Genomic DNA, 134,752 nt, shown 5'->3' with positions numbered 1-134,752 from the left:
TCAATGAGTCGTCACAAGCCACAGGGTTTAATATGGATTTTTATGTGCATGTTTTTTTACACTCATAGCTCTCATGTGTTACCATTCACTTGCATTATACGACTGCCAGACTGCAAAGGTTGAAGTTAAAAATCTTCATTTGTGTTCTACTGAATAAACAAAGTCACCTACATGTCACCTATCCAAGGGTGAGTTTACCAAAAAAAATTAATTTTGCTATTAATTACTCAGCCTCATGACCCGTAAGTCAAGTCACCCTTATTTATATTAAGCTTTTAGAGATTGTTTCAATGCAGCTTTACAGTAATAATAGGTGCATAGAGGTTGTTTTGGCACTAGAAAAAAATATTGTTCAGCTAAAGTAAGTTTTTGATTGATTAAATAATCATTAGTCATTTACTTTGGGGCCACTTACACGACACCATTTTCAACCAAACTAGATAACTCTCATCATGTTCTGGCTCATCTACACGGCAACAGTGCCCAGTGTCTAGAAAGTGCAAACCTCAAAACAGGATTTGAGATTGTTTTGAAATGATAACATTATAATCTCTGGGTAAACTTTAAACAAAATGTGAATCTGTGAGAATGGGGACAGCATGTGTAACCCCTTTGGGCCCGCCGGCATGAGTCGGACGCTCTAACAAGCAGGATAAAGGCTGTAACCTCTAGCATCAGTCACTAGAGCGTTTCTTGAGGTCTGAGGAATTAGGTTTTTTTACTCACACTGCAACTACTAGCTGGCCTCTGTTACACACCCCCCCAAACCTCACTCCCATCCGGGTCACGGCACCAATGTGGCCCCTACGGGACTCGAACCTGGGTCACAGCAACTACTAGCTGGCCTCTGTTACACTCACCCCCCAAACCTCACTCCCATCCGGGTCACGGCACCAATGTGACCCCTACGGGACTCGAACCTGGGTCACAGCAACTACTAGCTGGCCTCTGTTACACATGCACAAACATTAAAGGGTTACTTCAGCGATTAACATATGGCTTTGTATCAGAAGAAACCCTGGAGTATATTCAAATGATCGTGCTCCCCCCTCTTATATCCCCCTGAGACGAGAGATTTATGCATTTTATTTCTGGAAAAATTCCTCTCGTGACGCAAATTGACGATATTTGCGTCACGAGAGGAATGTTTGCCCAGAGGCTAAAGACTACAGCCAGCAGAGGGAGCCATTTCCGCATGTTTTCAACTCGTGCATGGGGAATGGAGATCACACTTACAGCACAGCTCAGCTACAGGCATTAATTTAAACGGATGCTAAGCAATGTAAGTGTTTTAACTTCTCAAATTAATTTCTATGAAAGTTAAGCTTCCAAAGGCATGAACTGAACTCGCGTTGTGAATGTATGTCGCGAATGTGGTCGCGATTACCTCAGCTCTCATCACGAGAGCTCATCAACTCATTTATGATGTTAAATGTAATCTGACTCCTAATCTGAGTCTGCTGTGAGACTCACGCGGCAACTCGATCGTTATATTGAACACACACGTTCAGTATTTAATTGTACTTTCTGAACTCAGTCACTGTAATCCAATAGTGGTGGCTTTGGGAATGGCCTCACAGGGCAGCGAAGCATTCTGGGAATTGTAGTCTTTCATCCCCATGAGACAAAAATACATTTTCTGTCTTTTCTCAGTCTAGAAAGCACCAAATCCAAAAATAATTTCACATTTCTACTACATTAATGACCCAGTTTAAATACAGGTTCATCTTCCCAGCGCTGAAGTACCCCTTTAATTGTTTAATCTATATTCAAGCGCGTTTGAATACGCATGTGCACAGGTGTGTAGTTGTTCTTTAGAAAATGACTGCCAAATTACTTGTCTGCATAATTTGTTACTCGAAGAGAAATGAAGGTCTAAGAACGAAGGACGTTTTAATTACAGATGAAAGATGAGGTTTTTGACCTCTCCATAGACAGCAACACCATTACCACTTTCAAGATAAAACTCTCAGATTTCATTAAAAAGATCTTCATTTGTGTTCCGAAGATGAACGAAGGTCTTGTGGGTTTGAAACGACATGAGGGTGAGTAATTAATGACATTTCAATGACAATTAAATGTCAGTTTTTGGTGAACCAAACCTTTAAGCCTTATGAGGCAGATGACAGTGCCTGTGATTGAGGGATTTGCTGCTCTTACAAATGAACAAATCCTGAAATTAAAAATATTTCATAACAAAGACAGAAAAAGCTGTTCATGAAGGGGGAAAAACCTGTCTAATGCAGTGGTTCTTAACCTTTTTGGCCCCATGACATTTCCTAGTCATTCACAATTTAATGGATAAGGATTAAAGACTTTTCAAAGACAAAGCATTTTGACCTGATTAAATATTTTAAAGTTTGACATAACTAGGTTTTGTTTATAAAAATGCCCAATGTAGTTATAAGATTTTTTTCATGTACATTACTTTTCCAGGTCTAGAAGTTATTAAGGCCCATTCATACCAATGAAAGATTATTTAAAAAAAAAAGATAACTTGGATATAATGGACTAAAGGCACACCTTAAGAATTCTCATTTTTTCACTACTCCCATATTGTATGATTGCAGAAAAAAATACATGTTTGTATTGAACATTAAAGCTATACCCTGTGTGATATTTTCCCCCATGTAGCGTTGAAAAGGTATATGACAATCCAGGAATATTAGTTTCTGTTCCTCTCAATTCCGATTTCGTTTTAACTCCTACGGTGGCCGATTTAGTCCAAGATTAACATGGCTTCCAGTTCGACCTCGTTCATGAATGCCATCGAGTGTTAAAACACGAAAAGCAAAGCTTGAATTTAAGGGTATGTCCCTCTTTGGCTAATGTACTTTCAAAATGGAGGAGCAACATGGCGACCAGCATTCGAACCCCTCACCCGTATGTATTTTCAATGGCATATTATAAACTTACGAGAATACTTTATTACTTGAAAGAAGTAAATATACATTAATGAGCACATATTTTTGAAAGAACTAAGTGTTTTTAGCTAAGAATAAACAAAAAAAGTTACACAGTGTAGCTTTAATGGAACAACATGTGAAAACAAAATCAAGTGTCTTTAGTTTAAAATATAATTTTTTTTTTTTTTATTAAATACTCCCTTTTATGCAGTGTGTAATATAATGTGTAATATAGTATGTCTGTGAATGTAAAAGTTGTGCAAAGTTGTAAAGTTGAAAGTGCATGGTAAAAAAAAAAAAGGTCTCTCAGAAGAAAGAATCGACTCTGAACTGCCTAAACAAGTCCCACTGCGTTACGGTTCCACATCACTAGAAGATCAATTTTGTTGTAGAAATTCTATGTTGTAGAGGTCGTCTAAATAGTGGATTTTACCGATACCTAAAACTAGGTTGTTCCTCAAATAAAGATTCCAACGATCATAAATCAGCGGATTGATTCGGGATTTGGATCGCTTGTCAAACTGCCAAACTGCTGAAATCACGTGACATTGGCGATCCGAATCACGAATCAATCCGCTGATTCATGACTGTTTGAATCTTTATTTGAGGTTTGAAAACAAACTCCGAAGAGAAGACAATGCTGCATAAAGTCGTAGTTTTTGTGATTTTTGGCCCAAAATGTATTTTCGATGCTTCAAGAGATTCTAATTAACCCACTGATGTCACATATGGACTACTTTGGGGATGTTTTTATTCCCTTTCTGGACATGGACAGTATAGTGTGCATACACTCTAAAAAATGCTGGGTTGTTTTAACCCAATGTTGGGTCAAATATGGACTAACCCAGCAATTGGGTTGTTTTAACCCAGCGATTGGGTTGTTTTAATCCTGCGATTGGGTTAAATATTTGCTTAAGACAACCCAATCGCTGGGTTAGTCCATATTTGACCCAACATTGGGTTGTTTTTTACTAAATATAAAATATCAAACTGTGTTCTGAAGATGAACGGAGGTCTTATGGGTGTGGAACGACATTAGGGTGAGTCATTAATGACATACATTTCATTTTTGGGTGAACTAACCCTTTATGTAATATGGCATTGTGGGTATGGCTTTTGAGTTAATTTTGAATTAGTTAATAGTCATTTGCCTCATAAAGTAAAGTCAGTATGTAGTAGTTAATATGTTATAGTAGTTAATATGTTATAGGGAATTAATACATGGCAGCATTTAACTAATAACAACTTAATGATTACGTAATCTATTAATCATATAGAAAGTTCATTAATTGCTCATGCAGTAATCATTAATATAGTAATAACATATTAATATTTATATAGTTGTCTTTACAGGGCCTTTATCCAGGATTTTCTATACAGTTGGTTATTTTATAAATAGAAAAAACATTTGGTGAGAAGTTCAATTGAAAGTATACTTGTTTTGTCTTGTATTTGAGTAAATCATCTTGTTGCCCTCTTGGAAGTTTGATGAGGGCCCCTAGTGGCCCCGGCCCTCTGGTTGAGAACCACTAAAAATACACAAATATGGTGGAATTCAAAAACTATTTCCACAAAGAGGCGTCCTCCATAGTCAGCGCAGAAAGATTAAATCATCTACATGTCTCCGCTTATTCCCTCCTCATCTGGTTTCCTCTCTGAGTGTCAGCAGCTATAAACTTTGAAGGTGTCTAAAGTGGCTCCCTTAATGCACATTCTGCAGGCAAAATGGAAAAGAAAAATCACTGTGACTTCACAGTTTCAGGCCCATCTTCAGAACTCCAAGTGTCACAGATCATTAGACATGGGTCACCTCAATCAGACCCCCCAAAATACTGGCACATGGCACATCCAAAAAAAAAAATGAAAAAACCTGGACATTCCCCGAGGCAGAGGAAAGCAGCATGACTAAGACATGAGTAAGAGGACAGCTGAAAGCTGCTCGGCCACAAAAGCTTGTAACAGAGGAACTGTGAAGGCTGTCAAAACAATTCCAAGAAGGGAAAAATGCCAATATGTAGAAACAGTCCAAAAAAGATAAGCAGGAAATAAATAAACATATGTTGTTTAACAGTTCCAGATCCCCTTCATATTAATTACCAAGAACAAGCACCAATCACTGGCCAATTACTACTCTAGCTGCTCAATTCCAAATTATATTTTTATTGCTCGCTATTAGGCAGTAAAATTACATCCATCCTTGTCCACGGGAGAATTAATAATTCATTGGAAAGAAAGAGTCAATGATCCTTGCAGAGGGAATTCAAATGACCATTAAAGAATATGACTACCGCCACAGCTGCTGCAATAGTGTTACTGCAACCTTTGTGGAGAGTTATACTGCCTGAACACTTCCCACAAATCCGTTCCACAATAAAGATGAACACTTAATAAGTGTGGGTTTTGAAAACAGGCATAATATTGGGTTAATGACAAGAAATAATGTCAACGATAAAGAAAATAAGAGAAAAAAAGTTTGTATAGAAGTACTTTTTGTATACATGTAGGTTTCATATGGTTTTGAAAAACCTTTATATGGTCTGTTCACTAAGAACACATTTTCCCATTTTTCCAGAAGCCTACTTTTCCAATATTTTTCAATGTAAACACGCAGTAGAAAGACATCTGTAACCGTTTTTTTGCAGTGTGTCACGCATGACACTACATTTTAAAAATTGTCCCACTTTATATTAGGTGGCCTTAACTACTATGTAATTACATCAAAAAATAAGCATCTTATTTTGTGTTCATATTGTATTGTAAAGCACTTTTGCTGATATTGAGGTAAGACACGGGTAAAGTTAGGGACAGGTGGGGGGGTAAGGTAAGTTTAAGGGTAGGGTTGGGTGTAAGTGAAGCGTCAACAGTGTAATTATAAATGTAACTACAGAAATGAATTAGACGTAATTATATGCAGGTCATTTTTAAAATGTAAGTACAATGTAATAACGTGTGAACACAATACATGCATTGTATCAAATTATTAATTAAAATGTTAGTACGTAGTAGTTAAAGTCACCTAAAATAAAATGGGTCCTTAAAAATTGGCGCTCAAGTTATAGGCACAATATGTAATTTGCCACTAGAGGTCGCTTATTCAAATCAAAGGTGTAGCGTGATGACTGTGATTTTGCAGAATCATCTCTACAGCAGTGGAAAATAACCAGACAGGACTCGGGCTAAAATTATATTCATGGATGAGCTAATGAATTAAATATTCACTAATGTTACTGTAGTAGGAAGCTGAAAGCCACTAAAGTGTACAAGGCCACTGGAGCGTTTGCTAATGAGAGATAAGCATGAACACGGCTTGAGAGCAGTAGAGCTTTTATTATGCCGGAGACAATCGCCTCCGCTTCTTCCACTCATGCATATGTGGGGTAACCGTTTTATTATATTAAATACATTACTTGGGTATATTGAAAGTTATAATGCTACTATGTGCGTTTGCTCGGCAACTACTATGAGGCACTTGTTACACACTGCATAAGCTAGATCAATGTTCGGCATGGCAAACCATGGTACTCACTGTAAATCAAGAAAAAGAGATTTAAACAATAATGGTTGCTTTCACACTTGGTTCGATTGCCAGGACCGAACCCGAGTGATTGCTCGCCCCTCCCCCTACCCCTGCTGGACTGTGTTCATATTATATTATTTGGGGGAAATATAATATAAATTGAATATAAAATATTGAAATGGCGCTCTGTGCCCGGGCAGGATTTTAAACAACTTCCTGAGTCGCCGCGGACAGGCACCGAATGTCGCCGCCGGTGTGCGTTAACTCAGTGAAAACAATGTTCGAATTTTAGAGACGTGGCACGGCACCACACTTCACTTCACGTCCGGTGTACGACCCCCTTTGTGTACGACAAACTGTAAGTCACAAAATGATTGCGATTGAAAGTCAGCACATGTAAACAGCAGATCGGTTTAGATAACGTCTCATGTAAACAGGCCACTGAAAAAAAGTGGCTATTGATAGGTGACGCACAGTCCATGTCCTGGTTAAAATTACTTATTTCTCTGGATTTAAACATTCTTGGAAACATCTGGGATAATGAAAGTACAAAGGTCAACAAATATATAACACTGATCTAGTAGCTTTTGGATTTTTTTAATTCAAAAATCGTATATATTGAACATTTTACCTTAAGAACTAAACAATACTGTAGCTCGTCCTGGGTCGACATTTCATTCAGTAACATTAGGCAGATTTGGTTTATAGGCTATTTAATGTAGATGATTGCGTTATTTTGCCTAATATTACATATGATATTGCTTGTTTCTGCTTCTTCTTCACCTGTGTTTTCTTTCCCATACCCTTTCAAAAGGGATAGTGCTCCCTACTGTATAGTGAAAACACAGAAAGCATTTTCTCGAAAATAACAGAAAATTCAGTTTCCTTTCAGTTTGTTCTGTTTTTGTTCAACTTTAAACTCACTGACAGCACTTTGTTCATCCTTGAAATGAATTTGCCTAGTGATTAGATTTAATGGTTTTGGACTGCGATCCTGAACCGAAAGTGATGCGTTCTGTATGCGATGCCTGTAAAAAGTGAGATGCAGTGCGTTCTGACACATCTCATGCAGGATTTTAAATGCCTGCACATGCATTCAAAGCAAAGTGATAACTTTGCTTTGTGATAACTTTGCTTAAACTTCACTTTAAGCATTGAACTCATTGTAAAATCTGTTTGTTTTTTTCCACCGGGGCCATCACCGGAGGCCCTTCCTCAGCCTGGGGCTTAAGCCCAGGTAAGCCCGTGCATTAATGCGGTCCTGATTACGTCAATGACCCTAATATTAATGGCAAGTAAGCCATATGAGGCCGCTTGCGGTCTAACTATCTATAGATTGCAAGAATCTGTAATAAGCCGCAGGGTTGCAAGCACAGCCAAAAGCACCACATTCTTTTGGGAAGTGTGCCCAAAACAGGCAGGCCTCTCCTACCAACAATTACTCATATTTCCCTCATAACCCTCAGAGACGGTGGAAGACAGCAGTCATCCATTCTACCTGCAGAAAACAAGTGCCATGCCTCTCTGCCATGCTCAGAAGCTCTGCTCACCCACTCCTCTGGGATGTAAGAGGTTTAAGATGGGCATGAAATGCAGTGATTATGACAGCAATAGAAAATGATGGGTTGATTGTGTTAAATCTGGCATTATCAGACACAGCCCAATCAAAGAGGTTATCTGGCATTTAGGAAGATCCGTGCAACGAAATGACATCAGATGAAAAGAACTAATCCTTGCATGAGAATTAAACAGCTCTGAAAAGGGTAACATGTCAACGCGTGGCTGACGAATGAAAGAATGTTCTCAAAATAAAACAAACAAAACTTCTGTGAAGATGTCAGGGAAGCGGGGTATCCCAGGATCTCTGTCAAATCTAAGCTGGATGTCGCTCAGTAGGGGTTCTAGAAAACAGGTATAGGCCTCTTTCAAATGCTTGAATAAACTGGATTTAAATTAAAAGTCGTGCTTGCAGTTTATTCCTTTGCCCTTTTCACTCGAATGCAACTTTCTGCAACTACATGACAAGAGCAGACAGAAGAGGAAAAAAAAAAAAACACGCAAATGTTGGAGTCTCTGGCCTCCTGTGCAATTAAAACAACCGAGATATTAGGGTGCACAATGAACAGCATGTTAAAAAAAAAAAAATCATGCAAATTAATTATGGATTTAATGTCAGTGAAAAGAGCATCTTGGGATGCAGCAAGCAAAACAGCTCAATAATCCTCTTTTCACACTAAAACCTTTCGACCTTCCAGTTCTCCTTCCCAAACTCACCAAGCCGATGGCGAAAGCCCCACAGAGCGATACATTAACCTGTTTATTTGCCCCTGAGATATGTGACCTTGACTCACGAGGCAAAGGCTTGTGGCATAAACTCCGTCCCTGACTGCCACAGCCATCTGCGCCCTGAGGAGGAGGTCTCTCTGTGACTTTATATTCTCTCACTTCATCCAAAACGTGAGCCGGAGTCGTTTTGATCCTGCTCACTTTCCCCAGGATAGGTTTTTTATTTTATTTTTTTAGTTTTACGAGCAAAAGGGTCACTTTATTTTTGAGGCACATAAACATCTTGTGAAAAAGAATATATATGTGAACTGAATGTACTGTAATGTTTTCGGACACTGTAATTGCAGGCTAACTGAATGACAATGTATTTAAATGCAGTTATGTAAGGATAATGTATTGTGTTCAGTCTATCATTATGTTTCCCTGTGTATTTATACTCCCCATTCGGTTCAGTTCATTGTCGCATTCGTCTTTGGTTTGTGGGGTTGGTGATATTATTCTTTGTAGATTCTCCTGTGCACATTCTCCTAGTTAATTAGACAAGATATTGAGATATTCTGCGTCATGTGTTTACTTACTACCCCCATATATGTGACAGTTAGCTGACCTTTAAAGTAGTTTTTTTACCCACTTCAGTAAGTAGTAAGCATATGTAATTTCATAATTACTTCTATTGTTCTATCTTTGAAATATGGGGTCATGACATGAGACATTTTCTTACATCTTAGACCTCTAAGAGGTATTTAAGCATAAATAAAACACTGCTTTATAGCAAGTTTTATAGTGCTCTTCAGTACAAACAGTGTGTGCGAAAAACAAATAACATTATAAGTGAACCTAAGGCGGCATAATAAAAAAATAAAAAAGGGTAAAGAGTACTGCTGATTACAGTGCTGACAAGCAAATTGTGTTAAACGATTTTTCGTCATTTTAATATTCCTTTTAAGATGGATGCCGAGGCTTTTTAGGTCTCTGACTTAGCACATTGCCATGGGGGCTAGCAAACAAGCTGTGTTTTCCTCCAACTGGCAACCCAGTGTGTCGAAATACTAATAGTGGGTAAATTGGCAGTAGGCAGAATCACAGACAAAATTAAAACACGTTTTATGCTTTAGTACAGTACAAAAAGTGTTAGACAACACATCAAATCAAATGAATTCATCAAAAGATTAAAATGTAATTATTTAAAATGACCTTCAAATGAAAACTTCTCAACATTACTACAAAAGTGCACTTTTTAAAAGTGTACTTAAAGGGATAATAAAAACTATGCCATAACTTACTCATCCTCAAGACATCCCCAGGTGTATATGACTTCCTTCTTTCAACCCAATACATTTGGAGTTCTAATAAAAATTAAAACATTATATATATATATAAATATAAATATAAGTGAGTAGCTTTTTTTTTGAAGCTCCAAAAAAAGCGCATCCATCATAAAAGTACTCCACAGGGCTCCAGGGCGTTAATAAAGGCTATCTGATGAAAAGCAATGTGTTTTTGTATGAAAAATATTCATATTTATAACATTAGAAACTATAAAATCACTGGCTTCCAGTCTAGTTAAACAAAAGAGCAAAACAAAACACTGGTGATGAATTTTAAATCTAAAACGAGAATTTGTAAAGACAAATGTGGGAGGAGCTTGAGTTTGTTGCCCAGCCCTATTTGTTTAAATCTTGAGAGGCATCTACTCTCACCTAAGCTAGTGATTAAAGTTTATAAAGTTACAATTGTGGATATTTTTCTTATACAAATTCATGGATTGCACTTCAGAAGGCCTTCATTAAAGGTGAACTATGTAGTATTTTTGCAGTAAAATATCCAAAAACCACTAGGCCGGTGTTATATATTTTGTTCAGTTGAGTACCTACAATATCCCAGATGTTTCCAACTATTTGTAAATTGTGAGAAAATTGCTATTTTAACTAAGGACAGGGACGTTGCAACATTGCATTTGAGAGAGTCGCCTGTCAATTGCGTCATATCTGCGTTACCCTCGGTTTCGGCTTTTATTTGGCAGGAGCGCTTTACTCTTAGCAGTGTGAACAACTGAACGCACGGAGTAACGTCATAACATCGTTTTAAACACACTTAAATGTATCTAATATGATAAACAGAGCTCCATTACCTCAAAATCATAACCGGAAGAGCGGATCTGTGCAGGCGCCCGGCAAATGAGTCCCGTCCCGTCATAATAAAAGTCCCGGTATTCGCAAGGCGGGTATTTGTTTAACAATCGCTCCAGCAGCTGTGCTCAGGTCCATAACACTCGGTCCTGCTCTGCTTTAGACTACAGTAACGGTAATAACCGCATGCATGAACGTGATTTCTGCCCGAGTCCTATTTTTCACTGGCTGTGATGAGAAGACCACATCTCCCAAGATGCTGCGCTCACACTTTGCGTCATCAAACTACGCATTTGTTTTGCATAGGCGCCCTCCAGTGGACAAAAGCTGCATAGTGCACCTTTAACGATGGATGGATGGATGGATGGATGGATGGATGGATGGATGGATGGATGGATGGATGGATGGATGGATGGATGGATGGATGGATGGATGGATGGATGGATGGATGGATGGATGGATGGATGGATGGATGGATGGATGGATGGATGGATGGATGGATGGATGGATGGATGGATGGATGATGACTTTTTGGAGCTTCAAAAACTCTCTGGTTGTATTCCTCTGAAAAAAGTCATATACACCTAGGATGGCTTGAGGGTGAGTAAATCATTGGATGATTTTCATTTTTGGGTGAACTAACCCTTTAAGGGTGTTAGGAAACAGTCATGAATGTGTCATGACTATTTAATTACACTTAAATGAATATCATCTACAAGTGCAGTTAATATACAATTGTGCATACTTGGGGAGATTCCAGTCAAGACAATTTATTGAGACAGTACCGTCTGAGAACGATGAACGTTACCATTTGTGTTCTAAACAGCGATGCCTTGTTGTACGCTTTCTCTTTCTGAAGCCATCTGCCGTGGCCTGATACTGAAGCACGCGACAGATTTCTCTCTAACAGATACATCAACACAACCAGGCAGCCGTACAAATGAAAATAATCCATTCCATCAAAATCTACTGCAGCAGACAAAGGAGATGTCATCCGTGCCAGAACAAAGTGTGAAATGTTTGTTTCATCATGCTGCAGGCCGTTCGTGTATCAGTCATGATACAGCCGCAGAGAAAAAGAACAGACAAATTACAGCTAATTGCAAGTTGAAAAATCAGAAAGGGTGGGAGGGGGCTGCAATTTTCTGTTCCGAACGCAGTGCATAAAAGCTTTTGAGAGGGCTGGCGGATGATCGCGACGAGCCTGCTTGCACCCCTTACGGTATCGCCAACACCTTTTATGGAAAGAGGACGGCTGTCTATTTATAACACAGAGAACGCACGTTTCCAAGCAGCAAAGCTTAAAGACATTTAATCGCAGACAACAAGGAGCAAAAATATGTTAAATATGTTTCAGACAAAAAAAAAATTTAATTGTTAGAGAAACCCTTCCGTGAGTGAAAAATGACTATGTGAATTGAAAGCAGCATTAAAAAAAAAAACAGAAAAATACTCAATATTCAGTTGCTTCAAGTTATCACATAATAAAGGGTTGAAGGAAAATGAATGTTTATGACTGGAAATGCAGAGTCCTATAGAGCTGGAAAGAGGATGAAATTAGTAAATGGTGCTTTTAAAAACAGTCCAATTTACCAGAGACGCGTTTTCCCTTTGAACACCAAATGTCATTAAATGTCCAGTGACAGCGGAATGAGAAATATATATAGGAATTTAAATTAAGCGTACGGCAGAGGACTATAATCAGCCATGACAGGCAGGCAGATGTCTGCATAAACAAATTACACTGTAAGCAAGCAAAAATATCCTGATTTAAGCATAAAGAGCCTTTCACATCAAGTTCAAAATGAAAAAGTGAAACAAATCGGTGACGATTGGTCTATTCACACCAAAAGAGAAATGAATATCTGTCAGGCTAAATGAAAAGCAAATGCACGAATGTACAAACACACATTTCAGCTGCTCTGCCATCCCGCTCTCGAGATGATGATGATTTTAGCCCAGCTCCTTAAGATGACAGTTAAACAGTCTCAGAAGAACTATAAGGCACAAGTCAAGTAAGCAAAACCAAGACTAATGTTTTGAGATAGCGATACATATAGTATAATGCATAACTGATGACAAAAAAAAATAAAGTAAAATATAAGCATAGGATGAATCACACTAAGAAAATTAAGTAGCCTACAGTCAACTTGGATATTTAAGTAATTTCAAATTAAATTACATTAAACTGACTGAGGGAACCTTATTTTACTGTTTTGCTCTGAATTATAGTGCAGCAAATTTTTACTAAATATAAATGAATAACTGTAAAAAAAGTAAAAAAAAAAAAAAAAAAAAAAGTTGAATATTATGTAGATTTAAACTAAATTATATGGTAATTTATAATTTTTCCTTAAAATTTCCAAGAACCCCAACTGTAAAAAATTATTTAAAAAAATAAGTAACCTGGTTGCCTTAAAATTTTGAGTTCATTGAAATTAAAAATTTGAGTTAATACAATGAATTCTTTTTTCTTTTTTGAGAATTGACAACCTTCATTAAAATATTATTAAAAGATTTTGTATTATCAAAAGCGTATTGGTTAATTGTGTGTTTTATTTGTGATGACGCAGCCAAAATGTGCCGTTTTCATGATTTATCCATTTTTATGTGGTTCAGATACAATAATATTTAGAGTTTCTATTTATTTAACCAATTTCCTTCATTGTATCAACTCAAATTTTTAATTTCCATAAACTCAAAATTGTAAGGCAACCAGGTTACTTACTTTTTTTTTAAGTTAAACCAACATTTTTTTTAGTGTACAATTAATGCGATGCTGAAGGGGTGAGGATCTGAGGGTGCTTTCACACCTGCCTCATTTAGTTCGGTTGAATCGTACTAGAGTTCGTTTCCCTCTTTTGTGCGGTTCGTTTGGTCAGGTCTGAAAGCAGCAATCGCACTCGGGTGCGCACCAGAAGCGGACCAAACAAGCGTACTGAGAGCTCCTTGAAGAGGTGGTCTCGGTACGCTTTCAAACGAACTCTGGAGTGGTTCGTTTGTGGTGAGAACGTGATCCGACCTCGAACAGAACCAACTGCAAAAGTACTGATCATTTTTGGACTTAACCAGCTGCCGTAGTTAGCTGCGCTGACATTGTGTGCATGACATTATTACCTGATAGACCGTTGGCAGTATTTTCAGAAGATGAGCATGTCAGAGTTAAGAATAATTAATACACACCTCCGCTTGAAGTGACGAGTGATGCACGCTCGCCGTCTGCAGTGCATTAGAATGTTGTTTTCACGTCGCATCCGCGCTTCATTATAGAAATGTATTGTTTGCATACTGTGGTAAATACACACAATGTAGTAGATTATGGCCAGGGACAAAACCAGCCCGCGCAGTCGTCTCTCCATAGTGTTATTATAGTTTGCTGGCTTTGCCTCTTCTGTTGGAATTTTCCCACACGTAAATTCTGACCAATTGAAAAGCAGTTTAGGAAATACGCCATGACTAGTGATGTGGATGTTGTCATGTGCCTGCGTTTTGGTTCGTTTCAACTGGTTCGGACCAAAGCAATCAGTGTGGTGTGAAAAGGAACCAAAAAAGCTGAAAAATGCAACAATGTATAATTGTTTGCCCTTGGTTCGGACCAAATGAACCGAACTAGAGATGTGAAAGCACCCTGAGATATCTATTCTTATAGGATGATGACCTCTTATATATGTATAGTTTCAGAACTGAAAACGTCCTTGTTAGTCCAAAATCAGCTTTACTAGTAACCAAGCCCAGAGAATGACTCGTGTATAATAGATAGGTGAAAGACCGCCTCTGCAGAAGAAAAGCAACGCCTGCTTCCTCACTGCAATGTTAGTCCCACTCACTGGTGTGTTAGTAAGATGATGAGCAGAGATGGCCGGACTAAAAATAACACTATCTTCCAAAGGATACTAATGCTATGTGGTTATTTATTTTTAACAATGTGAAGGTCTTAGCTGAGCATTATTTTTTGTTTATTACATTATTATTAATTACACTTTGTTTGGTATATCAGTTAATTTTGCACATGCTTTGCAAACACTTTTACAAATTGGACCCAACAGTAATGCTGCAAAATGTAAGTAACTGCGTTTATTTTAATGCCTATTCTGTGACTATGTTTTCTGATTTGTAATGATTCATGTACAGTCACTAGCCACGTTTACACTTTTGTGCACACTTTTTTGTCATTCCGATTAAAATAATTCCTATTGAAAGATTTAGTGGACTGTTTACATGAGACGTTATCTAAACCGATCTGGGGTTTACATGTGCTGACTTTCAGTCGTAATCATCACAGAGCAGTTTGTCTGCCGCTTCAGAAATGTGACGCTGTCCTCTCCAGCAGATGTGTGCTCGTGGATGCCATAGCAACTCTCAACGGCCACCAGGACTTATACGGTTTTATAAAAGCTATTTATTTATTGTAAAGTGTAACCATCTCAGAAAAAATGATTTCTTTTGTCAGGCGCAGTTGAAGTAAAAAGTGCCTGGGACAAATGCTCAAGATGAGGTAGCCAGGCTATGTCTGTGTCATTATGCCAACATTGGGCCCTATTTTAATGATCTGAAACGCAAGTGTCAAAGCGCGAAGCGCAAGTAACTTTGTGGGCGGGTCTCGGCGCTGTTGCTATTTTCCCGCCGGGATAAATGGCTCTTGCGCCCGGCGCAAATCTAAAATGGGTTGGTCTGAAGTAGCTTCATTATTCATAGGTGTGGTTTGGGCGTAACGTGAATAAACCAATCAGAGCGTCATCCAACATTCCCTTTAAAAGCAGGTGCGCAAGTTCCCTTATGGATCTCTAATATTATGGCGTATTTACCAGGCGCACGCCAAGAGCGGTTCACAGCCGACGGGACTGATGTTCTTGTAAGAGCAGTGAAAGACAGAGAAGTTGTGTTGTATGGGGATGGGAGAAACCCACCCAAAATAGCGTCGGTTAAACAGTTTTTTCAGTTTTTCAGTCGATTTTTTTTCCTGGTTCTTGACGGACAAACCAATTTGTCAGATGTCCTTATATACATATATGTCTTGCCACTATTGGGCAAACAGGTCTGATCCTTAATTACTGCAATTAGCCGGAATAATTTGTAAGCTAGATTTATGCCTATTTTTTCACATCTTCGTGGCACACCACAAGGATTTCCCTCATCTCATGTGTTAATATTTTTTTTAGTGTAACAATTTATGATTTGCAAAAATAACTGTTGCGTCTGTGTAGATTTCATGAGCAAAGTGTATGCGCGTTGTGCACGCTATACATTATGGTCAAGCATGCACCCTTAAAATAGCATAATGAACAACGCGCAACGCGCCACTGACTTTAGACTAGGTTTTTTCTGGTCAGTGGTGCAATTGTTTAATGGAACAGCAAAATAGCACCAGGGATTGTTTGCGCCAGAACACGCCTCTTTTTTGCGCTGAACCGCCCAGGGAGCGCAAGTTCATTCACTAGTTTAGCGACGTGCTTCTGTGGAGGTAAAAGCGCGCTTTGCGCGGGTGCAAAATAGGAATGACACATGCGTCGGTGTACAAAGTCAATTGCGCTGGGAGCAAGATAGGGCCCTTTATCTTCATAACATATAGGCTAACTTAATAAAAAGTTTAGCGTTACCCCTCAGAAAAATGAACTTTCCTCTCTTGTCAGCATAATAGCCTGTGAAAGTGCGGCGTGTGCTCTTCAGTGGTGAAGGCGCGCGCTGTGTATCAAGTCATATAAGGACACACACTGAAAAGTAATCGGGTCAGGTCGTTTACATAGTGACATTTTTCGTTTGATCGGTTCATGAAATGGTTTATCCCACCCCTCTCAAACTGATTACAATTTCATACGGTTTGGGCATTTTTATTCTGATTGAGGTGTTTATATGGAGCATTTTCATTCAGATTGGACTTTTAAACCGATTACAGTGCTCCATGTAAACGCGCCTACTGTGATTATATGATATATCGAAAGCGACCTTTTACAATATCTGGAGCGGTTAATCAAACAGTGCGAGTTTATCAGATTGGCACCAAAATAATCAGCAAATCTCTTATTAGCATTGTGTTAGTTATGATGAAAGCATTCATTAGTGTGCAGAAATCGAGTTGCAATGATGAGATCGCTGCATTCATGCGCTGAACATGTCTGTGATCGGCTACAATGCTCTTCACTGCAACCTGTCGTGCCACAATCTAATAATGCTATAATCAACACTTTTCATGATTGGTTAACCTTGAGAGCTGTGACAGTAAAAAAGTGCTAAAAGTTTTTGAAAGTGTTCCACATGTAATACTTGTTTCATATGCAAAGATGTTAGCCAATCACAGCAGTGAGTGTTTACGCTGAAGTCTCACAGCAGCCAATCACAGCAGTGGGCGTTTACACTGAAGTCTCACAGCAGCCACGCCCCTTTAAAAAGAGTGTTCAAATCAGAGGCAAAAAAGCCTTTTATTTCTAAACTAAGAAAATTTTTGATGTAAAAATCATAACAGTGTACCCCAGTAAACATAAAACAATGCAGTTCATGAACCCTTTATACCATATTTCCCCATGTACTGTACTTGAAGCTGCAGTATGTACCTTTTTTGCTTAATTAAATAACAAAAATCAGTTATAAGATATCAGTGTCACTAGCGTACCCCAATTCGCAACGCTAAGCTTATAAAAGTGATTCATAATTTGAGCTGTCAGGTCCGATTTGCCATCATTCATCTTTGCATGGTTATGTCAGGTCCGTAAACAGAGGATGTGCAGAGGATGCAGCTGCCTAGAATTTAAACTTGTCATCTAAATGGCTGCTTTTAATCTCGAAAGGTCTAAACAGCAATCATCGTTGACATTTGGGGAATCACCTGTTGTCAACACCAAGAAACCTGAAACTGCAGAGGCTGCAGTCAAAAAGGGAAAGCGACAGATTCCGTGCTAAAACAAGAGTACATATCAGCAATTCAACAACCCGGAAATCTGAAGGGATTAAAGACTGACACAGATTTTTTTTCTGCTGTTATGTTGATGTAAAATGACAGATCCAATCTGATGTGATCACAGATTCATCCACGAACAAGAGAGGCTGCTCACTGCAGAGCCAATGGGTGGAGCTTGACGTCCAGCTCCCCCTCATTGAATGTAAAATGGGTGGAGCTAGAAGGTCCAACCTCATTCTAACCTTAAACATAACTCCACCCATTAGGTCCACAGCGGTGGAGCTGGACTATAGGTCAAAAATAGGAGACACCCCTCGCTGCAGCCTGTAGCACGATGGATCAGGATCAGATCCAATACGTACTGGATGGTGGATCGTCGTTATGGCAATGTCATAGCCTACCGATCTCTGGGTTAACTTAGAATGCGTATGCGCTAGGCTTAATGTATGATCCATATTGTATATAGATGATGTTCTAAACCGTGTAGTTGTAGCACTGATAAATAGTATTAAGTAATTATTGATGAATAAATAATCTTTTCATAAATGTGATGCTTAAATTATCCTAGTTTTGCTGTACATGCATGCAAAACAGTTACAATTTTAATATATTCTGATCATACTTGCTGTTGAGTGGAAGGAAACATGAGTCAAGTAATTGTCTCTGTAATTTTAATTCTCAAGTTAGGCCTACAATGAACACAATCTGTAAAGAACTTAAAATACCAGTAGCCTACACATTCAAGGGAACATGCAAAACCTGTGTCCTGATGGCGTGAGCATGTTATTAATCATTATTTTTGCACGAGCGGTTTGAGTATTTATCCATCCAGCAAAACTCTCCTGTGCATTCAATGATGTCCCCAAAACTCTACTGCGCATGCGTATATGACGTCATCGAATTGTGACTGAAACCACCGCGCATGTGCGTCCAGTACGTGTTGGATCTGATCCAGTACGTCATCGTGCTTCAGGCTGCAGCCAGGACTTCTTGAAAAATAGGGCGAAAATAACTTTATAACATGGAATATCACAGAAATTCTTTATGAATAAACAAAAAGCAGATGAGTGCACTTTAAAAAAAAGTCACGATATAGACGGTTGTCTGTGAATATTAAATGGTAAAAATACTATTTAAATTGGAATCCTACTTGTTCTGTGGGTTCATTCACCACAGTAGGGATGGAACTAAACATTTTCTTGACCGACCACCAAGCCTCATCAGCCAGCTGAAACCGGTTAACCGATTTGTTTAAAATATGCTGCGCTATTTGAAATAACAGCCGCGAGCACAATTTCATAACTCTGATCAACACCTTATGTGTTTCCACTGAAATGTAGATGTAATATATTTCCGAATGTAAGCCCATCTTATGCAGAATGACGCTTTATACTGTCGTCTGCCCTGGCTCTAACCTTGAGTGTTTTAGTCTGTTTTCTTTTTGCAAACCTTGTGAGCGCGCAAACCCAAACGCTATGACCTCACACCAAATATTTTTATTGGTTTATTAAGTACAAACAGGTGAGTTATGAAAAATTGAGCGTGAGGGATTTGTTCACTTCACACATAAAGATTTTTGCCGGATCTCACGAAAATGCGTATAAATAGTACGAGTTTGCAATCTTGTGGAATGTATACACCAAAATGAGTTTTGGCGTGCGTATGGTACGCGGTTTTTCGCGTGCATATGATACGCACTTTATGGCGTATTATACATACGAACCCCCCACCCCACCACCCTAAACCTACCCAAGAGCGTGTCATATGCACACCATAAATTGCGAATCATATGCACGCGAAAAACCGCGTAGCATACGCACGCCCAAACTCATTTTAGCGTATCCATTCCACGAGATTGCAAACTCGTACTATTTATACGCATGACCATGAGATCGTGTTGAAAGATTTTGGAATGAGACGGCTAACTGTAGCGTTTAGTCCACTGTCTATAATAGTCTAATTTAGAGATCACTTTTTTTTTTACCGACAACTTTGATCGGTTAACCATCGGTCAAACGGGCATCGGTTAACATCCCTACACCACAGTACAAATGCCACCTGCTGTATTTTCAGCCTTTGCCACCCTCACTATATGAGAACAAATACATGAACTTCATCTCCAGAGCCGCTCGGAGCGTCACTTCATCAGCATTTTACGGTTTCATTTGAGAAAAACTGCCATATTTCGTCTTCACAGCAACCCGTCAAAATAGAAGTTTGGTTTAACCTGAAGAAACTGACAGAATTTTATTACTATTGTACAGTAGAATTTAGCTACATCTCAATGTAATAATAATACTTATTTAAGGAATAATCTCTTCAATGTTTTAATTTTAACATTAAATATACAGGAATATACAAGACAGAATATCTGGTGGGGAAATGTTATAGAAATGAAAAAGAAAACTTACAATCTAGAATTTGGTTATAGTAAAACAGAAATAGAAACATTTCATAGGGCCCTAAAAAGTATTTATTTTTGTATTTATGACTTCAATTAATTTCGACATGCTTTATTAATTACTTAAATTTAACTGAGCCAGTGAAAAAAAATGAAAACAGAAAAAAACTGAATTAATAAAAATATAATAAAACTGATTGAATAGGGCCCTACAAACCACATAAAAAAATAAAGTTTTCAAGCAGAGATGGTAATAGAGAGGCAAAAGTTGTGTACTGCAGTTAACAGGTTTTTACTGTAGCATTTTTTACAATGTTCTCTACAAAAATGAGTAGGCTTTTTTTTTTGTGTAAAGAATCCACTACTAGAGCTATTAAAAATTCTGTTTGCAATGAATATTCAAGGTGATGTGAATAAACCATAAAAGATTCTGAGCTCCACAAAAGTCTTTCATCTCTGTGAAGTAATTTTTCTGAAACACAATGCTAGTTTTCAGTCAGGTTTACAACCTTTGTGCACCACTAATAGAGAAGCACTTTTCTTACAAATACCATTTTTCAGCATGCCAACTTCTGTTCGGTGGGAAAAGAACAGTTCTAGAGGTTGTGCTAAGCAGAAAGGTCCCAAAAGAAAGCAAGCAAGAAGTGAGACTGAAGTAAAGGAGCACAATGCGAGTGTGTCTTTATCAGCAAGCAGCTGATTTCCCAAATCCTGTAATGACGGCAATGATGACTAATGAATCATTAGGCAAATTTATAACCTTGCAGAAATCTCTCTTCTTCTAAACTGCACGAGTGTGAGTGATGCAGGGACAGCAGAGGCAGCAGAATGTTAAGTGTTGCGTGAGGGCACGCAGAGGAGGAGATGAAGAACGTCCCTGAGAGAGACCAAACAGCTGGTGCTGCAAAATGAAGAGTGGAGCATTACATGGTTTTGTTATGAAGGCACTACTGTAAAATGCAGTTGTGGTGCTGCATGAATTATGGGATACCATATAAAGATCCCCATCCACATGGAGAAGCGTTTAGCTGTACATGTAAACATTTAGTATCATACCAGCGTTTCATCCAGACGGATCTGCCGTTTCAGGAGCCTGAAACCGGTATTTTTATATTTGAAGGTTTCGGGTTGGGGAAGGTGCAAGTGTTAAAGTTAAGAAAAAAAGAAGAAGAAGAAAAAACACTCCACCGTTTTTAGAAAGGGCTTATTCAACAAGTTTGGCAGGGTCGCCGCTAGCTTAGCTTAGCATAATTAATGGAATCCTATGTTGCCAGCTAGCATGTCCCAAGTAAAAGTGATCCAAAAAACAAAACAAAAAAACAGCTAGTTACTTCTTGTGAAGCTATAGAATTAATTAAAAACCTAATTCATAAATTTTATGAATTTTTTATTGAATGTCATTAATGACTCACCCTAATGTCGTTTCACACCCGTAAGACCTCCGTTCATCTTCAGAACACAGTTTAAGATATTTTATATTTAGTCCGAGACCATATCCAAGTGTAGGTACACACTATATCAAACCTCAAAGATTCAAACGGTCATGAATCAGCGATATGATTCATGATTGGGATCGCATGTCAAACTGCTGAAATCACGTGACATTGGCAATCAGAATCATGAATCAATCCGCTGATTCATTACTTACAGTCCCTGACAAAAGTCTCGTCGCTTATCTATTTTCTAGAAATACCTGATATTAAACTGACTTTTAATTAATTAATTGGTGTTAGAAATAGCTCATATGAAAAGCTAAAACCCTCCCAAATGATGTTTAATGCACTGAAATAAATAATTTTCACAGAAAAAATATTTATCATTTATAATCAAGACAGAAAGGTCAAATTTTGGCAAGACACAAGTTTTGTCGCCTATACAGAAATTGAACAAATTTACTGCAAATACAAAAATATGTCAGCAAATTAAGTTGTGGTGCTGTGAGATCCAAATGTAATATCTTGTATGACTTCCATGAGCTTGAAGGACTGCATCCATGCGGTTTGGCAAGGATTCATACAATTTATTGATGAAGTCATCAGGAATAGCTAAGAAAGCAGTCTTGCATGCCTCCCAGAGTTCATCAATATTCTTTGGTTTCGTCTTCCATGCATCCTCTTTCATCCTACCCCACATATGCTCAATGATGTTCATGTCTGGTGACTGGGCTGGCCAATCCTGGAGCATCTTGATCTTCTTCGCCTTGAGGAACTTTGATGTGGAGATGGAAGTATGTGATAAAGCACTGTCCTGCTGCAGAATTTGGCCTCTTTTATGGTTGGGAATATAAGAGGTAGCTAAGATTTCTTGGTATTATAGACTCTTTCGAGCCAACAAACGGTCCTCTCGAGCAGTTGTCTTGCGGGGTCTGCCTGACCTGGGCTTGTCAAAAACGTCTCCAGTCTCTTCAAATCTTTTTTTTATCCTCTGTACTTGACGCTGAGACACATTGAAGGTGTCTGCCACATCAGCAGTGGATCTGGTCTTCAGCCTCTTGATAATCAAAACTTTACTCTCAGGGTGAATCTTAGGCATGTTTGCAGAGGTCTAGTTGCAGTTGATGTGAAGGTCTAGTGTACTGGGGTTCTTTTTATACACACTTGAGACCTAATTTATCCATTATTAGTCACAGGTGAAGCTCATATGACAAGGTGACAACACTTATGTCTTTGCAAAAATTGACTCAATGGGCTTTACCAAGCTGTGAATATTAGAATACTTTTTGAAAGTTTAGTTTTTCACTGAAACATTATCACAAAAGCTGGTGGGATTAAAATGAGCCATTTCTTGTAAAAAAAATCTTGATTAGAAATATATTTCAGCGGCACTTTAGGGCAATTTGTACACAAGCGACAAGACTTTTGTCAGGGACTGTATATTATTCATTACCGATATTATTTATTAGAGGTTTGAAAACAAACATGGAAGAGAAGACAATGCTGAACAAAGTCAAAGTTTTTGTTATTTTTGGACCAAAATGTATTTTCGATGCTTCAAGAGATTCTAATGAACTAACTGATGTCACATATGGACTACTTTGATGATGTTTTTATTCCCTTTCTGGACATGGACATTATAGTGTGCCTACACTTGCATACGCTCTCTGACTAAATATAAAATATCTTTAACTGTGTTCCGATTAGGGTGAGTCATTAATAACAAATTTCAATTATGGGTGAACTTTACCCCCTTTTTATTATTTAAAACTTAAGAAATTCTTTGAAATGTAAAATGCTACAAGCACTACAGCAAACCCAGTGTGATGTAAGAAAAATACTATATTAAATATTTATGAAATATAAATATTACTATGTATAAATATTTATGAGAAGTTTTTTATATGGTAACTGACATATGTAGTAAAAATGCTATTTTGGTAAAACCCCACTGTAGATCATTGTGATAAATGATCTGTTCACAAGTAAAGTGCAATTTGTTTATTATAGTATGCTGTACTTTAGAAGTGTCGGGCACTTTAAGAACGACCTCCCTCCTTGGTGCGCATGCACTAAATATGCACGCGAGTCATGTGTACATGTGTGTTTGGTGGCTGACCCGAACTCTGTTAATAAAGTAGCATCGCGTTCACATGTGGTGGTTGCAGCGTTATTTAATGGGACATCCAACATGGTGTCAGAAGATGGAGCGGACTTTTCGCCCGTGAGTTAACCAATTTTGTAGAAAACAGAGACGGAACTGTTTGTTGAAGTTTTATCAAGACCACGTAGTGTGTAACAATGGCGGACGGTTTTCGAAGACCAGACCCGCTCACTTTTGATGGGAATATCGCCGAGAATTGGCGAATCTTCGAACAAGAGTATGACATTTTCATCGCCGCTGCGCACCATGATAAGCCAGACAAGACAAGGGCGTACATCCTCCTCAATCTCGCAGGGTCGGAAGCCATTGAACGTGAGCGTTCATTTGTCTATGCAGCTGAGGTGCGCGCACCGGGCGAGAACGGCGCGATCTTAACTCCAGCTGAATCCAAGGAAGATCCGGAGTGCCTGAAGAGGAAATTTCGGGAAATATGCAACCCACAGCAAAATAAAACAATGGAGAGACACAAGTTTCATTCTAGAAACCAAAAACAAGGTGAGACAATCGAAGCATTCATCAGTGATCTCAGAATTAAAGCTAAAAGTTGTCATTTTGGAGAATTGACAGATGAGCTAATCTGTGATAGGATAGTATGTGGCATCAACAATGAGGGCCTAAGAAAAGTACTGTTAAGAGACAGTGATTTAACTCTAACCAAAGCCATTTCAATTTGTCGCATACATGAAATAACAGAGGAAAATAACAAAACGTTGGCTATACCACAGACTGCAGCTAATGTGGATGCAATACAGCCATTTTCCAGTAGGAGGCGCCAACACACAAGATATCAAAGAACAGAACAAAATGATTCACCAACCATAACCAACTGTAGAAATTGTGGAAATAATCATGCCACAAAGAAAGAGAAATGCCCAGCATTCGGACAACAGTGTCATAACTGCAAGAAAATGAATCATTACAAGAAATGTTGCAAAGCGCGTAGTCAATTCAGTCAGAAGAAATTCAACTACAGGAAAGCGGTACACGAACTTGAAGTAGACAAAACCCCTGACCATGATGACACATTTTACGTCGATGGCATTGAATTTGATAAGTGCGTTAACGCTGTTAACTCTCACATGACAGAGTTGGAAGAGGGATTTGTCACTTTACACATAAACAAAGCTCCAATTGAGGTGAAAGTTGACACCGGAGCAAAATGCAACGTAATGTCACAAAAGACTTTAGAACAAATTAACTACAATGAATGGCCAGTGAAGCAATCAAAGACACCCAACCTTGTAGCATATGGTGGAAGTAAAATCGAAACGAAAGGTTTGGTCTCATTGCAGTGTGGCCTAAATGGGCAAAATCATTCGCTTTCATTCTTCTTGGTGGATCAAGATGTCCAAACGCTGTTAGGATTCCGTGCATGCCTCGACATGGGAATTGTTACAATCAGCCCGGACGTGCATCATGTCAGTATGGAGAGCAGCACTGAAGACGTTCTTAACGTGTACAAAGACTTGTTTACAGACAAGCTCGGAGAACTTCCAATCACGTACTCCATGACAGTAGACCCCAGTGTACAGCCAGTGGTTCGCCCTGCACACCGTATTCCTCTGGCAATGCAAAGCCGCGTCAAAACAGAACTGGACCGCATGCAGAGCCTTGGCGTCATTGCGACAGTTTCAGAGCCGACGGATTGGGTCTCGTCCATGGTGGTGACACACAAAAAAGACAGACAAGAAATCAGGCTGTGTATCAACCCAAAAGATCTTAACACTGCATTAAAAAGACCTCATCACCCTATGCGCAGCGTAGAGGAAGTAGCGTCCCAGATGTCAGGAGCAACCGTATTTTCAGTGCTGGACGCAAAGAACTCTTTCTGGCAGATTCGCCTTGACCACAAGTCCTCCATGATGACCACATTCAGCACTCCATTTGGGCGCTATAGATTTCTTCGCATGCCCTTCGGCATAAACTCTGCAAGTGAAGTTTTCCAGCGCTCAATGGAGCAGTTGTTTTCAGGGTACCCCTGTGCAATCATTGTCGATGACATCATCATCGGAGGTCGTAATGCTGCGGAACATGATGCTAATCTGAAAAGGGTGTTGAACAGAGCACGTGAGATCAAGCTCAAGCTAAATCCTGCCAAATGCAAATTTCGCATGGACCAAGTCAGCTATGTGGGCCACATCTTTACAAGTAAGGGCCTAAAAGTCGATCCTTCCAAAACAAAGGCAATTTCTGAGATGCCACCCCCCAAGGATGTCCCTGAATTACAGCGTTTCCTGGGAATGGCAAATTATCTGGGGAAATTTATCCCAAACTTCAGCGACATTGCTGCGCCCCTCAGAAAGCTGACACATAAGGAGACAGTATGGTGTTGGTACCAGCAGCACCAACAAGCATTTGATACCCTCAAGTCGTGTCTGTCCACGCCACCTGTCTTATCATATTATGATGTAAAGAAGCCAGTTACGCTAACCTGCGATGCCTCATGTTTCGGGCTTGGTGCTGCATGCATGCAGGGAGGAAAACCAATTGCGTATGCGTCTCGCACACTCACAGACACGGAGACACGGTATGCTCAGATCGAAAAGGAGCTGCTGGCCGTCGTGTTTGCTTGTACTAAGTTCAGAGACTATGTGTACGGGAAACCTACACTCGTTGAGACGGACCACCAGCCCTTGGTGAGCATTCTGAAGAAACCAATCCACACAGCTCCTGCTCAACTACAGAGAATGATGCTCAGGTTACAGTGCTACGACATCACTCTGGTGTACAAGAAGGGTAAGCTCATGTATCTTGCAGACACCCTATCTCGAGCTCCAAACACAGAAGTCTCTCCAGACACTGAAAATGACTCATTTGAGGTCATGTCCGTCAATTACATTTCCACAGCTCGCCTTGAGGAACTGAGGAAGCATACGGCGGAGGATGAGGTGTTGCAGGCTCTCAGCACAGTAATTCAAAGAGGCTGGCCAGTCAAAGAACATAGCGTGTGGCCCGCAGTACGTCCATACTTTCCCTACAGAGATGAGCTGGCTGTGGAAAATGGAATAGTAGTGAAAGGCCACAAAACAGTCATTCCTCGCTCATTGCAGAGAGAATATATCGGCATAGTCCACAGAGGCCACCCAGGGCTGGACGCTACCAAGCACAGAGCAAGAGGTATCGTTTTCTGGCCAACGATGACGGCTGATATCACAGCAGAACTCCTCTCATGCTCAGTCTGCAACAGCACAAAGCCACATCAACAGAAAGAACCACTAAAACCACACCCAGTTCCAGACCTGCCTTGGTCTACAGTAGCAACAGATATGTTTGAGTGGCATGGCCAAAATTATCTAGTCCTTGTGGACTCATACTCAGGTTGGTATGAGATTGACCTTCTCCGCGACATAACATCCGCAGCTGTAATCATGAAACTAAAGAGACATTTTGCTGTGCATGGCTCACCTCACACACTCATTTCTGATAACGCTAGACAGTACACAAGTCAGCGATTCAAAGACTTCGCCAAACAGTGGGACTTCATCCATGTCACCAGTAGTCCGGAGTTCCCACAGTCGAATGGACTGGCGGAAAGGGCAGTTCGCAGCGCAAAACAGCTGATGGAGAAATCGCACAGAGATGGCACGGATGTGTTTCTTAACCTCCTAAACCTGAGAAACATTTCCAGAGACCTGACTCTGGGCTCCCCTGCGCAACGCCTGTTGTCACGACAGACACGGTCAGCCATTCCTGTTAACTCTAGACTGTTGGAGCCAGCCCCAAAACTTGCCCACCAAGTCACTGCACGGCTTTGTAATAAGAGGATGACCCAAAAGCGATACTATGACACATCAAGTCGCCCACTGCAGCCATTGGTAGAGGGACAAGTTGTCAGAATGCAAACCCCCAAAGGATACGAGCACCTCGGCACAGTAAAAGAAGTGAACAAGGAACCTCGCTCATACACCATCCAATGCAATGGGAGAACATACAGGAGGAACCGACGCCACATCCTTCCTGTTGCAGAGCCCCCTCCATCACGGCTCACCCCCCAGGACATTGACTCTCAAAGCACCACTGCAAATACAGAGGACTATGCTCCCCATACACCACACTCACCACAGACACACATTCCTCAACCAGAATCCACACCTACTGACCTTCCAAAGCACACAGTACAGTCTCCCACTAAGGTCAGTAATGCACCTTACAAAACACGTTCAGGCCGTGTTTGCAAGCCCAATCCAAGGTACGAACAGTGAGCTACGGCAATGGGTGATCTAGTGACACTTTGGTTCAAATTCTGAATGCCTGCTAAATGTGTTTATTATGGTTATTTCCATATTGATAATATTATTCTTTGTTGATGTGTTTTCTTCATGCACACAGAGATTATCTTGAGATTGGTATCTGTTATTGTTCAGCTATCTACTGTAATGTATACATGCTGATGATGCAAGCCATTCTTATTCTAGGTTGTTTATCTAGTTAATTTCATACCCCAGTCTTGATCAATAAGTATGTTTATTTTCTTGATAGGAAGTTTCAGCTAAAGGAAGGGGATGTAGATCATTGTGATAAATGATCTGTTCACAAGTAAAGTGCAATTTGTTTATTATAGTATGCTGTACTTTAGAAGTGTCGGGCACTTTAAGAACGACCTCCCTCCTTGGTGCGCATGCACTAAATATGCACGCGAGTCATGTGTACATGTGTGTTTGGTGGCTGACCCGAACTCTGTTAATAAAGTAGCATCGCGTTCACATGTGGTGGTTGCAGCGTTATTTAATGGGACATCCAACACCCACTTTTGAAGAAAAAATACATATTGTTATGTAGTGTGAAGTCTGATGTTTTGAGAAAATTGACTAACTTAGAGTAACAGTTTCTAACTAACAGTTAACTAACAGTTTCTTTCACTGTTTATTGAACATATTTACTGAAATGTGTCCGATGGTGTGAAAAATAATATAGTCGCACCAAATGACAACAAAACGTAACTTTTATATTGGTTACAAAAAATATATACACATATTATATATATATATATATATATATATATATATATATATATATATATATATATATATATTTATATATATATATATAATATATATATATATATATATATATATATATATATATATATATATATATATATATATATATATATATATATTATATTATATATATTATATTATATATATATATATATATATATATATATATATTATATTATATATATATATATATATATTATATTATATATATATATATATATATATATATATATATATATATATATATATATATATATATATATATATATATATATATATATATATATATATATATATATATATATATATATATATATATATATATATATTTAATCAATTCTGAGACAAAGTTTTACCATGTGCATGTGTCATGAGCTTCAGTAACACAACCTTGAATGGGGTCCTTCAGCTATTTAACCTTGTCGGTGGAGTTGCCCGATTTAAAATCAGGATATGGTGTTACACCGGAGGACTTTGTTTTCAATGACAAAATATATCAAATTCCTATGTTTTTAGATATGAAAAAAGAAATATTGCCATTAACATTTGTATGCTTTTCTTATTAAATTTATATAAGCTGTAATTTATTGAACCAACCTTGAGACAGTCACAGCACAGACAATTTTGAGTTAAAAATTTTTTTTAAACATCTAATAAAGTAGTTTTTAATATCAAAAGGTCCATGTAAGACAAATATTTAACCATTTACTGCATTTTAAATGACTACTAATTATATTATTTTTTATCTTGTGTAACATTATATGAAAATATATATGAATTACCAGTATGAACTCAATTGACTTTAATGGATTTAATTAAATTAACTGAACTTAAAACTCATGACTGGTCGATTTATGAAACCTACGCAAAACAAACTAACAAAACCAGTATTGCACTGAAATGTTGAAACTAAATGTTTCGTTTTATTGCATAAACTGGCCCTTTTTAGACAATTTGGTCTGAAATTTAGCTCTACAAACAGACATTAATTCGTTTTATTGCATAAACTGGCCCTTTTTAGACTATTTGGTCTGAAATTTAGCTCTACAAACAGACATTAATTTATCATTTTATTTTATTTTCAAAATGATTCTGAAGTAATTAAATAATCATGTTTGTAATAAAAACTATGGATTTTAAACTATGGATAAAGCATTTTTTATAAATCTTAAATGGAAAAAGGGAATTAACTATTTAGTTGTTATTTATATTCATAAATTAAAAAAGAAATGAATTTAGAATTTAGATTTACACAAAATCCTAGTTTTTTTTTTTTTACTCATTTAAACATCTAAGGATTATTCATCTTGGTGGAATTTTACTATTAATTGATGTGTAAATCTTGAAAAAGTCTTATTTTTTAAAATATATTCTGAAGGACAAAATAAACAACAGCTTTACTTTGAAATAATTATAATCAATCACAAATACAGCTGCAGAATCGAGTCACATTAGTTAATTTGGGTTCATTTGCAAATTACAAGTATTTGTCAGCTTTTTAAAAAACAAAAAGTGTCACAATTAACACTTATGATACTTATGGATATGCAAGTTTCCAAAGCCTTATGAGGCATCAAACGTCTTACAATCAATCTGTGCCAGAAATGCTGGTTATTTCAGTTATATATAAATATATATAGTAGTTTCATAAATAATGACATCCTATTACAGCCAAATCCATTTTATTTGTATAGAGCCTGTCATAATACGTATTGTTTCAAAGCAGCTTTACAGAAAATCATCCCTTAATGCCTCCAGTGAGAGAGCCAAACATGGAGAAACAGCAGCAGTGAAAGGCAGCAGTGGTGGCCATCCAAAGCTCATCAATACAGACAGACCGGCGCTTCACAGGCTGGTTGCTAAGTGCCACAAAAGAACAGCCTCAAAAAACGACCACAGGAATAAATAAGATCCTCTGTGACCCAATCACCACCGCAACAACAAAAAAATGGTACACTGAGCTTCACAAAACGGACATTTATGGCAGGGCTGCCATTCAGAAATCACTTGTATCCATGGCAACGAACAGAGACCCATAACTTGCTGTACTAAGCTCACAACATGGACACCAGAGCAAAGTAATGGTGTCATGGGACATGGGTAAACCTATTTGCACCCTATCGCCTTATTATGATTTTTTGAATATTCCCTTTTGCGATGTGTAATATAGCTGTCTGTGAATGCAAATTTTGTGCAAATTTGTAAAGTCCTATATATATATATAAGTGGGTGTGGTTATAGCAAATGGCACCTGATATTTTCAAAGTGAAAGTAAATAATATATGAGGAAGTAAATGTCACAAAATAACCTTTTAATACAACCGAGCACTGCAGTATGTGTGTATCCTCTAATTTTATTATCAACATGACACATAATATTTAACAATATAATACTGATACAGTACTGTAACTTGCAGCATGTCCAACCCCCTCAGACTGAATGAACTCACAGTTGCTATTTTCACTCAGTTTGCTAAATAAGATTTGATGCAGACACATTTAGATGAGTGATTCTGTAGGTGTCCTGATCACCTTGTCACTGAATGGCTTGTATTCACAGAGGTCTTATTTAAGCTTCTTTTATTCATTCGGTTGGCAGGGGGATGATAAATGCTATTTGGGATTCTTGGCCCTACACAACATTTAAGCAAGACATTCTTTCTAAAAATACACGACTGGAAATCCAACGATAAATCCAAATAAAATAAAGTCATATAATATGAAATTAAGCCAAATAAAATAAATAAAGCCAAGTAAAATAAAATGAAGCCAAATAAAACAAATACAACGAGGTAAAATGGAGCCAAATTAAATAATGAAAAGAAAAAAAAAACAAATAAAACAAAGCCAAGTAAAATAAAATAAAAGCTAAATTAATTATAATAGGCCAATATAAAATAAAAAAGCCAAATAATAAAATAAAGCCAATTAAAATAAAATGTAGCCAAATAAAACACAAAAAATTAAATATAAAATAAAATTATATCCAGCAAATCAGAATCAAGTATTTAAACCGACCATGGTGTGTGTGTGTGTGTGTGTGTGTGTGTGTGTGTGTGTGTGTGTGTGTGTGTGTGTGTGTGTGTGTGTGTGTGTGTGTGTGTGTGTGTGTGTGTGTGTTCTACGTGGCAATGATTCAAAAAGGTGCTTAAAGCATTCTTTAGAAATGTTGGGCCATATTGATAGGATAGCGTCTTGCAGTTGATGGACATTTGTGGGATGCACATCCAGGGCAGGAAGCTCCCGTTCCACCACATCCCAAAGATGCTCTATTGGGTTGAGATCTGGTGACTGTGGGGACCATTTTAGTACAGGGAACTCATTGTCACGTTCAAGAAACCAATTTAAAAGGATTCGAGCTTTGTGACATGGTGCATTATCCTGATGGATGTAGCCATCAGAGGATGGGTACATGGTGGTCATAAAGGGATGGACATGATCAGAAACAATTCTCAAGTAGGCCGTAGCATTTAAACGATGCCCAATTGGCACTGAGGGGCCTAAAGTGTGCCAAGAAAGCATCCCCCACACCATTACACCACCACCACCAGCCTGCACAGTGGTAACAAAACATGATGGATCCATGTTCTCATTCTGTTTACGCCAAATTCTGACTCTACCATCTGAATAGTCTTCACTGTCCAATTTTGGTGAGCTTTTGCAAACTGTAGCCTCTTTTTTCTATTTGTAGTGGAGATGAGTGGTACCCGGTGGGGTCTTGTGCTGTTGTAGCCCATCCGCCTCAAGGTTGTGTGTGTTGTGGCTTCACAAATGCTTTGCTGCATTCCTCGGTTGTAACGAGTGGTTATATCTGTCAAAGTGGCTCTTCTATCAGCTTGAATCAGTCAGCCCATTCTCCTCTGACCTCTAGCATCAACAAGGCATTTTCACCCACAGGACCGCTGCATACTGGATGTTTTTCCCTTTTCACACCATTCTTTGTAAACCCTAGAAATGTTTGGGCATGAAAATCCCAGTAACTGAGCAGATTGTGAAATACTCAAACCGGCCCGTCTGGCACCAACAACCATGCCACGCTCAAAATTGCCAAATGTCATTACCAAATGTCCCCATAAAGATAGTCAAACCTGACATTACCTACATTGTGGGAACCAGCCAGCGGTCCCCACTTTTCAAAAGGCTTATAAATCATAAGTTTTTTTGAGAAAGTAAAAATGCAGAATGTTTCATGTGATGGGTAGGTTTAGGAGCAGGGGCAGTGTAGGGGGATAGAAAATACGGTTTGTACAGTATAAAAACCATTACGCCTATGGAGAGTCCCCACAAAGATAGTGAACCAGACGTGTGTGTGTGTGTGTGTGTGTGTGTGTGTGTGTGTGTGTGTGTGTGTGTGTGTGTGTGTGTGTGTGTGTGTGTGTGTGTGTGTGTGTGTGTGTATATATATAAGTATTTGAACACCCTGCTATTTTGCAAGTTCTCCTACTTCGAAATCAAGGAGTGGTCTGAAATTGTCATCGTAGGTGCATGTCCACTGTGAGAGAGATACTATTTTTTTTTTACATTTACATTTAGATTTATATTTACATTTAATCATTTAGCAGACGCTTTTATCCAAAGCGACTTTAAAAAAGGGGAGAGCAATAGAAGCAACGAAACAGACAAGGCCAACAACCTGTAAGAGCTGTAAGAAATCTCAATTAATTAGCACAGTACAAAATTATTATTATTTTTTTATAGACATCTACAACAAAAACTCACGTACGCAAAATACAAAACACTGGATTTTGATAGCTATGATATCAGAAATATTATATTTTATATCCAGAAATCAGAATGTAGGATTTTTTAACAATTTATTTGTATGATACAGCTGCAAAAAAGTATTTGAACACCTGAGAAAATCAATGTTAATATTTGGTACAGTAGCCTTTGTTTCCAATTACAGAGGTCAAATGTTTCCTGTAGTTTTTCACCAGGTTTGCAAACACTGCAGGATGGATTTTGGCACACTCCTCCACACAGATCTTCTCTAGATGAGTCAGGCTTCTGGTCTGTCGCTGAGAAACACAGAGTTTGAGCTCCCTCCAATGATTCTCTATTGGGTTTAGGTCTGGAAACTGGCTAGGCCACGCCAGAACCTTGATATGCTTCTTACAGAGCCACTCCTTGATTATCCTGGCTGTGTGCTTCGGTTCATTGTCATCTTGGAAGACCCAGCCTCGACCAATCTTCAATGCTCTAACAAAATGTTGCAATACATGGCCCCGGTCATCCTCTCCTTAATACAGTGCAGTTGCCCTGTCCTATGTGCAGAAAAAAAAAAAAGCATGATGCTACCACCCCCATGCTTCACAGTACACTGTCAGAAAAAAAGATACGTCTGTCACTGGGGCAGTACCCTAAGGTACAAAACCTAACCTTAAGGTTCTACTATGTACCTTTAAGGTTCTACTATGTACCTTTATGGTACTAATTTGTACTCTTAAAGTACTGATTTGTAACTTATAAGGTACTAATATGTACCATTTAGGGGTGAGTAAGGTACAAAGATGTACCTTTTCACTTTTGTACCTTAGGGTACCGCCCCAGTGACAGAACTGTACCTTTTTTTCTGAGAGTGTAGGGATGGTGTTCTTGGGATGGTACTCATCATTCTTCTTCCTCCAAACACATTTAGTGGAATTATGACCAAAAAGTTCTATTTTGGTCTCATCTGACCACATGACTTTCTCCCATGACTCCTCTGAATCCTCCAAATGGTCATTGGCAAACTTAAGACGGGCCTGGACATGTGCTGGTTTAAGCAGGGGAAACTTCTGTGCCATGCATGATTTCAAACCATGATGTCCGAGTGTATTACCAACAGTCACCTTGGAAATGGTGGTCCCAGCTCTTTTCAGGTCATTGACCAGCTCCTCCCGTGTAGTTCTGGGCTGATTTCTCACCTTTCTTAGGATCATTGAGACCTCACGAGGTGAGATCTTGCATGAAGCCCCAGTCCGAGGGAGATTGACAGTCATGTTTAGCTTCTTCCATTTTCTAATGACTGCTCCAACAGTGGACCTTTTTTCACCAAGCTGCTTGGCAAGTTCTCCGTAGCCCTTTCCAGCCTTGTGGAGGTGTACAATTTTGTCTCTAGTGTCTTTGGACAGCTCTTTGGTCTTGGCCATGTTAGTAGTTGGATTCTTATTGATTGTATGGGGTGGACAGGTGACTTTATGCAGCTAACAACCTCAAACAGGTGCATCTAATTTAGGATAATAAATAAATAGATTGGAGGTGGACATTTTAAAGGCAGATGACAGGTCTTTGAGGGTCAGAATTCTAGCTGACAGACAGGTGTTCAAATACTTATTTGCAGCTGTATCATACAGATACATAGTTAAAAAAATCATATATTGTGATTTCTGGATTATTCTTTTTTTTTTAGATTATGTCTCTCAAAGTGGATATGCACCTTTGATGGCAATTTCAGACCCCTCCATGATTTCCAAGTGGGCAAACTTGCAAAATAGCAGGGTGTTCAAATAGACATAGAGGTTTGGAACAACATGACGGTGAGTAAATAATGAAAGTTTATATTTTTAGGCAATTCTGTTGTTTTCTTTCCTTCTGAATAATAGTATCTCAACACACAAAGCAAAACTTTTCTGACTCTTCAGCTGGTTGACTTTAATTTATTGTATATACTTTGTTTTCCTCTGTACATTGTTACTTCCAGCTCCATTATTGATTTTAAACACTTGGTATGTATGAGTAATTTAAAAACACTAAACTATTTTTCGTTCAGGGGCTCATGACTGCTTGGGGGTCTAAGTTATGCCTTGTTAAGTTGAGGGTAATCACATATTGATCACTGGCTATGTAGCATTTCATTAAAATTGCACTTGACACTGCTATTAACCCTGGATCCCTCAGCAATCTGTGTAAATAGGCCGGTGTAGTGCTGTACTTCTGTTGAGTGGCATTGTGCCCGGATAGCTACAGTATGTTGTTGGTTTTTTGTTTATCTAGGTAAATTGTAGGCCTGCTGCACTGTTAAGGAAATAAATGGAATTGGATAACAGTGTACTTTACTCTTAAAGGGACAGTACACCATTTTTTATTTGTATTTACTCAGCCTCATGTCATTAAAAAGCAGTATGACTTTACTTTCCTTCTGTGGAACTGAAGATATTTTGATAATTGTATGATAATTTATTTCCATACAATAAAAGTCAATGGGTTCCAGAAAGTCAATGCGTCTGATTAACTAATAACTACATCGATTATTCCACCAACTTCTCACTATTTAAGATTACATTTCTATGTATAAAATTAAATCTGAATACATTTAAGGCCTTCAATAGTAAGTTTTTTTTTAACGTTTCAGTTCTTGCGTTTTTTCATAAATTTACAACAAATATTAGTACAAAACTTACTGGTGATTTATCGTGATTTATTATAGCACAGTAAGTGAATAAAACCTATTGTACTTACAAAAAAAAAAAAAAAAAAACTGTTGGGCTCCACTGAAGAATGTATAAAATCTCATTACACTTTAAAGAGGGGGTGAAATGCTGTTTCATGCATGCTGAGCTTTTTACACTGTTAAAGACTTGGATTCCCATCCTAAACATAGGTTGGACGTTTGATGGAGTATTTCTGTGTTTCGGAGAGTTTTTTTTCGAGTATGGGTCCGCTTGACGTCAACTGGGCGGAATGTCCTTGTACGGGCTGTAGGGGTAACCGATTTGAGCGCAGGAATGACGAGAAGCGTCACAACATAACGCTTCAGTCGTGTCGCAAAAGTGGATCTCCACGGTCACTGCTGTCACAGGACTTCACAAAATCAACAATGTTACCAAAGAAGTGTGTTTTTGATGGAGCGGTCCCAACGAGAAAGGTTAACGGTCCTGCTTTGGAAACAGGCGGTGAGTAAAACTGCTTCAAATGTCTGCTGTTGGCTATCGTCGCGCAAGTAAACAACACGATCGTGTATGACGTTAGTTAATTTATCAATGGATCATGCGATGTATGGTGTTTGTTTAAATACATTTGTTTAGCTGACCACTATAGGTGTCTGTTTGTTTATTGTAAAACCACCCAAACATAAACCTAGGGGACGTTCTCACAAAGCCTGCTTCTTCATTCAAATGCGCTACTCCATTGTTTTTCTATGAATAACGTCACACTAGTCTGACGTGCAGAACTGTTTTGTTTGCTACTGCTTTAGTCGCATACAATAGTCCATAAACCAAATCATGTCCTCATAAACTGCGAGTAAACGCACACAAATGTTGATAGGCCACTAAATACAGTACATACCACAGAGACGGACGACCTGATGTTGCTGTTTCTCCTGTTCAATTTATTTCAGCCTCCGGATCTGATTCTGGATCATATCTGTATTAGCTGAATCTGATTGATTGCCATTGTTTATTAGGGTAACGGTTTCTTTTCCACGCTTGAGGATGTCACAGATTTCAGACGCTCTCAATGCAATATCTGCACACGCTCGTGATTCTTTAGCTCCACCCACACGATACGTCTCCAGGCGCTCGTTTTTTTCCGGAAAGACTCGGTACAGCCTATCTTTCTTTTATAAATATAATAAAACTAAAGACTTTTCGGAGATATGAAGGATGCAATACTACTCTATAGGTACTCAAGATTGACTGAAACTCAGTGTTTCATTTTTTGTAGGTGAATGCTGTTTTATGTGAATATATTATGCAATATTATGCAAGTGAAGCACAATGCTTTATTTACAAAATAAATAATAGGTCCGCAATTAAAGGTTACCTCGCAGCCAAGGAAACATAACATTTATGCCGAATGAGATACTTCTTCATTTACGCATCTCAAGATTTGGGAAAATAAATCAAAGACTCCATGTCCAGTAGAATAAAATGGAGTAAGCCTATTGTTAATTTGTGGAAAATGGGTGACCAGAATGCAACACGCAAAGCTTAAATTTAGCTCACCTCACAATGTTTACCTCTAGTTCTGCATAAATGTTATGTTTCCATGGCTGCGAGGTAACATTTAATTGCAGACCTATTATTTATTTTGTAAATAAAGCATCATGCTTCACTTGTGTCATAATACCATGTAAAACAGCATTCATATACAGAAAAATGTATAATAATTTTGGCTGACCACCGCTGGCACAGCCCTAGACCACCACGGTGCTAAAAAACTGTCACCGTCACAGCCGCCCTGCATTTTTTCTTTTTCTTCCTGTTTGAGAATCCATTTCCATTCGATATACATCACAATAGTGAAAAAAAGACAATTTGCAATTATGCAACCTTCAGAAATCAGAGCATTTATCATCCTTTATTACCAGTAAATAATCCCACTGAGATTCAAAATGTCTTTTTCAAAGGGAGTCCTGGCGAAGACAACATCATGCCATTCTAAAACAAAAGCCCCGTTTCCACCAAAATTACCCGGAACAATTTGTCCCAGGAACTTTTTTTACAGGAACTTTTCTCCCCCCCCCCCAGACCTGCAACTGTCTGCGTTTCCACCGCAACCTAAAGTTCCGTGAAGATTAGGCAAATTAGTCCGGTGATGTAGGACTGCGCACGACTGCTCCTCCAAGTCAGTGACGGACAGTAATCATTTTTGCGCGACACTAGCCACGTTTACAAGCACACTTTTTTGTCATTCCGATTGAAAGATTTAGTGGACTGTTTACATGAGACGTATCTAAACCGATCTGGTGTTTACATGTGATGCCTTTCAATCGCAATCATTTTGTGACATGCAGTTTGTCTGCTGCATCAAAAATGTCAACGCTGTTTTCTCCAGCAGCTGGAATGTGTTTACTGTAGCCATAGCAACTCTTAACGGCCACCGGGACTAATACAGTATTATATAAGCTATTTATTTGTTGTAAAGTGTAATAATCATCTCACAAAAAAAAAAAAAAAAACGCACACTTAAAAGTAATTGGTCAGGTAGACTGAAAAATAGACTGAAAATAATAATAACGAGTATGGAAGAGATTCAAGCTGTGCTGCTTTTGCTGATTATATGTATAGGTTTACTAAAGAGGTAATTAACAACGACAAAAGAGCACTAGCATATTCAGAAAGCTTGTAAAGCTAGATGTAAAAAGACAATGTATATTATTATCAGCTATTACGGACATTGAACGTGGGATGGCTGAGACGAACGCGCCATCAGACAGAGAGCAAGAGGGATATTTACTGAATGCAGAACGAAGCTCGCAAAAGACTTTTAAAAATGCCGGTTGAAATTAAATGCTAAACCAATCAGCATGTTCAGCGCCCAAGTCCCGCCCTCAAAAGTTCCTGAACTTTGAAAAAGTTCTACCTCGCGAGCAGGGCCGTTTGGAGGGGGAAATATTTACCCGGAAATTCCTTTAGACCCTGGTTCATGCGGTCAAAATACACAGAGTACCACCCAAAGTTCCTGGTTCCTGGGTAAAGTTCCTGCGGTGGAAACACGGCTAAATACTTTAAAAAACACTGGGTTGTTTTTAACCCAAGGGCTATAGGACAGAGCACATGTTGGGTTCATTTAACCCAGCATAATGGATTGTTTTTTTCCCACTAAAATACTAGCTTCTTTTTTTACTTCATACATGAATTAATGTCTACGGAATAACTTAAATCTGCTAAACTTTTTTAAAATACCCTGGTTTGCATGACAATTTCTTTATAGTTACATCTAACCCAGGATCTGAGTAAAACAAAAAACTACCCAAACACTGGGTTGCTACGTCTGACCCAGGATCTGGGTAACACAAAAACTACCAAAACACTGGGTTTTTACATCTGACCAGGATCTGGGTAACAAAAACTACCCAAACATTGAAAAAAAACACTCCAAACCCAGGATTTCGGCATATGAAAAAAAGAACCCCAGATTGTTTTAGAATGAAGAAGAGTGCATTCTAAAGATGTTTTTATTAGTTGTTGTTTTTTTTAGCTGAGCAAGACATTTTGTCCTCAGTTGATTTTCTGACAATGAAACATGAACAATTTACAATTACATTATGTTTCATCTTGTAACTAATTACCCTAACTTGACCAGATTGGATTATAAATACGGAGCTGTTTATGTAGGAGGGAGATAAAGTTCTAATGGCGGCAGTAAAAAAGGCAGGCAGAGTGGGCAGAAGAAACAGATGGTTAGTGCTTTGGAGAGTTTGAGAGGAGGGTTGGCATGTCTGAATCTAATGCCATGCAGTAGAGAGAGGAGGCGCGTCAATGATTTAATGAAGTCCTCTCCTCACCTCCTCTAGAGAGGCGCTTTAATCTAAAGCCATCGCTGCACCGCTCTTCTCTGACAGGTGCAGGAAATGCAATCAGCATTACATGCTGCCCCTGAGAGTGCTCCACTAGAGTAAAGCCATGAATTAAACGCCTTTTCCACCGCTTCGGTCAGAGGCCTTTCCCCGTCTCTCAAACTCAACATACATGGCCGATCGCAGTAAAAGAACATGATATCCTGAATAATTAATTTCCTGAAAATAATTATTTTGAGTGGTTTTCAAGAACACGACTGCTAGAAAGGATCTAGACTATCCTAGCTGAGCGTATTTGGCAGTGTTGTTACTTCAGCATTTTGACTTAATATTTATTCTTTTGCATGACTGTATGCACTGACTGAAACAAAGAATAATGCCATTATTTTTAATGCATTGATTGCAATCTACTAATGGATGAGAATTTTAATAGAATAAATGACTCACTCTCATTGACGTGTTGAGAAACAGTTTGCGTGGATGGACGTCATATGCATTCTTCCATCGTGCAGTCATTGTACATTTACTGATCACAGCTATAAATAAAAATCTTTCTGGCTGTAATTGGCCGCAGGCAAGATTTATGTGGCTGAAATCAACGGATGGTGTTATCTATGTTGAAATATCTAGGACAGAGGGGTGAGTTGGCCAAATATCGGGTATATCCCCCGAAAATAATGAGCCATTTTCCCATTAAAGTTGTTATAAAAATAAATAAATAAAACATTAAGGTTTTCTGTCCTCTACGGTTATGGATTATGAAGGTTTCCTTTTGAGTTCAATTTCAGTAATATTTCGTAAGAATGTTATATGACCTGTTAATATGAAAAATGTATGCATAAAAGGTTATTTATTTATGTCTGTGGCTGGTGATCCTCTTCTGATTTTACAACTTGTCTTCTCAAAGGGAAACACTTATTTTCTTCAAATAAAAAGGGTTCTGTTAGTGTAACCGTTTGTGGGATTTAAAATCTACCTTCACCCGTATAAGCAATGATCATCCTTCACACTAAAACATGTTGAATTACCTAAGGGAGCATGAAAATCACCAAAAATCTGGGGATTCAGTGGCCCAATGTAAACCTCCGTTATGCTATCTTTCATTGCTTTAAAGGCTCTGAAATGCATGAAATATAAATTGTATTTGAGTCAGAGATACACACGATGGAAGGCCAAAACAGTCAGGGCTATTCAACTGAAAACCCAGAGGAAGATAGAGACAGGGATAAAGCAGATCACAGGAAGAGCTCCCTCCAAACAAGTGCACTGAAATCCCATTATCCAGTGTAGATGGTTACCAGTAGCAACACATTTACTAGGTTGTAAAACGGTATTTGCATAGGATACAGCGAGCACATTCCACGAAAGAGTACAAAGAAGGGCCTTAAAGTCAGAATTTAATCACTTTTTCTTTTCTTTTCTTTTCTTTTTTGCAACAAATGATCAGTGCTTTTCAAAAATACCAACTTCAAAATAAATATTATTCATTTTATTTTCTATACTATTTTCATCAATGACTAAATTAAGGTCCAAACATGACACTTTTGTAATAAAATTAAAAATAATTATAATAATAATAAGATTGCTGCTTAAAGGGATTGTTCACCCAAAAATAAAAATTAGCCCATGATTTACTCGCCCTCAAGTCATCCTAGGTGTATGGCATTCTTCTTTCAGACGAATAAAAGATTTATATTTTTTTTAAAGTCCTGGCTAATCTAAGTTTTATAATGGCAGGGACTGTTGCTCTGTTTTTAAAGTCCATAAAAATGCATCTGTCCATCAAAAAACATCGATGCGTTTGTGAAAAAAAAAATCCATATTTAAATTGGAAAGTTATAAAAAGTAAAGTAAACTTTTTAAAGTAAAGTTCCGGCCGATCGCCTTCCGTAGAAAAGTATTGAAAGTGCCTTCTCGGAGTTCAAGATGTGTACGTGATGTCAGACAAGCGTAACTGGTCATGTGAGCTTTTAAACTGCAGAGGCACTTTCAACACTCTTTCCATAAACTGAATACGAAAGGCAATCGGCTGAAAGGTTACTTAATTAAGTTTTAAATATGGATATTTTTCTTACACAAACGCATCGATTCGGGACATTTTTTAATATGGAGAAGGAGAAGGCCATAGACACCTAGGATGACTTGATTGTGAGTAAATCATGGGCTAATTTTTCATTTTTGGGTGAACCATCCCATTAAAATATATAAAAAATTGTTTTATTGGTTACACTTTAGGGTCTTATTCTCACGTTAGCATGCATATTACAAGGATAATGGCTGTGTATCACTACTTATAAAATCACATATTAATGCCTTTTTTCTGCATGACCAATAAGCAGTATTTAAGCAGTTATAGGAGTTAACAAAAGTCTTTGTTAATAGTTAGTAAATCGTGAGAATTAGACCCTAATCTAAAGTGTGACCATTTTATTTTTAATCAAATTTCAAATAGGCCTCTACTACTAACTGAATCTCAAATGTTTAAAAATAATAAATCATACTTAAACATAGGACCATCTGAAGAGACCTTGGCCCAAACTGGCCTTTAACACAATTATTGGTCACTGCGATTCAAGAAAACCCCTCTTTGTACCAGTCTCCGGACTGAGCCCATGACAGTTCCTCATTTTGTTTGAGTCCATCAGTTTCAGTCAATAAATCAATGTCAGATTGAGATTTGTTTTCCCCAGGAGAATGGGACACTACTGACTTTCCGTGAATAGAATGAAAATAAACTCATGGCATGTCAGAATTTTCTAGAATAATAGCATTGGAGCGTGCTGACTGAGCATCACATGAAGATCATTTTGAAATGGTTAATTTATGAATCATTAATTTTAATAAATTATTCAACTATACTTCACAATGTCCACTTCATTCATAAAACGTGACCCTTATCAGTCAAAATAATGCATTGCATGAAATTGTCTGCCAGTTTACTTACATTGGGTATAACATTGGGTTACATTGTAATTGAAGGTGTTTATGTTACAGTGTAATTACATACTAGATTATTTATAATTAACATTATACATATATCCATTAAGACCACCTTTCTAATATTGTGTTGGTCCCCATTTGGCTGCTAAAACAGCCCTGACCCATCAAGGCATGGACTCCACTAGACCCATGAAGGTGTGCCATGGTATTTGGCACCAAGATGTCAGCAGCAGATTTACATTTACATTTACGCATTTGGCAGACGCTTTTATCCAAAGCGACTTACATTGCATTCAAGGTACACATTTTACATTTTTGTCAATTCTTGCTTTCTCTGGGAATCTAACCCATGACCTTGGCGTTGCTAGCGCCATGCTCTACTGTTTGAGCTATAGGAAAGCAGATCCTTTAAGTCATGCAAGTTGAGAGGTGGGGCCTGGAATGTGGGGTGATAAAGATATGTAAAGCACTTTGGATGGCCATAGGTCTGTTAAAAGCACTATATAAATGTAGTTAATTTACCAAAGTAACATCCACATAGTTGGCGGGAGGTTTTCCAGCAGAACATTGCCCTAAAGCACCACCTTTGTTCTGATGCCCACATGCACACTGTTGGGACTTTCGGTGGTGGGCAGGGGTAAGCATGGGAACCCATGCTGCATCTACCTTTCTTTTAGAACAGCATTCATTTCCTAAGGCTTATTTTTTCACCGTAAGTTGGCCGCTTACTGCTAAATGCCAGAAGCTACTTATTTTAGTCTATAAAATTTAAATATGTAAAAAATTTAAATATATTTTTCTTACACCCATGCGCCACTTCTCTTCAGAAGGCCTTTATTAACCTTTATTAAATGATTGGCTATAGGGGGACTTTAACTACATGTACTTATGTATATATGGTTAGGGTTTGGGATTAGCTATTTCACAATAGAATATTGTTAACATATCAAAAGTTGAAAGTGAGACATTTTGAAATGTCATGCCAAATATTGGCTCATTTTGGATTTCATGAGAGCTACACATTCCAAAAAAAGTTGGGACAGGTAGCAATAAGAGGCCTCAAAAATTAAATGAACATATAAGGAACAGCTGGAGGACAAATTTGCAATCATGTGCAATTGGCACATGATGGCAACATGATTGGGTATACAAAGAGCCTCTCAGAGTGGCAGTGTCTCTCAGAAGTCATGATGGGCAGAGGATCACCAATTCCCCCAATACCGCAGCAAAAAAATAGCGGAGCAATATCAGAATGGAGTTTCTCAGAGAAAAATCGCAAATAGTTTGAAGTTATCATCATCTACAGTGCATAATATCATCCATTTTTGGAACAACCTCTGTGCGTAATGGTCAGGGGCGCCTGGATGACCTTCGGGCCCTGAGACGGCACTGCATCACTGATGGTATGGGGTTGCATGAGAGCTTGTGGCATGGGCAGCTTACACATCTTCAAAGGCACCATCAATGCTGAAAGTATATCCAAGTTCTAGAACAACAAATGCTCCCATCCAGACATTGTCTCTTTCAGGGAAGACCTTGCATTTTCCAACATGACAAAGCCAGACCACATACTGCATCAATTACAACATCATGGCTGCGTAGAAGAAGGATCCAGGTACTTAAATGGCCAGCCTGCAGTCCAGATCCTTCACCCATAGAAATATTGACCGCATTATAAAGAGGAAGATGCGACAAAGAAGACCTAAGATAGTTAAGAAACTAGAAGAATGGGGAACATTCCCATTCCCAAACTTGAGCAACTTGTCTCCTCATTCCCCAGATGTTTGCAGACTGCGTTGCAGGAGATGCCACACAGTGGTAAACATGACCTTGTCCCAACTTTTTTGAGATGTTGATGCCATGAAATTTAAAATCAACTTATTTTCCCTTAAATTATACGTTTTCAGTTTAAACATTTGATGTCATCTAATGTTGCATTCTGAATAAAATACTGAAATGTGAAACTTCCATGTCATTGCATTTTATTTTTATTCACAATTTTGTGTGTCCCATCTTTTTGGGAATCGGGTTTGTATTTGGGTCAAGGTCTGGTCACTATACCAGAGTTCAAGAAAGTGCTTAAATTTGATTGCCCAGTCAAATAACAGCGCACGCTATATGGCTGATTAGAAACAGCTCAGCTCGATGCAGGATTGTTTGTGCCATGTCAGCTTTGAAGAGGAAGTTTAATTATATCCCAGAGGAAAACTCACAATATCTCCAATACAGTAAGGTCAGTTCCTGCATTCCACTCTTCCTGTTATACTAGAGGTAAAAGATCATTAGCATTCAACTCTGCACAAAGCAGCAAAAGCACAGGCTTATTTGGCCAATCTGTCACATTCTTTTGAGAAAGAGTCAAGATAAGATAGAGTCATCAAAATGTTCAGTGTGCGAGTTCTGAGAAAACAATTGTGTGAGAGATCCAAGGATGACTAACATCCTGGACTAGCACGTATACGTTGTCAAAATCACAGCGGGATGCACTGTACAAACATTAGATTTGGTATTTTATCCCAAATGTCAGTGCAAACATATTTACGCCATCACATTTCTCTGACATACTGCAATCAACTTTCTCAGAGAAGTTGATGTCACAGAGCATCAGTTATGACTGCTAAAGCGAGACATATTTCAAAGACGGCTGAGTCACTTCTGTTGCATTCGTTCAGCTTGGGTCAATTGTAAAATCGTGTTAGGTTTCTAGATTTGAATGGCCCTGTTTACAGCGTCCTTGCAACACCCTCGCTTTATTCATATGAAGTATAATGTCGCCTCATCCCCCACGGTAGTTAGAGAACTTTTGTTTTTGTGAAGCCAGAGAATCTAAAAGGAACATCTTGAAAGTGCTAAATCAAACAGTCTAAGAGGCAGAGAGGTTGTGACACCTATAAATGAAACTATCAAAGTATGAGTCAGTCTTTCTGTTCTTTAAAAAGATCACTAGCTACCAACTGCACCTCATCAGCCAATATATAGCAGGAATCCTTGGCAGGAGTCGTACACTTCAGATCACATTTATAGGTATTTTAATTAACACCATCGCTGTCAATTAATATTTCATTCTCTAATTAACACACATGAACTGAACAGGATTCATCACATTTGACTAATTTGTCAAAGAGCCTGCAAATGACATAAGGTTGTGCTTTGTATGGAGAAGTGAGGGGTGCTTTTTTCCCAGAACTGAATAAAACATTTTAAAAACATAATTGCGATTTTCCCTTTTCACAATTTTATTTTATTTTTTACATTTTTACATTCTCTCAAATGCAAGTTCATATCAAGCAATTCTGAGAAACAAGCTACCATAAAATTGTTTATTTATTTATGATTTAATGCCATATTAGCAATGGCTATATTCATGGCAATCAGCAGTATCACTTCAATACATTGTTTACAATTTTGTCTAAAAAACAATCATTTTACAAAATCAGTCATCTATACCTATACCAATACCAACAACAATAACACATCTTTCAATTTAATATTTGACAGAAAATCAAAAATTAGTCCAGGAGGAACCTTTTTAAAAATGCCCATTAATGTGTTTTCTGAATAAAACTGTTGACTAATTTTTTTTTAAGAGGACACGCTATGTTTTACACTTGTGAAATTCTTAGACAAATCACAAACTGGTTTCTCTTCCCCCTTTAATAAATATGAACGAGTCGAATGTCCAATTCAGCATCTTGTATATACAACCTGGTCATATCTATTTTCAAAATAATAACTAATAACCGATTTAAAACTATATTCACCTCATATAATGTTATTTACACATTTGTTCCATTCCATTTGCCATTTATTATTCCATTAGCTAATAATGCACAGGTTCAATATGGGTTTAACGTCATATGCTGGTATTTTACACTTCCAACTGAAGTGCTTCCTTTACTGCTTTATCTGCTCGTTCATTACCAGTCAATCCCATATGGCCTGGTATCCAACAAAAAAACAATATTAACATCTTGTTTCTTTAAAGAATCCACTTTTTCTTATTATTCTGATAATTATAGGATTTTCAGTTTTCAAAGAATCAAGTGCTTGTATGCAGGTTTTAGAATCTGTGCAAAAAAAAAGACATTGTACCTTCTCTGTTTGTTCAAGAGCTAGAAGTAATGCACAAGCTTTAGCTGTGAAAATTAAACTTTGCCCAGAACTACACTTGCATTTTGACCCAATCACTATAACAGCAGATCCCTGACTGTCCGACTTCGATCCATCTGTACACAGTTACATAGGTTTGTAAGCTGCGTCTTCTATCCAAAAATTCCTCCTGATAAACATTTGGATGATTTATCTTTTTTTATACTGAGCCAGGTTCATCATGATGATTGTTTTTTTAATATTCCAGGGTGGTATAGGACACAGATATTAGGATATCCAGATTAATGTCCATATTTTCCAAGTGTGATTTTATGCAAATTCCAAAACGATTGATTTATCTGGGTCTGGCTTCCTACACATGTGAATACTGAGGATGAAAAACTGAAGAATATGCTGGGTTACTTTCATTAGATTTTAGCCTAACTACATAGTTGAGAGCCAATTTCAGCCTTCTGTTATATAACGCTGCTTCTGAATTGGGGAAGTCAATGCTCCTAAGGCTATAAGTCTCAATCCTGTATGATGTACTGTGTCCAGATAGTATTTTTATATTAGGATCTTCTTTTTCCCTATATAACATACATGCCTGATGAAGGTAATGAGACTGAAACGTTGCTAATAAAGAGTTTTTGATATTTTCTGCAAGTATCAACAGTGTGTGGGATTTCCTTTTCTTTTTGAGATTTCCTCTATCTAACATAAAAATAAAAATGTTGCACCACTTTTCTGTTTCAGTGTTTTAACGAGAGCCTGTTGGAGATGATGTAACTGATGTAAATGTAACTGATTAGGCCCACACAAGAGACTGTGAGATCTAACATTACATTTTTTTTAAACATCCTCAGCATTCATTCCTTGAAAGTTTGTTCGCAACATTTTTATCCAATTTCATTATGTTTTTAACAATGCAAGTGGAGTTCTCTCTAGGGATGTGCAATATATCAGCACCATTTCAGCTATAAGCCAATATTAGCTCTTTTTTAAATTTAATGATATTAATGATTTAATCATTTCAGTCCGTTTTAAGATTTAGTTGGCTTTTTCCATTATCTAGCACTAAATTAAAAGCATAGTGATATATTGTAGCAAAGATTTAACCCTTTAAGGCAGTGGTTCTCAATCTTTAAGGATTAACTGATCCTATAAGGATTAAGACACCACCTTTTAGTTGGCCTTCTGAAAACGGATGAAAGTGGGAATCAGAGGTTAAGATATATTTATAACGCCCTTCCTGAGCAGTAAAGCCCAAAAGTTAGCTTGTGCACAGTGCATTTTAAAGAGGACAGCTTCTTGAACCTGGGAGAGTAAAACAGGTTACGCACAACTATATCCATTAGAAATTAGGGGCGTTTCCTCTGAGGAAAAAAAACAGATGAGAAAATAATCCGTACTACAATAATAAAACCGCGCAAATATTACAAAAGGTGACATTAAAATGTGTTTTTCAAAAAACCCTCCAACAGCGACACTAGCAGAGTTACCGCAGGAGTCAACGTCTTCTCTGGCCTCCTCTGAGCCCATTGAACTTGAACAGACCCCCTAAAGTGCGTGATGGGTTTGATGATGTGTAATTGAGAATAAATGGGGAGAGGGGTCACAAGCAGAGACAATGCCGTCTTCACGCTATGATCTACGATTGGATATGATTGGTTAGTGAAAATAAATCCCGCCTCTTAGATATTACTGCTTTGTCACATCAAAATCAAACTTGAAATGGCCTGAAAATGATGAGGGGTTTTTAGGGAGCAATCAACTAAGTGAAATTAAAAGGTACATCTTCGTGTCTATGGCAGTGTTTACGGAGCTTGATGACATATGGTTATATATAAAGTTAACCAGTAAAAAACAGAAAAAGTTTGGACATTCATTTACATAAATATTAAAATATTAAACTGAGGACTTATGCCTAATTATACTACTGCATTGAAATGGGAATATACACTTCAGAATGTTTTAATTAAATGTTATAACATCATATCAGAAAGTTAAGAGTTACAAAATAAAATCTAGTCTGCTCAAGTCATGCTTGCGAAATTGTTTTTATTTTTCTGTCTGTGCTTGAGCATCTGCATTTTCAGAAACTGACGTTGGCTTGTCAACTGATACGGTAAAACCTAAGACATTATTAACTGTGTTTATAATTGCTTAAAGCTTTTGAACATGAAGTTTGCAATTATAGTCACAAACTTGAGGATTTTAGCCAATCACAACACACTGGGTCTGCCAGCCAATCAGAGCACTGAGCTGTATGGAAGGTGGGGGTTTGGGGAAAACCAGCACATTTAAAAAAGACTGGGAATAGAGGAGCTGCAATAATGTACAACATGTGAATAAATATGTTTTTTGAACATTAAAGCATGTAAACCTATTCCATTACAACCAAACAATTCAAAACTTTTAAAATAGCATAATTTAACCCCTTTAAAAGCAAATAAAATGCAAAAGTGTCTGAAACATTACATTCAGTTCGCCCTTAAGTCTAATCTTTTTTTAAAGTATATTTTTCCACAAATACTCTTTTTAAAAAGTGTACTACTTCCTCCCAAGGGTGGGCCTGCTGTTTATCTGCAAACTTTCTCTCACAGATGAATTACTCGCATTTATGAACAGAGCTGAGTTGACGATGTCACAAGTTTCCTAAATCAAACTTGTGACTCATCTGCGCCCTGACTAAGATAGACTACATCCCTTGAGAGTTTTACAAAGACACAATATAAATTTTTTTTACACATCATTAGGCTACCCAAGCAAACCTCCTCAACAATAAACTGTTGCTCCACTGTCATTACAATCTTCCATCTCGTCCCCCTGCACGCCGGAGAGCGCACCCATTCCCTGAGCATTTCAAAGCAGATGGTGAGAGACAGATATTGATACAGTCATGCGAACTGACTCATCACGGAAGCAATTTATCTTAATTGAGAACGGAACCTTCCCGGGGTGAAAAATGACATTAATTTACTATATGATTAAGTGAATAACCGACTAAGGTGGAATGAAGATCAAGAGCCACGAATATGAGCCGTGAATATAATTTTTAAAAAGCGTACTATATAGGCCACAGGGCCTGTTACAAATTTGCTTTCTACAATCACTCTTTTATACGTTCCTCTTAAGTTCTGCCAACCAGATCTTTCTCAGCAAAGTTCTCTGATAGAGCATCATAAAATTACATGTAGATTAAAAAGGAAACTACGGTGCCTGCCAAGCTACATTCCCCTTATGCTAGAATCACTCTGGTGTTTTATAGATGTTGCAACTCAAAGTCTGTGCAAATGGTCAGTTGGACAGCCAGAAAAGTGCACAGGCAAATTGCACTGGGCAATACTGGCAGCACAGGAGACTAGAACATGGCCTTCTATTTACGAAGCCTGACCCTACTTTGTAAGCTGACTGGCTGTGTGTATGAAGGGAACGATGTGATGTCGCTGTTGTTTTTGTATTGAATAATAATGAGCGGAGCTGTGACCGCTACTGCTGATCCTGCATGTGTTACCAGTATTTGGGGGGAACAATAATGAATAGAACACAGGTGTGTGTTCGTGCATGTATGTGGCCATGTCCACTGCCCTTTACCTTGGCAAATGGTTTGCAATTGTTTTATTGTCTGGAATAATCAGGATTCACGCCGTGATGCGCTGCAGGTCTGAAATCTATTTCTAGGCTAACAAATAACTAACACGGAATAAAAGCACAGCACAGCTAGACTGTTTAAGAGGCCTGACCCATTTTGCGAGGACTTAACAATACACATGCTCCCTCCGTCTCACTCTTCCTCCACCCACTGCTAACACTGCAGGTCTAATGTACCATGAGTCAAACGTTACAGTCAGTGCTCTAGGGCAGAAGAGCTTCAGCCCATTAAGTTAGCAGATAGCCACACATCAAGATGAGGGGTGATCAAAAGCATAAAATGTTTGTCGAAAGGACCAGACAATGTATACAATATGACAATGCTACAGAGATTTCTCATCAGAAACACAAGTTAAATTGGTGTTAAATGGTGCTGAAATTCGTATTATTTATGCACTACTTAAACAACAATTCATTGACTAAAGTGCTGTACGTTTTAAAAACCACATACAAGGACAATTAACCGCAAAACTAAACCATAAATAAACCACACAGATGGAATATTTAACCAGTTATGATTAACACGCCACATCAAATGCTAATGCAAGGCGATATTCTTTTAACTCGCGCTTAAGTGCTTATCGTGGGTGCCGATCTGAGGTAAAGTTTAGGAGCTGCCTCTGCAAATGCTCGCTCTCCACTCATTTTTCCTAAGTAGGAAGCGCTAAGGTCAGCTGAACTTTCAGCAGTTGACCATTTCAGCTCATATTTCTTAAAGGGGTCAAACGATGCCCCTTTTTACAAGATGTAAAACACATCTCGGATGTCCCCAGTCTTTAAGCTCACAATTTTTTATAGCATGTTTAATTTGTCACTTTTTGAGGGTGAGCAAAAACGTGCCGTTTTTGTGTGTCCCTTTAAATGCAAATGATCTGCTGTTCCCGCCCCCTCCCCTCTAGAAGAGGGCAAAGCTCATGTTAGAGCTCATGTTAGCAGCTCCAATTACCTCATGCAGAAAACGTCAGAAACTGTTCAGCGTTTTATGTTCAAACCAGTCGGACAATGTTGGAGAGACTCAAAAAGAAGTGACAACATGTAGAATAAGACAGGACGTTTCTGAATGGCTAGTTGATGAATTTATGTAGCTGATGTGGAGTTATCATCTTCAAGTCATCGGATATTCTGTCATGGTCATCGCTTGTGTAGGAACTGTTGTAAGATCTTTCAGAGCCAGAGAACATCTCCAGCATTAAGATAGAACAGGTACAGATTTCATTACGATTATAACTTATGTTGTCATCTTGCTTTTATATCATCCTATTGCATGGTGTGTGTATTGCAATAAATGTGAAAAGAAGGATGTGACAGCTTGAGCACTCCTAAACGTGCTCTCCTTCAACAACTCTTCCTCTTCTCTAAAGCAGCCCGACATGGCCTCACCCCCTTTGTTGAGTGTTCCCGGGGGCAGAAAATCTGATGAGAAGCTGAAGTGCAGAGGGATGTCATCAAAAAATTTCGAAAGCTTATATATTTTAAAATGTGAACTTTGACATTGTTTTGGAGCGCACTAGCTTACACAGTGGAGATCATAGTTAGAGAACAATTTAGAAACATTCGATTTTTTTCAGAAATATTGTTGATATTCATTGCTTGAAGTTTGAAGCAAGATTAGCTGTGGGTATACTATTGTTCTGCTAGCATGTTTTACAAAATACCAAAAACCTTTATTTAGTCAAAAACACTGTGATCAAAATTAGAGAACAATAACCAATGCAGCACAAAAAAAACGTTACAACTAAAATGTGATACTTACAGCAGTCATAAATTAGTAGGCGGTATAGAGGCCCTTGCTTTGAATGAGCTCAGCACATCTGCGGCCACAGGACATCACTAGATACTCACACTGCTCCGCTGTGATTGGTCCACTCTTCTTCCAGTCTCTTCCACAGTTCGGTAACTGTAGTGGCTTTCTTAGCCATAACTTTGTCACCAATGATTTTACATAGATTTTCAATGGGGTTTAGATCAGACTCTGGGCTGGCCATTTCATTATTTCAATGTTCTCACTTTCAAGAAACTGCTTTACCCGTTTAGCAGTGTGATTGGGGGCATTGTCTTGCATAAATATTGCAGGCTGATTGGGAGATGCTCGCAGTGAAGGAACCATATGTAGCCGAAGGAGGTTCTGATAAACAGGTTCTGAGTTTCTGCCATGTAGCTGTATAATAGGCCCAACTCCTGCTGCAGAAACATCCCAAAACCATGCCACTTCTTTGGGCACTTTGGGTTCAATCTTTCCCCAGTTTGATGCCGAGCATAATGTTTCCCATCAAACAGAAATAAATTAAACTTGCATTCATCACTAAAATGAACTTTGGACCAGTTCTCCTCTGTTCACACAACATGCTCCTCAGCAAAGGTTAGTCTAGCCCAGAGATGCCCAAACTAGGGCCCGCGGGCCAAAGTTGGCCCGTGGTAACCTTTGATTTGGCCCACCGAGGTCCGAGAGAGAGAGCCTACATTTTGAAATGATAAACGCTCAAACATTATAATAAGCATGCATGTTTATTTTCCGTCAGTGAAACAACTCACTGCAGCCTGTAAAACAATTATCAGTAAATAATGGTAACCCAAAGAGTATAAGAAAATTAATTATTAGTTAAAAAAAGATTTGTAGATAGATTCCTAGCCTTTTCTCCCTTAAAGATGCGTCCTATGCCGGTCTGCGCTTTGAGATGAATGTGGGACATGAGCTGGATAGACACCTTTTCTAATATCTTTGTCTTCATGATGTTGCAAAGCAACACTTGTTGTAAAAGGGCTGAAGAGTGAATATTATCTCTTTCACAGGGCCAAGACATTTAGGCTATGTTTGATTATGCACTGCTAGAAAAAGCGAAAGTAAAACCGCTGGGTGCACGTGAACTGCGCTATTCAAATAAACTTGACGCGCCTCAAGTCTAATAACAAGCACAAACATAAAATTTAATAAAATAAAATTTGTCAAAAGGTATTCGTCCTACAGTCTTTACCATAGATGTGAATGGGTATAATATACTTAATTATACGCAAACGAAAGGAAGAAGCATTAATATTTTCCTGTGAAAATGAGTGCGACGCGAGTGAAGATTTGAGAAAAGAAACCAGATGTCCATCAAATCGGGTGACCAGAACGCAAAACAGAATTAAAAAGCTGGCAGATCTTAAATTGGGCTCAGCCCACCTCTCTCATCCAGGGCTGCAATGTTACATCTGCGAATTTATTTCCTTTTTAAACAAAGTTTTGTGCTTTTACTCCTGTGGTAATATTCACGTAAAACAGCATTCACATACCAAACACTGGGTTAATGACGAAGATAGAGCTTTAAGTAGAAAATAGTTTTTATGTAAAGAGATAAATTAAAATAAAAAGTGCACAACTCTTCTTAAGTGGAAGGAAGCTACCTTTTTTCCCCATCACGTGGAAACTTGTGCGGGTGAGTCCTTATTTGGGTTAATAAAATAATGAAATTATAGTTTTTAAGTAGAAAATAGTATTTATGTAAAGAGATATAATTTACTATACTCTGTATTTGATCTTTTTATAAAAATAAAAATAAACGACGATATCATCGTCCATTGCAATGTTTTACTGTAAACATTGTCAACTGCCAATTTAGGGGATATCGCCCAACCCTATTTGCAAACAGTCTGTTCCTTTTTTAAAAGAGTAAAATATCCGTCAACATTATGAATCTGGATCATTGTGTATTTGACATTGAACCGTATTTTACATTGAACACTTGGGGATTGTTGCCCATTTAATTGGTCATTAAAATGCAACACTTTACAAATAAAACTGCATTAGTTAATCAGATTACATTTGTTTTATATTTATTGTAAACATTATGAAATGAATAAACCCATAGCAACTTTAATGTAGGCCTAATACAGTTTGATTTATGATTTTTTTTTAAATTACTTTCGGCCCACGTCTCTCAATCAAGTTTGATTTTTGGCCCTTGATAGGAAAAAGTTTGGGCACCCCTGGTCTAGCCTTTTGATTCTTTCTGCTGATAAAAGGGCTTGATCACTGCAGAGTGAGTATTTCAACTTTGAACTGGCCAGTAATTCCAGCTGCAGTGTTGAACTGAATCCACATTGAAAGTCTTCGCATTGTCCTGTACTCTCGTGCATTGGTCTAGCATACCTTTTTTGGGTACTTGATTGAATTAGTGTCTTTGTAAAGCTTTGATAATCTAGAAATTACAGATTTGGAATGACCAACTTCTTTTGCAATAGCCAAAAGGGTCATCCCTTTGGCCTTCATCTGGACAAACTGGTGTCGTAGGGTTTCAGTAACCTTAGAGTGGCTTGCCATCTTGCAAAGTCAGTGAAAATTGGAAAGTGTGCTTCAAGTTAATTAGTGTTTGCCAGATTATTGTGGAAATTAGCACCAAGTGCCAGATTAACACCCAAAGCATGAAGGTATCTGAAAGTGTTCTCTAATTACATTATAATATTAATAACATTATTTTTCAATTGTCTTAAGTTGTATATATTGTACTTCGGAATATATTTAAGTTGTGAAATATGCTTAAAAAAACTGCCCTTCTGCTCCTGTTAGGATAATTTCAAAAAGGACAAAGCAGTGACCTTAAAATTTAGGAAATTTTATGTTGTTCTCTAATTTTGATCTCTACTGTAGATAACAGGCTAACATTCATGCTACCCCCCCCCCCCCCCAAAAAAAAAAAAAACTTTCATTGGGGATTTTAAAATCAATTCTATAACAAATTGGCAGCCATTGTAAGAAAGCCAAGACTTCAGTAATATGGTCTCTACCTGTTAAGAGCCTTGCAGAAGCATTTTTGCATCAATTGTAAGAGGTAATGATTTGTTGAAGGGATAGTTCACCCAAAAATGAAATTTATGTCAATAATGACCCTAATGTTGTTCCACACCCGTAAGACCTCAGTTCTTCTTCAGAACACAGTTTAAGATATTTTATTGATTCATGATTCGGATCGCGTGTCAAACTGCTGAAATCACGTGACATTGGCGATCAGAATCAATACACTGATTCATAACCATTCAAATCTTTATTTGAGGATTGAACACAAACAGGGAAGAGAAGAAAATGCTGAATAATGTGATAGTTTTTGTTATTTTTGGACCAAAATGTATTTTCGATTCTTCAAGAGATTCTAATTAACCCACTGATGTCACATATGGACTACTTTGGGGATGTTTTTATTCCCTTTCTGGACATGGACAGTATAGTGTACACTTAGATACGCTCTCGGACTAAATATAAAATATCTTAAACGGTGTTCGGAAGATGAACAAGGTCTTATGGGTGTGGAACGACATTAGGGATCGCTGTCAAAGAAAACCCACAGATTCCACTGGCAGATCAGAACGATTGCTTACTCCTGGTGCTCTAAAGTAGCCTAGAAATCTAGACGCACCCTAGCGACAGCAAATCTAATCTGCCGCGAGTATCGTCTAGCAACATTCAATACCTTCTGAGCTGTAAAAACCAAACTCTGGTCGGGCCAATCACATCATGTATAGAGTCGGTGGGCAGGGCTTAACATGATGACAGTCGAGTTACGCTTGCGTGCTTCTAGTAAACACAGAAGCTGGCGAACGGCGGTCTTTCGAATCAGTTTTGACCGCGACTCTGGAAGACTTGGAGTTGAGCTTTTCTCTGAGAAAAGAACAAAGAACAGCACTGAAGTCATCCTTAAAAAGGGAAGAGGTGTTCTGAGTTTTGCTAACCGGATACAGCGAAAGTTTAATCTGTCTACTAGCTCTGCTTCACCTTCGTTACTCTGGTTGGTTGTAGCGCTATCCAATTGCGTGCAGAAGGAGTTTGAAAGACAACCCTTTATCCTGCCCCTCGGATTGAGCCCTGTCAATGGTGAGTTTCCAGACCAAACGTCTTGATTTGGGTCTGGCTTGTCAGGCTAGCGCTAAACCATACTACTACTAAAAAAAGCATAAAGAAAATACCCACACATACAATAAAGGGCTGCACCTGGGCAGAAAAAGCCAAATTACACTCGTCCCTTGTCTGACAAAATTTTCCTACCAATTTCCAAGTGAAATCACACTTCAGCAGAGCAGAATGTCACGGCTCTTTCCTGGAGAGCAGCATTCCAAGTCACTTGAATTTTATTTGAAAGCCAAGTGGCACATTTGAACAGTGACACTTCAAAAGCTTCTCTGTTTTATTGTAAGACACCATATCTTTTGGGAGAGTCTTTGATATTCTCATTGAAGCTGTATAGACACCTCTCTTGGCTCTAGATGATGTATTCTACAGTAACACGGAGGCACCGATATGAGAGTTTGTTCCTTTCATCCAATCGTGTCAAGTCATAAAGGCTGAAGCTTAAATTAAAGGGTTAAATCAAGCGCATGTTGATGTACTTTTGTAGGTTTATATCTTTTTTGTTGAAGTTCATCCAGTCTCTCCAACATGATGAAACCTTTTATCCCTGGGAATCAAATGCAAAATTATTCCCGGGGAATGCACAAACTGATCAAATGCATACTTTAATTCAAAGCAGTTTCATTGCGTTGTTACTCAAGAGCCACAATCATTACAGGACTAGCACATTCTGGCATGTAACATTTACTTGTGTATGTGGTTTTTTTTGCTCAGATGCTAGCTGCAATATTATGTAAATGTTGTGTATAATCTAATCTCATACAAGATGTTTACAACCCGCTAGCAAAGCATTTCAGGTTACTAGTTTTCATTGTATGTTTACTGCTAGATTTTTTTCACTGCATGCTGATTAAGCAGTGCAGATAAGAGGACACACAGTAGCCTAAAATCAATTACCTCAAATAGTCAATCATGGGTTGGCACAAACTGAAGCAGCAGCATCCACTGTGGCTCTTTATATATTGAGTTTGACTTGTTTGAGGTATTGCTTGGGAAAGCAGAAGTGGTGTACTTTAAAGGAACACCAAACAGAACAGCAAATGCATGCTGGGAAAACAGACCTGTTGGCACACAAAAGAAGTCCATTAAAGATAGAGACCCCATTTCACGCCGCAGTGCTGGAAAATCTAGACGCTGAAAATTTACATCATTGGTTCTGTGAACATCAATACAACTTGCTGTACAACAACAACAATAACAAAATCTTAGTACTAATATCCCCTAGCTTTTTCTTGTTGACTTAACTTTTGTAAATAACAGTTATACAAACTTGTTTGGCAATTTGTTGCCAAGAAAGAAAGAAACCAACCAAGATGATTAAGCTTTCAGCCTCATAAACCACTAATCTTATTACTGACCTAAACTGATTATTTTCTTATCAATATTTTACCAGCAAAATGTTCTTGCAGCAGATAAGACATTCTGAATGCTGATTTTAAAATGCATTACAGGGAAAAGTATTTTGACACATCCAGACATCAATAGTCAGCATATTAATCTAAGCCACAAATACTTTAGGCTGCAATGCATACTGGAAGCTAACATAGGATTAAAATCATGCTCCGAGCATGCTTTGTGGCATAAAGTATATCACCATTGTTCTTGATGATAACACAAACATAACGCTATACACACACACCAGCATTCACAAATCAAACAGTATCAGTATCAAAACTGTATTGAAACACAGAAAAATAATGAAAGTATTTTAAGATGTACCTTTATTTTGACATTCATCTTAGCCACAATACGAAAACTTTCTTTTTATGTTTACATTTTTCTATATAAATGTATTTTTAACAACTGAAATAAACCTAAAGGTAACTTTTTTAAAGCGGTTCTAAAAAACAAAACATGCATTTTGTGGAAGAACATTGTTTTGGTTGTGCTTCGCTCAATTACTGAGCGGATTAATATGGTTATCCCTGAAGACATAACTGTGGCTGAAGATGTTACTGGTTAGATTTAATTTGACCAGTTTTTCAATCAATACAGAAAGAGAAATTAGTATTACGATTTCTTGCAAGACATGAGTTTAAGAAAGAGCATTTTCTGAAATATATTTTATTTAATACCACACCCGACCCTCATTGTGTCTTGAAAGCTTTGTGATATAATTTCTCCTCTAGTGGAAGTCAGATAATATTTACCCGTTTTCAGTTCCCCTTTGCCCCTATCACTGTACTGATCCGAGCACCTTTTATTGGATTTGAGCTGGCCTAGTTGCACAGTGTGAGTCAGCGTTGAAGTTTACACTGAAATTTGCAAACTAGTTTTTTACGTGCACAAAGAACCAATGAAGTGTGTTCAGTTTCTACTTCATCCACTATGTTGCTTGATGGGTGGTTCTTCCACGCAACCAAAAAAAGTTATCTTCTCTGAAAGAAGTGAAAAATACAATAATGTATAACGTAAATTATTTGAACAATGGTTTTCATTTATATACACATTGGCCCTCATTTATCAAAAGTGCGTACACCAAATTTCCAGCGTACACCTTGCGTACACCCAAACCCACGGTGACTTTGAGATTTATCAATATGGACGTTGGCGTACGGCACGCTCAAATCCTACGCCAGCTCAGGAGATGGTGTACGCACGTTTGAGTTAGTGTGAAAATGCGCAGAAAAACAATTCCTAAATCCACAAAACGCACTGACAAAGATATGCTATATGATCCACTGTTAAATATCACAACAACAACATTCAGTGTTTATTTGTGTGCAACATGAACGTCAATGTTTAAATTGTGTGACTTTACCAAAGTGTTTGATTTGTAGGCATATGTATTCCTCCAGTCACGAGCCTGTGCGCTTTATCTGACGTTTCAGGCCCGCCCGGCAGCTGCGCACGGACTGGGACTAAAATAATTCAGACTGACAAAATAATAAAAATGACCTTCTTCTTTTAAATAATAATAAAATCAATAAAAAAGTCTTCTTCTAAATAACAAGCGTCATTAAGAATAAAAATCATAATAATGATAATAATAAGAATCTTACAAATTGTCATGTAGGCTAATTATTAATGTGAATGAATGGTACTCCACATCACATCATCATCACTATTGTACACCCCAATACATGTGCCGTGATACGAAATTAAATGCTAATTGTTTCAAAACGTGCTGTAAAATAAGGCATTGTGATGGTAATTTATCATCCAAACAGCTATTTAAACTGCTGGGGTGTGCTTCTCAACCCCCACACTATTAACAGTACTCGTAATTTGGGTCCATATTTTGTTTTTGTGGGTGCCTTTAATCCCACTCTTTTAAACTCCCAAATAAAACAATTTTGGGGGTTTTTTTTACTTCCTTGGTGATCTCAATGGCGCGCGTCTCAATCATCTCACTAGTTCAGTAGTCAGGACACTGATCAGGGAGTCAGCCCATTGATGTCCTAATCACTGCCCTGACTAGTGGACTAGTGAGATGATTGAGACGCGCCCGATCTCCACATCGGAGAAGTTTCGCTTCTTTGCCGTCTTCTGTTTGTCCATGGCGTAAAATGAGGGCATGGGGGAGGTGGAGACATGTATATATAGGGGCGTGTTATTCTAATGACGATCGTTTTTAGCCGCGGCATTTATCAAGGGCAAGTATTGTGTACACCTGGATTGCAGAGGTTCAACTTAATTCTAACAACTTTTACTTTTTATTTTAAACGGCCAAATGACCTGGCGGAATGCTATTGCTAGACGAACAATTAAAGTCAACGGGTAAATTTTGCATACCAGGGACCAGATTTACTAAACGGAGCAAATAAGGGTGAGCGCAACTCCAAAAAAAGTGCCATTGGAAGTGGAAGTTCTGCGTGTGATCTACTGACGATGTGCAAATTAAAGAACAGAAGCAACCGAATCATTTCCATAATGACCAACACAATCTACCAATTAGCATCTGTGCACGGTAAATAATTGCGCAGATACCAGTAAATTGACGAGGGCAAACCTTAGGAAATCACCTTGCGTGATTAATTTAAATACTCTCCTCTCATGAATTTTTCAGCCCTAATTCTTCACTGCGTGTCTTTAGTAAATCCTGACAGTAGTTTTTTAACAGCAAAAGAGGGTTTGCATTGGCGCAAGCTGTAACTAAATCTGGTACCAGATTAATGTAAAATGACTTGAGTATAAAAAGCACGCCAAATGAAAGCATAAACTCGTGGGATAGACACACAGAAGAGATCGGGTTTGAATATAACTGGATACTGCATATCAGTTGCACGTAAGAGTGGATTTTTGCATGTATAAATCACACCAAAAGCATGAACTTGTGCTATTCTTCAAATTCTTCAGTTCTCGCCATCTCTGAAAAGCCACGCCAGTGTTCATTCTTGTTTTACTACGAGCTCTGTCACGTTCACTTTTTGCCAGCAGACACTGTTCAGTTTTTGAAGGTTGAAGATTAAGGGTATGTTTACACAACAGCAACGTACTTAAAACAGATGACAACGTTGTTCAAACAATCCCGTTTACACAGATCTGCAAAAATGATTAAAAAGGCTGTATTATGGATGCCAGGCGAGTAGTTGGCAATGTCACTTTGTCAAGAAACACCCCCACGAACACGAAATATGCATGCATTCACAAATTCAAGTTGTTGTGATTTACATGGAGACTTAAAGCATCGATTTCAAAACCTTGCGTTTTCAGGCCCCCAGAGTGGGGTTGTCGCATAAATGAACGGCAAAAATGCATACAAAGTTTTCAGTTGAAAACAGTGTTGTGTATATGGCTTCTTAGCTGCTCCATGTCAACCTTTCTCACTTGTGGTGAAAACTGATTTGATTTTACATTTCTTTTTCTATTCTATTTTTTTTTTTAAATAAAGTGTATTTTTTGTTGTTTCAAATAAGATTTGCCATTTTCAGAGATTTCAATTCAATATTAGATACATCTTAGAGAAGCTTCACAAAAACCATGGAAATCAAATCAGAATCCATAAATCTCACTCATAACAACAAAGTATACACACAAGCACACACACAGGGACAAATATGCACAGTCTTCTGTCAGGACCTATAAATCAAAGCCGTGCTGAAGCAGTACTCCTCCTCTATCCATCTGCACTGTGGAGTGCTTGCCGGCCGTTTGGCCCCACAGCCTTGTCAGCACATCACATGGAGGTACTCCTGCAACTCCTCAGACCCACATGTATATATTCATTCCAATCACAAAGGCTTATGCCTTATTTATACGCCTGCACAGACGGCACCTTTGGCATTTGTGTGGGGTGTTTAGTTGTAAATTGCTACAGCCATGCAACATCACAGAAGCCGCCTAGTTATGGAAATATGGGTTGATACCGGCACCTTAAACCACTGGTGTGTTACTGCAGGGATATGCCACACTTTCTGATCGCCAGTGTATTAGTAAAGTATGTCAGTACAGATACTTAGATGTTCCCACTAAAAACTAAAAAAAAATATTTTTGGCTCAAAATGTTTAAGAAAATATAAGGCCTTTATTCTATTAATTCATAATACAGCATTTCTGAACTGCTGAGAAGTATCATGATCATAAGTCACTATATAGTCAATAACAAATACAATGGGAATATAAAAAAATCTATTATTAAAAAAAATGATATATACACACGTGCTGGTCTTATAATTAGAATATCACCAAAAACTATATTTATTTCCATTCAAAAAGTAAAACTTGTATTTTATATTCATACATTACACACCAATATATTAAAAGAAAAAAAAACTTTTTTTTCATTTTGATGATTATAACTGATAACTAAGGAAAATCCCAAATTCAGCATCTCAGAAAATTAGAATATTGTGAAAACGTTCAGTATTGAAGACACCTGGTGCAATACTCTAATCAGCTAGTTAACTCAAAACACCTGCAAAGGCCTTTAAATGCTCTCTCAGTCTTGTTCTGCAGGCTACACAATCATGGGGAAGACTGCTGACTTGATAGATGTCCAAAAGACTACCATTGACACCTTGGACAAGGAGGGCAAGACACAAAAGGTCATTGTAAAAAGAGGCTGGCTGTTCACAGAGCTCTGTGTCCAAGCACATAAATAGAAGCGAAGGGAAGGAAATGTGGTAGATAAAAGTGTACAAGCAATAGGGATAACTGCACCCTGGAAAGGATTGTGAAACAAAACCCATTCAAAAATGTGGGGGAGATTCACAAAGAGTGGACTACAGCTGGAGTCAGTGCTTCAGGAACCACTACGCACATATGTGTGAAAGACATGGGTTTCAGCTGTCGCACTCCTTATGTCAAGCCACTCTTGAACAACAAACAGCGTCAGAAGCGTGTCGTCTGGGCTAAAGACAAATAGGACTGGACTGCTGCTGAGTAGTACAAAGTTATATTCTCTGATGAAAGTAATTTTTTCATTTCCTTTGGAAATCAGGGTCCCAGAGTCTGGAGGAAAAGAGAAGAAGCACACAATCCACGTTGCTTGAGGTCCAGTGTAAAGTTTCCACAGTCAGTGATGGTTTGGGTGTCATCTGCTGGTGTTGGTCTACTGTGTTTTCTGAGGTCCAAGATCAACGCAGCCATATACCAGGAAGTTTTATAGCACTTCATGATTCCTGCTGCTGACCAACTTTATGGATATGCAGATTTAATTGTCCAACAGGACTTGGCACCTCCACACAGTGCCAAAGCAACCAGTTCCTGGTTTAAAGGTGAATTTGAAATAACCATGGAATCGTTGAATAGCAAGAGTTCAGTACATGGACATTACTTACAGTGAGTCTCAAACATCATTGTATCCTCCTTCATATGTAAATCTTGTTTGTGAAAAACACCACAGAAAAACAGGCAATTCTCGACATAAGGTCAACTGTGACGTAGTCGCCGGGATCATTAATATGTACGCCCCCAACATTTGCATATGCCTGCACAAGCGTCATGCGAGGATAGTGAAAATGGCAGATCATGGAAATAAATTTTATGTTCCAGGCTGTACAGGGTACATGAGGAATTTTCAAACCTTTTCCACAAAAAAAAACAAAAACAAAAAAACCTGTCAACAGGGCATGGTGGATGTTTATCTATAACCGGACACCAGAACAATTTAATTTAAAGTTGTTTTTTTGCCCGGCTCATTTCACCATGGACAGTTTTTCTAACCTGGACAATATCAAGCAGGCTTCGCTCAGCGTCTGAAACTAAAGAAGCTGCAATTCAAACTATATCCCCGCAAGCAGTAAGTAGTGATTTTATCCACTTATTAACTGTCTAAACAATTTCTGATTCAATTGAAAGTTTCTTAGTGAGACAACATTAACAATAATATCCCCTGTGTTTTCTAGACACCCAAGGTGCTAGTACAGTATAGTAGCAAAGTAGTATACATCACCAGTATGACAAATGTCAAATGATAAAGGTTAATATTATTTCCTGCCTGTGTTGTCATACAAATCCACAAAATACAACCGTAGATACATATGGCAATCCCTTTTGTCGGATAAAATTATGATTTAATCTATATATTATAAACAACATAACTCAGGAGCCAACTACGTTATGTTAGTTTAGATATAGCTCACTGGATAATTCTAGCTAACGTCACCTTCTCCACCAATTAAGTTGAAAAGGTTTAAAATATAAAATTAAGGGTGCGTTCACACTTGTCATGTTTGGTTCGATTAAAACGAACCCTGGTGCAATTGCTCGGTTAGTGCGGTTCATTTGAATATATGTGAACGCTGCCATCCGAACCCTGGTGCGCACCAAACAAGCGGACCGAGACCGCTAAAAAGATGGGTCTCGGTCCGCTTCCAAACGAACTCTGGTGCGGTTTGATTGATATATGAACGCAACACGGACCAAAGACATGTAAACGGACCAAAAACCGGACATATAATGTCACAAGATGTGACGCATAATGCAGCTGATTTGACGACGCAGAAAGATCGGTGTATCCAAAATGAGTAACTTTAACGTTAGAGGGCAAACGTGGAGCAACGAGGAAGAGCCTAATCAATATTTGGTCAGACGAGCATGTTTCGAAAATGCTAGAAAAAACACACAAAAAGCATACCTGGCTCTTCTCATCAAAGTTCCTGTGTTGCCCATTATTAGCAGGTAGGCCTACAGACGACAGAACGGCCGTCTCTTTTCTGCACAACGGAGGAAATCCTGCTGCTGTTTTGAATGTTTTGAACATTTTATGAGCTCTTCATGAGTTCTCAGCGGGTAAAAATAATGCTACATGTACACGCATAAAATGATCGCGTTTAATCCAGCACACATCGTTGTTTTGAATGTTTTGAGCATTTCATGAGCTCTTCAGGAGTTCTCTGGTAAAAAATAATGCCATATGTATATGCATAAAATGCCCGCGCGTGTAATCCGCACACAGCATTGTTTTGAATGTTCGGTAAGCGAGCTCCTACGTCATATAAGCCGACCAATCAGGTTGTTACCGTCTCCCTGTGCCTTTGGTTCGGTAACTTTAGGTTCGCTGTTAAAAATGCCCGTGTGAACGCTAAGCGGACCAGGACTATTATGTTTTGTTTTTTGGTCCGGACCAAACTACCCAAACTAACCGAACTACAAGTGTGAACGCACCCTAAAAAAAAAGCACCTTTACTGTACAAACAACATTTACATGCTAACATTACCCAGTTCACTGTTTGGAGTTTGTGAATCAAAGTGAAGAAGCTATCATTTTAAAATCATTCATCAGAAACAGGATCAAACATAAGATTGGACGCATAATCTCTCCATTGTCATGATGGACAATATAACATATGTTTGCTGTCACTGCTGCAGTGAAACAGCCAATCAGAGCCAAACTCCCAATTAATATGCATGACCCTTCCAAATAAGACAAAACAGACTATTTCATTCAAGGGACAATTTCTAGGGTTGTAAATGGATCGGGACCAGGGCTCTACGCTAACTTTTTTCTTGAGGAGCACTTGTGCTCCTAATTAAAAAAAATTAGGAGCACAGTCAACAATTTAGGAGTACTTTCTAATCCATCAAACGCATTCCAATTATAACTTTCCCATTACAGGACGATATGTGTCCTTTTAAATTAATGTCCAGGGGCATTTTTACCATTAAAAGAGCAATGTTTTCTAATCTTATTAAATGTATGCATCATCTGTCAATTTCTTAAATTAAAACAGAAAAAAAAAAAATTAAAATGTTAATTTAACAATAAATTCAGTTAGAACAATGAAGACTGTTTCCAATCAAATGAGATATGCATCAAAAGATCCAGTTTTGCACTGCAGAGCTCTATCTGAAGTGGGATTTAGACAAATTTACATGTGTAAATAATGTTGTATGAATGTTTTACATGTAAGTTTTACATTTAATATTTTAAATAAAAAGTCCATGCAAAGTATAAATATGAAAATAAAACCAGTAGGTGGCGGGAATTCATTCAGTCAATAGTTCAAAACACAGGTTCATTTGATGGAGATGCAAATTAGTTCTGGACTGGTGTGGCTTTGATTTTCACTAAATAGACAGTGTTGTGGCTAAAACGTTGTTACTTAATATCAACTTGTTTATTGGACTTTTGTACAAGATTAGTATCACATATCCAATCATACCAGTACTCGGAGCAAAAGCAATTAAGCCGTGACTTTTGGCTCGCTGGCGCTTCATGAAAAGAACCGCATGCGTCTTGCGCAAGAACATTGCAGCCGTATCTACTTCTCTGTTTGTGTCTATGGTGAGTCGCGCAGATACGGTGCTAATCCGCAGCGGGAATATAAACACTTGTTTTATGTGTACTATAGTGATTCAGGATAAGACAAAAACACGGTTTGGAAAAAATCCACGATATACTCGCTCGTTTTATACATTTAGTATTTTTTTTTAAACAGCATGTGTGATAAAGATTAAACTCAAGAACTCAAGGGCTTTCTAAATGTATTATTAATACATTATTTTTTGATGGCATTTTTGCCCCAAGCATCCGTTCATTTCTGAGCTTGTTTATTATAAATCCAAATGTGGTATTTCCAGTTAATATTGATTTGGCTGTAAATCATCAGCGCGAGGCGTCTGGTAGCTGCAGCGAGGACTTCTTGGCCTCTATCCGTTTCACTTTGTGAACAATCGTTGTTTGAAGTGTAGTCCGTCCGTCGCACACTTTTTTGCACTTCTTCTGATGACTGAAGGCATGAAAAGCAATTGATTGCACTAGGAAACGTAGCCTAACAGTTAATCAGAGTTGATGCACTTCGGGAGTTGTAGTTTTTATTCTGATTGTATTACACACATCCATTCATGAGAATCGATCGGGTCACTCGCACCGGTGCGCCTAAATATTTTTTCACAGTCACACACAGTAATTTTCAGGCGTAAATGCGCCCAAAATGGGCGCTATGTAGAGCCCTGATCGGGACAATTTTTGCCCTTAAATAAGTCACATGCCGTCTATGTAGATATCCGAGAACCATTTAAATTATTGTTTCAACCCATTCTAGGGCACCTTTAAATGTATTTAAAGGAAGGGTCATGAATATTAATGTTTAGCTCTGCTGATTGGCTAATTTCAGCACCTCACACAAGTGCAGTTGTTCACTGAAGCGGCTCATGAGTCCTGACAGAACACAGACCGACTGAATGACACTTTAAGCAGAACATCTCAAATGGAGATTGCTAAAATGCAGCTTACTTGTTTATTGGCGTTTTCAGATCATCCGCTTGCGAGAGAGCGAGAGACCTTGTGTGCATATGGTTGCCAGACTGCAAATGTTTAGGTAAAACACCGGATAATATACGTGTTCTTTTCACAGAAAAGCTCTGATTGGGGGATTTAAATGACTGAAATCTGGCAACCGCAAGCACTAACACTCAACCGCTCTTTTAGACGCCGAGCAAAGCTTGCTTGATATTGTTCCAGGTTAGAAAAACTGTCCGTGGTGAACTGGGCAGAGCAAACGACCGATTTTGAATTAAATTGTTGTGATATCCGATTACAATAATAACAAACATGACTGTTGACTTTTTTTTATCTGTGGGAAGGGTATGAAAAGTCTTCATGTTCCCTGCACAGCCTGGATCATAACATTTATTTCCATGATTTGCCATTTTCGCTATCCTCAAGTGTTGCTTGTTTACCTGCAGAACTCCTGACGGCTGCGCAGTTCTGCCTGACATTGAACGTGCTGACAATATGCAAATGTTGGGGCGTACATATTAATGATCCCAGCGATTGCGTCACAGTTGCCGTTATGTTGAGAGTCACCTATTTTTCCATGGTGTTTTTCATGCACAAGATTTACATATGAAGGAGGCAATAGTGTTTGAGACTCACAGTATGTGATGTCCATGTACTGAACTCTTATTATTTCACCATGGCAAGGTTAATTCAATTTTTCATTCTAGGGCAACTTTAAGGACCATGGTATCCCTGTTCTTAATTGGCCAGCAAACTCGCCTGACCTTAACCCCAAAGAAAATCCATGGGGTACTGTGAAGAGGAAGATGCGATATGCCAGACCCAACAATGCAGAAGAGCTGAAGGCCACTATTAGAGCAACCTGGGCTCTCATAACACCTGAGCAGAGCCACAGACTGATCAAATCCATGCCACGTCACATTGCTGCAGTAATTCAGGCAAAAGGAGCCCAACTACGTAATGAGCGCTGTATATGCTCATACTTTACATGTTCATACTTTTCAGTTGGCCAAGTAATAACTTAAGTAATGGTTAACATGATCTTTAATTTTCTGAGATACTGAATTTGGGATTTTCCTCAGTTGTCAGTTTTAATCATCAAAATGAAAAGAAATAAACATTTGAAATAACAGTCAGTGTGTAATGAATGATTAGAATATATAAGTTTTACTTCTGAATGGAGTTAGTGAAATAAAATTAACTTTTTGATGATATTGTAATTATATGACCGGCACCTACCTATCTATGGTAGATACTGTAAATAATTACCCATCTAATCTCACATATGTGTGACGATTTCCATTATTAAAGAAACACATTTTTATATTTTTTTTTTTATTAAATATTTTGTATTCAGTTTGTCACTCAAATTTTTAACGTGAAATAATGTATATACAGTGGATATACAAATTCTACATACTCCCTATTAAAACAGCTGTTTTTTGTGATCAGTATATATATATATATATATATATATATATATATATATATATATATATATATATATATATATATAGCAACATTACACACAGTTTATATATATATATATAAACTGTGTGTAATGTTGCTGTTAAAGCATGAAAAACGGCTGCAAAGTTCCAAATCACAAAGTCACTCCAAAATGTAGGTTTAAGTCTGCAATTATTTGAACAAAACTACAGCAAAACTGTAATATTGTGAACTATTAAAAACAGCATAGACTAAAAGATGGTTTCGATATCGGTTCATCAGATGAGAATCGACTAAAATCTAGAAAATTATAGACTATCTATAGTCTATATACTTCTATAGACTATCTCTATAGAATTGCAATAAAAATATCAAATATATTATGCAAAATATGCAAAACGGATGAATTTTTACCAAGGGTCTCAGACTTCATATTGCAGTATTTATTTTATTCATATTTCCAAGCACAGGAACAGCCAGTTTAATTATGTTGCTCAAACGTCTTTGTTGTTTCTTAGATTAAAACCACCAGATGGCTCTATTGACTATATCTTTAGATAAGGTTCTTTAAACAGCAGCTGTTTCCAGGAGGTTATGAGAACAACATATGCTCAGGGTCACTGAAGGTGGGAACAAATAAGGATGGTGACACTTACCTAGATTACGCTGTTTTTGCAGTATTACAAAAGCAGTGCCTGAAATGATCTTTATGACTTTTCTAAATCCAGATATAATAGGATTGGGCAGTCTGCACTTGATAAAGCTGATTTTCCCCACAACATCACCTAAAAAATACAGCAAATAAAATTATTAATTCATTAACAAAAAAACAACAACAAAAAAAGAGATAAGCAAAATCCATCCACAGATGGCATCAAACACATGACAAAAAAATAAGTGAGTAGGTGATTATTACCTTAAATATGTCAAAAAAGCATGATGTAAACATATTTACAGATAAACTACCAGGACATATTCTTTATAGATGTTAGAAAGTTAGAAACTGAACAGCTGCCTGGTGACAAGACAACACGTCAAATAAGAACAAACAATCAGAAAGCAAACAAAACAAAAGTAAACCAAAAAAAAAAAAAAATGTAAAACACTAGACTGCAGCACATCAAAAGCAAACTTCAACAACCTGACAGCTACAGCAATCCTACCATAATGGAAAGTTGTTGTTCTTACAATGAAACATCCAACACAATTTTGTAGTGCTATCACAGATACAAAGACATCAACATTTATTGACTTGTTCATGTATTAAAATAGGAAATTACAGAGATAGTTCACCCAAAAATGTTTTATGTCATTATTTATTCACCCTCAAGTTGTTTTTTAAACCTGTAGGAGTTTCTTTGTACTGCTAAACACAAAAGAAGCATTTTTTGAAGGATTTTTGTAACCAATCATTTGTGCGGCAATATTGACTTCCATTGGTTACCCATATTCTTCAAAATATCTACTTTTGTGTTCAGAAGAACAAACAAATTCAGGTCTGGAACAACTTGAGGATGTGGAAATGATTTTCATTTTGGGGTGAACTATCCCTTTAATCTCCTATATGTCTTTATGTTCAGCTTCAGCACTGTTACCTGAGCACCGACTCAAAAGCAATGTTTAGGAAAGTATCCCATTGCTAGGCTTTAAGTGCCATCTAATGGCTAGATATAGACATTGCAAAAAGATAGAGAAATATTTTTGCTGAAATGTTTAAAGTAGATTATAAAGCCATGATTTACAGCTAACCCTAACACAATTATATTTACTACAAGAATACAGTACCAATCTATATATGATCTAAAATAATCTCTCTCTTTGTTTTTATCCATATGCTATCTATGAATTTCACATAGACACAAATAAGGTGTCACCCCCTACTACTTCAAATGCCTAAATGCCTCAAGACAAGTGCATTACAGGGTCTTCTAACCCTTAATGCTTCTGGAAAAATATACAGACATTTGAAAAACTGAGAGGAAAGATAATGAGTAAGTGGAAATGGAATGGAAAAAATGTCTAAAAATGCGGCCTGAAAAAGCTCGTCACGTGATTAAATGGCAATAACTCCTCATATTTATCTAAAAGTAATATCTTAATTGACACAGAGATAAAAGCTGTCAAATGAACCAACATTTTAAAGAATACATATTTGAGCTCTTGTCAGCCCAATTAATTTCTGAGGTAACGTTACCTTATGTTCCAAGGCATTTGATTGTTTAATTTTGTATGCTATTATACTGTATTTGTTCCAGTTCTAAACATCTGGATTTTAAGGTCATAACCCACCTTACAAACACAACCAAGACAACAGGTGAGTGATAGTCGTTGATGGTCGTGTCATTCTGTCAAAAGAGTCGCGAATGACACATAGCTGCTCAATTTAAGCTGTGGTGGAGGGACTACTAGTGAACGCCACGTACCTCTTGTAACAAGTACTTGCCAGGTTACCATGGCAACCGTTGAAAGGCAGATTGCATGCCCAATGACAGACCAACACTCAAAAATCAAATACGGAAGCGCCACGGCTCCTCCAATCACACGAGCGAGGGGCGTGGCTATATGTTACACATTAGGAACTGTGTTTACCACATATCAGGTAAAACAAGTTGCAAATGGTCCGTCAGAGCGATTATCCGTAAGGCTTGATCGAGACGAAGACAGCTACACCGACAAAGTTTGTAAATACTACTCTCAGGGGATCTTTTAGGGTAGGTGCTCACCTGTTGCGTCTCATACAATGTCAGCTGCTGTATTCTGTTTTACAACTGATGCTTAAAGACACGTATGGTGTTGGGGTAATACAGTTTTGTGTTCAAAGAAATAAATCCAAATTTGGATTTATTTGCTCGTAGTTACTGAAAATGATGTATTGCCTGTTACAGAGAATGACAAGGTTTATCTAACACGTGCAAGTGACGTCATTGTATGGTTGTAGGAAGATCCCTTTTAATAACGTAATGAAAATTACTTAGATGTTTTCTTGTTGCGTATGACAAAATCACCGGTGTTAAATGATAAGATGTCTCCAATATTAAAAACTAACACTGAATCAGTGTAGGGACTGATGATTGTTAGTGATGATGACACCTGCTGTTAAAGGGATAGTTCACCCAAAAATGAAATGTATTTCATCATTTACTCGTCCTCAAGTTCTTCCAAACCCGCTGAACAAAAAATGAGACATTTTAAAGAATATGGGTAACCAGACAGTTTATAGGCTCCATTGACTTCCATAGTATGGGGGTGGGGGATATTATAGAAGTCAATGGGGATCCATCAACTGTTTGTAAATAGTGTGTGTGTGTGTGTGTGTGTGTGTGTGTGTGTGTGTGTGTGTGTGTGTGTGTGTGTGTGTGTGTGTGTGTGTGTGTGTGTGTGTGTGTGTGGCAGAGGAAAGACATTCATACATGTTTGGAACAACTTGAGTGTCTGTGAATAAATTACGACATAATTTATTTTATTTTTGGGTGAACTGTCCCTTTAATGTGGGTGAGTCCTGCCCTGCAAAAAAATAAAAACTCGCTGTTTGGATGTCAAATGTCAATGAATGGATCATTATTGCAGTGATTATTGTGTTTCTAGCATGTAATATGTTTGGCAACAACTCGTCCAACCCTAATAGATGGAGTGTGTAGCTTTTCATCTCTTAAACAACCATGTGGGAAGACACATCCTGGCTATATTCCAGGATGACAATATTGAGATTCATCAGCTCAAACTGAGAAAGAAAAGGGCCGGGCAGTGTAAATATTAGAGGTGTAACAATATATTGTGTCAATGCAAAACATGCTTCAATATGTATTGTGGATAGTTAAATTACTATCAGTGTGTGTGAGAGAATTCAAGTTTACAGAATTTTTGTCAGTAGGCTACATTAAACTACTGTATATAAATAGCCTAATGCAATGGTGAAATATGTGTGGGTCCTCATAATGCCGATGGTCTTATGTTACCAGTAGAAAATGGCCTACGTTATTTTAAATATAGGCTATCTAGTCGGTGATAAAGTGCAAGCATATTCATCTAAAATATGTATTTTGAGCTTCAGAATCATGAATATTTTTATTCTGGTGTCACTATTGTCCCGTGCATCGTGTTTCCAAGTCCAAGCCTATTCATTTCCACCCCCAACATAATACCAAGTTGGGTATCATTACACCCCTAAAGTTATAAACATTCAAAATGACAGTGGTGATGTTGTCCTTTCACAGATGTGGGGACCGTCACACTGCTGCTTGATACTGTGTCTGTGGGCTTGTTTAGATGCACTGCCAGTTGCTGTGGATAAAACCAAAGTGAGCCCTCCCATAGAGAAACTGGAGGCACCCAAAAGTGAAGTAAGTAATTTAAATCAATACATTATTTGTGTGTATATATATATATATATATATATATATATATATATATATATATATATATATATAATATGTGTGTGTGTGTGTCTTTTAAGTTTCTAACTTTTATACTAGGCTATACAAGTCTTTATAGTAATGCGAGACATGCTAGTCTGTTGTTTGAATAGGTGTGATGCTTCTCGCTGATATGCCATTTGCAAATTTTAGACAGGTTTGGTGAGCATGTATTATATATATATAATGTAATGCCTGCTTACAATAAGGAGAGAGTGTTAGACCTAGACAGACTGGCTTGGTCCTTTGGTCCAAACGTTTATTATCATGTAGGTTTAAAAAGATTTAGTTTCCTTAGTCTCGTTTTTACTTCAATGTGTACGTCTTATTTGCATTAATTTAGGACACTGGATTACACTATGATCGATATCTCAGAGAGGTTATTGACTTCCTGGAAAAGGACCCACATTTCAAAGAGAAACTACATAACACGGACATGGAAGATATCAAGGTATTGCAGCACCTTTTTTCCCAGTTTTACTTTGCAGAGGTTTAATCCGATTATCTAAACACTGTGTTGCTTACCTCTCATTCCCTGTTTGGTGAAAACAGCAAGGGAAGCTAGCTAAAGAGTTGGACTTTGTCAACCATCACGTGAGAACTAAACTTGATGAGCTAAAGAGGCAAGAAGTGAACAGACTGCGCACCCTAATCAAAGCCAAACAAGACATGGCTGGAGATAGAGGTAACACAATTGTTTTATTGTTGTAGCATATAGTGAAATGTCCTCCACCATCTCGTTTCTTTGTTTCATTTACGGTCGGCGGGCTCAGAGAGCACAGATATGGGAGGATACAGAACATTGTGTCTGAAAGTGTCATTCATCAAACTCTCCATATCACGGTTTACTTTATAAACCAGTGACTCTAGCCTGCTGCAAAGACATGAAACGTATGATAAATGAGATGCTTTCAATTTCCCTCAAGGTATGATGGTGGACTACCAAGCCCTTTTGAAACAGTTTGAGCATCTGAATAACATGAATCCACACACATTCGAGGTGGAAGACTTGGATCGCCTCATTAAATCGGTAGGGTCTAAATCTGACTTCCTGTTCGTTTCTTTCTACACTGACTAATAAATGCTGTCACACATTTGTGCTCTGGGCATAAAATTTCATTTTTGGCAGGTGAAAATGTACTGGCAATAAAATGTTTATTACCAGATTATATATTTGAAAATTAAATAAAATATGTTTTCCCTATTACCAAGGGATTTTGTTGATTTAGCTGTTACTCCTTCTGTATTTATGACACAAAATGCAGATCATTTATCGCAAGCAGCATCATACGACAGGAGCCAGTCTCTATGTCTCTGTGTAACTTCACCTGTCACAAAAATATTTTAATATTGTTCCTGTAGATTAAACAGTACTGCATGACGCTATCAAGAAATACCGGTGGATTTTATATATAATAGATACATTTTTTTAAACATATTCTTTTAAAAGGCATCTGAAAAAATCAACAGTGCAATGTCAAAAGTATCGATTTTTAAATGCATATTGAATATAGATACTGAAATATCTGAAATGCTTCCAATATTCATTTTAAATTTGACTCATTCCCACAAATTTTGCTCTCGCACCCAACGTATGCGCACAAAGCTGCCTCTGAAGACTAAATTTAGTTATTTTTCGCGTCTTATTGTGCTTCATTCAAATACACACAAAATAATGTCAAAATGCCTTGGTGAGTATTCACGTAAACACAGTCAGTTATGTTATAAGTGAATGTAAACAGTTGAGAAAGAAAACGCTTGTGTGACAGTATAATGGATCTGTGCATCAGGTCTTAAAGTGACAGTAGCCTATTAAACCTGCTGCAAAATTATGAGAGTGTATTAAAAATATCTCTATGGCAGTTATCCCCCATGGCATTGATGTCAAAATTGTGGCAAGTGAAAATGATGAGTGGCTAGTAACTTTGGAAAACCACTAGCCACAGTGATTGGTGTGCAGAAAGGTTAATGCCAAGCCCTGCCCTGAATGCAATGCCAGTTGCTTTGAAAATGTAACTGTACATTTTCACTTTGATGGTGGCCTAATATGTCCAAGATAATTTTCTGAGGATAAATAAAAAGCAAAAAGTAAAGAATACTACTAACAAGACTCTTTCGGTGTTTGATTTATGCACATCTCTGTCCTCAGGCTAGGGTCAGGCTATAATTCTTGCATTTCAGCTCCAAACATACAATGTTACAGGTGTTAATAAAGTTACTAGTCAAGTAGCAAGTTTTATTTGCCAAGTGCAATTCAAGATTGCTTGGAAATTTTTACATCACATGTTCACATTTTCCTTTCGACTTGTTTCCTTTTCTTGCTAAGGCCACTAATGACCTGGAAAACTTTGACAAGGAACGCCACGAAGAGTTCAAGAAGTACGAGATGTTGAAGGAACACGAGCGGAGGCAACACCTTAAGACGCTGGATGAGGAGATGCGAAAAAAAGAGGAGGAACACTACGAAGAGATGAAGAAGAAACATGCAGACCATCCCAAAATCAATCACCCAGTAAGCTAAAGACACACTACTGTTATAATCAAGTGAGCCAGTTTGTGATACTGCTTAATTCTATAATCATTTTTTTATTTCTATTATAAATAGCATTTGCCCCTAGTGGCCAGAATTGTATGGAACCTTTTCTATGCTTGCTGTTTAAAGTCGCTTAAAATGGAAATTCACCCGATTTGTTTTCTAAATGCATGTTATTGAGTTTATAGAGTGGTGCAGGGATGGCATACTTTTGTCGGCCAAAACCTATAGCCGAGTTAGCATTTTAGCACTTCCCGTTCCATCGCCCTGAAGTCATTTGGTGTTTTGAAATGTTTTTTTTGGTTAAATGGTTGAAATAAGGTCTGTGGTGAACACAAGCACAAGAGATATTCATGTTTTATTATACTATATGAAATACATCAGTAATATCCCATTTTACTTGCGGTATAACGTGACTAAATGGGACTACAGAGGTTGTCTGGGACATTAAGGCCCCATCTACACGGAGACGCGTTTAGCTGTATACGTATACATTTTGGACCGTTTCAGCGTTTCGTCCACACGGATCTGGCGTTCTAGAAGCATGAATCCGATATTTTCTGAAACCGGGTCCCAAAGTGGATAAATCTGAAAACGATCCTCTTCCGCTTTCGTGTGTACAGCGAATCCGTATATTTTCTGAAACTGTGATGCCATCACACTACGTCTAGCGGTGAAAGAGTTAAGGGATACAACTATGGGCACTGGGCACATCAATATCGCGTCATTTAATTACCGTATCTGCATTATTGTAAGGGTATGTTTTGGGTTAGGGTAGGTGTAGGCATTAATAAAACACATCTGTTAAGTAGCAAATGTATTTATTGTTATTTTATTGTGAGATTTTGCCTCACCTCCGACCACTGCTGTACTCCTGCTAGCCACAACTCTTCTTCTCCATTTTTAGTGTATTTCTGTGGCAGAATTACAGCGCCACACACTGGCCTGGCATGCAAACTACATCGTTTTTAGTCAGTTTCGGTAATCTCGTGTGGATGCATATATTTCTTGAAATGAGGAAAAAAAAGATCGGATTGGGAAAGCGCTGGCTTCGTGTGGACGGGGCCTAAATGTCATTAGTCCAAGAGAAACTTCTCTACGCAACATTCACTTTCACAGCCTTGTTGTGTTTATAATCACGCTCTTGCAGACTATTATAACTTGAACTTTCTGGGGAAGTCACGTGACCATGGTGTAGGTAGTTTTATAGCCTACGATTAGCTTTTGACTTCTGCTGATTTACACTTTAAAAATCATAAAGTTCTTCCATTTCTGAAGATTATCATGATGAACAAAATTTCCAAGAATCATAAGCCAAAGTCCTTATTTTCGGCAATAATCCAGCAGCCAATGGAAAAATCCTATAGGGTTTTGTCAAGGGAGCCAAGGTGATGCAAATTTGAATTGGCCTACAAAAATGCATAATCTCTGCACCACTCTATTGTGAACGATTCATTCATTTGTAATTAACTTGTCATTTTTAATCAAATTGTGACATTCACGAATAATTTTGTCCGCATAAACCTCTCCTTTCTTACGATCAAATGCAAGTTCATGTTCAGGTCTGCCTCCGCCCAATCAAAAACTGATGCATAGAACCAAGAACTGCCCTATACTTTTTTCTTTTCGATAATCCATTTCACTTCATCAGAATATGAAAGAAAAGATCTGTCACTATTTCTGATGCATCGCATTTTGAAATGTTGGATAATTGTGAGTAAATCACATTTGAATCATAAAATCTTAACATTTGGAGGATTTGGTCTGTATAAATAGGGTAGTCAAGACCAGCTGAAGGAGGTCTGGGAGGAATCCGATGGTTTGGATCCCAATGAATTTGACCCAAAGACGTTCTTCAAACTTCATGGTGAGCTCATTGAGCCTCTCTGTTCTGTACACAGATTACATCACAGCACGACTCTGACATCTGTTTGCTCTCACAGACTCTAATGGAGATGGCTACTTTGATGAGCAAGAGCTCGAGGCGCTGTTTACCAAAGAGGTTCCACTTAATAACCTTTCCGTTCAGAGCTCTCACATTGGTGAATCTTTGAGAATGAAGTGGCTTTATGGGGGGCTAAATCTGATGTTTGTTTCCAACATGTTCAGCTAGAGAAGATCTATGATCCCACACGTGAAGAGGACGACATGCTGGAAATGGAGGAGGACAGATTTCGTATGAGAGAGCATGTGATGAATGAGGTGGGAGCATTAATGTTCTAATGATATGATTTCAAAGATATTTCACTTGTAATTATTTGTTATGTATTGTCTGCCCATAGATTGACACTAACAAAGACAGGCTCGTTTCACTCAGTGAATTTATTACTGCCACAGATAAGAGAGAATTTCTAGAGCCGGATGGATGGGAGGTAATTTTTTTTTTAAACATTTTCAGTCAACGTGAAATTAAAATCAAAGCTATTTGTGAACTGTGTTTCTACTGTTTGAAAGTTTGGGTTTAGTAAGGGTGTTTTTTTGACACAAATTTATTAAAGACATTTATAATGTTACAGATCATTTATATCTCAAATGTTCTTTTTAACTTTCAGTAACACTTTATTTGAATGTGTCCTTGTTGCATGTATTTACTATAGTAATAACTAAATTAGGCACAATACTACTCAGTGCTTAAATGTACAATTACACTGTAACGGGGACACTGCAACCAAAAATTTTCACATAAAATATTTTTTTAATGTTGTTTCCAAAATTGCTAATAATTAGAATCTTTTCATATTAGCATATTAGAAGGACTTCTGAAGACTGAAAGTTCAGTTTTGCCATCACAGGAATACAATTCAGTACAAAGCTGTAGAAAGTAGATGCTTTAAATTCTGATACTATTTCTGAATATTTTCACTGTAGTTTTGACCAAATAAATGCAGTAATGGTGAGCATAAACTTTAAAAGTCTTACCGATCCCAAACTTTTGAGCGGTGGTGTAAAATGGTTTTCTTTACATCACTTTCCTTTGTCTGCTTCCTCTTGAGACTCTGGAACAGAATCCAGTCTACACTGAAGAAGAGCTGAGAGAGTTTGAGGAGCATCTCGCCCGAGAGGAGCACGACCTGAACCAGAAGACAAATGACCTGCTGAAACAGCGGGATGAGCTGGAGAGACAACAGGAACAGCTTAACGCCAATAAAATTGAACTTCAGCGGGTAGGAGAGCGAAACTAGAGACTAACTTGCACCCAGACACTGTGTGAGAGATGCGTACATTCCCACAGTCCAGGAAAAAAAAATCAGCTTTGCCATTTACAGGAATAAATTACATTTTCAAATGTATTATAACAGATTTACATCATCATATTTCACGATATAACTTTTTTTTAATCAAAATGGTGAGCATAAGAATCTACTTTCAAAAGCTAAATTAATCTTAATCCAAACTTTTTACAATAGATAGTCATTCAAGACTATAAGCATAACAATTATCATTAAATTATGAATCGAAATATAATCACAAATGCAGTCACATAATGGAAATGTCTTGTCAACCTCATGTTATTGATTATTCGCCTATTCAACCTGTGTTTCCTTTAGGCCGTAGAGCACATGGAGCGGTTGAAAACACAAAATACAGAGATTCCAGTGGAGGCCAAAGGTCAGTGCAGTTCTTTTACATTTTTTTTGTCAATGGCATATGCTGTCATAAGGAACAAAATATTGATTTTTTTTTCTATCATAACTGTTCTTTGTCTTGCAAATGCAGTGCCTTCCACTGTGAAGATATTACCTGGGGACTCTCAGCCTTTATCACAAGGTCACCAGCAGGACCTCCCCACACATTTTTAGAAGCTCAAGCTCTTCTCTGTGTCTGTGTATGTCAGTTCTGTTGTATTTAATGTCAATTATTTCCATCCTCACATTCAAAAGAAACATTTACTGTCTCTTAGCAAAGACCATGGCATTCCTTATTGTCAAAAACAAAACGATAATATTCACCAAACATTTGCACAAACATTGCCTAAACTAACAGGATTAATCTTTTCATATTTGGTCGTATTAAAGCCCCACAATTATATATTTAATTTAATTAATATTCAGCATTATTAAAAATATAGGTGTAAGATATAGATACAAAGTATAAAATCACTGGATAACAATATCATCACATATTACAAAACAATGCCAATCTGGCCTGTATTTAATTCAAGAATAGCATGTATATATTTTCACTTCAGCTTCAGTTGAAAGTCAATCAAAGATGTACAAAGTTTCTTCAAATTTTGATGAATTAATTTATTATAGTATCATTGTTTTCAACCAGTATTTTTCTGTATGAATCTATACACTTATAAAAATGTACAGAATTCCTAACCTTTGTAATTTCAAGAGTAAGTGACTGTGCTTTAATTAAATGAATTATCAGCTCCACCAACCTTTGTTTATACATACAATTATAAAATTCCACTTAAACCACATCCTCTTTTTTGCCATAGATATCATTAACCCTTGATAAAAGGAAATCCAATGACTTAACAGGAGGATATTTATCGGATCCATCACAGCATGAAATGATGGCCTCATCATCAGGGTGTGCAAAGAATGCCAGACACTGACGTGTGCTGGTGTCACCTGCAGGGGGCAGCAAAACCCTGTGAACCTGAGGGTTTAATATCAGAAGAGAATATTAGAAAATAAATAAATGAGCATTTGTGCCTGCGCACTCTTTCAGCTGCGTTGGTTCAAGAATATTTTCCCATGGGATAAGTCTTCATTAAAGCGTTTAAGCCATGAACCAAACCAACCAGATGTCGTTTTCGTCTGTGGTGTTCATTTAAAATACATTATAGTAAATCTTTTTTCTGTATTTTATCTCAAGTGACCTATTGTCAATGAGTATATTAAATGGCAACTATGTTGAGTACATTTGTCAAGGTTTGCAATGTTATATTAAAATGTGAGGCTAACCTGATGAAGAAAATACAATTTGGTTGGCCTGCCATTGAAATTATGAATTAAATATATTAATGGTAGTTCATGGGAGTAAATAATCCTGACTGAGCTCTATTGGTGTCATTTTCTGTACAGCATCATGGGTAATGCAGTTTTTTACCATGAACTCCACTGTTAAACTCTTTTAAAAATAAGAAATAATGCACTCTATTCAATGAAATGCCATATTAAATAAAGACACTTACTGCAGACACATACACATCACTGGTCCATCTTTGCATCACGTCTGCTATGTTAATCAAAACTGTTCCAGGAATGCTTGGGGCTGAAATAAATTCACCAGCCCGGTTCAGAACCTGGAGAACACACAGAGACAAAGGTACTGTCACATGCATCCTTAATGATTGAGAACCACAGTATACATGGGGGGGAAAGTCCTTCTTCCCTTTTGTTCTACACACCTGCAGTCCACTCTCTGGGCTTTGGAAGAGCAGAGTGATGCTACCAAAATCACTGTGTTCACCACAGCGCAGCTGATTGTCCTTCACACATGTGCTGTTCACCGGAGGGTAGTACAGAGACCGTAGTGTGGTTGCATTCCCATCACCTTAAAATAAACCAAACCACATCATAAAGGTCTTCTCAGCCACGGACTCACTGGGAGGAAGAAGACATATATAAAGTTGCTTACTTCCAATATGTTTATGTACACTGATGAAGACTTCTGAATCCAGGCCCAACCCAAGAGCCATCAGTCGGAGCACTCTGAGAGAGAGTTCCTTACAGCGCAGGAAGAATGATACCTGGGCATCTCGAAAATCTTCTACTCCTTCTGAAGGCCAATTCTGAGCACATTGAGAGGAGAAGATTATAAAGTTTACAATCACAAATGCTGAGGTTATGTTAAGTTTCTTAATGATAAAGCTTAATATATTTGTTCCTCCCATTACATTTTTTATACCATCATGCAGTCCCTTTAGGGGCTCGGTATAAAACAAACACACAACACCAAAGCTGCACCCAAAATCGCATACTTCCCTAAGTGGGTAAGGAAAGTATTCAGACCCCCTTAACATTTTCACTCTTTGTTAAATTGCAGCTATTTGCTAAAAAGTAATTTTTCTCTCTCATTAATGTACACATAGCACCCCATATTGACAGAAAAAACAGAGTTGTAGACATTTTTGCAGATTTATTAAAAAAGAAAACCACATGTGAAATATCAATTGGTCCTAAGTATTCAGACCCTTTGCTGTGACACTCATACAGGTCCTTCTCAAAAAAAAATCCATAATGAAATGATAATTTAACTTTCATATATTTTAGATTCATTGCACACCAACTGAAATATTTCAGGTCTTTTATTGTTTTAATACTGATGATTTTGGCATACAGCTCATGAAAACCCAAAATTCCTGTCTCAAAAAATTAGCATATCATGAAAAGGTTCTGTAAACGAGCTATTAAGCTAATCATCTGAATCAACTAATTAACTCTAAACACCTGCAAAAGATTCGTGAGGCTTTTAAAAACTCCCAGCCTGGTTCATTACTCAAAACCGCAATCATGGGTAAAACTGCCGACCTGACTGCTGTCCAGAAGGCCATCATTGACATCCTCAGCGAGAAGGTAAGACACAGAAAGAAATTTCTGAACGAAATATGATTCTCTGGTCTGATGAGACCAAGATAGAACTTTTTGGCCTTCATTTTAAACGGTATGTGTGAAGAAAAATATCAACTGTCTAATACAGTCCCAAGAGTGAAGCATGGTGGTGGCAGCATCATGCTGTGGGGGTGTTTTTCAGCTGCAAGGACAGGATGACTGGTTGCAATCGAGGGAAAGATGAATGCGGCCAAGTACAGGAATTTCCTGGATGAAAACCTTCTCCCAAGTGCTCAAGACCTCAGACTGGGCTAAAGGTTCACATTCCAACAAGACAATGACCCTAAGCACACAGCCAAAATAACAAAGGAGTGGCTTCACAGCAACTCTGTGAATGCTCTTGAATGGCCCAGCCAGAGCCCCGACTTAAACCCAATTGAGCATCTCTGGAGAGACCTGAAAATGGCTGTCCACCAACGTTTACCATCCAACCGGACAGAACTGGAGTGAATCTGCAAGGAGGAATGGCAGAGGATCCCCAAATCCAGGTGTGAAAAACTTGTTGCTTTTTTTTTTTTTTTTTAACACTCATGCCTGTATTAGATCAAAAGGGAGCTTCTACTAAATACTGAGCAAAGGGTCTGAATACTTAGGACCATGTGATATTTCAGTTTGTCTTTTTTAATAAATCTGCAAAAATGTCAACAATTCTGTGTTTTTCTGTCAATGTGGGGTGCTGTGTGTACATGATTGAGAAACATTTTTTACTTAAATGATTTTAGCAATCATGCACACCATTGACTTCTATAGTATGGAAATACCCTATAGAAGGCAATGTTGTCCCATTGGAACCACTTAAGGGGGAGTAAATTATGACAGAATTTTGTGTGAAGAATCCCTTAAAGGAACACAACACAATTTTTGAAAATAGGCTAATTTCCCAACTCTCCTAGTGTTAAAATGTTGAGTTTTACCGTTTTGTTTTGGGTTTTTTTTAAACAATTTAGCCGATCTCCAGATCTGGAGGTAGAACTTTTTGCATATCTTAGCATAATACACTGATTAGACTGTTAGCATCTTGCTCCAAAGAAAAAAAAAAATTACCAAAGAGTTTCCATATTTTTCCTATTTAAAACTTGACTCTTCTGTAATTACATTGTGTACTAAGATTGGTGGAAAATTAAAAGTTGCAATTTTCTAGGCCGATATGAAACTACAGGCTACCTGTAGACTCATTTTTGTTCATGTTAGTTCACAGTGCATTAATAATGTTAACAAGATTTTAATAAACTATTAGTAAATGTTGAAATTAATGAAGATGAATAAATGCTTTATAATTGCATTTAATTGTTAGTTCACGTTAACAAATGCAGTTAACTAATAAACCTTATTGCAAATTTATGCAAGTGTTATGGTTAAATTGGGAGACAGAAAGGAGAAACGATGAGAAGAAATTGATATTTACGATATCTGCTTTCAAATATGCTATATTATACGCCTCCTTCAGATCACCTGGACGGCAAGGATTCAGACTGAAATGACAGGATTACAAACCATTCAAATGTTTGTTCATTATTCATGAGTTTTACAGTAACGTTAATGCTTCTGAATCTAGACTGACGTGCCTTTCATTTTCCACCGAAACCCAGCCATGGTGTAGTTTACACGAGAAACTGTCCCTGCTGAAAGGCTTCTTCATGTCTTCTGGCAAACAGAAGAACTTCTTCGAAACACGCATGACATTTTCCACCTGAAAAAGTGAACAGAGAAATAATAGATAGCCAGCTACAAACAATATAAAACTTCTCTTAAGTAACAATGAAAAAAAAAAAAATCACAAACCTCTTCCTGATTTATGCCCGTGTTTTTCAGATAAACAAATCCCACCTCAGTAAAGGCCCTTCTCAACTCTTTACTTAACTTTTCCAAGTTAGCAGCCGGTACATCAGCTTTTCCCAGTTCGTAGACATTGAAATCCAAGACGGGTATCTCCATACTTTCCATCGAGAGACCAAAACTCTTCTTCTTTGATAAATGCAGCGCAGTCAGTTATTGAACCGTTATTGAACGATGCAGAGTCAAAGATATCCACCAATGAATGAGCTAACATCGGAGTACAAAGATCACAATTTCAGCCTATTCAATGTGCTCCTGTTTTGCAGGACAGTGGGGGTGGTTACAACGTTGCTTATTCCTTCAAGAATGAGCTTTTTCAAACCTGGCCTGGGGGCTCCCCAGCCCTGCACATTTTGTATGTCACACAAAAATGTTTAGAGCTGGGGTGCCTCCAGGACCGGTTTGAAAACCACTGCTAGAGTGATATATGCTCATATAGCCCCTTTATCTTTAAAGAAGAAAGAAGCCACGTTTTTAAGTTGGGTTTTGGGTATAATCTATTAATATATTTGTATTAATATATTTTGCCTTTCTAATTAAAAAAAAAGTCTCTCTGAATGCGAAAAGTGTTCCAACCGTCCCCACTCTCCCCTACTGTATAAACTTTGTAGTATGCAGTACAATGCACATTAATACTTTTATAAAGCAAAGTAATGGCTGCTGTAAATTCAGCTTCGCCATTACAGGAATATATTTCAAATTAATATGTGTTAAAATAGGGGAAAAAAATTACACCATAATATTTCACAAATTATTATTGATCAAACTTGTGAGCATACCATTGTAAGCGTGGAAAAGCTGGAAGACCCTGAGCCTCCTGGTTTGAGAATGGCTACTCTTTGAGAAAACAAAGGACATTTTTGGAATCTGGCAAAATTAGCATCCCCACCCGAGACGCAATCACACTGAGTCAATCACCTGTTGAGCAACACAGGGTCATGAAGATGTGCACCAATGAATGACCAAACGGAGTGCAAAGATTAAGATTATTTCAGCCTATACAACATGCTACTGTTTTGCAATGTACTGTTTAAACTTTGTAGTATGCAGTGCAATGTATGCTAAATACCTTTTCCAAAAATGCTTTCTGAAAACAATATAGAATAATTACACACAAACGGCTCATACACACCGGCAGACACACCCAATTTAGTTCTTGCAGTCTCTACTAACAAGCTGGTGAGCTGGACGGTAGTAGAGTCCCAAGCCAGAGTTTATTGACATACTGTATAGTGTAAGGGGCAAAGACCCTAATATGAAAAGGCCGGACTCACAGAGGCCGGACACCATCATAATGATGGGGCCTATGTGCTTGAAATGCAGGGACATATGAGTTCTAGACCCCTAAGCGCTAACTGTGAAGGGCTGGGCTCATAGATACTCCGCTTGACCACACCCAGGAAGGAGCCATGAGCGAGCCTTGACGCCTCTGGGGCACTGCAGGTCCATAGAAGCGTAGGTCAAAGCGAGGGCATCCACCAACCATCTGGATAATCTTTGCTTCGTGACCGGAAGCCCTTTGGTGCAACCACCGAAACTTACAAAAAGCTGTCTTCCACTGTGAAGATATTACCTGGGGACTCTCAGCCTTTATCACAAGGTCACCAGCAGGACCTCCCCACACATTTTTAGAAGCTCAAGCTCTTCTCTGTGTCTGTGTATGTCAGTTCTGTTGTATTTAATGTCAATTATTTCCATCCTCACATTCAAAAGAAACATTTACTGTCTCTTAGCAAAGACCATGGCATTCCTTATTATCAAAAACAAAACGATAATATTCAGCAAACTTTAGTTATGGTATCCCAAAGTATGTAATCGGTTAACAGAATTCTCTCAGAGGACAGGGATTGTACTTGAAACGTGTGTTTAGAGATGTTATCTATTTAAATATCTACTTATGATTTGCACAAACATGGCCTTACCTCACAGGATTAATCTCTTTTCATATTTAGTCACATTAAAAGCCCCCTACAATTCAGTATTCCTACTGTACGACACCTATACTAAATACTAAAAATATAGGTTTAAAATATAGATGCAAAGAGCAAAACAAGATTAACACTGGATAACAATAACAATATCATCACATATTTTAAATGACAAAATGCCAATCTGGCCTGTATTTAATTCAAGAATAGCATGTATACATTTTCACTTCAGCTTCAGTTGAAAGTCAATTAAAGATGTACAAATTTCTTCAAATTTTGATGAATTAATTTATTATAGTATCATTGTTTTCAACCAGTATTTTGCTGTATAAATCTATACACTTATAAAAATGTACAGAATTCCTAACCTTTGTAATTTCAAGAGTAAGTGACTGTGCTTTAATGAAATAAATGAGCAGCTCCACCAACCTTTGTTTTTTATATATACATACAATTATAAAATTCCACTTAAACCACATTCTGTTTTTGGACATAGCTATCATTAAACCTTGATAAAAGATAATCCAATGACTTAATAGGAGGATATTTATCAGATCCATCACAGCATGAAATGATGGCCTCATCATCAGGGTGTACAAAGAAGGCCAGAGACTGACGTGTGCTGGCGTCACCTGCAGGGGGCAGCAAAACCCTGTGAACCTGAGGGTTTAATATCAGAAGAGAATATTAGAAACAAATTTAACGAACACTGTCCAGTGCAATAGAGTGCATTTGTGCCTGCGCACTCTTTCAGCTGCGTTGGGACCACGGATAACCTCCCACGATCTGGGGCTCCACGCAAGATCTCACCCTGTGGGGTCAAAATTATCACAAGAACAGTGAGCAAAATCCCAGAACCACACAGGGGGCCTAGTGATTGACCTGCAGAGAGCTGGGACCAAAGTAACAAAGGCTACTATCAGTAATACACTACCCAGCCAGGGACTCATCCTGCAGTGCCAAGCGTGTCCCCCTGCTTAATCCAGTACATTTCCGGGCCCGTCTGAAGTTAGCTAGAGAGCATTTAGATGATCATATGGTCAGATGAAACCAAAATAGAACTTTTTGTAACTCAATTTGTTGTGTTTGGAGGAGAAAGAATGCTGAGTTGCACCATACCTACTGCATGGGGGTGGAAACATTATGCTTTGGGGCTGTTTTTCTGCAAAGGGACCAGGACCCTCCTTCCGTAAAAACCTCCTTCCATCAGCAAGGGCATTGTACATGAAATTTGGCTGGGTCTTTCAGCATGACAATGATCCCAAACACACGGCCCAGGCAACGAAGGAGTGGCTTTGTAAGAAGCATTTCATGGTCCTGGAGCGGCCTAGCCAGTCTTCAGATCTCAAACCCATAGAAAATCTTTGGAGGGAGTTGAAAATCCATGTTTACCAGCGGCAGCCCCAAAACATCACTGATCTGCATGGAGGAATGGGCCAAACTACCAGCAGCAGTGTGTTTAAAGCTTGTGGCGACTTACAGAAAAAGTTGACCTCTGTCATTGTCAACAAAGGATATATAACAATGTATTGAGATGAACTTTTGTTATTGACCAAATACTTATTTTTCACCATAATTTGCGAATACATTTGTTAAAAATCAGAGTTGAAGTGTTCCTACGATAAAAATGACAGGCCTCTCTCATCTTTTTAAGTGGGAGAACTTGTTGGCACGGTTGGTGGCTGACTAAATATTGTTTGCCCCAATGTATATTGAGGGAGACTTGATTCCTTTATTCATGGGAGTGAACAATCGCAACAGAGCTCTATTGGTGTCTTTTTCTATATAGCATCAGGGTAATGTAGGTTTTCACCAAGAATTCCACTGTTAAACTCAATTATTTAAAAAATAAAGTGAATAAAGCAAATAAAGTAAAGATGGCTTCAATAAAAGCATATATCATCAAATATCCTCTTCTGTGAAACTCTCAGGACCAAAATGATCGTCCAATCAGTGTATTTGGTACGAATGCAATGATAGGCTGTCCTAGCTTCATGTTAACCTATGTATTTCCACACCTCCTCGCACCTTGCTTGTGCAGACATCAAACGTCATCAGCACGTTTCATGAGGCTATGCAGAGTTGTAGGAAGACTGTCACAGATCGGCACAATCTAATACTATGTTCATGTGTTTGGAGGATGCGTGGCTTTGGAGAGTGCTCTGAAGGGACGGTGCAATCTCATACTTTCAAAGCCAAAAATTGCCTACCCTACCGTTAAAGGTTTATAGGTTATCAAAAATCATTTTCCTTTTGGAGAAAATAAATCACTAATCTGACTGTTGCACTCTATTCAATTAAATGCCATATTAAATAAATACACTTACTGCAGACACATACACATCACTGGTCCATCTTTGCATCAGGTCTGCTATGTTAATCAAAACTGTTCCAGGAATGCTTGGGGCTGAAATAAATTCACCAGCCCGGTTCAGAACCTGGAGAACACACAGAGCCAAAGGTAAATGATTGAGGACCACAGTATACATAGAAAAAAGTCGTTTTTTTATTTTATTTTGTCCTGTATTGGTATTCACCTGCAGTCCACTCTCTGGGCTTTGGAAGAGCAGAGTCATGCTACCATAATCAGAGTGTTCACCACAGCGCAGCTGATTGTCCTTCACACATGTGCTGTTCACCGGAGGGTAGTACAGAGACCGTAGTGTGGTTGCACTAACATCACCTTAAAATAAACCAAACCACATCATAAAGGTCTTCTCAGCCACGGACTCACTGGGAGGAAGAAGACATATAAAGTTGCTTACTTCCAATATGTTTATGTGCACTGATAAAGACTTCTGAATCCAGGCCCAACCCAAGAGCCATCAGTCGGAGCACTCTGAGAGAGAGTTCCTTACAGCGCAGGAAGAATGATACCTGGGCATCTCGAAAATCTTCTACTCCTTCTGAAGGCCAATTCTGAGCACATTCAGAGGAGAAGATTATAAAGTTTACAATCACAAATGCTGAGGTTATGTTAAGTTTCTTAATGATAAAGCTTAATATATTTGTTCCTCCCATTTCCTTTTTTTATACCATCATGCAGTCCCTTTAGGAGCTCGGTATAAAACAAACACACAACACCAAAGCTGCACCCACAATTGCATACTTCCCTATATATAGTGGTTGAAAAACAGTATGTGACAAAAGTAATGTACTCATAAAAGAGCAGGCAAAAGGTACTTAGATGACCAACTAATTTCGGCAAGATTCTGAAGTGTGCATACAGTAGACACTTTACTATCCCATGAGGCCACTGGAGAGAATTAGTGAATGGTAGAAAAGCGACGCTGATAGGTCACATGACAAAGACAACATGGTGGATGGAGTACGCTCAGATGACATTCATACAACCTGCATTCAAACTATATAGTACATACTGTTTTGGAGGTTCCAAAAAAAAAAAAAAAAAACTGCACCAAATGTGTACTTATGTACTATTCTATACCGCTTTGTAGTATAAATAGTGTGAGCAGATTGTTCACACACAAAAAAAGAAAAAAAAATAAGTAAACTTTAAATACCCTAATGATGCACTTAGCCCCCAAAAAAGAGAGTAGTAGTAGTAGTGTAGAATGTTGGAGACTTTCTCAACAGTCACAACTTATGTAACCAAATATCTAGCGGAGGGGAGGGGCTAGTGGAGGGAGACTCCACTGCTGAATGAAAAAAATAATCTTAAAAAAATTAATATTACATATATTACACAAGTACACGGTGTGTAGTCCATCAGGGCAAAACTTCAAGGGACAGTTCACCCAAAAATCCAGTAAATTCAAATGCAAATTCTTTCATTATTTACTCGCCCTCATTTTCTTCCAAACTTGTGCGAATTTATTTATAGTGCTGAACACACACACAAAAAAAGATATTTTAAAGAATATAGGTAACTTTGACTTCTATAGTATGGGGAAAAAATACTATAGAAGTCAATGGGGTCCTATATTGGAACAACTCGTGGGTGAGTAAATTATGACTTTGCAGAATTTGCATTTTTGGGTGAAATATCCCTTAAGTACTTAAATAAGTGCTAACTCAAGAGAGTATAATGATTTCAGACACAGCCCATTTCTAAAGAAACATAAGCCACAACTTTTGTTGAACTTGATTCGACTCATTTATATAAACCCATAGATGTGCAGTCACGCTATTGTTAAAGAGACATAACTGTTAAATGAGAAAAGATGAGAAGAAATAGATATTTACATCCGCTGTCAAAGATGTTATATTATACGCCTCCTTCAGATCACCTGGACGGCGAGGATTCAGACTGAAATGACATGATTAAAAACCATTCAAATGTTTGCCCATCATTCGTGAGTTTTACAGTAACGTTAATGCTTTAAATCTCGAACTAACGTGCCTTTCATTTTCCACCGAAACCCAGCCGTGATTCAGGTTACATGAGAAACTTCCCCTGCTGAAAGGCTTCTTCATGTCTTCTGGCAAACAGAAGAACTTCTTTGAAACACGCATGACATTTTCCACCTGAAAAAGTGAACAGAGAAATAATAGATAGCCAGCAACAAACAATATAAAACTTCTCTTAAGTAACAAGAATGTAGTAAAAAAGAAAAAAGAAAATCAAACCTCTTCCTGATTTATGCCCGTGTTTTTCAGATAAACAAATCCCACCTCGGTAAAGGCCCTTCTCAACTCTTTACTTAACTTTTCCAAGTTAGCAGCCGATACATCAGCTTTTCCCAGTTCGTAGACATTGAAATCCAAGACGGGTATCTCCATACTTTCCATCGAGAGAAAACTCTTCTTCTTTGATAAAATGCAGCGCAGTCAGTTATTGAACCGTTATTGAACGATGCAGGGTCAAAGATATCCACTAATGAATGAGCAAACATCAGAGTACAAAGATCAAATGTCAGCCTATTCAACATGCTGGTTTTTTTTTTATAGTGTTTTGTTTTTGTTTTCTGCAGTGTAGCCTACTGTTTAAATGTTGTAGTATCCCGTAAAATGCACGTTAAAAACCTTTTTTTAAAAATGCAGTCTTGAGTACTTCAGGTTGTGATCCTGAATACTCTTTTGAACATAAAAAAAAAAAAAATTATGTTGATATTCTGTCTATGCAAGAGATTATTTATTTTACAGATGGCAAATTAAAATGTATAGCGTCAGGCTGCTGAAATCAACTTCCAATGAGGTCTAAACTAAGGGAATCATATATGAAATATGAAGATACAAAAAAAAAAAAAACTATGCACAACTTATAGACCATTTCTTTAATTTCTAAAATTAAATGCACCACCTGCTGGTGAGTTCGGCCAACAGCAGATGGTTATTATGCTTGGTAATCTACCCTGCTGCAGTTCCCGGATGTCAACTGTTGAATTTTCTGTCGATTTTGATTTGAACCACTAAATTTGTAAAGCGAAATAAAATTTTGGCAGTGAAATTTGAGGTCAAGAAGCCGGATCATTGATTTTTTTAATAATAATTTGTGTATAATTGCTTGAATTGAAATCACATCTTAAATATATAGCCGTGTTGAATTTTAAGCCTATAAAAAATTCAAGTCCTAAAAATACAACACAAGCATGGTTAATACAATGCATACCGGTATTTTTTGTAGTGCAATTCAACAAGCTTTTTTTAAAATGTCTAAATCCAGTCACTGAAGTCAAAAGCTAAAGGTACGCATGTTTGGCTGTTGTCCCACAACTTCGCCATCAACACTTTTGACACAGTATACTATATATTGAGTGAAAGCTATGCACAATAAGATTATTTACTTTACAGATGGCAAAATAAAGAAAATTATAGTGCCAGGCTGAAGAAATAAACATTCAAAGAAAAACATGAGGTCTAAACCATGGACATAATATCTGAAACACTATTAAAAAAACACACAAATGTACAACTTTATTTTGTTGGTTCAGTGGGGATGAAAAAATAAAACAAATTGGTCTTGAGAAAAATCCTTTATCTAAACATGTATTTTCATTTGAACTCAAGAAACTTAAAGGACAAGCACAAATGCATTTCATGGTTTCATTTTAAAGTCCATTCCTTTTATTTTCTCTTCCCAAATTTGACCTTTTTGTCCTTATTTTTCTTCATCTTCTTGCCTTCCCATTGTACTTTCTGGTTCATACCTTCCAGTTTTCTTTTTTTGTCACTAAAGGGGGAGGAAACAAAAGTAAAGTTTATAGCAGTTTATGATCCCAGACAAAAATCCTGACAAACCCTTTCTAACATAAATCTCTGCCATGCACGGCGGCAGACTTTTTCTCTACTGGTGTTGAGGGGGAATAAGAAAATAATCTATACTCAAGACGTCAGAGTCACTTCATAAAGAAACTGTTTGTTTTTAAAAATAAAAGCAACTATGGTACACACTACATTCAACAGGACTGTAGTTTTAAATTATACTTGGACAAAGAATAGGCATATTCAACAAAATAGATATAAGCCTAATACAAGTGACCAAAAGACAATGACAAAAACCTTTTACATGCAAAGGTGAAATACTTCAGCTGCAACACTTCAGCATTAGCATTAGCAATACAATACAAATGTATTTATGTTAACCAACTCAAATAACCCAGTCAATAAAATCAGGCTTGTACTGGAGCTCAAACTGTGAAAACACCACCTAGCAGGGCTTTGCTAATAAACTCAACTAAATGCACCCCATATTAGTTTAATCAGATATGTCCCTATTACAACTTTAATCAGCACAAAAGGACGTGAATGTGCACGTGAAACTGGCCGTGTTAGTTTATTACAGGCTATGGTTTAAAAGGGAAATTCACATTTTGAATACGCTCCACAGAGTTTACAATACACTTACAATCATGTTCTCATTATAATGCTATGTACATGACAGATTGGCGTTGCACATATTTTTAGTTTTCATGATCAAAGTGATTACAGCATCACTGTCTGATTTCGAATCCATAATGAGAAACAACTTTAAATAAAACATAGGTCTACTATTAAAAAAACCTGAGAACAAAATAAAACTGCTGCATTATAATAAATTATTTTGAAAAACTCAAATAACCCGGAGTTGATCATGTCGGACATTGCATTTGGGCTGACTACTTGCAGTATGTCAGGAGTTTCTCTCTCAGACTACCATTTCTGTTCTCCTCCTATGGCCTCCTCAGAGACAGGGTTTCCTACCTAAACTAGTCTTCTTTATTAAAAAAAAAAACAGTCCATCCCAACTGCTTGGGGTTGCTAACCGGGGGATTCAAAAATCTGACAGGGCTCTAACCCCAGTGTAGTGCCGTCACTGACTCCTGCTTACCTTTTTATGCTAACAATAGCTGTATGTCCGGCTTTCTTCAACACTTTGTCCCATTCCTCATCCTCTCCTTGGATCAAGTACCTTCATAAAAAAACAGGGAAAAGAGGGGTCAACAGCCATATTAGTGAAAAGTAAAAAACTAAACTTTTTTATTAAGTGAGCCTCAGGACAAAAAATAAATAAACAGGGTTCCTAAGCTTTTCCATTTGTAAAACGCATAACCTTTCCAGACTCACCTTCCAGATTTCCAAACCTCTCTGTAGATTTTCAGATAATTTTAGTATAATTGGTTCACACAGCATTATATTTGATATATAGTCCAGTCATCTGTAAATATTATTTAATTTGTTTTCTTAAAAAAATAAAAGTAAGATACATTTATATGATAAGAACCTAAAACAGCCTCCTCAGAACCTAAAAGTGTTTCTACAAATGTTACAATTAAAAAATCCATACTTTTGCAGACTCAAATTTCCAGACGTCCTTTCCAAAAAAAAAATCATATTTAACAAATGGTTTGCACACAATTATTTTCCAGTACATAGTACAGTCATCTGTAAATATATACATATCATACTTATAATTTGGACTGCATTCGAAAAACTCACTCTGAAAGATTCATGTCTTTTATCTTCTCCATGTCCATTTTGTGTTTCTCCTGGAACTCTTTGGCTGCATCATTCTAAGGAACAAAATAATATTTTAATATGATAACTTGTGAAATATGATAACCTGCTTTCAAATAAATCCTGTTCTTTTGAACTTGATAATCATCAAAGAATCCTGAGCACTGTTATCAACATAAACAATCATAAGAAATGTTTCTTGAGCAGCAAATCCACATATCAGAATGATTTCTGAAGGATCTTGTGATGTAAAAATTCAGCTTTACATCACAAGTATACATTTTAAAATATATTAAAATAGAAAAGGTAATTAAATTGTAAAATATTTCACAATATGACATTTTTTTAAAAACATTTTTATGATATTTTCAATTATGTTTTTCCTGATTATCATCACAAAATAATTTAAAGATTCTCATACCAGATCTTCATTTAGTGTCTGCGCTGTTGGTTCCATGCTTATGTCTTTGGTGGCCACCATCTCTGCTTCAACTGCTTTCTCCTGAAGAGTGTTGAAGAACTGCAGGAATATAGACTCAAACATTAACTAACACTGAAACATTACAGAGGAGTAGATCCATGCAGTTTATTTCTCACTCAGTCTAATCATTCTACGCTGTTGTAATCGGTGTGTGTATGGGAGAAGGAGAGAGGGCTTGTTCATCTCACCTGCACTACTTTACGGATGACACGGTTGAACAGGCCCATAAGCTGAGAAGCGGGCAGTTCGATCGCCTTCTCCAGCTCATCTACACTCTTGTGTTGAAGTCCAATTCCCAACAGTAGAGCCTGAAGAAAGAATCCATTATGTAGTTCACACAAACCTGAACACGCACATACACACACCGGAAACGGCCCTTAAAGCTGAAACTCAACCAAAATAAACATTATTTTATTTTATATTACAGTAGTGGCCAGAAGTACAAAACCAATTTCAATGCTTTTGTGTTCTTTACGAGAGAACACAAAGTTCACTGAAAAAATCACAGACATTGCATTGCATTGACACGCAACATTATTGACAATTTTTCCTTCCATCTCATTTATTTGACAAAATGATTTGGCAAACTACAGCTACTATAACAGAAAAGGCATAGTAAAATAAAGTAGAATATATTGACTACAACATAATCAGTTATTAATATTTTGTTGGACAGTCTGGCAAAAAATTGTCTGCATAATTTGACATTGTGTTATCACAAAACAGTTCTACACTATATGCTTACAAACTCTATAACACATTTTTAATAATATTCAAATAAAGGGTGGAGATGTAAATTACATACATATATTACATTTTCATTAATATCTTTTGTCAAAAATGCATACATCTCAATATATTGGTATCTTTAATAACTAGCAAAATTATATTCTTGAAGATAAATTTGGACTTAAATAGAGAACATTTCTTAAAGCACACATAGCTGACTTACAGACTGGGCAACAGAAAGCCCGATGTCTCCCAGTTGTTTGAGGAAATACATGCGTGCAACAACAGGGATCATGTCCATGATGAGGTGATAGTCCACCATGTTTCTTGAATACATCTCCAGGCGCTTCAGGTCGTATGGAGTGAATGTGGCAGCGAGCTCAGCACTGCTGAGAGCTGAAAAGACAGACGCATGAAAGGTTATCTTTAACCAGCACACACATCTAATGAGGTGGCAGGTCCGGGTCTGTACCTGCTGGACGGTCGTCCTTAGCGCTCTTGTTCTGCAGTATGTTGAGCGCCAGGGTCGGGTTAAATTTGCTGAACTGGAAGGACAGCAGGGAGAGGAACCTCCGCCGGAAATCTGTCCAACACAAGAACCGTTAGTCTTTGAAAGCGGAGTGAGCATTATATGTATTATTACGCAGCTCTCAAATATATTATTCACACTGGATTATCCAGAGAGAGGTTATGAATTCTCACCCTTCCAAAAAGCAGAGAGCCACTGGTTCTGCTCGCTTGACTCTTCAGCATTGAGCTCCTTCAGCATAATGCACGAGTGCTCTCCCGTCAGGTCATTCTACAGACCACAATATAATACAGCCCACTTATTACAAGCTACAAAAAGAGAAACAGTCCTGAAAATAAAATAAAAAGTGACGTCCTTACCGGAGTCTGTCTTAAATAAACAGGAACAAATCCACCCTTTTTCCAAAATCTGGATGGGAAAGAAAGCAGAGAGGTTAAAGAGTTAAGAACATGTTTTGTAAAAGTGCTGCAGTTCAAAAAGCACTGTAAAATCTGCTCTCATGAAGCGTCTCACTTGAGTAGTTGAGGAGTGAGACCGTAAGACACCCCCAGGTAGTCCAGCCTCTCGGCTCTCCTCTCATTCAGCTTCAACAGCAGCGGTGGCAGGTCTTTCCTGGGAGACACAACCTCCTCTAGAAGACTGACAGCCTGCACATGGACATGGATGAAAAATACTCCTTTCAGAATTATATACACTTTCATTCAGTGACACTCTATTTTAAGGTGACAGTTATATGTTACTACATGTACTTACTATAGTAAAAACAGTAAATTATGCATAATTACAAGCAGTGTTGGGTCAGAACAGAACAAACCTAGTTAAATATGACCAATATAACATACAGCCATTTTTACCAACAGAAACATCCACTATATTCAAGAGAAGACTTGTAGCCCGAAGGTTAGTGGAGGAATAAATGAACAGCGCTCTCTTCTGCCCTCAATACCCACGGCTGAGTTGCTTTTTAACAAGACACCCAACCCAAAATCGCTTCCTAGGCGCCACAGTGAATGGCTGCCCACTATTCAGTGTGTGTGTGTGTGTGTTCACTACTCACAGCTCCTAATGTGTGTGTACTAACTTGGATGGGTTAATGTAGAGGATAAATTCTTTGTGATAACAAACAGAGCATTACCTCACTGCTCACAGATGTGATTGCGCTGGCCGGTGTCTGTTCTTGCTCATCCAAGAGAGGAAACTGACCCTCATAATATTGCTGCAGCAGCTGCAGAGCACGGGTACCGTAACCCATCTACAGAGCGGCACAATGAATCACACACGGGTAATGCCATAACTGCTCAAACAAGGCATTAATAAAGCAACTGATATATCCAAGATGTTCAATGAACATAATTGAGGCTGTATATTAAAAAAAGGAAAAAAGGCAAATTATTTACCCCCTGATAATCAGGGTTCACAGCAATACGGACAATCCTGCCCCCAGAGAGGCCTCCGAAGTCAGGGTCTTGAAACTAAATGCAAAAACACAAACATCAGAATCAATTCAGAGTCATTCTCTAAAATATGTATTAGAAAGTATGGCATAAATAATCTATATACACTATTTTTTATAAGTTTGGGGTCAGTAAGTTTTTTTCTTGTTAAAAGTTTTAAGTCTACACAAATGTTAAATGTTTACATTAAATGTTTAATGTTTTAAATTTTCACATGATCCTACAGAAATCATTCTAATATGAGGATTTGTTGCTCAAGAAACATTTCTAATTATTATCAATTTTGAAAACCTTTGTGCTGCTTAATATTTTTGTGGAAATACATTTTTGCATTCACTTGAAATATAAATTTTTTGATCAATTCAATGTGTCCTTGCTGAATAATAGTATATATATATATATATATATATATATATATATATATATATATATATATATATATATATATATATATATATATATATATATATATATATATATATATATATATATATATATATATATATATATATATAAGGGCTGGACGATATGGCCAAAATTTATATCACGATATATTTCTTAATTTTGGTCGATACGATATAATTTCGATATCGATATGAACTATATAAAAGCTTTAGAAAAACTACCAAGAATTGCCACAAGGGATTTCTGTCTTCAAACTTCTGAAAAATTAATTTGCCAAGTCTATGAAACCTCCTCCTATAAAACTATATATTTTAGAAATAAAAACGGTACAAATAAATTAATGTTCACCTTTTATTTGTATTTAGCCTTTATACGAACAAGAAATGTGAAATCACCGTCAAATAAACATAAGACTCTCACTTCGCAGACGCAGTTTATTGAGCATTTTCTTTTAAGTTTTAAATTTCAGTGAAGAACGATTCATAGCGCTATATTCTCCTTTTATGCAAAACTATAGACCTTTATCTACTGATGCACAAAAAATAAATAAAAGAAGACACAATTCAGTGGCCTATTTGTGCACTGTTTGAGATGAGTGCACGCTGCTTTTTGCAAGGCTTTAAACACGAGCAAATGATACATTTTCGTGAAGCCATGTCTGACCGTCTTTCACAAGCTTTGAAAGGTAATTTAAACGAGAATGAACGCATTGGTGTTAATACATGAGATTGTGTGCAAATGTGGAAAGAATTAAAACAAATGTGCCACTTTCCTCTTACATAAGTCTACATGGATTATTTTTAACGCTTGGCATCATATTGTTAGACATTAGATTGATGCATCTATGTCGATGTATTGTTACACCCCTAGTCGGCACCTCTCCGGCACATTTTTCAGCACACTGAAAGCTGAAGTTTAATATCAGCCCCATTGCGAATCGGCCATGTCTGTAATTTGTAAAGTAAAAATTCCCCCGCAAATGACCTACCATGTTTCGCCGAACACCGAGGTCCGTGATAATATTAGTCCCGTGCGAATCGACATCTCTGTGATTTGGCCAGGATTAGGCGGATTGTATATCATTTTTGCAAGCTTTTTTTCTCCCTGTGAGCATTTCTATATTTATCTTTCACGAAGAATAAAGTCTGCATTCATAATGCGCACCGTTAATTCCCGTGCAGCCGCGCCCACACAGATTCTTTCTTCTTTCACTTTAGAATGAGTATCAATTTGAGAGTAATCTGATTGAATGGTGTGTTTAATATTAACATCAATACTGTTCTTAATGAAAAACATAACAGAACAGTATAGTACAATGACAATCTTGTTTAAATAGGCGCTTTTACATTTAGTTTTGAAACTGATACTTCCGCCGTATATTGTCAGCTTCTCACTCATGATAAATGAAATCTGATTCCTGCCGCTGGTCTGAGCTCAGTTCATGGCGTCTGTTCACTAACTGAACGAAATTATATTTATTTATTAGGCTACTGTAAAATAAGCAAAACGATATCGATGCCTGTTTATGATTTCATACAGCTATCTATAACGAAGACTTGACATCATATCCGGGAGAAGTCAGTATAATTGGAGTAAAATCACAGGCTTTGCTTATCCCGTGCGAATGCGCCACGCAAAACTCAGATGTGGGGGAGTAATTTCTAAATCACAGAGGTCCCTAGACAATACTAATCCCCTGCGAATAGTGCTTTAGATAGCCGAACCACTTCCACGCCACTAAAGAAAGTTAGTCTTTCTTCTCTTATCAACTATTTATTTCTCCTTACTTGTGGAAGCTCGTTCAGTCACATTTGTGTTGCGGTCAGGGAAACTCTCTTTGTAGCTAACGTGCCGCGTTTGATCTATCAGCCTACTACTGCTGACCACTGACTGCGTGTCCGTGGTGTACGTCATCATGCAAGAAGCCAATCGTGTTCTGCTCTTTCTGATGGCTGCGCCCTGAACGTCAGTCATATCGAAATATCATAATCACTGTTATTGAAAAAAATTATATCGCGATATATATTGATATTGAATTATTGTCCAGCCCTAATATATATATATATATATATATATATATATTTGTATTATTATTATTATCTTAATGACACCAAACTTGTGAACAGTAGTGTAGTTTCATTTTAAATCCGGATTGGTTACCTGTTCCGAAACAGTCCAGGGAATGAGATCACCTGAAGCTTTCTTCCCTCTGGACAAGCTGGTGAGGATGGACTGACGTGAGATCTCTCCTTCCAGACACACCTGAAATTAGTTTACAGTTCATTCATTAACAACATACTTCAACTCAGATTTAGCAGTACTGGAATTAAAGTCGTTTTGGCCATACCTGCACAACTGCTAAGACCTCTGGGAGTGAGTTCTGTGTGGGCGGAACAGGGGGCAGCAGGCAGAAGAGATGGTGAGCAGGAGCATCCGAAAGCATCTGAAGGTCATTGGGGGAATTCTGCGGAGGGACAGGAGATCCGAGTCAAAATTGGTTTGCTGTTTAGAGTTTGACATGTAATGCTATAATGCGTTATCAGACAGATCATTTCAGACAGAGGGTCAGAATGAAGGTTGAAAATGATGATCTTCTCACAGAAAAACAATCATTTTACCTTGTAATGTGATGCTACGTAAAGTGCCATAAGACGCTGAAGGAAAGTCTCAGAAGCTTTGTGATAACAGAACAACGTGTCTCGATTCACATAATACCTGAAATAAGGTGTTAAAGAAAAGTCTGGATAGATGGGTAAATCGAAGGTAGGTAAGAGCTGTTTACACTGGTGATGATGATGATGATCACATAAAATAATCAAAGGCAGGCAGCCCAAATAAGAGAAAAAAACAGAAAAAAGCCACAGAGATTGGTTCTAAAGAGGAAAAAAAAATTGTCATTGTATGCCATACTGACTCAAAATTACTTGACTGGTTAGATCTCTTAATTTTCACCAAATCGTGTTTTTTTTTCTTGTGTGGCAGGAATGGGTAGCCATACTAGTATGATGTTATGATGAAAATAATAATCTAGTGAATGTAGATGTCTCGTTTGACTTTTAGAGGATACAGGTCGCACGTCTGGGGCAAAGGGCAGCCGGAAATGATGCGTGGTACACTCAGACAGTCCAAACACAGCAGTTCATTCAACCATTTCTCCACATGGTCGCCCTGGCCATAGCGGATAGACTCGTGGAGGGTCACCTCATGAAGGCTTCGTGCTGCAAAACGATATTACATATTAGACACACGTATCATCAGTCAGGGGGGGAAAAGCGAATCTTTTTTTCATGTTTTGTATTCTTGTGCCACATGAGGAGATATTGAGTGCAAAAGTCGGGTTCCGGAAAGTAAAAACTCAAAAAGTGATTTTACTCCATAGGGAAATTGATTTTTAATGTTAGCTTATAAGCCTTTATAGACAAATCTAGGTTTTAATCAATGGTATTTCCTTCTGTTAAAGCCATCAGCCCACATTATTGCAACTTATTTTTTAAAATTGGAACCACATTGACCATGATGCTATACAGAAAATTCCACCAATCAGAGTCATAACAAGCAAAACACATCAAAGGAGCTCTTTACATTTGCATTTAAACGCAGCTTACAAATGAGGAGAGCAATAGAAGCAGTAAAACCAACAAAAAGGCAATAATATACACTGCCCAGACAAAATAAATATCTCTAGATATCACGTGAGTATTTAGATTTTTTTTTTGCGCACAAAAACTATTCTCATCGCTTCGTAAATAGATTGTATAGCCACTGTATCGATGTGTTTAGTGCCTTTTATGGGTCTTGTGAGTGGGAATGTACTGAATGCCAATGGAGGCCTATCTGAAGCCTTTCTCAGCCATCAGGGTTTTTTTTGTATCTAGGCCTACATGAAATTCTGCATCCAATGTACGATTTTTTAATTATTTTTTTTCCACCTTGGAAGGGCAACGTGAGTCGAGAAGGGCATATGGGCAGTTGGCCGGGTACCCCCCTGTGAATATCCCTGACCAACACTGCCAAAAAAAGCAGGCAGGCACTATTGCACCATTACATTTCAAAAGCAAAAAGACATTAGAGGATACCTGCAGCCAGTCTGGCTGTGCTGGTGTTTCTGTTCTCCGCCGACAGGTTCTGCTGGCTGTCTGCGCTCTGCTGCCTCAACTGCTGAATCAGCTTCAGAGACAGAGAGCGACCCGTGCCCTCATACCTGCATGTTAACATGAGGATTACTGCATTGCTATTATACCATTGTAAAAAGATGAAAATGAAGCAGCTCTTCAAATACAGACCCATTGATGGTAGATGCCATGAACACAAGATAAGGCCCCAGTAGTTTCTTCACTAAAGGCAGTGGGATAGCAGCGGCCTCGTCGATGACTAGCAGCTCTGCCTGGCCTAACTTCACCGCATCAGCAGGGTGAATGTACTGCAGATCAAAACAGATCAGCACAGGCGAGGGTTATTTATCAATCATTATTAGAGTTGTGAATGATGCAAAATGCACCATATGAATCTGTTGTTTCTAAACCTACAAATATTCGAGCAATATACTAGTGGAAAAATTAACTCTAAGCAAATACAGTGTCTGAGACTCCACAAGTCAACAAATATTTTCAAGAAAAATTATAGGAAAGAAATGCAGAGATGGAAGTCTGTATACCTGAATGGTCTGTCGATGTTCCTTGAAGATGTTCACACGAACTACAGCTTTGTTAAACTCTGGGTTCAAAGACTGGATTATTTCATAGTCCAGATGTTCCTAAAATTATAAAAAATAAAAATATGGTTTGAAGTAGTTCCCTCATATGTATACATAAATGTCTGAATTATACCAATATTTGGCAAATACTAAATACATTATCAAGGTCTGAATCATTTAACTGACCAGGGTTATTATAGTTAACTAAAACTTAGTTTACAATTAACAATGTTAATTGAAAAAATTAAATAAATAAACGTTGATTAAAATAAAATATAATATAAAAAACAAAGGCAACAATTCTTATTTACATTTATTGCACTAGAACTGCTAAAACTGAAATAAAAATGTATAAAAACGATAGACACTAATAAAATTAACAAAAAAACACTACAAAATACTAAAACTATCTAAATTAAAATGAAATAATAAAAAATAATTCTAAATATTAATACAAATTGACATAGTATATTAATGATCCTAACATACATATGCACGTAATTTTATGATCAATTTATTAAAACAAATTGCATTAGTGCTGCAAGGCACTGCAGTAAGAATACCCATGACTTGCCTTAGAACTGTATTTCAGTAAATTCTTAATTAGTCTTATTTACAGTAATACACTCTTAATATAGTCTGAGTCTGGCTGTGATGAAATAATATCTAATGATGCTCATTGATGATTACCTGATACTGGAGGGCATCAAAACCTTTAAATATGAACTCAAACAGCGTGTGCAGATTATCTGGGCTGGGCGATGTGACAAAAATATTTGAATAGCTGAGAAGAGAAATACAACACAAAGGCATGAAGTTATTTATGTGCAGTCAAGAAAACAAGAGCTCTTTCATAATCAAAACACTGTACCACATACCCAAATGCAACAGCTCCGGCTACAGCCAATCCCAGAGCAGCAGATTTCCCTCGACCGCGGGCAGCAGTAAGAGTCACGGTGCTCCGCAAGGTCTTCTCTGAAATAGCCTCAATGAACTTCAGCACTGCTTTGGCCTGAAGACACAAACACACGCAAAATAAAACACTAGCTGGGCCACATGAAACATATCAGCGTCAAGATATCTAGTGGTTATTTGGATTATACCTGGTCCATAGTTTTACAGCCGTCCACTAGAACGCCAACTGGCTGTGTGTCCTGTAGAGACTCCTTCAGGTCCTTCAGCTCTTGTTCCCGTGGAGACAGTCCTTCATCCTGTAGGCAACATCAAAAAGATTATGGAATACATATAAACAAATTAGTAGGGATGCAGCTATCGATTCTTTTTGTAATCGATTAATCTAGCACTTAATTGACTGAATAATCGGATAATAATTACTTTTTTCTTTATTCAAGAGCAATACTGAATATATAAGAGAAAACAAGACGCTAAAATTAACATCTAATTTGTTTTCTTTTCAGAAAAATTAAGTTTTATAGCTGAAATTGCATACATTAATAACTGAAACTAAACCATTTTAATGCATACAACTGCAATATTATAGTATATAAAAATTTCAAATTACTTTAAAAAGGTAAATATAGTCTAAAAGTAAACCTACAACCAATAAACCAATATAAAGGTAATATAAATAACAATAATGACTAAACATTGTATTTATGTTGTGCAACTAAACTTTAAAGTTTCAGCTCTGGCATGACGTAAGCCTTTACGGTCTTCTGACGTTTTTGTGGCTTTTGTAAAAGCAAAACACACACACACACACACACACACACACACACACACACACACACACACACACACACACACACACACACACACACACACACACACACACACACACACACACACACACACACACACACACAAACGTTTGTTTTCATGACATATGGGGATATTCCATAGGAGTAATGGTTTTTATACTGTACGAACCGTATTTTCTATCCCCTACACTGTCCCTACCCCTAAATCTACCCATCACAGGAAACATTCTGCATTTTTACTTTCTCAAAAAAACTCATCCGGTATGATTTATAAGCCTTTTGAAAAGTGGGAACATGGCCAATGTCCTCATATTTCACCCTCTCCTTGTAATACCTATGTCATACCCATGTCATTATACACATTTGTGTCCTCATGTCACAAAAACATGCTCACAATTTTTGGGATGTTTACCCACCTGAACCGCGGATATAACTGCAATACGCTCATACTCCGAGTCCTTACACAAAAAATGTCTTTCTGTGACATCTGTGTGTAGTTAAATGGACTAAACGAAGCCTCGAGGCAGATGATTTTGCCTCATGGATTTTTTGAATTCGAGTAACTCGAGTTATTCGATGGATCGTTTCAGCTCTATGAATTAGCAAACAGAACACCGTCCGGTTATGAACAGTGCTCACCTGTGTTTTTGGAGGGACCGGTTTGATGTTGGAAATGTGAGTGGAGACCGGCAGGATGTTGAGCTGGTCATCAATCACAACACATGTCTTACAGGAGGAGAGGGACAGGATGAATCTGGGACAAATATGACAAGCATCATTTGTGAACTTCTTTCTTTCTTACAGGAGAGTAAAAGATATGAACTATTAATGCACCAATAACATATTAGACTGGAAATATAAATGAGGAATCCTAGGACCCTCATGGCTATGCTACTGGGCTGAACACTTGATAATTAAGACAGAAATATGAGTATTGTAATTTATACATTATAAATGGGGGTTTTGTAACTAAATGTCAAAAGACTGACCTTTCATTAAACCTTCCAACAACATCCTGGTGAGCCTCTGTCCTGTATCGAGAATGAACATCCTGAAAGAAAACACACATGTAAAAATATATTCACATGCAGATTAGCAGCTTCATATTGGCATACGAGCAATTAAGAGGCCATCTACCATTGTCATTGTGTACAGCTGCTTCAGTGACTTCATAGTCCTCAGAAGAATGACCACAATGCCTCCACCTTCTACAGTCTCAACAGTCCGAGCCAAAAGGTTGGGCGTGAGAGCCTCGAAGTCCTGTAACAGAGAGGGAGACCAACTTAGCCCTATAAAGCCTACTGTATCATATTTAATGTAGGGCTGTGCGATATTGAAGAAAAATGCAATATCTTGTTAAATAATGCGATATTCGATACGATATTGCAATTTAGTGTTGTCACGATACCAAAATTATGACTTCGATACGATACCAGACTAAAACATCGATATATCGATACTAAATCGATACCACAGTAAAAAAATTAAAAAATAAATAAATAAATAAATAAGATAAGATGCTTAATATGACAACAAAACTTGTTATTATTCATTGTTATTTTTACTAAAAATTCATGTGGCCAGCATGTTCCTTAGGGTTGGGCATCGTTTTGATTTGAACAATTATTGATCAATTGATCAATTACTATTAAAATTATCTCAATTTATTTTTTACAATGGGGTAATAGTCTTGCAATAGCTTACACACAGCACAAGGAAGCTTGATTTCGAATGGTAAATTGAATTTAAAACGACGAGTAAACAGTAATAAAATAAGAACAAATAAACAGATTACAAACAATAGCACAAATAAATACAATAGAATAGAAGATACAAATTAAATAGACTGCTTTATTTTTTCAGGTAAGTCTAACATTCAGATAAGAAAAACTGAATAAAAAAATGCATAGTAATTACATTTAAAACAACATTGGATAATGTTCTTTGTAAAAAAATTCAATAGCGTACAGATGAAACTATTAAAGTTACACAAGTTGATCAGTCAAGAGCAGTTGATCGTTTGTCTTTTTGTAGTTTGAATAACAAATGACTGCGGTCCCTTTAAGACTAACGGACGCATGGATCCTAAACACTGTTCCTGTTACTCGTTCTTCCTGAACTGTTTGCGACTGTGTTTACGTTAATACTCTTCCAGATGTGCACTGATAATTCTTTGAGTGTATTTGACCAATAATAAGCTGGAAAAAGAAGCAAATGTTTGCACTTGTATCATGTCAGAGGCGGCTATATTACGGTAGGCTATGTGTGCGCTTCAGATGTGAGCACGAAATCTGCGGGGATTAGTAGAATTAATTTATGTGCAATCCTGCGCGAAATTCAGACCGATCACACACTAACACTAACACACTGTCATGAGGAAAAAGTCCAGCAGAACGCACGTTCGCCGTGCTCAGAGGTTAACCGGGCTGAGTGAGAATATGCCGGTGTGTGTCAGCTCGCTTTCGGTCGGAGAGGAGAGCACAGCAGGTATCGAATACTGTAAAAACTAAGAATCGTATCGTTTCAGATATTCCAGTATCGATATATATCGAAATATCGATATTTTTGACAACACTATTGCAATTAGTGTGTAAAATCTATTTAAATTATATTAAAACAATTATTTAAAAACTGAGAATGAAAACCATTTGCGTTTCACATTCTTTCTGGGAAAAGAAAGCATCGCAACAACTTCTGAAAGTTACCAGCTGTGTTGTAGAAAAAAATTGTCACAAATTGTTCACGGTTCAGTGTGTGTGCCAGAAAGCGCTAGACTGCATATTATTGTTTTTCGCAAATTATTACATTTAATAACTCTTTTTAACATCAAGCAAGTCACATAAGTAACAGTAATGTGCACAGTCTATTTTCTGCCCAATGTGTGACCTAAAACTTACACTTTTCAACATACTGAAGTAGCCTATTCAAATCATTCAGATATTGCGAGCCATTGCGATATGCATATTTTCGATAATTTCGATATATTGCACAGCCCTAATTTAATGCATACATTTCTAAGACCTTGCTAAAAACCTCTTGTAGACAATGTCAATGTGACAACGACATGCCTTCTGCTCTCTGATTGATCATTTATACAATTTTAGCCAAAAACATCCTCTTTCCAGTCATTTTTGGTTCATGTCTTTTTGCAGTGAAAACTGACTTTTTGACAAGTCCTCATGAAATCAGAATTTACCAGAATTTACTTTGTTAGCACATATTAAAGGTCTCAGCGTGAACAATTAATTCATGCAAGTTAATACACAGAAAAAAAAAGTGTATCTGTAATCTGTAAAGTTTACCACTGTTTATCCCTTAAATCTGAAGTAACTTCAGGTCTGGAAACAGCGTTCCTTCTCAGATGACGTCAGTTTGACGCCTTAAAAATGCTTAACCGCTGCTCTCTAGCCATTAGTCTGCTATGAAAGGGAGAGGAAGAGCGCTAAAATATTCCGTCCATCACACACGAAGATCTGTTGTGAGGAGACGTGGACCAAACTCTGATGGGCAACATCACGACTATGACATAGAAACAAGGTGTGCTTGAGCATACTACTCTATTTAGGGTCAAATGTTGTGACATCATGTCCTGTTTTTGGTTTGTTTACATGTCTTTGGTCAATGTAGGGCTGGGCGATAAATCGATTTTATCGATTAATTCGAGTTTTTAGTTTACGTCGATTTTTGTGAATGAAAATTGGTTTTCTCTTTAAAATCCACTGGCGCTCCCTCTGGGCTCCCGTAATGGCTCAGCACTCCCCACGCGCGTTTGCCACAGAGATACACAAACAACAAGGATAGCGTCTAACAACATACAGTGTCAATCGTAATTGGTTCAGTTTTTCACAGAACAGTTAACAATACCCCGCTGCAAAGTCTGAACGGAACCGCGCGACTCATTTGAGCTGCGTGAACACGAACGCAGCGCGAGCTCACACACGGGCCTATCTCGTGACGGACACTGATACACAGCGCTGGAGATCCAGTGAGAGCGTTTAAATTCACCACAGAATTAATAACATCGCTACTGCGAGATCTAGTGGAAGTGTTCGGCGCAGAATTCTGTTATAAACCACAGATATCAGATCAAACAGAGCTGAGCGAAGGTGGGGGATCGTTTTAAATCGTAAATCGAATTTTTGGTGAAAAAAAAAAAAATTCGGGGATTTTTTTTGGGCCATATCGCCCAGCCCTAGGTCAATGTTGTGCTCCTATTTCATTTGAACCGCGCCAGATATAGTTTGAAAGCAAACTGAGATCCATCTTTTCAGTGCAGCAGGGTTTAGATGGCAGCGTCCACACTTCTTCAAATGAACCGCACTAACAGAGCAATCACATCGTTTTAATAAACCAAACATGCCAAGTGTCAACACACCCACAGAGTGATATTTATATCCATTTTATGTTAGTATGCTTAAGCTATACTTAAGCATTTAGAATTTCATCTCTTTTCGTTTGTCATATATGAGCTCCATATTGTCCTACATCATACTGTGAGCCATAAAAGCCTTGTGTATCAAATATGATACTAAACAAAAATAAAAATAAATTAAAAAAAAGTGCATTGTGTCTAAATATTCAATAAACTCTTCCATTTCAATTAATTGTTATAAGTATCTCATTCGGCAGTAATATGAAGGTCCATACTGGGATGTGTGTCTGGCATTACCTGTAGAACACACATGCCGTAAGTGTTTCCCAGGATCTTGTGAGTTTCATTGTAGTAGCAGTAGCGGATGTTGGTCGCAGCAACGAAAAGCTCAAACGGATCATCCTCTTTTAGGTTCAGCGTGCCTGTTTTGATCTTCTTCTGCAGCTGTCGCATCCTCTTCTTTCGATTACTGTAAAACAACAGATCCAGTGTTCCTGATAGCACACAACTTCAAACAAGTAAAAAAAGTCTAGTCAGATGATGAAGGGTCTGGAAATAATGGTTAGAAATAACTGACCCCAAACTTTTAAACAGTAGTGTATATCATTACAAAAGATTTCCATTTTAAATAAATGCTGTTCTTTTTTTTAAAACATTTTATTCCTCAAAGAATTTTAAAATATAAAATATGACAAGTTATACAAAAAATACTAAGCAATAATTTGACGAGTAATGATGATGAAAATTCAGCTTTACATCACAGAAACAAATTGCATACTCACGTACTATTAAAATAGAAAAGCATTATTTTGCATGTTAATTATATTTCATAATATTACAGATTTTTCTGTATTTTTGCTCAAATAAATGTAAACTTGATGAGCATAAGGGAGTAATGTTTCCAAACGTTTGATCGGTACTGTATTTAATAAAAGCTTTAGAGCTTTAATCATAAAACTAAGCATTTAAAATACATTATTGGAAGATATATAGTGACATCTGGTATTTAAATGCATAATGTAAGTAAGCTTTACTATTATAAAAAGATCTCATTGATTTAATTACAAGCCATCAGAATGTAAAGGTTTTTTTACTTTTCTTCTATAGATATATTTGCTTAGTTAGTGCCTCTGAACACAACTGAGGTGTTTTGTCCTGAATAAAAGAGGTGTGTTGTTTTTAGAGTAATCATACGTGCTAAAGACAAGCTCCTTCTTGTAGCACCACAGCACTGACGGCCGGGCTCTGACTGTGGCTTTAGACAGCATGTGGTGGAGAATGACAACCTGGAGGCAAAGTGCACAAATGAGTGAGGCTCTGCAAACGTACATTATTAGAGTTATTAAACACAGGCACGCGACAGACGCCTCACCTGATCTTTACCACGATCACCAACTATAACGAACATCGACCGATGGTGCTGCGCCACGCCGTTTTCGATCTGGACTCGAATGCGATTGTCCACCTTCTTCCGAAAAGTTGCCATTGCTTCAAACCTGCAGCCTGTCGCCACAAACACAACAGTATGTTTTACACGGTGAAAAGAAGTAAACACTAGTGTGAGCTGAGAGAAACTATAACCACCTTTTACGCAGAACAAACATATGATTATTCATTTCATAGGGCATACCTTAAATGTTGTATCGTTAAAGCAAAACTCCCGGTTTAAATCTTAAATACAACTTTTGGTAAATGTTCGTATGCCTCATTTACAGTACATCATCATGCTCGTACATTCACGTGGGGAAGCTGAAGCTTCGGCGGAAGGACCCTGGCGTGAAGGACCCCAAAACAGACGTATAGCTGTCCATTAGAGCGCCTGTTCACAATAACAGAAAATTACGATTTTTGTTGTTGTTGTTGTTTAGTTAATTAAGGCCTGTTGTTGACAACCTAACGATAGTCATTTTTATACCTCAAAACCAAACGTAAACGGGTTTTTTTTTTTAATCGGTTCCTACATTAATGTCAGATTCGTAATCTTGTGCCATTGTGGGAGTTGTAGTCCTGTATAAACGGAGTAATTTCTGGAAAAAAGACTACACTTTTATATACATTTATGCCATGTTGTCCTCATAATTTGTACATATTTGGCTAAATTCATGGTTTTTCATGTACTGAAGTATCTGTCGCACTCAAAACGGTGCCGTATACGATTACGTATGCGATACGATTCCTGAAAAAAACTTTCCTGTAAGTCTATTTATATATATATATATATATATATATATATATATATATATATATATATATATATATATATATATATGCATTTCAACTACAATATCAAAATGTTAATTTTCGTAATGTAGACCATCAATTTACTTAGTAACCATGCAGAGAAGGAAATCTGGTGTTTTCAAGTTTAGGATATTTTATGTGGGACTTCTTGATTATTCAAATTAATGAATCCAATGGAGGGAGCGTTAGCAACAAAAGTTAATTGTTCAAGCTTTGTCTCTTCTGAAGGATGTAAACAAATAGTAGTGCACTGAAGGTCTTTTTGGTTGGACAGCTGTCCAATAATTGCATGAGTATTAAAAGCAATTCATTAGATTTTAGACCAAATTTGTGTTTAAAAAAAGAAGGAAAACAACTCTACACCCAAATATAGAACAGTAAATGCAACACATCTTTATTGAAACTCTTGAAGCAATAACACTTTACAAACTGAGAGTCTGGGAGCATCTTTTTAAAAAAAACAATGTACCAAAAGAACCATTTTTAGAACCAAAATGAATAAGTGTGAACGAAACTGTGGGACAAAAAAAGAAACTCCCAATCTTGGACCAGCTGTGGCAGGTTTTTGAGTTTATTTCATACAAAAAGAAAATAAATTAAGTCTTTCAAGTTGACAAGTATCTGTTAGAAACATGGGGCGCTTTAAAAACGTAGCTTTTTAGTTTGCATTTTGAATTATTTTCTCCATTTTTAACTGAGTTGGCATTGTATGATCAATTCCAAGAAGGAGAGAAAGGGCGAGGGGAACAAAAAGGCAGGACATATGCAGTTCAGTATGTGGATGTTCACTGTGGTCCAAACGTAAGGTCGGTTTACAAGAGTTAAGACCGCATGGCTTGAGCGTTTCCTCGAGTGACCCCTCGAGTCCCTTGGCCAGCACCACGTTTATAGTTCTGTTGGTAACCATCCTGTGGAGAGACAAATGAGGATTAACGAGACAAGAAATCTCATACAGTATGGATCCTTTTCACATTTCTGGGTCTTAAACACTTTTTCTTCATTAGTAATTTGAGAGGTAAATTTGGTGAAAGGCAGCTTTTCACAGGCAATTATATGGGCAGTGTTAAATTTCATTTTTAGCTTGAATACTTTACCATGTAGTCAACAGCATAAGTACAAATATAAGGATTAGTGCATAGAACTTAGACATTTAGCAGACGCTTTTATCCAAATATTACAAATGAGAGCAATAGAAGCAAGTAAACAAACAAAAATGGGGGAAATTGTGAATAACGTTGCCGGTTGATCTAAGGTGTGCCCCTTAATTTTTTCGCTCGTGCTCCTAGAAATTCTCAGTTTGGGGCTACAGTGCTCCTAGTAAAAGCAGGTGGTCTGGATCCAAATACTTTTTTCTAGTTATTTTTCTAACAGACTAACAAGTTTGAGTATTGAATGGCTTTTGTGAGGTAAATTTGACATCACATGAAATAAATGTTCTCAAGCGGTTTTATACAATCTCTTTCCAAGAAAGAAATGCTGATTTAGCGATCTGTCAGGCCTTTATTGCTTGTATTTTGTGATAAAATTGAAAATTTGAAAGCTGAAAGTTTGTTAAATGTTTACTAAAATTAACAAAAATTAAGAGTGACACAAAGGTTACAGTTAAATACAAATCTTCCTGCGCTACAAATAATGTGAAATTTAGGCAGTAACAGAAAACAGCAAAAAGATTTAAAGATATTGAAGATAATCCATACAAGTATCAATCAATTAAAAACAAGAACAGATAACGCTTAGAGTCCATACAGCGGTCAAGATTATCTGTTGTGGGTATCCACATTGTGTGCAAAATAGACACTGCCTTCCTGCCCTTTTACAGTAGACCTTACTTGGATGTTCATTTATTGACTCATTGTTTTTCTCACACAGTCAGTGTTGTTGCTCAATAGAGATAAGAGCTTTGAAAAAGCCTGATATTTTTTACTTTGACAGGCGTTTCTGATGGGGAAACCTGATCTTCACTCTCCCTGAGAATATTTTGGAGCTCAAACTAAGGTTTTTCCACTGCAACTGTGCTGCGCCAACCCATTGTTTTTTTACGTCATCAAGAAAAAAATGTGACGGGCTACTCACAGAACATGCAAGTAATTTTAAATAATTGCATGTACATTTATATTGTGGCCAGCGACGATTCCAAGAAAAAAATATCACAATTAGTCGCAGTCTGAAGCCCTGCAGTATTCTGCAACTTTATGCAAAATAAAAAAACAAAAAGCATAGCATTAAAAAATGTCAAATTATAAATAAATACAAATTATTGGAGAAAAACTTTTACTAGATTTATTATGTTAATAACAGTGGAAATATGTCAATCTGTGAAAAGTGTTCGTTTCGAGGATGTGTTGAAAAAGTTTAAAAGGAGAAATTCCCTCTTTGGGCTCCATCAACACCTGGATCAATGCGGCGGCAGGCACGACGCAAGAGTTTTTTGCTAGTTTCAGCCCGACGCAGTTATCATTTTCAGGTCCTGCACAATGTTGTTTAAATAGCAAATACATTTGTCCCCATGCTGGTCTGAAAATGTGGTGTTCTGGTGCATTGTTGGCACATTGCTATTTTTTGAGGCAAATGAAACGGCTGTGTCATTGACCAACAAAAACCTGGTTTAAAGTCAATAGCACCGTATTTTTTGGGTTATTTTTTGGTTATGCACAACACACATACACTCTGCTTATTACACACACAGGGCGCAGCAGCACACAAACATTTTTAAACATTAAAAATAAAAGGATTCCTCTCTGGAAAAGCATTCAGTCTTTCCGCTCACATGTAAATAGCATACTTGCCCGACAGAGTGCGAGTGCAAATGGCTTTTAAAGGGAATGGCAGATGAGACTGATGGTTTATTGCATGTTACACCCAAAACACACCCAACCCAGTGGGTCTTACCCGCTGATAGTTGCCGTTGGAATAGTCGCGCGGCGTACTGAACTGGGTTTGTCCATATCCAGAGTTTGCAGCGTTTGCGAAGGGAGGCCGATAACCATCATATCCCCCTGAAATTAGTTTTATTTGATGATTTTAATGCTCTTATGAGAGAGAAAAAAAAGAAAGAAAATTCACTGTAAACAACAACTGCAAACACAATGTTGTTCTGTACCTCTGAAACCATTGGATGGTCCTCTGTAGCCGTTGATTATACCACGTGTGTTACGAGGACCACCACGGGACATCCCTCTGCTGTTGTAGAAGGACTGAGCCTGGCGGCTGAAGCCATTGCCCTGGCCACCGGGCTGCTGGGACATGGGCTGGTGGCCAGTGGAGTTTTGGAGTGACTGGTCTTGAGAATGGTAGGCACCAACCACTGTTAATAATAAAGGGATAAAACAGCTGAATCAAATATGTTTAAAGGTGCATTTACACAACTAAGATGAACTTGAAGTTGAAACCTTTTTACTATGCATTTTTTCGTATCCAGATGACAATGTTGTCAAAATGATCCCTCTTTACATGGATCCACAAAATCAACTAAAAACGCTGTCCTCTGCTGCCGGTCCAGTAGTTGGCAATGTCACTTAGTCTATAGAAGTATGATCTTCCTTTACAGACATGTAACACGCGTGCGCATTATTATTTTATAATAGACATGGACAAAACAGCTGAATCAAATGTTTTAGTATGTGTAAATGGTGTATAAAATATTATTATTAAATGTTTGTTATTACATGTGTTAAAATTAACAACCTGGGGGGGGTTCTCTTCCATTACCAAGCCTAGAAATCTAGATGCACCCTAATCTGCTGCGAGTATCATCTAGCAACTCTCAATACACGTCTGAGCGGTAAAAACCAAACTCTAGTCAGGCAAATCACATCGTGTATAGTCGGTGGGCGGGGCTTAACATAATGAGTTGCGCTTGCGTGCTACTAGTAAATGCAGAAGCTGGCAAGTGGCGGTCTTTCGAATCAGCTTTGACCGCGACTCTGGAAGACTTGGAGTTAAGCTTTTCTCTGAGAAAAGAGCAAAGAACGGCACTGAAGTCATTCTTAAGAAGGGAAGATGTGTTCGGAGTTTTGCTGACCGGATACGGCGAAAGTTTAATCTGTCAACTAGCTCTACTACACCTTCATTGCTCTGGTTGGTTGTAGCGCTATCCAATTGCATGCAGAGGGAGTTTGAAAGACAACCGTTTATCCCACCCTGTCAATGGTGAGTTTCCAGACCAAACATCTTGATGTGGGTCTGGCTTGTCAGGCTAACTATTACTACTACAGTTACTGTTGCCACAATGCAGGCCACAGGAAATAGTACAATTTCATATTATTGGCTCCTGTCCCCATATGTTGAGCAGTGCTGATATACAGGATTATATTGTGGGAATTCAAATATGATCTGAGGGATTCTGAAGATTGTCCTCACCAGACTGGAGCGGCTCTGGTGGCATGTCGGTCTGCTCCACAGGGTGCTGCGTCTGGCTATTAAAACCCTGGCTGTAGCTATTCTGGTATTGGCTGGCCTGCTTCATTGAGTCCGCATCATTAACTGGTGGGATAGGCGCATTAAGGTTGAACACCTGTCAGGAAGAACCAATTGAAGATAAGCGAACATGTAATATTAGATTATTGCCCGGTTTCACAGACAAGGCTTAAGCCTATTCTCAGACTAAAATGAATGGTTGAGTGGGTTTTAACCGAAACAACTTGCACTGAAATATCAGAATAAATTTGTGCCATTGTTTTGTCTCAGGAAAAAAAAACATAATTGAGGAGTATCTTAACCTCTTAACCCTCGCCCTGTGCTGAGAAATAAATAAAAAAATGACATACCCCAAATAAAAATGTCTGCAGCTCTTAAACCCTATGGTCTATATCGATAAATGTGGTCTTATTTTAAACTAGACACTTTAAATTATGTTACCCAAAAGTCATAATAACTCAAATAGTATAGGGACAGATTAAAACAAGGGGAAATATGCATGTAAGTGACTCACGTTTTTATTTTTTTATTATTCCCTTATGGAAAAAAATATTAGATTTTAATTTTTATGCCCTGAAAATAACCTAAATATAAAACTGAATGTCTGATCATGCTTTGATTAAAATTTGAGGACGATTCTCTCAAAAATGTAGCTTCTGTAAGCTTTTATGTCAAAAAAGACTGGGCGTCCTTTCAATAAAGTCCAATTATATTAGAACATTTGTGTAATAGTAAAGAGTAGTTTTTATTCAAATAAATCTGCAATAAACTGCTAATTATAATGCATTTGCAGTCCCTGATAACTAAAACAACTATTTACAGAATTTACAAGTGTAAAAAAAACTCATTTAGTTGATAAAAACAGTCTCTTATTTAGTCTGCGCGTTGTGTGTAAGTATGTGTGCTTACACTGGCAGGCGCTGGATACGATGAATGAATACTGTGGAGACGACGCTAAGTAACAGCTAAGTAAGCATGAGGTATTCACCAATGCTTCTTACGACATCTCTTACAGAAACTACGCAAAATATTGTCTTTTGATTCGTTACTACATCCATCAATCAAATCTATGCTGGCTATGCATTGGCTAGGCATTGACTGGCTTATCCAACTATGGACCGGCGAGTTTGACTGACAGATGTATCACCCAGTGACGAGCTCCCTTTCTATTTATGTGTCCTAGTCAGCTTTTGATTGAAGGAGAGAGACCTGGGAGGGTTTAATATGACCGGAACAGTCCACAGTACAGGGGAGATTGTCAAAATAAGGCTTACAATCGCTATTTCATTGAAAATGGACATGATTGATTACTCTTAACACAAAACGCTTATGCAAACAACGGAGGATTTTTAGTTTTTTCCCCTTATTTTTTCGTTGTTTTGGATTAAAAGTGGGATGCATTTTGAAGAGTGGACTCTTACACAGACATGTATGCTGTTGTTTCGTGGATTCGTCCGATCTGATCTGAACGTCAGGAGATGAAAGATGAGTACCGCGTTCATTATGCTAATGTTTAAATAGCCACTGCTTTAGCATTTAATTTAACCCTTTCCTCTCTGGTGTATTTATTGCAAAAACGAGTTCAGAACATGAATCTTGAGTGTTTTAGCTTTCAAATGATGCATAGTTTGTGATAGTTGATTGAACAGTTTGTATAAAACAAAAGTAATTATAAGTAGAGACACGCCCACTTGCGTCAGACGCCCCGCCCACGATCCGGTGCGGATTAAGAAGTTAAGGGATGTTTATAAAAGCTAAATTCTAATCCTGTCTTAATTTAAGCCCTGTATTTGAAACCAGGCCAAAGAATATCCAACATATCTAGTAATTTTCTTTGAGGCATGTTACCGTTTGCATGGACTGGAACGGGGCTGCGTTGACATTGATGCCACTGCTGTGCAAGGGTTTGGATCCAGGCTGGATCACCTGTGTCTGTGGGGTAGGAGGGAGCGCCGTAGATGGAGGCGGCTGCTCTGTCAGGGGCATGGAGGCCTACAGAGGACAAGTAATATTTTGATGCCAAAAATAATTTAATGCACATTTTGAAAGCTCCTATTTTAGCCTCGTAGTAAGAAAACTTTCGAGAAACGACTGGGGGTTTGACAACTTGCCTGAATGGGATCCATGGAGTCCGTCTGTGCTCGTGGATCGGCTGTGTGAGGGGACTGATACATTGGGGGAGGTGTGGAGAAGGTTTCTGGTGGAGAAACCATGGAGATCTGCAGAGAAAGTAAACTGTCAAACTTGTCTTTACACATACATAAAGTCATTGATCTCATCTTTAATTTTCAGTCAGTTCAGCAGAACTCCTTTTCATCCAGAAAAACTTGGCTATACTCACTTGTGTGGGTTCAGGCTGAATGCCAACAGCTGGAGGTTGTGTGAGGCGGGACTCTGGGTGAGCTGTAAGTTGAGAAACCAAAAGCCCAGTGCGTTAGGGTGATTAGAAACGCTTAACCCAATACACTCCTGGCAAAAGTTTGTTGTTTGCTTGGGGGTAAAAAGTTTGATACCTTTTCAGCAGTACATGGCTACTGAACAATGTGCAAATATATAAATATGTGTTGAACAATATCCTTTCAATAACAAAATTAACAGCAGTAAGAAAACAGCAGTTAAGGAACCATCTGTTTGCACCAGCTTTGCAATTTGGCATTCCAGTTGAAACAAGTCACGTTTATTTTTAGTGTTGTCAAAAGTAGAGACGTCGGTACTGAAATTGTAAAAAAATATGTATAACAGGGCCTTAATGCAAACTGTACAAACATAAGGTGCAAGTATTACCATACCTGGTTGACACACCATGGGAGGCATCTCCATATTTAAGGCTGGCTTCATAGGTTGTGCCGATACAATAGCCGGATCGAGAGACTGGCCATCAAAATCAAGCATGGAGTCCTGGGAATGAAGAGGCGGTTTAGTACGCATACGAACATATGGCACAAGAACAAACCTGGAACAGAACCCACCTGCATGAAGTTGTATGGACCCTGCATCTGTGCCATGAGATCCTGAACCACCTGCTGTCTAATCACAGGGTCTGAAGGGGGTGTTGGAGTTACCGTGGTCAGTGGGTGGGGCTCTGGGACGACAGGCGGAGGGGTGGTTTGAACCGGCTGCTGCATGGAGTTAACCACCTGTAACAAAGCCAACAGACTTTAGAAATGATCCCAATTACAAATTAATCCAGTGGTAATACCAGGACGTCAAGATATTTCAAAGCATTTTAGGTTAAGACAATATGCGGAAACTACTAAGAATATATACATTTCTTAAACTTCCCCTAATCTACCAATTAGTCGTTTTAATTATTGTAGTTACTAATCTATGGACAATTTAAAAAAAAAAGTGACATTTTAAATATTGTTGTGGGCAGTGCTTTGCACTCAAAAAGGCTGAGAACCAATTATACACTAATCTAGAAATATGGATTTATTTTCTCCTCGCTTTATATTTTGGGTACAGAGCAGCTTACCTCAGTTTCTGCACTCCATTCCTCTCTTTGCTCATCACCAGTACTGTATGTGCTCTCCGAAACAAACTGCCTATTTACAAACTGGAGAAAAAAAAACAAAAAAGATCAAGAAAATTATTGTTAATCAGGCGAAAATTCAACTTAAAATTTAACGGCACCCCTCAGAGAAAGACAATACAATTATAGGGTTTAATCATACAAATTCATTATGTCCCTGAGGTCAACTTACACAAAATGTTTTTGCACCAAAAACAGCTGTAATTTAGTATTTCACAACCAGTTTGTCCATCCTAAATCCTGGTTTATTCTTGGAGTCCATGACAGCATGTAGATGAATTAGCAAAACAGTGTTATTTTATTAAATAAATAAATATTTACATTTTTACTTGAATAATTTTGCTGCATTTTTTCTTCCTTTTTATTAGTTTGATGTATACGAATATATATAATTAGTAATTTCTATCAAATATATATAGTTTTTGCTATATCAAGTTAACTAAATTAAAATGAGAAAGGTTGACTTGCCAACAATCTGAAACGGAATGCATTATATATTATACAATTTTAAAATTAAATGTTTTTCAATTCAAGTAATGATTCCGTTTACTATATTACCACTGGTGAAACTTGACTTCATCCCAGCAGCTTTGTGGCAGTGCAATGTCTCCCCAAGGGTTGGGAGCCGTTTAGACCATGACAAATATTGGAAGCAAAAATAATGCAATAAACATTTTAATTTGAATGAACAAGTGTTAAAGCGTCACTTATTGCAAGTAGAAGCCCTCTAAACTATTTTTCATTGAACTTCACAAGAAAACCGCCAGTCAATAAGATTTGGTCCTATGTAGCTACAGAGTAATATCTTACAGGTATAATTTCCTTTTTACTTTATTAAATTGTTTAATTAAGGTTACACGTGCTAATTTAAATCATTTCATAACTACTGGAGCTGCCAGAGCCTATGGCGTGATAAGCGGCAATGTATATCAAAGAAAACACACTTATCTCTGTACGTTTGTATTTAGTGATGTCTGATAAGCAACAGTGAATACAAAAATCTGAACAAGCAGAGGCCAAAAACGGGAAAGATGTCTGGTTTTGTGTATGTAATTGTGGCATTTCTAGAATCACCACCTTCTGTCAGAGAGAATTTGCATTTTCATTCTGAACATTTGTGCTTGTGTGAAAAGGCCTTCAAGTTTCAATCAATATGCTTTTTGGGCTGAGGAGGAAAATTTGAGTTCTCAAAATTACATTTACATTTTCATAGTACTACGAGCCTCCATGTCAGAAGATCCAGTAAAATGATCCCTCAACGCTTGCATTTCACAAGGCCTGCATTTAAGCAACTTGTCTCACCTCTGTCGCCTCAATTGGAATGGGTTCTGCATACTCTTCCGTCATTTCACCCTCTGCAAGGAGACAAAGGTCAATATTTCAGAAATCAGTATGGATCGCAGTGGTTTCAGAATGGGTCACTTGACAGAACAACATGAAATGAGATTTACCTGCATCAGGAGGGCGCTCCTCTTCTTCAGACACTTCCACCGCAGCGGTTTGCTCCTCTTCCTCCGCGCAAACTCCATTCTGATGGGACTGCACTTGGTCAAAGTAGCCACTCTGCAAAACCCGTTCCAACGTCTCATTCAGTGCTTTATCTGAGAGAAAAGGAAGCATTTACTCTACCATTCAAAAGTTTAGGGTCAGTAAGATTGAATGTTTTGAAATTCCCATGCTCATCAATACACACGCACTGATTAAAATACAGTCAGTGAAACATTTAAAAATGACTTTTCTAATTTTAAAATGTTATTTATTTCTATGATGGTTTCAGCATCATTACTCCAGTCTTCAGTGCCATGTGATCGTTCAGAAATCATTCTAATATGATGATTTGCTGCTCATTCATTTCTCTTATCAATGCAGCTTAATTTCTGTGCCAACTGTAATACATGTCTCATCTTTTCATGATTCTTTGACGAATAGAAAGCAGAACTTATTTTAAATAGAAATCTTGAGTAAGTAACAGTAATGTGTCGTTGTTAAATAAAAATAAATGTTCATTAAAAACCAGTTCAGCCTGAAAAAGGCACTACAGTTTAAAGCGGAGTTCCTAAATAGTTTAAATTAATACTGCATAATGCCAGCCCAGCTGGAGCACAGCACAAATGGATGCATTTATATGACATGAGCCACATGATCTGCCACTGAAGGAAAGTGCTAGAAGCTTTCCAAGTCAGGGCTTCTGAAGGTGATAGACTATATCTGTGAATATAGAAATATTATAATGTGCTTTTTAACATGCATCACGTATCTTTCAGTCAAGGGTCACACACATGAATTCTGTACACAAATTCAGCTATTTTTAGTTCTAAAAAAAAAAAAAAAAACACCTCCAGGAACAAATGACACCACCCATCCCCCTCCCTTTGGTATAAGCATGTTAAGATGGAATGTTATACATGGATTTAATCTTAGATATCTCTCATCATATACAGTGAAAGAAAATATGCATTCTAGCTCGAGCTAAAAGGCTTCTGCTAATGAGATCTATAACCTGGGTCTGTAATGTATAAAAATAGTTTGAACTTGTTTTAAGGATGGCACATTTGGCATTGCTCGAGGATCTTTCTGCATAGTGTGTCTTGTTTGCTGGGAGTGACGAAAGGCTCTCAAGGAAAAGAAACTAACCATGAGCATGCAGTCACTCATTTGGAGTAGAGGTCAATAGACTGAGGTTAAGAACAAATTCATGTGCGTATGCACATGTTGTGAATCGGGCAATTTTGTTTGAGAGAAGATGTGCACACAGTGAATATCCATAGAGAAGACCGATCATGAGTTGGAGAAAGGATAACCTTTGCCTGCATCTATTGCTTGCTTTGATTAACCTTTCAGTTTATGAGTTTCTCTCTTCTGTTGAACACTATTGTTTTTTTAATAATGTTGGAAACATACAGTAGATGCTAGCCATTGACTTCTATGGGGTTTTTTCCTACTATGAACGTCAGTGGCTACAGTCAACAGTTTGATTACCAACTCCGTTTCCACCGAAATTACCCAGAACAATTTTTCCCAGGAACTTTTTTCCCCCAGACTTTGCAGTCTGCATTTCCATCGCAGTCTAAAGTACCGTGCAGATTAGTTTGGTGACGTAGGACTGCATGCAACTTTCCAGAGCTCACTGGATTTCGCCCTCCGCAAATACACTTAATAGAGCTGAACCTCATCGTCGGTCCATCAGCTGTATTTTTTTAAACTCCATTATTTTAAACACCTTGCCGTTTTGACAGGGACATTTTTACCCGGAACTTCATTTTGACCCTGATTCCTGCGGTCGAAACACACCGAGTACCACCCCAAAGTCCCTACTAGTTCCTGGGGAAAGTTCCCACGGTGGAAACGCAGCTATACTTTAAAATCTTCTTTTGTGTTCAGCAGAAGAAACTCAAACAGGTTTGGAACAATTTGAGGACGGTTAATCAATGACAATCCCTTTTAAACCCAAAACAACAAAATCTAAACAAAAGTATGCATACAATCATAACCCATTATTACTATTTATTAACAATTTTAAACTTCTTGTGCATAGACCTAAAAAGAGTTAACATAACAGTTGTTGACATACATGTTGTGCCTGCAACAGGCTTGTCCTTTCCCTCCAAAAGTTCCCATAAGTGCTGTGATGCTTCTTGATACTGGTCAGTCAACCTGTGTGAGAAAAGTATTCTATTATGAATAAACTACCCAAGAGATTATTAAAAAAATAATAATAATTAAATGAGCAGCTCACCTAAAAATAAAGAAATAAATGTTGAAACATAAATTAAATCAGTTCATGCAAAGCAAATCACATTGCTTCATAAGAATTGGATTACACCGTTTGGTTGCCTGGAGTTGAGAAACTACGTTTTGTTTTTTTATCTTGCTGGACACACATTGGCAATTGACTGTTTTAAAGTTTGACGCTGAAAAAAACTTTAAAACATGCAGTGCCACAATTGAGACTGCTAGCTGTCTAAAATGTGTTCCACAACGCATCCAAATGCATCTAAAACTCTCAATTCAAGGAAACTTCCCATTGCAGTTGGTAGAACACACACATTTTGTTAGTTTACAGCATGGTTAACATTTGCATGCAGTTTTCAGAAAGGTGGTCAGGATTGAATTGACAGCAAATTTCACCTCATGTTTTGGTCACGTTCAGGCCCCACAAGCTTGTAAAACTCATCCAGGGAAGTAAGGTCGCTCTCAGTAAGCAGCGAAGGTCCACCGGCTCCTTGCAGAAGCTCTTGTCGCACACTTTCGTCCCCAAGTCGATCAAGGAGGAACTGCAGCTCCAGAACCCGTTTAAGCCTTTTCTGTTCCACATCTTCACGCTGGAGCTGCTCACGACGTGCCGCTTTCTTAACGGTCTTCTGGATCTATCCAAAGCAATGGATTGTGGGTGACATTCTCACTGATACATATAAACATGGGCTGTTCAATCCTGCTCCTGGAGGGCCACTATCCTGAAGACTTTAGCTCCAACTCCAAATTAAACACACCTGATCCAACTAATCATGGTCTTACTAGAAACATCCAGGCAGGTGTGTGTTGATGTTGTGTAAGTTGGAGCTGGACAGTGGCCCACCAGGACCTCATATACACATTCCAGTTAGGGACGCACCGATACCAGTATCAGGCCCAATTCTGCGCTTCTGGGCAGCGGAAAAACAAGAGCTGTTAACGCTCCGCAGATGCTTGTGATATGAAACGGCATAAGATATAGCAGAATCACGTCCATTTAGGAATAAAATCGTGTTTGAATCGTGATTGCAATCTTTTAACAATTAATCATGCAGCTCCAGAGTCTTTACTGAATACTGGCAGTAGTTTAACACCAAAAAAGGGTTTGCACTGGTTCAACCCGTTAGCCCCTAGTCAGTAATGTCTTAAGTGAACGTAAACTTTATTTATTTATTTATTTGCACATTATGTACATTGGGCGCTATTGTGAATTCCTTCTCTGCTGGCTGATCTTTGTTGATGAGTGTTGTTGTATGTTTATGTGTTTATGTGGAGCATTGCTGCAAATCCAATTTCCCCTTGTGGGACAATAAAGGTACTTTGACTTTGACTTTGAACAGTTGATAAAGAAAGCAAGTTCGTAACTATGTTGGATACATGCAGCTATGTTGGATAAGTGACAGCAGCCTAATAAACTGACTGCCGTCTATGTCCTCAATATTAAATTAACAAAAGATAAAGAAAAATCACTCATTGCTCTTGACTGAATGACTTTTGAAATTAAATAAATCTAGAGCAATCTTTATTTTATACACTGAAGACTATGCAGTTATTTTACATTTGATTACTTTATTCAATTTCAATTTCTGTTTCTAAAAATTAACCACTGACCTAACCAGACCAGTAAAATATTAACAATAATATGAACAGTGAAAGTTACAGCAGCTCCTATAATACATTTTAACATGCATAATTAGTCATGAAGCTAACAAGCACATTTCCATTTGCCAAGCCAACTAATCTGACTCATATTTTTTTGGAACCTCTGCCCAATATTTTTTTTAATTTGAAAATGCTATGAAAATACAGGTATCGGTGCTCGGTGTTGGGCAAGCACAAAAAATTGAAAGTATCAGTCTCTGACTTGTTCTGGTTAAAGTGCATCTCTAAGTCCACTGAATTTTGTGTTTTTTGGATCTATAGACATTCGCAACACACAAACTAACTGTGATACCTCAGGACATGGAGAGGGTTAATTCAATTTTCATGTACTCACTTCTTGACCCAATGCCAAAAAGCTCTTCTGCAGCTCCCGTGCAAACTCGAGGTTATGGATGACCTCCTGGTACTTAGACAGGGCTTCCTAAATTGATTAAGAAAAAGAACAGATTTGAGGAAATCTGAAAGACAACTGAGGGATAACAAAACATGCTTGCCTTGTTTACCCACCAGCTGGTCCTGGTTAAGACGTTCCCCTTTGCTGTTCCTGGCCTGATAGTCATCAAGCTTGCTCTGCAAGACAATAAATGGAAAAATATATATACCGTGAAAAATAAAGAAGTCCTGTAATAAAAATGACATTACATTTCTCATGCTGACTTAAATGTCATCATGAGAACATGACAGAGATAAACCATCTGAGCAGGTTATTTAAAATAAATTCTCACCTCTCATAAAAGCAGTGGGGCATAGAGGTTTGTATACACTAACGTTCAAAGTTTAGGGTCTGAAAGAGATTTTGGCCTAGTTTCACACACAGGGCTTTATTTACAGGATTAAGCCAGGAGCAGGCCTTTATATAAATGTGGCTTTAAAATCTGTCAGTTTCATTGTTTTGTCTCAAGATGCACACCATTTTTTTAAGATATGTCAGTGCAAGTTGCTTTAAGTTAAAACAGCGCAAACATGCATTCTAGTAAATGGGACTAGTTTAAGCCTTGGCTGTGAAACTGGGCATTTAGGTTTTTGAAAAGTCCCAGCCGTTTTCTTTTTTTAAATCAAGAACACAGTTAAAACAGTAATGTAAAATATTAATACTACAACTTAAAATAACTGATTCAACTCAATATTATTTTAATTCAATTTTCAGCATCATTACTGTCACATGATCTGTCCGAAATCATTCTAATATGTTGACTTGACATGTGAAAATATTCTTCATGTTGAAAATAGTTATACTGCTTAAGATTTTTATAGAAAATGGGATGCTTTGATGAATATTATTTAAAGAGAATTTTACATTATAAAATGTTTTTACTGTCTTTTGATCAATGTATTGCATCCTTGCAGAATAAAAGTATGAATTTATTACAAGGAAGAAAAAGAAAAAAAAAAACACATTAGGAAGCCCAAACTTTTAAATGGTTGCGCACAAATTTTCCATTCAACATGGATCAAGACAGAAGACTTTGTTCCATAAAGCTCCAGCATGTGGGCGAGTTATGAGGGGGATTATCCCATTTCACTGGGTCCACAGGTGACGTCAAGTTCACTTTCCATAAATGCACAATGTTGGAACCAGGGCGGACAAATCATCGCCACAATTTTTGGAATTTAATGAAAGATTCTTCTAATGCAATTCATACAAGTCATGATGCAGCTTACTAAAATTTCTAAAGCATCTGACGAGAAGCAGTGAATGTGAAGATGTCATCAAAATCATTGGTCAATATTGGAGAAAGTGAGACACTAAATTCTAAATATTTTCAATACATTTAAGTCATCCTCTAAATGCAAATTGACATTGGAGCACACTAGCTTATAGATAACAGTAAGGCTAACATATTTATACTAAAAGACAAAAAAAATGTTGATTTCAACTTTGATTTCATGGGGACTTTAACATCTAACTGTTACTTGCATTACACTGAACAGAAACATGAGGGTGAGTGAATGACCTTTTTCCTCAATGACATAACATCCATTTACTATAAAACAATAATCAAAAAGATAACACGCAAAGCAATATTAAAGCAATATGCTGCACTGTCACTACGTTAAAAAAATCTATCGTGCGAAGCTCAGAAACCTGCAGGATCCAAATGCGCTTACTGCATGCCCTGAGGACACACCTGCCCGTGACCCACTAATCTCCACAAACCCACGCCAACCCAAGCCCGACACCATCCAAAACATAAACAACTTTACATGCATTTTGTGCCGACCGTTTCCCTATTTTTTGCATGCTGAAGCCGTTTAGGCTAGTTTAGGACGCCATGTTAGCTTTATCTCCATGTGCGTGCAATACGCAGTGATCACAACAACTGACAAACCCTTCAGGAAATAACTTTGTTGTGTCAAGGAATGTATAGAAAATGTAAACAATTAGTCGTGTACATGCGTTTATCAAGAGAACAGCAATAACGACCAAAGTTGAGCGGCGAACATGTGCTAAAACTACGAACACGAGCCAGTTAGCATCTGTGCTCGACACAAAGAACAGCGAAAGGGGCACTTTATTATATAAAGATGTCGGTTCACATAAAATGGCTTAAATGCATACAGGTAGCGTAACGTTAATGCTTTCATTGACGCTCAATACGCCTGGTTAAGAAGGAGGTTTCTGTATCTTCAGATTGTGTGAAGTAAAAACAACGAATGGCCTGGATTACTGGAAGGAACTCTGAGAGTGGGGGCAATTAAAACTTTATCAATACATGTCTGTGGTAATATTTGCTATGCTTTGGTTGACGGTACCTTTTTCTTCTCCATATTGCGCACTTTCTTTTCAAGAACCACCAGCACCTGCTTCATGGCCTCGGACTGGGTTCCAGTCAGCTGGTTGCTGGCTGTGATTTGGTTCATTGATCCGGGAGCGAATCCCAAGTCTGGGCTGGCAGACTTCACAGTCCTGGTGCCATTTGTTGCCGAGGGCATCTAATCATGGATAAAGGACAGGGTTTAATTCCTAAACAAACCAATAACAATGTGGGGGGAAACTAAACTGCTGAAAACAGTCGTTGAGAGGACCAAAAGTCGAAGCAGACCATGTGTGATCGACGATGGTTTCATTTTCGATCACATCATACATCACTATTTCGATCAGACCGACCAGTGTGATACCAAGTGTTAGACAGTAACTAACAAAATCACATAAGTAACGTTAATATATTCAATTATTTAGGTTCGATTTATCCTCATGACTCCATTATACAACAAAAACATACAGACGAGATTTTTCAGCTGGCCATAACAGAGCAGTAGGATTAATAAAATCCTACCCCAATACCTAAAATTATTATTATTATTTTTACATATATATATATAATAAGCTCGTGAAATGTAAACAGAAGTATAACGTTAAATTCCTACATATTGTCATAGCAACCCATTGTCCGCATTTCAAACAGAAACTGTCGAACAGATTAAACTGTAATTACGTTCACGCCAGTGATTTAATATATGTTCTCACCTTTATGCGCAATATGTCCACAATAGGGGGAAAACTATCGTTTAGAGTCAAAATATGCCGAAGCGTTAAATGTGTTGCTTTTATTTTCTCGTCTAATTTACTATGGGATCCGCCCCGCCGGCCTCACCGACAACTGAGAGCGACTGAAAGGCGAGGAAAGTGGTTTATAATGAGGAAGGGCCCCGTTTAGAGGCGACCGCGATTTTGCCTGTGGCCAATGCACATTTATACGCAACTTATCATAACGATTACTGCAAATCCGACCAATATACAACAACAAAAATGAAGATAGCTCATGGCATGTATAAGAAACAGTCGCGAAATGATAGCAAATACTAGTATTTTATTCATTTGAAAAGCAGGCGCACGATGACCTCCTCACATGGATTTGTGACTGGACGCGTGTGAAAACGAACTGTCTGTTTTTATATAAAAAAATAATTGTTAACAGATTATTAAAAATGTGACAGTCTGTATTTTATTGTGGGGCTGTGTTTCATTTTGTTTCGCTATAAATAACATTATTCTAAACCCCATTTGACGATCCCGCAACTGTTCGCTATGTTATTGGTTTAGTTTAGGTTTTTTACGGTCTATCTATGGTTTATTCTCTTAAAACGTCCAAAACAAATTCTACATTACATCATTAGAATAACACATTAAAAGGGATAGCTTATGTTGTCCCCAACCTGTGTGAATTTATTTTCTAATACTAAACACAAAAGGATATATTTTTAGTAATGTTGGTAACCAAACAGTTGATGGATCCCATAGACTTCCAAAGTATTTTTTTTCCATTCTATGGAAGTCCATTGGGCCAAACTCTTTAGCTACCAGTATTCTTCAAAATATCTTCTTTTGTGCTATAAATTAATTATAGAAATAAATTCATACAGCCAGGTTTGGAACCGCTTGAGGGTGAGTAAATGATGACAGATTTTTCCTTTTTGGGTGAACTATTCCTTTAAAGACCATAAAAAATTCTAAGCTACATCATTAGAACAACATTTTTATTTATTGTAAATCAAACGACCGGTCAGCAGATGGCACCAGATATATTCAGGAAAATGCACTCAAACTCAAACTTTCTTTTCCACCACCATATAAAGAGGAAGACCAAACCTGCAAAAACAAAATAAGTGGTATAATACAATAAATTATTAAAAATGAATCAAGGAATATTTAAATTTTCTCATTTATTTGCATTAGGATAAGCATATGTAATTGCAAATGAGGAATATTGATTCATGTTTTTTTTTTTTTTAAACGTTTCAGGCTTATGAAGCATTGGTTGCACATGTGTTACAGTCTTTGCAAGACATTCATTTTGCAGAACTATGCATGTTTTCATCAGCTTTTCCCCAGTGCAATTTGTGTAATTTGCAAGCAAGTTTCTTTTTTTTCTATAAAACTCATGAAAAATAATGTGAATGCAGTGGCATGAGGTTTTGTTTGGCAAATACAGGAAGCAGTTAACATGGTTGCTCTGCTCTTTGATAGCACTCTTCTATTGAAAGGGTGTTTTCTTTCAGGAATAATACTGATTAGAGGAAGATCTCATGGGAGAATGAAGCTCCCTTTAAACGAGTGACTCATTTCCGCTCTCTATTGTGTTTAGTAACAGCAGCAGCAGTCCTCAACTTAAACAATTTAAGTCATTTAATATATCTTTCAATATCAGATGGGCATCTCCTTTGATTACTGATCAGCCTAAGTTTATGGCAAGTAGAACAAATCACCAGCTTGTAATCTCAACAATGTTTTGATTAATCCAAATAAGAGCGTTCACACACAAGCTTTTCAAAAATGAGCCAACAATAGTTAAAGCTGAGATTGGAACAGCAATAGCCAGGCTACTGCTTCCTGTTCCAGAGTATACGGTATCAGAGAGTCAACAACACATCCAGGCTCTCTCCTTACAGGAAATACGGCTTACTGTGATTACTCAACCTGTGATGGATCAGTTTTCCAGTATTCCAAAGACAGCCTGGACCCTAATTAAAACAGAACATGTCAAAGAGGCAAGGCATGTTGCTGTGCATGGCAACAATCAGTCAGTCCAATGGCATTTCCTATTAGGGCTGGACTTAAATAAATCAGTCAACACTTGCAGGACCAAATTACCAGGACTCAAGAGGGCTGATCTCCCATATAAATGCATTTATCAACACTGTTACTACATTAACACTGTCACATTATAGGTTTGAAATTCATGCCACCATTTTAATAGATGACAATTTTTCTGCTTCTAACACATCAACATTTGAGGACAAAATGTTCATTTGCTGCTTAATATATCCTGCCCACTAACAGGTGCTGTTATGAAGAGATAATCAGTGTCAGGTCATAATGTTATGCCTGATCTGTATATATATATATATATATATATATATATATATATATATATATGGGGGGGGGGGTAATCCCTACGTTAGATGGCAATATCCGAAATCCTTGTCCTTGTGCTTATAAATCACACAGAAAATAGTTTTTTTTAGGAAGTAAAAATGCAGAATGTTTCCTGTGATGGGTAGGTTTAGGGGCAGGTCAGTGGCAGTGTAGGGGATAGAAAATACGGTTTGTATCAAATAAAATCCATTACGCCTATGGAAAGTCCCCATAAAACATGGAAACACAACGTGCGTGTGTGTGTGTGTGTGTGTGTGTGTGTGTGTGTGTGTGTGCGTGCGTGCATGCGTGCGTGTGTGTGTAAAAAGTATCTGTGTGTGTAGATACTTTTATGTTAGATATGTTTAATTGTGATTCAGTTACTTGATAGCACTATACTGTATAGGCTATATAATATAATGTAATATAATATAATTATTCTGATACCACAGTTGGAATTTTATGCTATAAAAAGTTGTTGATATTCATTTGAAAACACAAAAAAGTATATATATATATATATATATATATAAAAATAAAATGAATATTTAATTTCTATTTTTTTAAAGTATGCTAAAAGGCAGTATAAAAGATTTGAACTCATTTAAATATATATATAAGCCATGTTCTCCCTTTATTTTGTTTCTCTTTTGGACGGAGGGAATATTGCGTGCAATGACATTCATCATTTTTAGAAAATAGCTTATAACATATCTACCAGATGCCATTAGCCACATGTTGATATGTTCACTACATCCCTAACCATTTTTGAAGGAAGCCTGAGTTAAGAAAGCTTTTCCTGCCAAGTAGATGAGTTGACAGTCAGTGGTTTCTGAGGCACTGTCTCAAAAACCCTTCTCCTATCAAGGAGGGCCATCTGGAGTTATCCAACCAATCAGAGTCCAGCAGGGTGATCAAGTGAAACGAGTCAGCATGGCTCATACCACCCCTGCCATGGTTCATCTGTGCTCATTTCCTGTACATCCTCTGGGTTTGCTGTGTCCAATCCACAGGAAATGGTGGACGCCTTACACACAGTGTTTAACAGTTATTAAAAACACTAAAACTGTCAAAGTGAACAAGTAAAGGTTTCAAATATGGAAACATCTGCATTCTTGGGTAATCAGTTTCCCTAAATATTGTACAACTATAAGTGTGTGTGTGTGTGTGTGTGTGTGTGTGTGTGTGTGTGTGTGTGTGTGTGTGTGTGTGTGTGTGTGTGTGTGTGTGTGTGTGTGTGTGTGTAACCTTGCAAAGTATCAGTACTCATTTATCGATACATTACATTGATTCAGCACTGCACAACTGTTGGGAATTCATATGCTCAAAATGTTATTAAATAATTGAGTGGCGTTTGTGTGTTTGTGTGTGTGTGTGTGTGTGTGTGTGTGTGTGTGTGTGTGTGTGTGTGTGTGTGTGTGTGTGTGTGCTTGTGTGTCTTTGCATGTGTGTTTAGATTATGTATTACATCTTAAAATACTTGAAATCAAACTACAATATTTTTTATCGATTATTTGGTACATGTTATTCTCACAATGGCTTTCATTCTCTCTACTTCTTTTAATTTTTTTTAAGTTTTCTTTTCTAAATAAAACGTATATATACTTATAAAAGGTCTTCCATGTTTGTGGAATTATTACTTGAATGATCAGTGAGCCATTTAAACACGTATTACCAATATATTATATTATGAATATATTAACCAATATATTTTCTTTCTCTTAGAATTTTTTTTATTAATATGTTTATATTATCCTATTCAAATCAATGTGACAAACGAGCTAGGTCTAAAGTAATCTCAAAGTAATCAAAAAAATAATGTAGTCTATTTTTGTCATGTAATTTGGAATCAGTAACCGACTACAATTTGTAAGAAATCTACCCAGATCACATACACACTCAGGGACATCAGACATTTAAATCATAGAATATACTGTTTGTAATATAAACACTCATTACGTCTCTATGGAAAGTCCCCATAAACCTTCAAAACCCAATGTGTGTTCATGTTTTTCTGTCCCGGTAGAGGAGACTAACCTGAATGCACACTGACTCATAGAGACTCTTGTCACTGTGGGGACCTAAATTGAGGACCCCTTGAGGAAACAAGCGTCTAAATCAGTGTTTTTTTTATTTATTTTTTAAGTTTTGTATGATGGGTTTGGAGTAGAGTTAGTGTAACGGTAGAGAATATTTTTGTACAGTATAGAAAACATTATGCATGTCCCCAAGTGAACCAGTGTGTGTGTGTGTGTGTGTGTGTGTGTGTGTGTGTGTGTGTGTGTGTGTGTGTGTGTGTGTGTGTGTGTGGCATGTTTTTGTGACATGTGAGGACACAAATGTGTATAATGACATGGGTATGACATAGATATTACAAGGAGAGGGTGAAATATGAGGACATTACCCATGTCCCAACTTTTCAAAATGCTTATAAATCATACAGGATGAAATTTTTTAGAAAGTAAAAATGCAGAATGTTTCCTGTGATGGGTAGGTTTAGGGGCAGGGGCAGTGTAAGGGGATAGAAAATACGGTTGTAAGGTATAAAAAACATTACAGCTATGGAGAGTCCCCATATGTCACAAAAACAAACCTGTGTGTGTGTGTGTGTGTGTGTGTGTGTGTGTGTGTGTGTGTGTGTGTGTGTGTGTGTGTGAGCCTGTTTATGTGGTTTATGAGGACACAAATTTGTATAACTACATGGGTATTACACTGGTATTACACTATAAATGTGGTTTATGAGGACACATCAAATGTCCCCATAATTCAAATGGCCTTAAAAACATACTAAATGATGTTTTTTTGAGAAAGTAAAAATGCTGAATGTTTCCTGTGATGGGTAGGTTTAGGGGCAGGGGCAGTGTAAGGGGATAGAAAATACGGTTTGTACAGTATAAAAAACATTACGCCTATGGAGAGTCCCTGTAAAGCACATAGACCAACATGTGTGTGTGTGTGTGTGTGTGTGTGTGTGTGTGTGTGTGTGTGTGTGTGTGTGTGTGTGTGTGTGTGTGTGTGTGTGTGTGTGTGTGTGTGTGTGTTCTTCAAAATTTGAAAATGATCATTGAAAGCTTTTTTGAGAAACCTAAAATATTTCTTCACTTTGAAAAACCCTGTTTGAAACCATGTTTACAACTACAACAAGACATTTTTACTTTGAACTTAAATTTGTAATGAACAAAAACGAAAAGGAAAAAAAGAATAACTCAAAATAAGCATCTCCCACAATATTGTTTCATTTGTTAGGATGAAACAACGTTTGCTTAAGTTGTAAGTCAGAACAGTAAAATCCTAGCAGCTGAAGAGCGATCACTGACCTCTCTTCAGGGCTAAACTGGCCCCGCCGCTTTTGGCTGAGATGCTGCCACTGATGTTGTCTGGGACCCATTCAGTGTTGTGCAGGGTGTTTTATCTCCTGTCCCAGTCCCACCGCTGACACTACCCGAGCAGCTCTGGAAGGAGATAAGAGGAGTTTACGCCAACGACATCAAGCCGAGATGAGCGTGAGGAGAAAGATCAGAAGTAAACGGTTTATTTACTGTGCCTACTAACTTCATGGCAAATACAGATTAATGTGTTTTCATACGATTATGACTGTAACAATACTTTATCAAGGTTAAAGGGTTAGTTCACCCAAAAATGAAAATTCTGTCAATAATTAGGCTACTCACCCTCATGTTGTTCAGCACCCGTAAGACCTCTGTTCATCTTCGGAACACAAATGAAGATATTAGTGTTGTAATCCGATGGCTCAGAAAGGCCTTCATTGACACCAATGTCATTTCCTCTCTCAAGACCCATAAAGGCACTAAAGACGTCGTTACAAAGCCCATCTCACTACAGTGACTCTAGTAACGCCAGTGTCACGTTATTTCAGCAGTTTGACACACGATCTGAATCATGAATCAATAAGCTGATTCATAACCATTCAAAACTTTGTTTTGAAATCGGCCATCAATATTAAATCCTTATTTAGGTTTTTTGCGCATAAAAACTTTTCTGTAAAGCCCCTTACATTGTGTAAGTCATAGTGAAAGTGTATTTTTGAAACTCAATTATTGTATTGGCTCATTGTCTCATCTCGGCACTTTTGATGAATGGCTACGCTATTTTTATATTTAATCTGAATTTTAACATTTGTGAGATTTAGTCAGTTTTGAGGTTAATTAATCTAATTTTGTGTCTCTGAAAACAGTGATCAAAGTTTTTTGTGTCTTTTTGTCAACAAGGGATTTGTGGACTTATTAATGTCGATTTGTGGAGTAGAATTATAGTTAAGTAAGAAAAAAAGATAAAACTAGACCCGTGGGGTAAGATGACCCACCCAGATATTCGCCACAGTAGGTCCCAAGTGGCATGTTGTTAGTGTTATTCTTTTAAAATGTAATAATTATTGTAATTAATGGGGTTATTATTCAGTATTTCCATGAATTAACATGACATATTCAGACTTTCAAACACATAAAAAATGTGCAGATCCACATCATTTTATATTTAAATGCAATGCAGGGATTCCCTCATTTTTTTGTCATCTGAACCTACTTACTTCAAGTAACCCAGGAAATTTTAACTTAAGTTAGGTCAATAATAAAAATAAGTCAATAATAATAATAATAATAATAGAATTAATCTCTGATGTCGTTTAATGGTCACATGGCATGTAAAAAAATAAAATATATTTTAAAATCTTTTTTAGTTTTATTTTGACTGTTTTTATTTAGAAATATATTTAAATGTTACCTTTTTATGATTTAATTACTTTTGATTATCATTAAACTAATGAACTAATTGATTTTCATTAAACTAATGAACCCTCTGCAGTTCCATCACAAACCCAGTCTAAAATGCATGTTCTTTCTTTTTTAATTGTTCATGCATGTTAGTGTTTTCAAACGATTATGACTTTAACAATACTTTATCAAGCTTAACATTGTGAATACCATAGGGTAAGTGTATTTTTGAAACTCAGTTATTGTATTGGCTCATATATCTTGCCTAAAAAAAAATATTTTAAAGATTTACAAAATTATCGGTAGAACTTTATTTTACAGTCCTATTTTTCTTCATGTCCATACTTATTATAGTAATTACAATAACTGGGTAACTACTATACTATTGCTGAACCTACACCTAACCTAACCTAAATTCATGTATTTACCTCATGC

General features: G+C 37.6%; 5 protein-coding genes and 1 long non-coding RNA gene across 7 annotated transcripts; 1 reads left to right on the top strand and 5 right to left on the bottom strand.

Moving 5' to 3' along the window:
- Nucleotides 1–56,766: 56,766 nt before the first annotated feature.
- On the bottom strand, nucleotides 56,767–70,977 carry LOC137043005 (uncharacterized). Its single transcript, XR_010898402.1, has 4 exons — nucleotides 70,879–70,977; nucleotides 69,246–69,374; nucleotides 57,411–57,574; nucleotides 56,767–57,060 (listed from the first exon to the last, which is right to left on the bottom strand). It is a non-coding gene; the product is annotated as an uncharacterized lncRNA (long non-coding RNA).
- Nucleotides 70,978–71,146: 169 nt separating this feature from the next.
- nucb2b (nucleobindin 2b) lies at nucleotides 71,147–80,691 on the top strand. Of its 2 annotated transcripts, XM_067419020.1 has the most exons (14): nucleotides 71,147–71,300; nucleotides 72,804–72,929; nucleotides 73,345–73,452; nucleotides 73,554–73,686; nucleotides 73,928–74,031; nucleotides 75,328–75,513; nucleotides 77,311–77,401; nucleotides 77,478–77,536; nucleotides 77,644–77,736; nucleotides 77,817–77,906; nucleotides 78,528–78,698; nucleotides 79,083–79,143; nucleotides 79,252–79,360; nucleotides 79,982–80,691. In XM_067419020.1, the coding sequence occupies exons 2-13, from the start codon at nucleotides 72,804–72,806 to the stop codon at nucleotides 79,332–79,334; spliced, it is 1,305 nt and encodes a 434-aa protein (XP_067275121.1). In that variant the 5' UTR covers nucleotides 71,147–71,300; the 3' UTR covers nucleotides 79,335–79,360; nucleotides 79,982–80,691. The 2 variants fall into 2 exon arrangements, with proteins under 2 accessions (XP_067275121.1, XP_067275120.1); XM_067419019.1 differs by having other exon boundaries at nucleotides 79,252–80,691.
- Nucleotides 79,942–84,139, bottom strand: LOC137043003 (uncharacterized). The gene is made up of 7 exons (XM_067419022.1): nucleotides 83,886–84,139; nucleotides 83,669–83,793; nucleotides 83,509–83,575; nucleotides 81,130–81,283; nucleotides 80,900–81,045; nucleotides 80,684–80,794; nucleotides 79,942–80,145 (listed from the first exon to the last, which is right to left on the bottom strand). The coding sequence occupies exons 1-7, from the start codon at nucleotides 84,045–84,047 to the stop codon at nucleotides 79,954–79,956; spliced, it is 957 nt and encodes a 318-aa protein (XP_067275123.1). The 5' UTR covers nucleotides 84,048–84,139; the 3' UTR covers nucleotides 79,942–79,953.
- Nucleotides 84,140–86,252: 2,113 nt separating this feature from the next.
- LOC137043004 (uncharacterized) lies at nucleotides 86,253–90,665 on the bottom strand. The gene is made up of 7 exons (XM_067419023.1): nucleotides 90,458–90,665; nucleotides 90,231–90,355; nucleotides 90,074–90,137; nucleotides 88,633–88,786; nucleotides 88,405–88,550; nucleotides 88,195–88,305; nucleotides 86,253–86,527 (listed from the first exon to the last, which is right to left on the bottom strand). Exons 1-7 carry the CDS (start codon nucleotides 90,617–90,619, stop codon nucleotides 86,336–86,338), a joined length of 954 nt encoding a protein of 317 aa, XP_067275124.1. The 5' UTR covers nucleotides 90,620–90,665; the 3' UTR covers nucleotides 86,253–86,335.
- Nucleotides 90,666–91,720: 1,055 nt separating this feature from the next.
- Nucleotides 91,721–109,933, bottom strand: nat10 (N-acetyltransferase 10). Its single transcript, XM_067419837.1, has 29 exons — nucleotides 109,778–109,933; nucleotides 109,520–109,650; nucleotides 109,342–109,433; nucleotides 108,445–108,616; nucleotides 104,913–105,035; nucleotides 104,765–104,826; nucleotides 104,415–104,529; nucleotides 103,158–103,265; nucleotides 102,933–103,066; nucleotides 102,745–102,838; nucleotides 102,016–102,114; nucleotides 101,645–101,781; nucleotides 101,438–101,562; nucleotides 100,429–100,579; nucleotides 99,980–100,076; nucleotides 99,709–99,825; nucleotides 99,522–99,623; nucleotides 96,900–96,974; nucleotides 96,638–96,754; nucleotides 96,016–96,149; nucleotides 95,862–95,910; nucleotides 95,676–95,772; nucleotides 95,446–95,556; nucleotides 95,197–95,369; nucleotides 94,433–94,552; nucleotides 94,185–94,283; nucleotides 93,746–93,819; nucleotides 93,138–93,218; nucleotides 91,721–92,000 (listed from the first exon to the last, which is right to left on the bottom strand). Exons 2-29 carry the CDS (start codon nucleotides 109,631–109,633, stop codon nucleotides 91,895–91,897), a joined length of 3,078 nt encoding a protein of 1,025 aa, XP_067275938.1. The 5' UTR covers nucleotides 109,634–109,650; nucleotides 109,778–109,933; the 3' UTR covers nucleotides 91,721–91,894.
- An 823-nt stretch (nucleotides 109,934–110,756) lies between these two features.
- Nucleotides 110,757–127,343, bottom strand: caprin1b (cell cycle associated protein 1b). Its single transcript, XM_067419003.1, has 18 exons — nucleotides 127,200–127,343; nucleotides 126,485–126,664; nucleotides 124,238–124,300; nucleotides 124,065–124,151; nucleotides 122,465–122,703; nucleotides 121,908–121,990; nucleotides 119,788–119,937; nucleotides 119,639–119,691; nucleotides 118,280–118,360; nucleotides 117,774–117,941; nucleotides 117,594–117,702; nucleotides 117,146–117,207; nucleotides 116,916–117,023; nucleotides 116,653–116,796; nucleotides 114,748–114,901; nucleotides 113,489–113,692; nucleotides 113,278–113,384; nucleotides 110,757–111,296 (listed from the first exon to the last, which is right to left on the bottom strand). Exons 2-18 carry the CDS (start codon nucleotides 126,662–126,664, stop codon nucleotides 111,210–111,212), a joined length of 2,079 nt encoding a protein of 692 aa, XP_067275104.1. The 5' UTR covers nucleotides 127,200–127,343; the 3' UTR covers nucleotides 110,757–111,209.
- Nucleotides 127,344–134,752: the final 7,409 nt, after the last annotated feature.

Source organism: Pseudorasbora parva, chromosome 16, assembly GCF_024679245.1.
Source record: "Pseudorasbora parva isolate DD20220531a chromosome 16, ASM2467924v1, whole genome shotgun sequence".
In the NCBI taxonomy this organism is placed as follows: domain Eukaryota; kingdom Metazoa; phylum Chordata; class Actinopteri; order Cypriniformes; family Gobionidae; genus Pseudorasbora; species Pseudorasbora parva.
Note: the sequence above shows the minus strand (reverse complement) of the source record. Positions and strands in the feature narration are given on the sequence as shown.

What these genes read in the sequence shown, in the direction of transcription:
- nucb2b (XM_067419020.1), top strand. Translation starts at nt 72,804, where the DNA reads ATGTGGGGACCGTCACACTGCTGCTTGATACTGTGTCTGTGGGCTTGT. An exon ending in ATCCCAAAATCAATCACCCA is followed by an intron (nt 75,514 to 77,310) that starts GTAAGCTAAAGA and finishes CTGTATAAATAG; the next exon opens with GGTAGTCAAGACCAGCTGAA. An exon ending in ATAAAATTGAACTTCAGCGG is followed by an intron (nt 78,699 to 79,082) that starts GTAGGAGAGCGA and finishes TGTTTCCTTTAG; the next exon opens with GCCGTAGAGCACATGGAGCG.
- LOC137043003 (XM_067419022.1), bottom strand. Translation starts at nt 84,047, where the DNA reads ATGGAAAGTATGGAGATACCCGTCTTGGATTTCAATGTCTACGAACTG. An exon ending in GTTTCGGTGGAAAATGAAAG is followed by an intron (nt 83,576 to 83,668) that starts GCACGTCAGTCT and finishes CTGTCATTTCAG; the next exon opens with TCTGAATCCTTGCCGTCCAG. An exon ending in GCCCAGAGAGTGGACTGCAG is followed by an intron (nt 80,795 to 80,899) that starts GTGTGTAGAACA and finishes TGTGTTCTCCAG; the next exon opens with GTTCTGAACCGGGCTGGTGA.
- nat10 (XM_067419837.1), bottom strand. Translation starts at nt 109,633, where the DNA reads ATGGCAACTTTTCGGAAGAAGGTGGACAATCGCATTCGAGTCCAGATC. An exon ending in TCACATCTGTGAGCAGTGAG is followed by an intron (nt 96,150 to 96,637) that starts GTAATGCTCTGT and finishes GTCCATGTGCAG; the next exon opens with GCTGTCAGTCTTCTAGAGGA. An exon ending in GGCTTTCTGTTGCCCAGTCT is followed by an intron (nt 94,553 to 95,196) that starts GTAAGTCAGCTA and finishes TTCTTTCTTCAG; the next exon opens with GCTCTACTGTTGGGAATTGG.
- LOC137043004 (XM_067419023.1), bottom strand. Translation starts at nt 90,619, where the DNA reads ATGGAAAGTATGGAGATACCCGTCTTGGATTTCAATGTCTACGAACTG. An exon ending in TAACATCTTTGACAGCGGAT is followed by an intron (nt 88,787 to 90,073) that starts GTAAATATCTAT and finishes GAATGTGCTCAG; the next exon opens with AATTGGCCTTCAGAAGGAGT. An exon ending in TGCACATAAACATATTGGAA is followed by an intron (nt 88,551 to 88,632) that starts GTAAGCAACTTT and finishes GTTTATTTTAAG; the next exon opens with GTGATGTTAGTGCAACCACA.
- caprin1b (XM_067419003.1), bottom strand. Translation starts at nt 126,664, where the DNA reads ATGCCCTCGGCAACAAATGGCACCAGGACTGTGAAGTCTGCCAGCCCA. An exon ending in AATGGAGTGCAGAAACTGAG is followed by an intron (nt 117,942 to 118,279) that starts GTAAGCTGCTCT and finishes GCTTTGTTACAG; the next exon opens with GTGGTTAACTCCATGCAGCA. An exon ending in CCAACGGCAACTATCAGCGG is followed by an intron (nt 111,297 to 113,277) that starts GTAAGACCCACT and finishes GTCTCTCCACAG; the next exon opens with GATGGTTACCAACAGAACTA.